The sequence below is a fragment of the Mucor mucedo genome (genome assembly GCF_025094135.1).
Source record: "Mucor mucedo strain NRRL 3635 chromosome Unknown EV154scaffold_57, whole genome shotgun sequence".
In the NCBI taxonomy this organism is placed as follows: Eukaryota; Fungi; Mucoromycota; class Mucoromycetes; order Mucorales; family Mucoraceae; genus Mucor; species Mucor mucedo.
Genome location: NW_026252341.1, coordinates 1 through 124,737, shown reverse-complemented (window position 1 = coordinate 124,737; position 124,737 = coordinate 1). Strand labels below are relative to the sequence as shown.

The following is a 124,737-nucleotide window of genomic DNA, read 5'->3' as shown; positions in this document are numbered from 1 at the left end:
AAAAAAAAATTAGAATATGGTTGCTGGGAGCACCTATCCATGATATAAAGTTGAACACTTGACACGTTTTTTTTTTTTTGCGTTCAAGTTCATGGTAAGGGCTTTATGTCACACAAGAGGGCGGCCTTTTTTTTTTGTGGAATACTGAATTCATAGTGATTATTCTATGGTGGATTACACTCATGTGTTGAGAGTGATAAATTCCGTTCAACTGTTAAGCCAGTGTATTTTTGGTGAAGGTGGTGGTGGAGGAAGGGTTTTTTTTAGCGGTTAAAGCAAAAAAAGCTCATTAGTGGCTTATTGCGCCCCCCATTAGTATATATATATTTATCTTTTACCGAAAATCACACACCGCGCGGCACCACGTAATAGCAATGTCGATGAACTTTATCTGTCTTTATATGTTTTAAAAGGATTGAAAGTTAATAAGTCTCAAGTATTCTATAAAATAAATAATCAAATGATAAATGTAAGAAGGGGTATCTACCCTCCTTCTTTTTTTTATAAATGAAAAGAAACAGTTGACCCCAAAAAACCTCCCTTTTTTTTTTGTTTGTAGAGAAGAAAGGAAGTTGCTAGAAGGCGGTTGGATTGTAATAGATAGTTCAGACAGCCGTGGGGGTTTATCTTTGAGAGTCACTACTTAATATATAGATTATGAACGCATGTATATTTACAGATCACGTCATTGTTTAGTGTACACATGTTTACTGTTTTGCTTTGATTTACCTTGAAGGAGTCTATAATGTAATCAAATGCTACCAAAAAAAGAAGCGAGGGTTTCATCACCAGCATGATGATGAATAGTGTCATTTTTTATTTTAAAAGCAGTTCAACATGGGAATAATCAAGAGACAAAAAAAAAAGAGAGAGAGGGTACTCCTTTTTTTTTATATCTAACCTCAAGATGAACCAAAGAAGGACCCTGTCATGGATTTTCATTGTGGGTTTAAAAGTGTTGCACAAGCAAAGGCACTTTTTTTTTTTTTGTAACGGAGTCTTTTTTTTAAAGGTCCCCCTCCCCTCCTCTTAGGAAAACAAAAAAGATAACAATGACAGAATTTATAGGCAATTGCATGAAACAAATGAGATTGTGTGTGTGTGTGTGTGTATCAAGTAATACAATTTCGGCTGAGACTCACTTCCTGATTAAATTTTGACGGGGGGGGGGAGGAAGGAGGAGGAAGAGGGACAGCTGATGTGATGGAATTATCAAAATGTGATCCATTTTCCGATACTACTGAAGGAAAAAAAAGAAGGGTGATGAATTAGTCATGGGATAAGTCTTCATCCGATAATGTAGTTATAAAAAGAAAGACATCATTTGAGAGAGGATGACACACCCAAAACTTACTACTGCTGTTGCTGCTGCTGCTGCGGGGCAAAATAACCCCCCCCCCGTCTTTTTTATTATTATTATTATTATTGCAGATCATTGTCAATGCAAATAAAAAAAAATAGTTTTTTTTTCTGGAGCCAAAGATGAAATGCCTTTCTATGTTTGAATATCAATGGGGATTCATCCATCCATTAAGAAGACCTTATCGGTGTTTTAAAACTTTTTTTTTTTTTTTTAATTACACTTTTTGGTTTTTTTTTTTTTTGAAAAAGGGGTCTGTTTTAAGAAAAGGGCCTGTGACAAAAAAAAAAAAATTGTGTTCCGACATTTTAAGTTAGAATGTTGTTGTGTGTGTGTGTGTGTGTGTGTGTGTGTTTATGTGTGTGTGTGGCTAACTCGTCCCCCCTCTCTCTCTCTCTCTCTTTTTTTTCTCTTGTCTTGGTACAAAATCTTTTTTTTTTCTTTTTTCTTTTTTCTTTTTTTCTTTTTTTTTCTTTTTTTTCTTTTTTCTCTCTCTCTCTCTCTTTTTTATTATTATTATTATTATTAAAATGACTTTATCAATTACACGCAGTAGCCGTTCTTCTGTAAAGAAGACAGTTGTACCTACAATGGATTTAAACAAGGTGAAAACCTCAGCAGGCACAATAAAAAAGAAACAACGTAGTTTAAAGGATGTAGATCCTATAAATCAACAACAGTATGTCTCTTTTTTTTATTTTTTCTTATTTGGGTGGTCCTCCCCCCCCCCTACTTCCCACATCCTATTATTTTTAATATATTATATGTTTTTTTTAGGCCGCAAATGGAAAAGAATAATGAATCATTGACCACTAAAATAGATGCATCTGAACATCCAGAATATATCCGTTTAATGTCTCAACTTGATCAATCAAAAAACGAACGTTTACAAAAGGTAGAGAATTGGAGAAGATACGAACGTAAATCCATTCATGATTGGTTCGCAGCTCAAAAGAAACAAGCTTGGGATGACTTCTATGTAAGTGTGTTACGTAGTACTTTTTTATTCTTATTTTCCTCACCCTTTTTTTTTTTTTTTTTTTTTTAGTTTGCCAAACGAAAAGTTCGCTCAGACCTAGTACAAGAAGTACAGCATAAAATAAACAGACTTAAAGGGGAATTGATCGCACTGAATAAACAATGTAAAACTGAGACAGAATCCAACCTCATATATATAATTTTAATAATAGTGTGTATATAGCTCAAGCAGAACAACAAGAATGTGATTATGAAGACTGGGTACCACCAGAGAGACTCTATGCAATTGATATCCTTTTTTTTTTATTACTGCTACTAAATATTAACATGCACCCGGGGAGACTATTATATATATATTGTTCCTTAACACACGAATCTACGATCGTTTGTAGGAGGGGCATCGAATGAAGAAATTGACCGTGATTTAGTTTATGCAAGGCAACCCTACAATGGCAACAATACACCTAACCTTGTCTATTCTGACTATGAGTCGAGAAGTACGACAGATGATTATCCTGACGTTGTTTCCCCTTCGGGCAGAACAGAGATCGCCTCAACCTCCACAACTACCATGAATGACCATTTCTCATATCAACAGACGGGTTTTGAACAAGAAGAGCAGACCAATTACCCCCCTTTTGAGTTTGAGGAAATGCCGCAGGACGGAAGATGTGATTGGTGGCCTTATCGTTCCACCACTACAGCGTAGCTCTTTCTCCTTTTTTTTTTTCACCCATCTTTTTATGACTTTCTTTTACTCTCATTGATTATTACGCACACCCATTTCTATCCTTTTTTTTTTTTTACTCTCTCTCTCTTTCTCTCTTTTTTTAATACAGTATAACGCCCTTAATACAGCCTTTCTCTCTCTCTCTCTCTTTTTTTTTTTTTTTTTTTTATAGATTGACCAACTCCTTATTATTATTAAAAACACGTTCCTTTTAAATATTTGGTTTTTAGCGAAACATGTCAGATTGTCAAGTGCATAAATAAATAACAGAAAGTAAAGAAAAAAAAAAAAAAAAGAGAAAATTTATCCAGACTTGGGAGTTTTTATACGGGGGGGTTTTATCGGTTGAAGTGCATCTAGTACAGTAGCTGGGATAATGAGAAAGAGAGAGATCCGGGTCCCCCCCCCCCCTCCCCCTTCCCTTTTTTTTTTTCGCTGAGCTGGGAAGTAAAGGAGAATTTATCTTTTTAGGGATAAAACGTCAAAACAGAATTGATTTTTCTCCGTTTGGAAATAAATTTTTTTTATTTCATCCCATCCGCACGGGACGGGCAATTTTTTCCCCCCCTCAATCAATCAAAAAAAGAGAGGGCACACTCGGTATAAAAAGGGGTCCCAAACTTTGATAATATGAAACTTTGGTCCTCTTTTTTTCTTTCCTTACTAAATACAGCAAAACATGACAATCAAATCGGATGACTCAAATTAAACGTCATTATCATCAATGAAAAAAAAAAATAACCTTTTTTTTTTGGTCATGTATCACCATGAAAGAGGTTGGAGGCAATTTAGAAAAAAGATAATGATGCTATCAATTAAAAAAAAGATAAGCTATCTTTTATTGTAAATAGAATTGTGAATTGTATCCCAAAGACCCAAGTTCAATCACTATTTACAATATGTCAGGCACATTTTATTTTGACATGTATGACAGCCAACTTCTTTGACTTCTTAGTAACATCTTCATGTGATCTCTTAAGGTGTAATCGGTTGCATGTGTGTGTAGCTATTTAATAAAAGACCATTTTCGCTTTTGAGTGTGAGTGCATTCAAACCTACTTGCAAACGAGTAGCATTTAACAATGACTTGTACATCAAAATGAAAAAAAAAAAAGTGATAGGTATACCGCTTGCCGTAACGACCGGGTAAAAATAAATAAAAGGGAATGATTGGAAACGTTTCCCATATCCCCCTTCTCCCCCCCCCCCACCCCCAGGGCAGGGTTTCTCGGGCAATTAATAAAATGACAATAGAGAGATTTTTAAGCTCTGCCCTACATCACCCATAAAAAAAAAAAAAGAAGGGGTCACCCGCGCACCCAGACAGGGTCATGTTTCCCGTACACTTTTATGAGCACATGTTATTGTTTAGATAAGCTAACTAGCTCCCATGGGAGATTTTATAGTTTTGAGCTAAGGGGGATATTTTTCATTTTTTTTTTTTATTGCGTACTTTGAAAGATCCCAGAAAACCCCACATTTTATAAAGCTGGGTTTTGAATCCTTTAAAAAAAAAAAGTTGTTCAACAAATGATGTCATGCTGGGAGAGGGGGGGACATTGGCACGTAAGGATGGCCTCATTTTTAAATAAGTTGTATATCGAGTCTTTTTATAAAAAAGTACTTGGATAAAAAAAAGAAAAGAAAGAGACCGATCACTCTGAAACGCTTTGATTTTTGGCAGTGTCTGGATTAGCCAATGAGAGGCTGGTACCCCGCCGTTGACCGTTGACTACGCACTAGCATTGTTTGCCCCTAATAATATTTATGCAATCCATATTTGACAAAAGGAAGGAAGAGCAATTACGTTGCGCTATCGATTGTATCCTATCTGGGGTATGGGATATTGTCATGATACCACTTTTTTCAGTTTCTTTCCCAAATCCAATTTTGTCATTGACAGTGACATAATGATTTCAAAAAAATAATAAAAAAAAAGAATTGGTGGAACAGACACTCTTTTTTTTTTTTTCTTTAGAGTTAATTTACACTCAGATCTGGTTTTCCTTTTTTCAATACGAATTAAAAAAAAAAACTCATGTTGCCTAAAATAATAATTGTGCTTTTGTTGTTGTGAGAGATTGTGTATCTATTACATAGGAAATGTAACGTGTCAAAAAAAAAAAAAAAGGGAATACATCATTTGAGTGACAAACATCACGATTAATGTGAGACAAAGTTAAAAGAAGAAAAACGCGGGGAAAAAGGGAGGGGGAAGAAAAAGAAAAAAAAATGCGGGGAGGAAATAAAAAAAAAAAAAAAAAAAAAAGAAAAATTACCATCATTTTGTGTTTCCGTTCAAAACTCCTACCCCGTAAGTCTTCTTTCACTTTGGCATGTGGGTTTTTAATGGGCCCTAGTAGAAGCCAAAAAGGGTATGAATTGAATGGATATGAAAATCACTCTTTTTAAAAGAGGTCATGTGTTGTATGTACTCTAATGCATAATAGGATTACAGAAATCTCTTTTTTTAAAAAAACAATCTAAACTCTAAAAAAGACGCACCCGTAATTTCCAAGATTTCATTACTGTTGGTAAAAAAATCAAGGGGATTTTTTTTATACATTTATGGTAAGTCTCTCCGGAGTAATCTGATAGGATGTGTGAGAAATTGTTAAAAAATAAAAAAAAAAGTATAAATACCGATGCTAGGGGATCACTTCGTTTTTACTTATTATCTTTCTCTATTTATTTCTTCTTTTTTTTTTATATATACATAACAACAACAAAAGATCATGGAGAAAACAGAAAACCATCGTGATGAGTTTGATAACTCGAGCTTAAATCATCACATTGAAAAGGAAGAAAGAGTGGTTGTCCCACCCGGAAATGGTTTATCGGGTTTCGTGAAAAATCCTTATGTCTTTCTTACCGCTGTCTTTGCCTCCATTGGTGGTATCCTCTTTGGTTGTACGTATACATGATAGATCTGCACCTTTCTTCTTAGAAATTAAGTTTTTTTTGTCCTTTTTTTATTTTATAGATGATCAGGGTGTTATCTCGGGTGTCCAAGAAATGGCTGATTTCAAGGAACGTTTCCCAATGACTTCGACACAAACTGGTTTTATGGTGTCTATTCTTGAGTTGGGTGCTTGGGCTGGTGCTTGGATCATTGGTTACTTCGCTGATCGTATCGGTCGTAAAAACTCTATTGTTCTCTCCAATGTTATCTTCTTGTTAGGCAGTGCCATTCAAGGTGGTGCTCAAAACATTGGCATGTTATTAGGTGGTCGATTTGTCACTGGTATGGCTGTCGGTGCCCTCAGTTTGCTTGTGTAAGTTTTGTTTATATATATATATATATATATATATATATATTTACACTTTAACTAACTGGTACTTATAAAAAAAATAGCCCTCTCTATCAATCTGAAATTGCTCCCCCAGAGATTCGTGGTTCTCTCATTTCTTTGCAGCAATTGGCTATTTGCTTTGGTATCTTGATTTCTTTCTGGATCGATTACGGATTAACCAATATCGGTGGTCAAGCAGCATGGCGTATTCCTCTCTGCCTTCAAATTGTATTCTCTCTTGTGCTTGGTATCGGTATCATCTTCTTCCCTTATTCTCCTCGTTGGCTCATGAGTAAAGGAAGAGAAGAAGAAGCTCTCAAGGTTCTCTCCAAATTACGTCGTCTCCCTCAAGACCATCCTACTGTCCAAGCTGAATACAAAGATATCAAAGTCACTGTTGAATTTGACCGTCATATTGAACGTCAACAATACCCTCAACACGTCGACAATGGTAGCAAGGGTCGTATGATGATTGGTGCTTTAGGCTATCGTGATCTCTTCAAGAAGGGTTCCTTCAACCGTGTCTTTGTCGGTAGTATGCTCATGTTCTTTCAACAATTCACGGGTATGAATGCTTTGGTTTACTATGCTCCCAAGATTTTCAAATCGATTGGTTTGACCGGTGATTCTGTCTCACTTTTAGCCACAGGTGTGGTGGGTATCATTAATTTTGTGGGTACCATTCCTACTGTTATCTTATTGGATGTGCTCGGTCGTAAGACTGCCTTGATGGTGGCCTCCCTTGTGATGGGTGTCTGTATGCTGGTGGTTGCTATCATTACTGCCTTATGTCAACATGACTGGCCTAGTCACTCTGCTGAAGGTTGGGTCTCTGTTGCGTTTATCTACATCTTTATCTGTGGTTTTGCGGTTGCTTGGGGTCCTATTCCTTGGGTTGTCTGTGCTGAAATCTTCCCCTTGAGAAGTCGTGCCAAGGGTATGAGTGTCACTACCTCTTCTAACTGGATGAACAACTTTATCATTGGTTTAATCGTACCTGTCATGTTGGAGAATATCACCTATGGTACCTATATCTTTTTCGCTTGTTTCCTCTTCCTTTCGTTTGGCTTTGTTTGGTATTTTGTGCCAGAGACCAAGGGTAGAACCTTGGAAGAAATGGATGAAATCTTTGGTGGCCAATCTGCTGTTCATGATGCTCAAATCATGAATGAAGTACAGAATCGTATCAATGCCAATGATGCTAAGCGTGAAGTCGCTTAAACCCCCCCAAAAAAAAATACTCACTTATAAATATACACATATATAAATAATAATAACCCCCCCCCCCTTTTTTTTTCACACACACTTGTAATTTTAAAAAAATAAAAAATAAAAAGTATTAAAAAAAATTAAAAAAAAAGCACACATGTATATATAAAGAGTAAAAAAAAAAAATAATAGTATTATGAAATAAAAAAAAGAAGAGGGAATGTGTAAAGTTATATAATAGTTATTTTTTAAAAGTCAGGAAAGAGATTTCTAAAGGGATCTGTAGCTGTTTCATTGCCATATTGTTCATCTGTTTCAGGATATCTGTCAAAATGACTTGCGTCCCCTTCACCACGAATACTAGGAACATAAGGGGGTCTAATTTGACGAGCCAAGACGCGATTGAAATCCACACCTTGAAACCAGGCATGTCGTTTAATGTCCTCACTTCCATCTTTTAAATTACCATAACGTTTTGTTAAATCAGCTGTCAATAAACGTTTCAACAGGTCCTTGGAATGAACAATAAAATAATTGGGGTATTTGACTCGGCCTGCCAAAATCTTTTCGTAGAGCTTTAAATGATCATCGTCATAAAATGGAGGAAATCTGTTCTTTTTCATTACTCGGTTAAAAAAAAGTTTTGTTCGCAGCATAAAAAACATTCTAAAAACAACTTACCCTGCCAACATTTCAAAGACCAAGACACCTAAACTCCACCAATCTACTGCTCTACCGTACCCCTTTGACTGGATGATCTCGGGAGCTATTTTAGAGAGAGAGAAAAGGAAAAGAAAAAGGGTTGGTACATATGCATTACATGACATATAAAAAGAGAGAGAAAGAGAGAATAGGGTTTACCTAGGTAATCAGGGGTTCCACATAATGTCCAGGTAATGTCAGGAACATGCTTTGCGAAACCAAAGTCTGTGATTTTGATATGCCCTTGGCTATCCAGTAACAAATTCTCGGGCTTCAAGTCACGATAAATGACATTTTTAGAGTGCATGTATTCAATGGCTAAAATAACTTCAGCAGCATAAAACTTTGCTACGTGATCAGGGAAACGCTGAAGAGAGAGAAAAAGAAAAAAGTGTGTGAGTGTGTGTGGAGGCGCTAAAACCCCCTCCCAAAAAAAAGAAGAGAGCACTGACCTTGGAACGGCGGAGAACAGAAAATAATTCACCACCAGGCACATAATCCATGACCATGTAGAGATTGACATTATCTTGAAAGGTACCCCACATATTGACGAGAAAAGGATGAGCGACTGATTCGAGAATATGTTTTTCATTGTTTGTATGCTCGACTTGTTTCAATCGGACGACTTCAGCCTTTTTAAGGACCTTGACAGCATAATAACGTGCGTTGACACGAGATTGGACAAGATGGACACGACCGAATGAGCCAGTACCAAGTGTACGTAACATGTTAAAGTCCGCCAATTTAAGTCTGGGACGGTCATGGCGTTGCTTAATGATGGATTGATCATTGTAGACCGAGGTGTACGTCGATGTGGTTCGACTACGTCCAGAAGATCCATCGAAATTCCGTTGTTCGTTGCTACTGCTATTATACGAAGTAGTAGCTACATCACTATATCCTGTTTTTATATATATATATGTTTAAATTATCATGTGTCTCTCTCTCTCTTTTTTTTTTTAAACAAAGCAGATATCTTTTTACCGTCTCTTTTATCTATAGCAATACGGTTAAGAATTAACACTTTTTTTTTTTTTTTCGCAAAGTTTAATTTTTTTTTTTTTTTTTGGTACCTTGGACTTCTTCATCTTGTAATGAACTGGTTTTAGAATGACTATGAATGTCAGCTGTGGCGGTACTTGCGTCACTGCTTTTGACTTCTTTCGAACTAGCACTGTCTGACTGATGACGAGACTTTGCCTTGTCTATGAACTTGTTTAAAAACGACATCAAGGTTATGTTTAAGTGGCAAAGGGAGAGAGGAGGAGGAGGAGGGAGGAAATTTTATTGGGGGAGGAGGAGGAGGAGGAAAAAAGCAGCCCTTTTTTTTTTTTTTTTTTATTATTATTATTATTCTTGTTTAAAACGCCGTTGCCAAATTTAAAAAATCATCAAAACCCATCAATAACGTCATGGTAACCAAATTATCTTTTTTGGTATAAATATGGGCTCTTCATTTTTTTTTTTTTCCTCTCTCTCTCTTTTCTTACTTTTTTCAACTTTTTTTTTTATTGATATTTTTTAAACTGAAATATGCGTTTCTCCTTAATTTTCATTGTTGCTTGTTTGATGACTTTTTGTTGCGCATCCAAGGTAAAAAAAAAAAAGAAGAAAGATATAAAAAAAAAAAAAATGTGATCTGCAAAAAAAAAACTAACAGCCTGTTTTCTTTTAGTTTGAAGAAATAGATCAACATATTGTCAATATGACACTACAACATGATTTTACAGACGAATCCACGACTTCATTAAAACAACGATTTGTACTCGATTCATCTTCCACAACACCTATCTCAACCGATCCTATACTTGCACTTGTCATCTTTGTTGCACTCAGTTCCATCATGTTTTAACCCACACACACCAAAAAAAAAAAAAAAAAAGGGAAACACTTTCTTTTTATTCCCCCCCCCCCTTTTTTTTTTTGCCCTTCTTTATTTGTAAATGATGACCCCCCCCCCTTCCTCTAATACTATTTATTGTACATATTTAATAATTAAATAAAAAAAAAAAATAACATAATATCCCTCTCCCCTTTTTTTTTTTTATTGCTATATATATTCTCAGCCGGCCTGTCACAAAAAAGTTTTCTCTCTGATTTAGTTAATTTTGAGAAGGCACCGTGTAACCATAAAAAAGTAGATCATTGTTTTTTTTTTGGGCTTACAAATAAACAAAAAGGGTTGGGGCTGTTCATTGGCTTATTTTGCGGCTCAACCAGTTTTTTTTTTTTGGCTATTTAAAGCCGAACACCCTCTTTTTTTGTACAAAAGGGGGTGAAAAAGCAAGTGCCAATGTTTTTAAAAAAGATGAGGAGGATTTTGCTGTCAAGACCATAAAAAAAAAAAAGGGGATATAAAAAAAGTAAAACATGAGTTGAAGCCAAGTCAAAAGCGGGGTGTCCGATGAATGCATAAAAAAAAAGTATATTACATTGGGCTGAAGACCCTTCTTGGCAAATTAGGCCCCCACTTCGGCAAAAAAAAAAAAAAAGTGCCAATTTTCGTAATTTTAAAATATTTGCGTCATTTTTTTTTTTTAGGTGGGCCTCTTTCTTTTTTTAATTAAAAAAAAAAGACAAAAAGGGCTCAAGCCGAGACAGATGGTTTTGATGTACTATGGCTTGCGAAAAAGAGAGAATTTTCATCTCTGATCAAATAAAAATAGTACAGTGTTCATTATTTCACTTGTCAACATAAATGGTCACACACTATAGAATCGATTAAACTAAAAGGACTATCCACAGATCATAACCACCACATCTAAAAATAAGTAGGAGGATCATGTAATAATAATAAAAAAAAACTTGGCTTCTGTATTACCTTCAGCTGAAAAAAAAAAAAAGTGCTACGGTTCCTCTGGTCTGGTGGAGGATGTAATGATTTCATAGTTCCTTTTTTTTTTGTAGAAGGGGTTAGTTGTAGCACTATTGTTCACCGTCCCAAGAGAACGATACGTATAAGTAAAAAAAAAAAAAGCTTTCTATTTATTTATATTTTTAAAAAAAAAGATTGAGTTTATTCAGCTCTAAAATATAATAATAAATATGGATATTTACAAATGCAACATAAAAAGATATAAAAATTAGGCAAATTGGTATTGTGATCCCTGTACAAGGGTAATGGGGTCACCCAATTCTTGAGCCATACCGGCTTTAATCAGTCTACTTGTAAACACGGTCTTTTCTTCTCGATCCCGTTGAATAAACTGCGACGGTAATTCCGATAGACTGAAATAATTGGGTGGAGAAGTAATGGGTGGCGTACTCAGTGCAGCTGTCAGGGGACCCCATAGTTCACTGGGGATAGAGGAGGCATTGGGTGGTTCATCTAAAAATGGGTCGAAAAAGATGGGTGATTCTTTACTTTGTAGATACGACTGAACCGATGTGAGATTAGGAATATGCAACAAATGATTATGTGGTAAATTCGTAATTCCGATAGGCACCGTGCATTCTCCACTTGGGTTGGATTTCAAAAGACCTCCATGGCTGGTAAATTGGATATTAAACACAATTTCATAATACACACATAAATGGCGGGACTGAAATGAAGGTGACACAAGTCGAGTGGGTACATGGAAATTCACTGGCACTGTGACCCCTCCATTATTACCAGACACTCCCAAGGAACCCTGCAAGATCTTACGACAACGGGTCTTTCGTGCAAGTCCCCTCTGTAACTGTAATTGTCCTACACTACATTTATTCAATGTGTAACCTACACTCGATACAATCAAATCAGAAGGAATACTCTCTACCACTAACTGCATTTGCACGTCCTCATCTAATAATAATAAAAAATAGTTAATGATCTGAATAATTGGATACATAATCTAACGTACCAGGACAGAAGGCACCACGTGGCATAATGGCAGCTACATGAGCAATAGGTACCCGCTTGTCATTGATGATGGTCTGGTTAAATGTCCATTCCTTGGTAGGTGGAGCACAAACAATAGGTCGGTAAGGCATGATGTACTCTTTGGATTGCATACCAGGGTTATAAGAGGGACCATCTAAATGAGCAGACCATATATAGTGAATGGAAAATCCAACGGGATCATCTGTGGAGGGAGGGAAATTCACATTGGGGAACTATTGGGTCACATGAGTAAATCGATAAAATGGTTTATCCTGTTTTTTTTTTTTTTTTTTTTTTTTTACCTTTAATGCGAAAGGGAACTTGTGTTCTCCCGGTTCAATTGCATCCCATGAACTCATTAAATAAGCTATAATTATTAATGGATGTGAGTAGGATGAAGGGGGTGGAAAAAGTCTTTTTTTAATAAAGATAGAATAACTTACGACTGGGTTCAGTTCCCCATACTTTGGTGGTCGTGTCGAAATAGGTGGTTATCACTTGATCAATGCGTTCAATTTTAGTTTCTAATCCATATTCTTTTACTTTGGCTGTAGCCACTTCTTCAGCACGAAATCGAATTCTAATTTGACTGGCTTGAATTTGTTTTACGTTATTTAGAATCACCACGCCTAATATATAAAATAAAAGAATGAGATGCCTTGTATTGATATATACATTTATAAAAAAAAAAGGGTTTAAAAGATACATACCCCGCACGATGCGATTAGGTCGAACAATGATTTGTCCTCCTCCATCAAATTCGATCGAAATTTTGTTGGGACCTTGTTCAAGTTTAGTGGGTGACGGAGGGGATGAGGAAGATCGATTGCGTCCAGTGGGTGTGGAACCCGTCACGATATCTGTGATAGTTTGTGATAATCGTCGAGAAGCATTAGTATTATTGTTGGAGCACTCTGTGTTTGTTGCTGGAACTGTCAGTGTATTGGCAGGCAAAGAAGTCATCATTGTTAAAGAAGACTAAAGGCTTACTTTTTGAGAGGGAAGAAAAAGAAATTATGGAGAAGAAAAAGAGGGGAAAAAAGAAGAAGAAAAGATAAGCCCTTATTATAAATGGGTGGGAAACATGACGAGCTAAAAAAAAGAAGTACACACACAACCTGGAATAGGGTAAACACCTCTATTTAGAACGTCATTAATGTGGTACAAGCCCACTATTTTTTTTTTTTTAATTTATTTCTTGCTTTCTTATTATTAAATAAAAAACATATGTATTTACGCAAAAGAGCTATTCAAATATGTGATTTCAAAAAGAAAGCCCTTTATAGTGTGTTCCTTTCCCAGTTGTCTTTAAAGATGAGAATAAAAATAAAAAAAAGGTGTTCGGCATGATTCATTACTTACGTCATTCCGTATTGGTACCACGTCCCATCATTTCTGTTTCTCCATTTTTATAATTCTATAATGAAAAAAAAAACGGTTTTTTAATTAGATGGGAGACGTTGTAATATTTATGGTTTGGATTCGAATATTTCTAACTAGCTTTATTTTTTACTCTGTTGGGTTCATTTTTATTTTGTTTTTGTCATCATGACCATTTCTCTTTTCACTGTCAAATGAAGCCATGATTTCATTCTGTATGTTTGTTACACTTACTTCGTACAAATAGGTCTTCCTTTCTTTTCTTTTTTTTTCCTGTGTAGAGTCGCACTATTAAAAAGTGCGTTGGTGGTTGGGATGGGGGGGGGGGAGAGCAACCATTTCTGGAAAAAAAATCTTGATTGCATGTTTTACTCAAGAGGCAAACATTCATTTAGGGCCTTTTTATCATCACACACGATCGTCCCTTTTTCTTCACTTACCGCGTTATGAGACATTAAACCATGTGAGTGTATCTAACTTATTATAGAAGGTATAAACAGTCAGGCCACACCCAATCATTCAAAACAATCCTTTTTTTTGTAATGCTTGAAATTGTAACTTTCCTAAAAGCATCTTTTTTTTTTAAAAAAAACATCAAAAAAGTAAAATGACGTGTGGGCAGAATTAGATAGCACATGCTAAATAGTTTAATGGTTGCATTTTGAGTAACCTCAAAAAGTCACACAGATGAGTAACTGGACAATATATAAGGGTATATAATCGATGCATACACTACACCTCCCTCCGCCCCCCCCCCCCTTTATTTAATAAATGCCTCTTCTCATCCCCCTTTTATGCATACTGGAAAAGACAAAGGGAATAATTGGGGAGGATAACGCGTTCTTCTTTCTTATGGCTAAACATCAAGGAACGTGGCATTTCTTTTTGTATTAGAAGTACAATGAATGTTAAGTATTTTCATTTAAACAATAAGAAAAAAAAAAGGAGGGCGGGCAGTGCCTGAGTGTGTGTGTGTGTGTCATCCCTTGACATTAGCCGCTATTTTCTTGTCCTTTCAATTGTATGACTATTCATTGACCTACTCCATTGTGCATTAAAATAACGCATAGATTGAATCATCTAGCTTTTATTCTATGCTACTGATTCATCAAAATGAAACATCAAAAGGCATTTCTTGTGAGTGGTGCATAAATAGTCAAAAGCAGTGATGCATGATGATTCTTTATTGGCAAATCGGGTTTCTGGAGGGACAAATTCAATGATAGGTTGTACCTGTCAGACCTACAAGAAATTCTCATGACGACATTTGATTTATTATTATTGCTTTAAACAAGGAAAGATTGTGGGGGAGGGGGGAAGGGTTTAGTACAGTAACAAATTACGGTGGTCTAATATTGATAATTGTGCATGTTGACTCTCTCATCCATCTTAAACAAGCTTTTTCTGTCACAGCAGATATGATATCTTCCAAGCATTTATCAACTGATAATTGATGTAATGAGTCATTTGTAAGGGAGAAGGAGCATGAATCAACAACCATTACACTGAAATTGTGCCAGATCCTGATGGTTCATATGTATAAACAACCTCAACCCCTTAAAAAAAAGCCACATATCCAATCAGAATCATATGAAAAAATAAAAAAGTAAGGGAGGGTGTGTGACAGACAGGTCGTTTCTCAGGTTTATTTTTTCCTTTTGACATGTCAGCGGCTAGCTTAAATTTGGAAATATTACTTTGTATATTCTCTCATGTGGACAAAAGCACGCTGGAACAATGTGACAAAGTTTGTAAAAACTGGAAACATGCAGCATCCAAAAGCACACTACTGCAACAAGTGGAACTTGATATAACAAATATTCCAGAAATGAAGACAATTTTAAGTTTAGGGTCAACCAACCTCCTGAAAGAATTGAGTCGTTATTCTTTAATAAAGAAACTCACCCTCCATAATGACATGTACAATCCCGATTGCGTGATTGCTCCGTTGCAGTTTGCAAAACTTTTAGGTTACCTACCCAAACTTCAAGTCTTGGAATTGCGGACAAAGCATTACGAAAAATACATGAAGGTCGTATCAAGTTTAGACCCGGCAGTGTATCTGAGGCACATTCAAGATATTACACCTCCCGAGTTCTTTTCTTATGCGAGAATACACCCATCCGAACATCATTTTCAAGCTTGTTACAGGTTTCGTGCCACTTTAACCATTCTTCATATGGTGGGCTGGATGAAACACACGCGTGTCACCAAAATTGACTATGAAAACACGTGGTTGCTTTTAAGCCATTTTACAGCACTCCGGCAATTACATCTGCGTCATCCTTTGGATGATACCCTGACCATCGAGCGTCTTTTGGAGGCTTCCCCGAATCTAAACTATCTCTTCATCGATGTAAATTTAGCTCAAAGTGGATACCCTGTTGAAAATAATGTCGCTTCCGATGATGTCCTCGCGCAGAACAAACCCAAGAACACCACCTTGACAAAATTATTTTTGATGATGCCTTCAGTATCAAGGTCAGATATCACTTACATCAATGACCGTGTATCCGATCAATTACAAGACATCGTGATGTTTTTTAATACGGATTTAAACGAATGGATAGAATCAGTTGGTATGGACAATGCAGTAAAGCTGGCAAAACGCGCGAGTCATATAGACAATGTTTCCATCACGTTCAAGAAAAAAGATTTCTGTCATGGTGGTAACCGATCCAAAACAAATGTGTCGAATATGACGAATTATTTCAAGTTGTTCAACGTATTTCGAGTGCAGATCCCAACGTGTGACGCCAATTTTGGCAATACAAGTGCTTTACAAGATCGTCACCTTTTCGAATATGCTCTACAAAAATGTGATTACTATCGAGAAACTGAGGATGGAGAACATGTGATTGAAATTGCGTTACCGGATATCAGTACGTCCATCATTGGACCCGAAATCTTTAAAAGTTTGAGAGTAGAGATATGTGAGCCTGATGAAGCATTAGTAGCCAAATTCTTACAGTATGCAATGACGCATTGTCCCGCACTGGAAAAATATGATTATAATAATTTCATCTACTCGAATGAAAGTATTCGAATCCAACTTCGTAGCAACCAGGATGCTCGAGCGATGTCTTCGAACAATATCAGTGTCAAACGTAGGATGACCATGCTAGTCACCGGAAGTGGTGTTCCATCTAAATCGGTCATGGATGAAATAGCTTCTCATGCGCCACTTATTGAAATGTATTCTGTCAATCATATCTCTCACACATGGGTCAGTGAGCTCAATCATCCCATCGATATAACAGGGTTCATACATTTGACTCGATTCTATCTGGACCTGGGTCGATTTTTCTCTCGCGTTTGTATAAAGTTTGCCGATAGTGGAAATGAAAGTTACTATGAATTTGACAGTGACGATCATCGATTTTACGAGATACTGTCGATCAAAGATGAGTATGAAGAATCAAAAAATATCAGAGGTCAATGTGAGAGACAGGAAAGAAAATTTATGGCTACGATCATTTGTAACCAGAATACAACACTGGTTTTCCGTTACGGCGAAAGTTCCATCGTAGGGGAAGTGAAAGAGGGTCAACTTTGTGATTATGTCAGTTCGAGTCCTCAATTGAAGAGCAAGTGCTACCTGTTGGAGAAAGTAGTTTATACCTAGGACGGGAATAATGATTTTTTTTTTCTTCAAGTAAAAACTGATTTTGAAATAATAAAAAAAAGTTCTTGCGTAGTAAATCAATTGAACCTGTTTCTATTTACATTTCAATAAACGGGTGCGAGATGCTTGTGAATAATCAAAGAAAGCTATAATCAAAGTAGAGATTATTTTGCTTTTTATCCCTTTTATCTGAGTTGAAGGGGATTTGAAAACGACGCTTTGTCAAAGCGATTCATGCCGGGATACAAACCTGGCATCATCGACTTGATTATGCCCCGACACACTGGTTTAATAGATTTTTTTTTTTCGGTCCTGACAGTTTGGAGTTCGTCTTTTAATAAGATGAATAAACAAGTAGTAAAAGTCAAGCTGTAACATCATTCACATTATATACACTCTAGTTTTAGGATTTTTTTCAGCCCAACTTATATAATTGAATAGATGTTTCTATCCAAAGCTTTTATTGAAGAAATCATACTTTATGCACCCCACGTCGTGATTGGCCTAGATACGATATACGAATGACAGTTGGTAACAGAATGCTATATTACCGATCGAGAAGAGATTTTTCTTAAATTAAATCAAGAATTATATGAAAGAGAAATCAAATATTAATAGTTACCTCAACGGATTCGCTACCCATCTAGAGAATAGAACAGTTTTTAATATAAATGGTTCATCTACTTATACAGCTGATAAATTGTTATTCGACAATTTAAAACTTACCACGCGCTGAGAGGCACTTGCGTGATAATGGCATGCTTTGTTGTTTGCTTCCTGGGCTATCTGAACCCAAGAAGCACGAAATACACCATTACTTGACACCTTTGGTTGATGATTAAATGCTGTTGGCTTCGGGTGTTGAGATGTGTACCAGACATTTAATGGTATTCCAACGGTTAAAGCTGCTTTCACAATGGTTGCGTGTGACTTGCCGACAACAAGAAACATTGTTGATCAGACTTCGTTTGGTTCGTTGACCGCTTGTGATGAAATCTGCTGTGATCTTGTACATATCATCAGAAGTAGTGTTTGAACTTTTCGAGCTTGCACTAGTTTGGACAAAGCTCGAACTGAATTTTTGTACTCGAGCTTCGATTCTGATGATCACTCGAAGCTCGCTCGAGAGTTCTGATCTTTATTCCAAACACTAATTGAAAGATACCTCTTTTCGTTCATATACCGCCTTGTTACATGGATCGCTTATCAGAAAAATGTTATTGACGAAATCAATAAGCTGGGATTCGTATGTGGTGACCTAGCAAGGCTATAGCCATATTAGAGCTAACAAAGGTTTATCCATGCTGATACCATTTGTGATATAAGCTTAACAATAAATGTCATAGTAAGAACTATAAGGATATTACATCACAAGTCTAATTTAGTACGTCTGAGAAATACTTAAAATTTAGTTTAAAGCAAAGAGAGTTAAGAAGACTTAACATTTATTAGAACAAGACTAAATTAGTGACTATGTAATAATCGTATACATTTTTGGTTAATCAATGATAACTTCAAGATAGCACTAGAGATATGAACACAGCAGACAGTCTTTTATATAAATACTCGTATATTTCATTTATTAATAAAGGACAATCTTATAAACAGTCTCAAACTACTCCCATAGTCTTTTTATAATTTAAAACCTTACCTTAAAACACAACATCGTAGTCTAAAAGTTGCAATATCAGTTAATAAATGTAAATAGTCAGGGAGTAAATAGGTAATTTAAGAGTACTAATGTATGCTTTTATGGCTTGTGGTTAATTCTGCTTCTTTGATATTATTTATTTGTTGGATTTCATTCACGTCGTTAGTATGCCGGTATCTGTTATAACGGAATGGGAAAAACTTGATTCTGTCTTTCGCCACCACAAAAGGTTCAGTCGGCGTATCGTTCAGTTAAAAAAGCTCCCCTTCTGGGAACGCGTCGAGCAGTTTTAAAGACTTTATTTCGTTCTCTGGATTTATTTCTTTACCAAAAAAAAAAAAAAAAAAAAAAAAACCGAAATTTCTAAACCTCCGTATTTTTTTTTTCCAGCAAGCATGTATGATCACGGCCATTTACAGTCTGTCACTCAACTGAGTCTCTATAAACACAAGAGCTCAAAATAGGAGGTTCCTATTCTATAGTAAAGACTAGCTGTAGCCGTAATACCGCAACAATTACAATGTATCTTTTATAACTGATAATTTAGTGATTTCTGAAAAATCCAGAGTTATTATATACGAACCTTTTAAACTTCATTTAAAAAACAAAAGGAGGGAAAAAAAAGGTGGGTGAACGAGATTTATATGTAAAAGTGATAAATAAAAGCTTATGTCAGAATGACTGCATTGTTTACTTGATCGTTCCGACTGTTTGGGTCTTTACTTAATATAGAAACATTTGCAAATACAGCGGCTCCACCCCCAAAGTTCGTTTTCCAATTTCATAAATTCGCTTTTGTCGCAGCCCAAAGTTCGCTTCTTGATTGGTCAAAGTTCGTTTTTTGTAAATCACCCAAATTCGCTTTGGTGGCACCCAAAGTTCGTTTTCACGTCAGAAGAGTTCGCTTTTAAAAATTACAGGATTATGAGATAATGTTATGAGAGATAATGTTATGAGAGATAATGTTATGAGAGATAATGTTATGAGAAAAAAAAAATGTTATGAGGAAAAAAAAATGTTATGAGAAAATGTAATGAGAAAATGTTATGAGAAAAAAAAATGTTATGAGAAAATGTTATGAGAAAAAAAAATGTTATGAGAAAATGTTATGAGAAAAAAAAATGTTATGAAAAAATGTTATGAGAAAAAAAAAATGTTATGAGGAAAAAAGAATGTTATGAGAAAATGTTATGAGAAAATGTTATGAGAAAAAAAAATGTTATGAAAAAAAAAAGTCACAACATATTATCTCATAACATTATCTCATAACATTTTTTTTTCTCATAACATTTTCTCATAACATTTTTTCTCTATGAATTTAGATGTTAATGCTTTGCGTTGCAAAGATTGCAATGTTGACTTTAAGACTCATTCAGAGTTAAACAATCATAATTACGGCACTCATGTGGATAAAACAAAAGTCTTTATTGGTAATGGTAAGAACTGGACATTTAAATAAAACATGACATTTTTTTTTAAAGAACAAATAGACACCATTATGGAAGTTAGCAAGGTTGATGGCAAATTTAATTGTCCTGAATGCTCAAGCAAGCTCAGTACTCCTACCACATTTAGCGCCCATCTTAAAAAAAAGCATAACGGCCACTGCGAAGCCATTTCAAACAAAACAAAGCGACGAAGCCTCGAAGATAATAACAACGATAATTCTACAACCATATCATTGAAACATCGAAAGTTACAAAGCCTGAATCTAAATTTAGATGAAATTGATTCATCTCGATCTCCAAAAGCTCTTGATAAAAACACTGCTATATTGTTGGCATCTGGTACATCTTTAGGGTCAACTCGTGAAAAAGAGAATTCTATAATGTTGGCAAGAATTGGAAATTTGGAACCAATATCCATAGTGGGTGGAAGTGGTAAAACTTATCATTTTCTAAAATCGTCAGACAGCATAAGTGATGTGCTAACCGATCAACCTTCTGGTTCTTGGACCCTTCCAGCAGCCGATACAACAGTCATACAAAACTCTTCATCCTCAAGCGTTGACAGCCTTCTGGATCATATTATAAATACAAGTCCACTCTATAACCACTTATTTGATCAAAAATACGTGGAGCTTACAATGGAAGTTACAGAGTTAATAAACCAGGATTGGACTTTCTTTCCTCAGCTTAGGTATGTCACCTCGCAAATTTTTGCTGGGGCAATCCTAGTGAATAAGACATCAGCATTACTCTTGAATTGCATAGAATCATATGGAAGATCGAAGACCGTTGATGCACACCATGAGCGCAGAATTGGAACTGCAATGAATACATCCTCTTTTCCCAAAAAACAACCAAATTACGGATGGATTAATATTATTACCACTCACGAAGACGGAGCAACCAAACTAAAAATTGGCACAACGGTCAGTAATCTGTTGGTGACCTCAAGTATACGCATAGACAAAAACTCAATAACAAAGAATATTGTGGAACTAGGACCAACCACCAGTAATTTCACTGCAACACACGATACAAAAATTTATCTCAATATGGAATCATTAAGATTAGGAAAAGTGTTAGCGAAGGATGACTCAACAACCAGTATTGATGTAGGAAATTACTTCTATCAACTTAGACAACTCAGATCAAAATTTCATTGTTTATCCACATATACTTTATGTCGTTCATCCAGTACATTTGCATATGATATTTCCTACAGACCTTACACGATTTGGACCCTATGCGACTATGATTCTTCCCAACAAACAGACTCACAATCTCAATTGCTATCTCAACTGTTTCAAACAATCGCCACTTCAGTTATCAACAATGGCATATTGGCCCAAATCAAACTAGATGTTCTAAATGATCTATGTAGCAAATTGAAAAATGGAGCAATAAAATATACCATCCGTGAATTTATTGATCAACAAGAGAAATCATTTGCAGTCATCAACAATATGAAACTGAACCAATTACTCACAATTTTAGCTGATTCGATGACTACATCTATTAAAAATGCCAACACTTCAGCGTAAATAATACCCTATATAAGAAATCATCACTACGGTATACCGCTATTATTTTATTGGGTTGTTTCTTTAATGTATTTCATCTTATATCTTTGATTTGCATTGATACGAACAAAATTGAATTGTAAAAACAAGTTGTAAATATTATATTATCAGTTCAAGGAAATAAAAACCCTGTTAATGAATACTAAATATACTTCACCAAATGTGGTAGCTTCATGACCTTAATAAACTATTCTTGAAATGCATTTGTTGTCCAGTGAATAATGGAATGAAGCTTGAGCTTGATTAAGCCAAATCTGATGGCTTTGTGGTATTTTGACCTGGTAATGTCCACACACCAGTTGGTTGTTCTGCAAGTATATCTTCAATGAGGTCTGGAGAGGCGAGCATGTAATACTTTTTCCCATTTTCTAACGATACTGCTATTGATTTCCAATTTCCAATCTTGCTTAACATTATTATTTTTTCTTGATCAGTTTGTGGAAGATCTAAGGCATTTGACGCAAGTAGTACTCCCATGTCATTATCACATCGAGCTGATGTTGAAAATAAAGGACCAGATGAACCAGAATTTGAATCAATTTCATCTAAATTTAGATTCAGGCTTCGTAACTTTCGATGTTTCAATGATATGGTTGTAGAATTATCGTTGTTATTATCTTCGAGGCTTCGTCGCTTTGTTTTGTTTGAAATGGCTTCGCAGTGGCCGTTATGCTTTTTTTTAAGATGGGCGCTAAATGTGGTAGGAGTACTGAGCTTGCTTGAGCATTCAGGACAATTAAATTTGCCATCAACCTTGCTAACTTCCATAATGGTGTCTATTTGTTCTTTAAAAAAAAATGTCATGTTTTATTTAAATGTCCAGTTCTTACCATTACCAATAAAGACTTTTGTTTTATCCACATGAGTGCCGTAATTATGATTGTTTAACTCTGAATGAGTCTTAAAGTCAACATTGCAATCTTTGCAACGCAAAGCATTAACATCTAAATTCATAGAGAAAAAATGTTATGAGAAAAAAAAAATGTTATGAGATAATGTTATGAGATAATATGTTGTGACTTTTTTTTTCATAACATTTTTTTTTTCTCATAACATTTTCTCATAACATTTTCTCATAACATTTTCTCATAACATTTTCTCATAACATTTTTTTTTCTCATAACATTTTCTCATAACATTTTCTCATAACATTTTTTCATAACATTTTTTTTTTCTCATAACATTTTTTTTTCCTCATAACATTTTTTTTTTCTTATAACATTTTTTTTTTCTCATAACATTATCTCTCATAACATTATCTCTCATAACATTATCTCTCATAACATTATCTCATAATCCTGTAATTTTTAAAAGCGAACTCTTCTGACGTGAAAACGAACTTTGGGTGCCACCAAAGCGAATTTGGGTGATTTACAAAAAACGAACTTTGACCAATCAAGAAGCGAACTTTGGGCTGCGACAAAAGCGAATTTATGAAATTGGAAAACGAACTTTGGGGGTGGAGCCGCTGTACGCCAAGAAAGGCTGGAACTTGGTAGTTGTCTATCAGCGTTTCAGTAGTAGCATGTAATGATAATGAAATACATTTTATGCCAAACAAAAATCGATCATCCTAAAGCGTTTGGACAATATGACATGTCTATCGACGTAAACATTTATCTTAGACTTATATGCAAATCATCAGAAAAAAAAAAAAACGGAGGTCTAGACATTTTTTAAAAAAAAAATACGAGCTGCCCTGCTTTTAAAATAACATCTGGGGATAACGAAAGATTTATTTCTGAATTTCAGCACATTGTAAATCTAAAAGGACGGGAGGCTTAATTTTTCTGATAACTACTTCTTAAAATCGTTAAATTGATGGAAGTACAGTGCATCTATTTTATAATAAACAATTTTCGCATACTAGAACAATATGTACAAAAAAATCTAACAAGTATATTTTAGCCGTGATACGAAGAGACTCGTTTTATCATTGGGAAGGGAAAATAGTAATGTCGTATGGTCGTTTCTGAGAAGCTGGTCCAGTATTACTACGTTTATGAAGAGCCATACTAGGAGAAGCATGAAACCAGTAATTACAGAGCTCTGAAAAGGACAAGTTTATGGTTGTCGACACAAATATGAAACAGCTATTACCTGCACTTCATGCTTTGAAACTACCACTAAGCAAGTAGTTAGAAGAGGAGACTCCACAAGGAGAACAAAAGACATAGTAGTTTGTGTCAACAGAGATTGTTCGAGATGTGTGCATAACAAGTTCTCTAAGTCGAATCGAGATCAAAAAGGTGCTCTGATAGAGTTTTCAGCATTAGTTTTAGGCAATGGTCTTACCCTTCCATCTTTTTGTCGTGGTAGTCCAATTAAGTAAATTATCAAAACTATAAGATTTAATATATTTTTTATTGACATGATGTGTTCAAGGTTCAACTTGTCTGATAATCTCATGCAAGCCAGATTATCTACACAAGGATCTCTGGGTCACCCCAAATTGTCATACAAGCCAGAAAAATTGTTCGAGGTTTAAAAAGTTCAAACCAAGTTTTAATATTTCCCCAGATTTTTATTTCTACCCCTTCTTTTATCTCATTGCACCCCAATTTAGTATGAATATTTTAAAGAAACAATCCTCAAGGGTCATTGGCCGTCGTACCTGGATGGTAAAATGGAAAAAAAAAAGTAAAAGGAAAATAACAAAGACACTTGTTAATGACTTTCTTTTATAGAGTACTGCCGGCATCGAACGCTCTCACCGCGCTATTCTTTTTCCAGGTAAACAAAAAGGAGCCAGACTTACTACTATTTGTTCTTGTCATTGACATGACTTGTAGGTCAAGGTTCTCAATATGTAGGCATGGGAAAAGATTTATACAATCTCTACCCGAGATCAGCTAAACTTGTTTTTGACGAAGCTGATGAAGCACTTGGTACAGGTTTACGTGCACTTATTTTCGAAGGACACCAGGTATAAAAACAGAAAAAACGAGAGAGAGAGAGAAAGAGAGAGAGAGAGAAAGAGAGAGAGAGAGAGAGGGGGGGGGACCGTAGTGATCTCTCTGGTATTAACTTGAGAATTGACAGGACAAGTTGAAATTGACACAAAATGCTCAACCTGCTATTTTAACCACATCCATTGCCATGCTTCGTGTCCTGGAGACCGAATTTGGATTTGATATCTTTAAAGCTTGTAACCATGCATTGGGTCATTCTTTGGGTGAATACACTGCCTTAGTCGCTACACAATCAATGTCATTAACGGATGCGGTACGTCTTGTGCGATTACGTGGCGAGGCTATGACCAGAGCTGTGGCTGACCGCAAAGGTAAAACTGCCATGTCGGCCTTGGTCGTACGAAAAGACAAATTAGCCGATTTAGAAAAAGCCATGGAGGAAATTAAGGCAAATTTACCTGAGAACGAATTGGTTCAATTAGCAAATATAAACAGTGTAAAGTGGACAGTAAAAAGCGGAAATGGAGTCAACGGGAGACTTAATTTTTTTTTTTAAAAATGTAGTCTTTTCAAGTGGTAATTAGCGGGACAAGTTTAGGTGTTGATCAAGCTTCTCGTATTTTACAAGAACGCCGTTTTGCTGCCAGAGCTGTCGATTTACCTGTATCGTAAGTTGAGGGGAAAGGAGGATATGAGGAAATTACAGGCAACATCCCGTTACTCAATACATTTTTCATTATTATTTATAGAGCACCCTTTCATTGTTCCTTAATGAAGGAAGCTGCAGAAGTAATGGAGGATGCGTTAAAGAGTGTAAAGATTGAAATGCCCTGTGTGGAAGTCATATCCAATGTCACTGCAAAGCCTGTAAGTCAAAAAAGAATGAATGCTCATTTTTCCTCAGTTGTACTAAAATAGAATAGTATACGTGTGCTGAAGAAATTCCAAAACGATTAGTAGAACAAGTGACAGCCACTGTTGAATGGGAGCGTAGTATAAATTATTGTAAGAGTCAAGATATTAACGATTTCTTATGTTTCGGGCCCGGTAAAGTGTTGGCCAATTTATTAAAGAAAGAATACCCCTTGGATAAAATTAAGTAAGTTTTCCTTATATCAGATTAAATGGTGTTCTTAACGAAACACACATAATAGAACCATCACTAGCGCAGACGATATTTTACAACATGCGCTAGAATACAACAGAAAGCAGGATCTCCCAGACGAGCCATCCTATCATTAAGATAGTCACACAATTTTCTCTCCAAATCGAGTTTACTGGGCGATTGCCGATTTTGACTTTTATTGTACATTTTAATAAAATTCCGTTCATATCTTTTTTCTTCTTCTTTTCATTATTAAACTAGATATGTCTGAGAAAGAAACCATGGAATCACCACTTTCGGATGAATATGTACCAGAGAAAGAGGTTAAACAAGAGGAAAACGATGTGTCCGTGCTACCTGATAATCCACGATATGTTCATGACAATCCACGCGAATTTAAAGGGCGTCTTGGTTATGCGTAAATAAAAATAGACGGAAATATGAATAAATAAGTTAAAAAGTGAGTTGACACTCTTGTTAGATGCATAAACTCTTATCTTCGAAAGCAGAAACCTTCAGTGTTTAGTGCTAGAACATGTCGTTTAGGTATGTTACTCGCGTAGGGCTGACAGAAACACTCAACTCACATTATTATGGGCAGACACCGTGGAGAAAAAGGGAATGGACTATGTCAAAGAGCTCGTATTTATGGTAAACTAATTTCCTTTGATAATAATTTGACAGCTAAAATTGGAAATAGAATATTGCAGATTTGAAAACAATGATAAAGTGGAATGAAGGTAAAAAAAAAATGACTTTACAGGCAGGTGTCAAAATATTAAGATTTACGTAGAGAACGGCATTAAATTCATGCGCATTTCAAGTGACATTTTTCCGTTTGCAAGTCATGATAAAGCTGGGTAAAAATAATCTCTTTTGCAGTTGTAATGAGTAAAAATCTGATAGTTCTTTTTTTTTTGGTAGTTACAATATAGATTTTGCAAAAGAGGAATTGGCAGAAGTTGGTGAATTAGCCAAAAAGTTCAATCAAAGATTGGTAAGTCCTTTTGTTCATTTAAATTTTTTGATCCCGTCTTAATATCTTTTTGGGCTCTACATCAGACAATGCATCCTGGACAGTATAACCAACTCGTGTCTAAAACGCCCAAGGTTGTGGATAATACCATTCGTGAATTAGACTGTAAGTGACCTCATCTGATAATAAAAATATTTTTTGACGGTGTTTCAGATCATGCTCAAATGCTGGATTTAATGGGTCTGGATCAAGATTCAATCATGATTATGTAAGTTTCAAACATGTTAAACGAATTCCCTTTCAGATCATTAAACATATATCTTTAAAAAAAGTCATATGGGAGGCGTTTATGGTATTTAATTTGCATTTACTTTAATGATAAACTCTGACTTACATTGCTTTTTGCAGGTGATAGAGATGCCGCTTTAGCTGTACGTAAGCAATTGACACACACACACACACACACACGTTTAATTGTTAACCCCTGTCTTCTCTAATAGAGATTTGAGGAAGAATATATCAAACTGCCCGAAAATATCAAACGGAGATTGGTGTTGGAGAATGATGAATATGGTTACTCTGTATCTGATCTTTTACCCATTTGCAAAAAACTGGGAATTCCTTTGGTTTTAGACTGGTAAAAGCTTATATAAATGATTATTTTTGAAAAGATGTTAACCATATTTTTCCCACTAAAAAAAAGGCATCATCATCAGTAAGTAGTACGAACATTAGTTTTATTACAAGATCTAACACACCCTTGCCAGTATTAACCCGGGTAATATCACAGATCTAGTTAGTCTCCTACCTGAAATAAATAAAACCTGGACTGATAAAGGCATCAAACCCAAAGTAAGTGAAGCATATACATTATACCTCACCAAAAAGTTAATAAGCTATAAAAGCAACATTACTCCGAATCAAGACGAGGTGCTGTTTCCTCCTCAGAAAGAAGAGCCCATAGCGATAGAGTAGAGGTAGGATATTATATATATATATATATATCAAGCGTACAACCCCCAACCACATACTTGAATATAGTTTCTACCGCCTACCACCGATGATGTTGATTTGATGATCGAGGCCAAGGATAAAGGTAAAAGATAATTTATGACTGGTGCGCACTACGTACAAAAAAAAACTAAGAGCACAGAAAACAGAGCAAGCAGTCTTTCACTTGTATAAGAAATACGGTTTGGGACCTGTGAATGATGAGGTCTGGATACCCGCAGACAAGAATCTTGAGACTACTGAAACAAAAGGTCGTAAGAGTGTTAAATCCGCCAAAAAGAAAAAAGAAGAGGAGGATTTAAAATTGGAAGATTTGGAAGACGTAAAGCCAAAGAGAACTCGTAAAAGAAAGACAGAAGAGGCCAAACCCCAAGATCTCAACTCAGGTATCGTAACGAAAGAAAAGATATCTCGCAAGAGAGTAGTGACGCCTAAAAAAGAAATCGTCAAAGTAGAGCTGGAAATCAAAAAGGAAACGGATGAAATTCTCACAGAAGTCAAGTTCGAGGGTAGAGTGACAAGACAGCGGACTAAACAACAGCGTGATTAGATTATATCGTGATATCATACATGTACATTTATTGTAAAATAAAACCATGCTTTTTTATATATATATATGAAAATGGCTTTAATTATTGGAAATTGCCCATTCATTCAAAAAAGATTAGGCACATACATAGATCACATTTTAATCTGCAGAATGAGGTTTCTTGCTATACTCTTTGACGGATTCCGCATTCAGCGACGCAGGAATAGTCGCCAGCGACTTGTTAAAATTTGCCATCGTCTAAACATAAAAAAATTAGTCGAAAAGAAGCAAGAAAAAAAAAAGCCATAAAGGCACATGTTCTTTACCACATCTGATGCTAACTTAGCACCTCTCAAAGCCTCCATAGCGGCTTCACGACAGATATTCTGTAAATCTGCACCGGTATAGTAATTTGTCTATTATAAAACTGTCAGGTAAAAAGGGCGTTGAAAATATAAGAATATAAATCATACACGTCGTGCGATATCCAGTAAATCAACATCAGATGATAGAGGCATGCGTTTCGTATGGATCTTCATGATTTCAAAACGAGAATGTTCATCTGGAGGTGGTACATATACAGCTTGGTCAAATCTACCCGGTCTCATTAACGCAGCATCCAACATATCGGGTCTGTTTGTAGCGCCCTTTTTTTAATTATAAAGTTAGAATTTCCATATTGACGCTTTTTCAAAAAAAGATATTGCTTACCACAACTAGAACAGACTCTGCGCTTTCTACACCGTCCATCTCGTTCAATAGAGTTGATAAGACACGTTCTTGTACACTATCGCCACCAGATCCACCATTTCCCATATTTCTTTTACCTACAATTGCTTCAGTCTCATCTAGGAATATAATTGCTGGTGCAGACGCACGGGCTTTCTGAAAGGTCGTACGGACTAACACAAATGGGTATGTTTAGTTCATGCAAGATAAAAAAAAAGACAATGAAATCTTACCGACTTTTTCTGAATCACCCACAAAGGGTGAGTATAATTGTGCGCCATTAATGGACAAGAAAGCCACATTAGCTGAGGATGCAATCACCTTGACCAAAGTAGTTTTACTGCAACCTGGAGGACCATAAAGTAAAATACCTCGAGGAGGTTTTAAACCCAATTTTTTAAAGGAATCCTTGTATAGTAATGGCCATTCAACAGCTTGTTTCAATCTCTAATTTTTAAAAAAAAATTAAAAATCTCCCGTCATTATTACACTTAAACAGTCTTTCTGATTTACCTTTTTGACGTCTTCAAGTCCACCCACATCATCCCAATTCATCTTTTCAACTTGTACTTGGAAACCTCTTTGCATGGATGGTCCGACAGTGGCAAAGGCAGACTTAAAATCGGACATATTTACAAACACATTTCTAATAAAAAGTGTCAATTTCAACGATCCTTTTCCGGTAATGATATTACTTACGTGTCTTGAATTTTGCTTGCTCTTTGGACTGCGGTCATTGCTGCTTCTCGACACATTGAATTGATATCTGCAGCAACATACCCATTTGTCATAGTAGACAGCATTTCTACAATGCATATACTCAGCAAAAAAATAAAAAATACATGTTGAAGTATAATATACTAACCGATATCGACTGATTCGTCTAAAGGCATTTTACTGATTTGTGCTTGGAATAAAGCATATCTATCTTCTGAGTTTGGTGGCTCCATAGATATTTCACGATCAAATCTTCCGGGACGACGTAGCGCAGGATCAATGGAGTTGGGACGATTGGTAGCTCCTACGATAATTAGCCTTCCTCTTGATTCCACACCATCCATCAATGTAAGTAACTGAGCCACCATACGATTTTCATGCGATTGTGAATTATCACGTCTAGGTGTTAAAGCATCCTATGAAAAAAAAAAAGGTGGGAAGGGGGTTTATCTTTACTAGTTTCTTAAAGTGTAAGCACTATCAATATCTTACTATTTCGTCAATGAATAAAATAACGGGGACATTTTCTTTTACTGCATAATTTCTTGCTTGGGTAAATTTCGCTCGTAATTTTTCCTCGCTTTCACCAATATAAGGACCAAAGACTTCAGGACCTTGAATGACAAACATTTTGGCGTTACAACGTTTTGCGATAGAGGACACTAAAAAAGTCTTGCCAACACCGGGTGGGCCGTATAAGAGTACACCTTTGGGACACTCAATGTTTAATTTCTCAATCCACTCCTTATATAAAAATGGGAAACAAACCACTTCAAAAAGGGCTTCATAGGCTTTTTGTAAACTGGAAGTCTGTGTGCCAATTTGACCGATATCTTGCCCAGCAATGGACATGGTCTCTAATGACTTCTCAAGGTCGGATATCTGTTGAGATGGGTCGCTTTTGCTGTCAACCAATGTTATCTGACTGCCAGGTGCAATAAGGACATTACTATCGGGATAAGTGGATACCACTTTAATATGGATCATAGGCGACTTGGATATCACGACGTTTTTTTTTACAACGACACCGTTCACTAAATTTCTAATGTACTAGATAGATAGGTAAGCTTACGAGCATGTTGGGTTATTTTCTCTTCCTTTGTACCATATTTTTTTGCTGTTCGGTAGCTCTGTCAAATACGAATCCAAAATTCGATAACTGGTACTCTTCAGTTATCTCTTTGTTCAAGGTATAGCTTAATATCACTCGAATCGCAGTTGAATGCTTCTCAATGGGTACAATGCTAGGTACTACAGAGAAAGGAAATAAGTGGATCGGTCGTCTCAAACAAACACAAAGATAATACCTTGTTGGTCATGAAGAGATTTAGAAGATATGAAAGTGTTTACTAAAACTTGGTCTTGAGGAATATTTGCTGGCCATAATGTACAGTAATATGACTAATTCAAGTTAGTGATTTTGATCGTCTTTTGCTTTTATTAGAATTGTAGTACTTCTGAGGCCGATGTAAAGATCTCTACCCATTTGCCAGGTACGATGCCCAATTCTTTGAATTTAGAATATGAAACTTTTGCTGTTGCAGGCTTACTTTTGTTTGAAGGTATTATGATCATGTCAAAAAAAAAAAAAAAAAGTTGAAAAGAATGAAAGGGTGTCAAAAACTCAATTTTATGCCTTTTTTTCAACTCGCGTCCCAAAATTTATATATGTACAGAAAGAGAATTTATTAAAGTCCTTCAAGGAAACTTCTGGCCTCTTTTGATTTACTATTAAAAAAAAAAGTATAAGTGGGTTTGTGATTTACAGAAAATAAGTTTCAACATACGCCCTTAATTCAGCTGTTTGCTCACGTTTCCTTGCTAATTGGTTTTCCATCAACAATCGAAGTGTTTCTCTAGCCTATTACAATAAATTACGTGAGTCAAAAGTTGGAGTGTAAGCAAAAGTCAATTACTTGATGAGGTCGATATGCGTTTAAAATATGATGCATGTTGATAAATATAGTACTGATATTCTCGATGCTCTCTCCGAACTATGCCAAAAAAAAAAAAAGAATGATAAATTTTCGTATGTCATGCTATGAACCGTTTGTATCCAAATGTACCTTTTCTGGATTGTTGACAAGTACATCCAGCAAGTCTAAAAATTGAACAATTAAAGATCTATTTAAGCGCTTTAATTCTTGAACTCGATCTACAAAAAAGAAGGTCTGAATTAGAGCTATGTGATTTCATTCATAGATTATGTCTATACCAATGGCACTGTCAGGGAATAACTGCTTAACACCAAGTTCATCTAAAGTGGGAAGATGGTCGTCAATCTAAAGGTATACAATGTTAACACAGAAAGAGAAAAGATGCTGCTCGAAAGTCCTTCTAATTTACCTGCCACTTTTGGTCAAAAATAGTATACTCGTCAGTGGGAGGTGGTGGAGGTTGAAGTGCTTCAAGAGGGAACTCAGGGACTAGACCGGAGGATATCGTGTTTTCTGGAAATGTGCCAGTCTTCGTGGCCTGCTTTAATAAGTCTAAATTCTCGTCAGTGTACCTTTTAAAGTAAATAGGTGGATCGGGCCATGCACTTCTAGCTGATTGTTGGTCGTCCATGAGTTGCTGCAGGAAAAGAAAGAACGATAATTTATTATTTAAAATAAGCCACCACCTTCATTTCAATCAGCCTTTTGTCACTACCTCTTGGAAGAAAACAAAGGCGGTATTTAAAGTGCCGATATTCGCTGTGCAGGATCAACAATTGAGTTGAAATTGTTTTACCTGTCATAGGCGTATTCTGATAATGAGAGGAACTGATGTGGCTATCTTGCTCTCCTCTATTTATTTATATTTTATATATTAGATAAGTTCTTGTAGCAGCTTGGAAGGGAGTAGTTAGCAGACACATATAGAATAGTCGTAAAAACAAACGGACATTCTTAAACAAAGGCTAATTTACTAAGTTATATTCAAATGGGGTATGCCTCCTTATATGGTATTTTTTTTTAGCAGTGCAAGTAGTTTTGAAGGCTAGAAAGACCACAGAAAACAAGAGCCGAGGCTCAGATAAAGATGGGAAGTTTAACAAATTTAAACTTTATAAGTGGGGTATATTTTCATGCTACAAATTTGCAGGGTTTTTTTTTTTTATTTTGTTTATCAGGTACACTAATGTGCCCATCCTTACAGCTAGTTGTTTGTTTTTTACACATGTTTTGTAGCATTGGATCGACCAATAACATTGTGCTGATCACTTAGTTAATAGCTGAGATTCTAACGTATTGGCGAGAAGTGCGTTCTGTAGAGATGTGTCTGATGGGAATTTACACCGTGACTCATGCTGTCAGTGTCGAAAGATGCAAAAACCCTTTTAGGTAATGATTTTATCCAATCAAATGTAAAAGCAGTCTTTCAAATAAAAATAACACACAACTTTGGGAAAAATAAAATACTCCATTATTGACATTTCCCTTTTTCTTTTTCTTTTTTTTTTTTTTTTTAATCTTGTACATAGTAAGGAAAATAAAATAATGGACGGTCTGCTTTCAGAAAAAGATATTGAAAATGCACTGGAAAAACTTACAGTCGAGGAAGAGAAATTAGACCAAGCAATTGCTACCGAACAACAAGAAGAAATAGACACAACCTCATTCATTAGAAATAAGAGTAGTGTTTCTCAAAGTGACCATGCTAAAAAGAGAAGAAGGTAAATCAATCACCGTAATCTACATCTCTACTTTTCTAAGTGACTGTACGCTGTAGTTTGGCAACGTATAACCAACATGTTGGGATTCAAAATTCTCATATCCAACCCACCGACGATATTTTTAACTCGAACGATCCACGCCTTAAAGAGGTAATACGTGTTCACGTTAGTTTCAGAGATAGTGATGCTAACCAAATTAAAAAAAGGATATCATCGCTATAATCATGCAATATTTACAAGATGAAGGCTACCATGCTTCCCAGTCAGTTCTATATGATGAAACCAATGTTAAATGGAAAGAAAGGGAAGAGCGTACATTAGAAGTAAAACGTCTAAAGAAGGCGATTCTTGGTAAGATGACGAACTCCCATGCGTGTATAGCTCTAGCTTATTAAACTCATAAAATTAAATTAGACGGTGATTGGCAAGAAGTCGAGAAATTATGCACAAAACCTTTGGTCAAGAATCATCGATCATTTCTTTATTCTGTCTACAAACAACAATATTTGGAATACTTGGAGAGACGTGAAATCCAAAAAGCATTCACATTTTTAAACAAGCGATTAAAGCCACTTGAACATTTTCAGACAAAACCTAATGAATTTAAGGACATGTGCTATTTATTGACAGCCAAATCTATCCATGAAGCACCCAGTTTCAAAAATTGGGAAGGTATTATGGCTTCAAGAGAAGGCTTGGTAGATCAGCTTCAAAGCATGTTGGAATTTGAAACTGCCGATCGCACTGGAAATCGTCATATACCACCTGATCGTCTATTGGCTTTGCTTCGTCAAGCGGTTGCCTATCAAATTGAATTTTCTCGTTATCATCCAAAGATTGCTCCTACCGTAAACTCGTTGTTGGATGACTATACTAGTTTTGTGATACCCAATGCAGTAGGTGCTACTTTGACAGGTCATCAAGGTAATGTCAAATGTATAGAATTCATTGGTGAGGAAGGAAAGAAGATTGTGTCAGGTTCAAGTGATAATACACTTCGTATTTGGGATACGGAATCTGCAAAGTGTCTGGATGTTTTGCATGGCCATCGTTCACGTATTTGGGATCTCTCCACCACTCATCAAGGTGATTTCGTTGCTAGTGCTAGTGGTGATTCAACTGTCAAGATTTGGAACCTGAAGAACGCGAAAGCTACTTGTGCAGCGACATTAAATGGCCATGCCGGTGATGTCTATTCAGTTAAATATCATCCCAACGAGGTAAGCGACTAGCAATTTTGTGTTGGTTTTTACACGTATTCAAATATTCATGTTTATGGTTGCAGAGCCATTTAGTAACGGGTGGATATGACAAGACTGTTCGATTATTTGATGTCAATACCGGTGCTATCATAAAGACATTTCCAGGCCATCAATTGGCTGTTACAAAAACCATCTTTAATCCTCTTGGTAACTTGGTAATTAGTGGGTAAGTCCATTCAAAATGAAAAAAAATCCCCTAAGCTAAACCTACTTCAATTTAGGTCCAAGGATAATACCATTAAGTTTTGGGATATCGTGTCAGGTTTATGTATTCGTACAATTTCTTCTCATCTTGGCGAAGTGACATCCGTTGAGATGAACTCTAGCGGAACTCTATTGTTAAGTAGCTCAAAGGATAACTCGAACCGTCTTTGGGATGTTCGTATGGTTCGCCCCATTCGTAAATTAAAGGGTCATCAAAACACATCCAAGAATTTCGTAAGAGCCAAATTTGCGGATAATAATTTGATTGTGGGAGGAAGTGAGGATGGTATTGTGTATATCTGGGATCAAGAAACAGGCGAAGTTCTGCAAAAATTACGTGGTCACCAAGGTGTTGTATATGACTCTGCATGGAACGCTAAGCAGGGTATGCTTGCAAGTTGTAGTGATGACCAAACGGCAAAAGTATGGTGGTATGATGACGCTGTAAGTAAACTAACTATAAATTTATAAAATTATCACTCATCCAATGTTTAGGTCCCTCTGGAAATTTAAATACAAGATACCTCTAAATAAAAAAAGAAAAAACATTTTTTTATTATTATTACAATTCTATAATTTTAATTTATTTTGTCAATGGTAGGTATGCGACGTTTATAAAGACCGGCTTTATATATAGCCATGGATAGTATAGATAGGGCACCGATACCAAGAACTATACCTATACGGAACGTACTTTTGAAGCAAACAGAACCATGACAAGCATGAGATTTTTGTAATTCTGCTTGACGTCCAAATAAGATTCCAAACAACACATTGAAAATCTGACTGCCAAAGGCTGGTGCAAACAGGAGCCACCCCCAATTACGGGCAAATACCTAAACACCCAGCCACAAAAAAAGAGATACTATTTAGACCATGATACATGTGTGTAATCACCTGATTTTACCTCTGTTCCAAATTCGGTGGTTGTAGCAGGAGCAACGCCAAACACAATACCATAAGCTGTGGAAATGACAATGGTACAAGGAACAAGAGTTTCTGCGGTTATGTCGGAAGCGGAGACGAGGAAAGTCAAAGTGGCAAGCATGGCCATGACAGCAAACACGAATATCCATAGTCGATGAATTCCCAATTTGTTTCTTAATAGATCACTCAGAGCGCCAAAGAATGCACGCGAAGCACAGTTTCCAAGGCTAAATAAAGTGATATGAACATTACGTGTATGTTGGTTGGAATCCGAGGAAACTGCATTCAAAATCTGTCCAATGTTGGCAAGATACACATATCCCACGCCAAGTACCACAAATAGTGTACAAAACAATGAAAATCCGATGGGATGCTTTAAAAATTCGATGCCGGATATCGACACTTCTGCAATTTTTTCCAGTGTCTCGTTTGTATTCTCTTCTATCGTAAAAAATCGTTCTTCATCGGCTACTGGTAGATAAGCAGTGTCTCTAATTGGGCCTAAAAAAAATGAACCAAGAAGAATACCAGCTGACATCGATAATGCAAGAAATATCAAGAAGTTGTATGTGCTGTCATTTTCAAAAGATGCCACGGCTATTTTGTCATCACTTCCAAATAATAAATCATTGATCTGTGAATACACCACACCACACATGCCAACAGAAGCTGTTGTTAGCCCCATACTGAGCCCACGACGCTGCTTGAAATTGTGGGACTAAATATAGAGTAAGTGTCTCGATAGTCTTTTTTTTAAAAAAAACAAATCTTTTCTTTTCTTTACTTGAGAATCCAATGCGCACAAATAAGCAGCAGCTCCAGCAAAACCGGTGCACATGAGATAAAGGGTACAAAGAATAAAGCTATCGGGTAGTCTTCCTGCATATGTTTGGGCCACTAGAAAAGGCCCACAAAAGATAATGAAAGCCGAGACCCGCAGAGTCCTTTTTTTTTAATAAAAGGTCAATAGTGAAGTACATGTAAGAAAGAAAGGGGGCTAATTACTTTGTTATTCCCAAGTTTTCAATCATCCAAGCACATAATGGCCCTGAAAATGACACGCCTATGAAGCATGCAGTACTAACTAGACTATTTTCTAAAGCTGTCCATTTGAACCTTTCGTTTAACGAAGTGCCAAAGGTCGGGTATATGTATTGTGGGCCTGATACATTAGCAACTATTAATGCTGCTATAAAGGAAAAGGCTAAAAGCACTTTGTGAGAAGGCCGTGGTATCATTTTTTTTTTCGGTCGTTATACGATTAAAAAGGTAAAAAAAGAAGATAAAAAACTATTTCAATTTTTATATGAAGAGCTCTTATTTTTTCATTGGTCGCTTTTAAATTAAAGTGTAGATCAACACACAGTGAGAGAGTCAGCCAATCAAGCTATCAAACGAGCCTTTGTATACAGTGTTACCAAGGCAATACACGTGCCACATACAGCCTATTTCCGATCCCAAAACCACCCATACATGTTTTTTAGTTCATTATACCAGACAATACAGCAATTCACAGCCAAAATGGAATTTTGTTTTTTTTTTTCCTCAATATTTAAAAAATATTTTTAATAAAAAGATAAACTAACAGAGATATTAGATTTATTTTTGGGCCTTGAGGACCTTCTTGACGATCTTTTGTTCCTCAATCAAGAAAGCACGGACGATACGGTTTCTGACACAGTGGGCACAACGAGAACCACCATAGGCACGAGAGACGTGCTTGTTAGTCTTGGAGACAGTAGCGAACTCACGAGGACGGAGAGCCTTGATCTAAACACAATTCAAAAAACGTCAATTTATCGTTCCATTGAAAAAAAAAAAGAAAAAACTTACACCAGCGAGAGCCTCACCACAATCACCACAACGAGGAGCCTTGACAGGCTTCTTCTCGTATTGGTAGACGAGCTTTCCACCTAAAATAAAAAAAAAGGAATAAGTTTTCATTGAATCGACAAGGTTTGAGATCACTATTTACCAGGAGTCTTTACGGCTCTGACACGGTTGGAACGGGTGTTGTAAGAACAACGACGACGGTAGGTAAGTCTCTGAGCCATTCTGTTGAAAGGAATTGAAATTGAAGTTTTTGAATAATGTTGAATTGGAAAATGGAGATAATTTAAAATATATATAAAAATAAAATTGATGGTATATCGATTAGTATTTTCGCTATCACATCCATCCATCCATTCATTCTATACGAATGAATCCATCCATCGTTTTGAAAAAATCTAATTACCTAGTATACTGACAACGATCGGTTAAGAAAGGGGGAGCGTATTGCTGTGCTTCCTACACAATTTACTTGTTCGCGGGATGGGGCTGCCCAACCCCACTGGCCCAATAAAAATTTATTATTTTTTAATCACCGCCTCGAATTGAAATCCGTGGGCCCACGCACAATAACTCGATGCATTAAGTGCTTTTATAATCTTGATTTCCTTTGTTTGTTGCTACTTGTACGAACGGCATGCTACGCGAAATAATATAGATATATAAAAGAGTTGTATATTTAGTAACTATTGAATTGACAGTTAGTTCAAACAAATCTTATATTGCGAGATATAATTATGAAGATAGTCCATGAAAAGTTTAAGCCAGCCTAATGCCAGTTTCATTTTAACAAAGGGAAAATATTCTACTGTCTGACTTAATTTATTGGAATTGAATAAATAATTGTAACTTGAATTTTTAATTCCTGGTACACTACAGATTGGACTTAAAAAGAGTATGAAACTATGGAGCCGCTCATAAAAAAGCATTTAAATATCTTATAAAGGTAAAAAAAACAACAGCGATGTCAATAAGTACTGTTCTTTTGGCTTTCATGTCATTTGAATACCTTAGTCAAATATATAAGATTTCGACTTATAGACATATGACTAATATTTATATTCATAAAAACAGATAGTACCCCGGTTGTTGCTTCCTCTTTGTATTAACGCACCATGCTGGATTAAAAAAATAAGTTTGCGAATATCCTATCGGCCGTTTTATTTTTATAAATCATATTGCTCGATCGAAAGAGTTGGATCAGTTACAGATTTTGCAAACCCAAGTCTCATTTTATCTGTATCAAATACCTAAAATACGAGCATGAGCACTGAAACCCAACGATAAATTATTGTTTAAGAAACAAAAGACTTACGGTATAATAACCCTTCAAGAATACATCGCCGAGTATCCAATGATTTGGCTTATGGATATTATGGCCCGAAATTCCTGATAAACACAGGTTCTCGTCGTCTTGCGAAGGAACAAGAATGTAATCATCCGAAGAAACTGACAGTGTAAAATTGTTCACATTAATGTTTAGTGCAGGCAAATGTCCCTTCAAATGACACGGGATTGAATAAGATCCATCACTGTTTACGACAGCACCCTCTATCTCGCTATGGATATGTTTAGCATCATCAGGGGTGACAATAATTAGAGTAGTACCTGTATTAATAATGAGCATATGATGCGTTTTCTATTTATTCGTTTCAGAGCTGAAAAAAAAATTACCTGTATCTAAAATAATAGACCGGGACTTTGTTTTATAAGTTCCAAATGATGAACTGGACATTTTTGTTAGCCAATATCGATCACTAGTTACAGGAGCATATTGAATCGGACCAGTATAACGATTTGGATCGGTACCACCAAAATCAATATCTCCCCCAGCAGGTTGAGTATATATGCCAAAGACAGCCTTCTCAATCAGGTTTTGTCCAGCCATGCTCTCAATTAATGTACGCTTATGTGTGTCCGTTTTACTTAATTTTGAAAAACCCATCCCTAATATACCGTCAATTGGTAAATCTTTAAACTCGCTGGATAACTCAATTGCATCAGCTATGTACTGGTTTTTTAAGGTCATATTCGCAATTTGAAGGGTATCATATCCAACACGAGCATTGATAGAACCTGTTCCATAGCGGATTTGGAGAAACTGTAAAGGATCATGATTTTGATATGTCTGTGAATTGTTACGTTGAAATTGATGGTGTGCATCACAGTATTCTTTTGTTGAGCAATCGCTGGAAACTATCCAAAAATCCGAACTACCTGTATCTAGTACAACATTAAATGCTTGTGCTGGTTCTCCAATAAAGATTTGGCTATAATATCCTATGTTGAGGAAAGTTTGAATGTCGATGCGCTTATTATGAATGGGATTTTTTTTCTTTTTATTATTACCACTGCCATGATAGTATCCCGTTTGCTGTAATTTTGTGCTATCTCGTTTTTGCAATGAATGTCCTTGTCTCTGTAATTTCAGCTTTTTAAACGACTGCCTATTTGAGGGAGAGCAGGTGGATATCAAGACAAAGGGAGCCAAAGTGATTAAATACGTTAAGAGTTTCATACTTTTTCTTTTAAAAAAAATGTTCAGTCAGAGTACTAGAAGTTTGTAGTGTGTTTTTGAAAACAATGATAAAAAGAAGGGTGTTTGTTATATAATATCAACTCTCGCATATTTTGTTCAAAATTTCTACAAAAATCCTATTGACAGGTCTCGTTTAAAATGGCCCGTACTACAAATGATACAAACATATTGGTGTATAGTGTACAAAACATTGAATGATGTTGTGGATGCTTCGATGTTGCGTAAAAGAGGTTTATGTAAAAAAAAAAAATGTTTATGTATGTATAAATTTGAGTCCAATGCCATTATTCGTCCTCCACACCGTAACGACTAAAGGAAAATATCAACGTTAGATTCGCGCAATTTAACCGAGTTCGTATACTTACGCCTTCATTTCCTTAATTTCTTCTTCCTTCTTTTGTAAATTCATCTTTTTGGTAATCTTGTTTTGTTGGTAATAAAGAACGATCAAGTAACGACCGAGAATATTGAAACCTTGTAAATGTTCACAGGCATTTTTGGCGTCGAAAATGTCCTCGTACACTACAAATGCTGTACCTCTGGTGTCAGTTGCATTGCCACTGGAGTACGTAAGGGAAAAAAAAGTGTTAGATGGCAGCTCATAAAGATGCTTTATTTCAACATTACACTCGGATTTGTCTAATCGGTCCGTATTTTCCAAACACTTCATAAATTTCTTCTGTTGTAATCTTGAAAGGTAAATTTCTATTCAAATATTGATTAACGTGGTTTGATGCATTCGGGGATACCGCAGTTTACCTAACAAATAAAACTCTGTTTACTTCTGGTGGTAATCGTACCTAAATCACGTAATATAATCAATTCGTATTCTTTTTGGCTCGTATTTCGTTTATTGCTCACTTTCGGACACATATACTTACGTTATTACGGCCTGCTAATTTATTTGCTGGATTCATTTTGTTTACAAGAGATCAATGAAGTAAAAAAAAGAGAACAAAAAGTTCATGGACAACCCGCCAAAAGAGTCACATAAAACCCAATACAATCTCAGCCATATATTTTAAAAATTCAGAAACTCTTTCAAGGCCTCCATCTGTATTATGCTAAAGTCATCTACTTTTGATCGATTGGTTTGATTGCTTAGCTTAAATCCACTAAAACTTTCTCATGGAATCGTAATACAGAAAAATACGGACACATCTTAAACGTGTACCCGTCTAGTTTATAGAAAATCGCACAATAAGGCGTTTTATTATTAGTTATTATAATTACAATTAAATGAATATCATAGCTGTTAATACTGTTAAAAACACGCAGGGCAAAAAGATTTTTAAGCTACCAGCGTCTGATACGGAAGCACTGTCACTGGAAAGGGAGCCGCTATTGGTGGTAGGAGGGGCATCATGATCATCCAAAAAGTATATACATGCGCTTGCGAAATCTTCTGACTTGCACACTGGTCCATCCTTGGATGATCCAGGTATAATCACTCCCAAATCTACTTTGCACTTTCCACTAACAAACTCTGGCTTGGCAGTAAAATTATTATCTTTGTAGTCGAAGTACGTATCTTGCGAAGTACATGAATCCGTGATAGTATTTCCATTACTCTCCATTAAGCATTCTTGTTTTCCCTCCAAGTTAAAGAGAAAACAGTGATTTCCTTCCACAGGGCAATCGAAGCAGAAAGAAGCATCACCTATAGCAGTGGGATACAGTACTGTTTTAGCAAGTGCAGTTGTAACCAAGAGCACTATTAATGTGATATGTTTAAACATTGGAAATTGCAGATAATTTAAAATCCATTGAAAGTAAAAGAATGAGCCGCTGTATTTATAGAAAAACTGTTATCCTATCATAAAAAAGCCTATTACAGAATTGTACCTGTATCCCCAGTTACACTAGTCAGTGGTTGTTATACCGTGAGTACAAAAATTAGCTTGTGTATTCCTACATTATAAAGTATAGTCTTCAGTAGATATAATAATGCTTATGTAAAGTGGAGAAAAAGAAATTGCGGAGGAATCAAACTTCAAATTTTCTGATTAAGAATAGGCAAGTCAAGGATACTAAATAATTCTATTGCATATAAATATCGGCACACAATTATTCGTAAATGCTGCGCCGTCTTACCAATCATTCGATTTGGATCATTGTGCCATGTATAATGCAGGCTGAGTAGAACCCTGACATTAACGAAATTAAAATATATCTATCAAGATTATAATGTGCGTAGTATTTAAATTAATCGCAGTTTCTTGCCAACTGTTATTTGTCATCGAAAATATTAACAGGAAGATGTCTCAAAATAAAGAAATTGAAATTGTTAATGAAATACACTGTATAATTTATATAAACATGTTGTACTCGTTTTAAAGTAAAGGCCTTCATGCTACCAAAGCTAAGTGCGAGGCATTTTTGGACTCGAGCAATCCTACTGAGGGAGACATTTCGATTTCAGAAACCATAAATGTTCTATACTTCGTCTTCAGTAAACTTGAGACAATGGACCGAATGTAAATTCAGTTTACAATTATTATACATCAACGATGAATAGTGAAGCTTTTTATGATGCACTACTATAAACTAGCTTTAACCACACACTCCAATTCTGAAAAAAAAAAAAAGAAGACAGAGATTGTGTCATGTTACACGTACTTTTTTTGTGCTTAGTGATACATTGGCAAATATAGCCAGTGGATTCAAAGTTAATAAAAGAAAATATCTGTTTATGATAGTACAGTTTATGACACATTTATGACTTTTCAATCGATGTATCAAATAAATCAAAATATGGTGATTTAAATCGGGATACGGGGGCATGTCTGGGGGGGGGGGAGAGACAATAAATCGTAAATATTATAATTTTTTTTGAATTTAAAATATTGACTTACCGAACTATCAACATATGTTTACGATATGGATGATTGGGGGTCTGTTGCAGGTCTTTAGAATCTACTTGGACGTAAGTTGTTGTTTTTTTGCATGAAACTTGCAATAGAGTGAATATTTCGAGTCGCGTTGGTATATCTATTCCATAATTTGTTACAACTTTTGCAAGTCAACAAATTGTGGATCTTTCCGACATCAGGGATTCGAACATTTTCCAATATTTCCAGCAAGCAGGAAGGATTGGAACGCATCTAAATTAAAGTATTAATATCTAGTACAACAATCCGAATCGTTCATTATTTTACCTGTGAAGAAAGGTGCTCATCGGTATACGCCAGAAATATTTGATTTTGGAATCAGTACTAATTGTCTTTTAGCATTGGTGACGATGACTGTTCCTACACTGTCTCTCAACCCATCGAGATATAATAAATCTTTAAAAAAAGTCTAATAAAAGTAAAAACATATAAGATGTAAATATTTTCAAATTCTTCAACTATAACTCACTGGCGTTCTTTTTTTGGCGTTTGTGGTCAGGAGGGGCTTCATCATATTTCCGTAGCAGCTTATTCAACCTCTCCAATTTTTTTCCCCTCTATTTCTTCAATTAAAACTGGACAGTCCAGGGCGGCTTTATCGTTATCCAATCCATAAAGGTATGCGATTTGCCTCTTCCAATAGTCTCTTGCTGTTGCAAAATTTAAACTCGATAAATAAACGCAAAAAGCGTCACCTCCACCAGAGCATCACCTTCACTGAGCATCACCAACACCTAACATTGCAAGTTGTCAGTCTGGTGAGATAAAAGTAAACTACTTCATACAACCGGTGGGATAACTTACACAATATCCCATTCATTGTCGCTTTTCCTAGGGACAGTCAGAGGGCACGTAGTCACAACGTAAGATCTGTGATTTGCCGTCCTTTAGATCTGGAAACAAGAATATATCCCCTCTTAGTAAAAAAATTAGGCATGCCGTTTCTGACGGTGTAGTTCCTGGAAAACTAAGAGCATAAATCCCTAAATTGGATTGTTAATTGCACCCATTAGTGAATTAACACAAAATACATACCATATAGGCTTCCTTTTGGCGTTTCTGGTAATCGGTGTTATCAACAGATAAACAAGATCAAGCGTTTCTTCGTGATAATTAAAAGAATGCGGATTTCCTTTTGGTTCTCTGATAACGAGAAGAAGGGGAATTCTCGGACGCACTTTTTCAAATAGATTGTCAAAAAAATAGAGATGGCGTAAACTTATACAATAACCATTTGGTTTTAATGATAAACTAGCTGTAAATGATTTAAATATATTGAATCGTCGCGTGATTATCCCACAAACAGGTTCTTTAAATCGGTCCAAATACAATAAATACATTGTTGTCACTGTATATTGTATAAAGCCTAAGACATAAAATCTAAGGTTTTACATCTTTTTTGAAGGCAATGTCGAGTAATGCTACAATATGCCGATACACAACGTAATTGTTTGCATAAAATATGCCAGAGTTTGATGTATTGATATGGCGTTGATTCAATTCCAAACCTTTGGGCTCCTAAAAAAGATTTTTTTAAAACAAATGATTTAGTAGTCACTCTTCATTTTTTGTAACTGGCGTGACACGACAAGGTTCATACTAGAAACGACATGTAGTATTGGTATTCTTGATTGACATTTTGTTTTTAGTCAAATATATGCATAAGGGCTAATAAGGTTACAGAACTGTGTGCATAATACTAAGCAGCCGTTCATTTAGGGGAACATTATCAAGGTGCACAAGTTCCTCATTTTGGGTCGCGTTCACACCATCATTATGATAGTTTGTGACACCAGAAATAAGCTGTGGGATGAAACTTCTGATAAAACAAACATTACAAACAACAAATAATTTAATCAAGATGTACTGTATAGTCTCTTCTCATCACCGCGGGAAAAAGCATGTATAAATCCCGCTCATCGTATATTACACAATGATCGATAACTCGTGTTACAGTGACATTAGAATGATATAAAGCCTTTTTTCTACTGTCTGACAGAAATGGCGAACAAAAAGAAAAAAAATCATGACGGCACACTTTGGTCATTTCAATTTATGCTAAAATAAAATCTACGAAACCTTATGTGGGGAATAAAAGAGAGCTGTAGGCAGACTGATTTTTTTCTCTTTTTAGAAGAAGTAAAATGTCCAGTCCTCAACACAAAAAACCTCGTTACCACTTGCGTGATATTGCCGAAAAGATCACGAAAAACATGTAAAATACTTTGAAATACTTTAAAGGCAGCCAACTAATATTTATTTTCAGTGGTGCAGAGATTAACTCGAAAGCACATCGAACCTTACGAAGCTATCCCGGCAATAAACACAGAGCATCCCAAAATGATAAAGAAGATCATATTCACGGCATTGATCATCCTGGTTCCACGGGAGTCATTTATGTTATGGACCGCGCTATGAAACAGGGTTTCTCTTATGCTAGTAAAGAATGGGCCAATTTTGGCCAAGGAGCTCCCGAAGTAGGACCCATTGAAGGCTGTATGGAACGACCAAAAACAATTGATATTCCAGAGTGTGCTTATGAATATGCCCCTGCGAGCGGTATTCCTGAATTAAAAGAGGCTGTTGCCAATCTTTATAACGAAATTTACCGCACGGATAAAGATTCAAAGTATACAAAAGAGAATGTCTGTATCTGTCCAGGCGGACGTGCTGGTTTGACCCGTGTAGCAGCAGCGATTGGGGATGTCAACGTCGGCTATTTTTTACCAGAGTATACAGCTTATGAACAAATGCTGTCTGTCTTTAAACGATTTGTACCTATTCCCACAACACTGGAAGAAGACTCAAACTATCATATCGACCCGGACACGGTTAGAAAAGAAATAGCCGGTAGAGGCTTAAGTGTAATTGTAGCATCAAACCCTCGTAATCCAACTGGTCAGGTCATTCAGGATCAGGAACTTGAAGAGCTTGTAACGATCGCCAAAGAAAAGCATGCAACGTTAGTTTTGGATGAATTTTATTCTGCGTATATTTACGGAGAAGAAGAAGGCAAGACAGTGAGTGCAACACAGTTTGTAGACGATGTCAACGAAGACGCAGTTATAATCATTGATGGATTGACGAAAAACTTCAGAGTAAGTCTAAATATTTTCAACAACAAAATAAATGAAGCTCATTCTATAATTAGATGCCTGGTTGGCGTGTTTGCTGGATTGTGGGACCCAAATCTGTAATTTCATCTATGGAAAGTGCAGGATCCTTTTTGGAAGGTGGTGCAAACCATCCTCTTCAAATCGCAGCCATCCCCTTTTTGGATCCTACAAAGTTTCGAGATGAAGCTAAAAGTCTTCAAAGTCATTTTCAAGCAAAGCGCGATTTCGTTTTAAAGAAGTTACGCGAAATGGGCCTTGACGTGAAAGTACCTCCAAATGCAACTTTTTACATCTGGCTTGATCTTTCACATTTGCCGGAGCCTATTAATGTTGGATTACAATTTTTTGAAGAGTGTCTCAAGGAGAAAGTGTGAGTAAAAAACAAAAAACAAAAAAAAAACGTAACTTAAATGTTTGATGCTCATTTATGTATTTATAGTATTGTTGTGCCTGGTATCTTTTTTGATGTCAATGTAAGAAATCTAAAAAGTACGCGTATTTTTCCATATTTTTTTTTTACTTAATTTAATTCTTTTAGCCTTCACATCGCCGTGAATTATTTGATTCTCCTTGTCATCACTTTGTAAGATTAAGTTTTGGTCCACCTATGGAACAACTTGAATTAGGATTGAAAAATATGAAGCGTGTCATTGAAAAGTATCAGTGAAAATGAAACTTGTTTGTTGTTCGGCTGAACAAGCCGAATTTGAGCGCCCATTTGAAACCGCCAATGAAGTATACATAGTGTAACCAATCAAATCATGCTGAAACATAATAAATATCGAGCTTTTTTTCCATTTTTCTTTTTTTCTTCTTTACAAATTTCCTTACATTAAACCCTTTTGTCACCTTTTTTTGCAACATGTCTCTTGCCAAACAAAATTTTGCTAGCCAATCTGAAGAAGCTTTGAACCAACAGGTTAATACCGAGTTGCAAGCTTCTCAAGTCTATTTATCTATGGCCGCTTGGGCCCAACATTCTTCTGTCGCTTTGCCCGGATTAGAGAAATATTTTCGTGAATCTGCCTCTGAAGAAAGAGAACATGCTCAACACTTGATTGGTAATATATATATCTTGGCTGACAACAGATATAAAAATAATATGCTAACATAACCTGATTAGATTATATCAATACAAGAGGTGGAAGAGTTGTATTACGTGCTTTGCAAGCACCAGAGGTAAGTAACTGGAAGCTTTCTGATCGTTCTATTTTACTGATAGTTTTTTTTTTCACTAGACTGATTGGAAGTCTGCTAAAAATGCAATTGAATCAGCTCTTCAACTTGAAAAAGGTAACGTGTGCTTATTTTTTAAATTTTTTTAAGGTATAAAAAACTGTCCCTGACCACATAATGATAGATGTCAACAAGTCACTTTTGAACTTGCACAAGATTTCTGACGGACAAGGTGATCCTCAAATGTGCGACTTTATCGAAAGTACCTACTTGGGTGAACAAGTTGAAGCTATCAAGAAGTTGTCAGACATGGTTACCCAACTTAACCGTGTTGGTGAAGGCCTTGGTGTTTATTTGTGGGATCAACAACTTTACAAGGATGGAACCGGTGCCGGAAGTCGTGCTATCGGCAACGGTGCTTAAAAAAAAATCACCCTGATGACATTTTAATTGTCCTAAATGGGGCAAACAAAGATAGTTTCTTTTTAAATAAAAAAAATTATTTTTTTATTTGTTAATATTACGCGGGTAAAAGAGCCACCTTCTCGTTTTGATTTTCAAACCACATGTCTGCCAAAAGAAACTTATACCAAATAATTGTGAGTGGTATAGTTGCAAAATGCCATAGACTATGAGCATCAAATACTCGCCACAAGGGCGGAAAATCAAATAGCTCGAGGCACATGGCGACTGAAACACCGACACCAGAAATGACAGCAAGATAAGCATAAGATCGTCTAGTTTGTGTAATATACCAGTACACCCAGACCACCACCTGTAGAACACCGACAGTTACATTAACATACATATTGTAAACATAATCAAAGGAAATGGCTGAAAGATAAATGATATGCGATAAATATCCACAAAGAAACAATAAACCCAATAAACGAGTACTATGTTTTTGGACTTGAAATACTCGAATTAAAGCAAAAAATAATGAATATAATACTAGTGAAAAGGCGCTAAAATAATCCATTAATTCAGTCCAATGTACATCTCTACCGTGGAAAATAGTACTCCATAGCCATGCATTCATACCCACAAGGATATAGCAGTAAACTAGTTTTGAGGTGATAGTTCGTGGGTATTTTCTTTCTTAGTAAAAAAAAATAGTAGAGATGCACGAGTCCGTTTCCTATCGAAAAAATCACAGAAGCAGGCTCTTGTATGCCAAGCACCCGATAGAAAGGCCATTTTCCATAATATTGATATATCGGTAGACCTCTTTCTTGAGCTTCATCTGTTATTGACTGCATGCAAGTATATCTACAATTTTCTGGACCTAATAACTATAGTGTTATTATAAATAGAGATAAGGTAGGTGTTGTGTCACTTACAGTTCCAATGGAGTAAACGTAGTGAGGCATCTAACGGAGTGGGGCAAGTGACTTGAACGCACTCGTCTAGACAATGACGATATTCGTTTTGTGTATCACCGTCTGAAGCTAAAGACGCACTCAAAAATAAAAGACTTAAAAGTACAAAATATTTGACAGACATTTTGTTCCCGGAGAAAAAATAGAAATAATATGTAAATCCTGCTAAAAAAAATGAAGGCTTCCCATCTTTTTAAACTAATGGAGTGTGACTCTTGTTTCTGATTAAAACTCCCAAAATAATAACTTTATGGGAACCCTCTTGTTTTCTCTATTACCCCCTTTTTGTGTCTTGATATGAAGCCAGTTAGCAATATCGTCAAACAGTTTGACAACCTGGTCTATCTTGATGACTATGTTGACAGTAAGAATACCCAGAAGAGAATGAAAAACGCGCAAATAAACCGCTAAGGAACACCTTTCTTTTTCTATAGCAATTGAGGCAGTTCCACTTGATTTACAAAGAAACTTTACTCTCATGAGAGAGCTTGATGGTTATGCACAAGGTAATATTGCCATATGATATAAAAATCTACAGATATTCACTTTAAGGTTAGATTTAATGGAGAATGTCTCCAAAGAAGCCATTACCCTGATTGACAATATCAAACATATGGACCCCAATGCACGTCTTGATAAATTAAAAAACCTCACCAATATACTAACAGAAACCCTAAAACGAGGTGAAGAAAAGGTTGCCTTAGCTAAATCAACTTTCGACGCAGTAGGACTTTTTTTAAATTACTTAATCTTCATTCACACACATTAAGTTCAATTGCTTTAGGTTGATCGTCATTGCAATCGACTTGACGCCGATTTAGTCAAGTTTGAGGAAGACCAGACTATCGGCGATAGTAGAATTACAACTTTACCAGGATTACAGCCCTCTGCTCGTAGCTTAAAAGACGGTGCAGACGTAAGGGAACGAGTTACAAAGCGATTAGAAAGGAAGGAAGTTAAGGGTGAACGAAAAAGTAAGACATTGAGACCAATCACTAGAAAGTGTACTCATTTTTTTAATTTTTCCAGCAGTCAATAAAAAGAGAAAGACAAAGGAAATTAATGGAACTCCTCCACCAGCTGCTGTACGTACGCAGGCACTAAAGGAGACTAAATCATTGAAAAGCTTAGAAAAAGAAAAAACAAAGAATGCATATAACTCAAATAGAAATGGAAACGGTACTGGGAAGCCAAAGCAGTAAGTCATCTAAAGCACATATTGTGTTTTCTTTACTCATCATATTTAGCATTGTTATTCCTGATATGCCGATTGATCCAAATGAACCTCTTTATTGCTATTGTCAACAAATATCCTACGGAGAAATGGTTGCCTGTGATAACACAGATGTAAGTTTAACTTATTATAATAACCGAAACAGTTATACTAACATTCTTCAGTGTGAAATTGAATGGTTCCATTTGGCTTGTGTCGATCTTAAAACTGTGCCAAAAGGTAAATGGTATTGCAGTAATTGTATTTTAAAAATGAAGGGGCGACAGAGGAAATAATTTGAACTTCCCCCTTTGTCATACTGTGTTCGCACTTTAAATTCAACCAACCCAAATGTAAAATAATAAAAAAGTATTCAGACGCTGAAGATACTAAACTAGATGTGTTTTTTTATCAAGACGTCTATTCTGGTATGTTACAATGTATCATATTATTGTAAAAAATACTAAACGTCCATGACGTTCTGTCGAAAATAACATTAAGTTAATTTGGAAAAGAACCTTGCATGTTTGTCAAAAAGACCTACCCCAAGCATTTAGATAAGTCCACAGACAAAGCTACAGCCAAGTGTTTTATACATAATTGTCGTGAATTGAAGCTAGCGTGTTTAAACTGTCTTGAGGAAATTGTATGACGGTTTAGCAACATGATTTAACCGTCAATATTGTCATAGCAACACAGACCCTTACCGTACCTGCATAAGTTTGATGCTTTTTTAAATTGAACAAAGGTTAGCTTCTACAAAGCAGGTTCTTAATTGATTGACACTCATCGGTAAATAGTGCACATATCACAAAAGCAATAAACCCCTCCCCCATTTTATTAATAAGAAAAAAAGTTACAAAAGCTAATTTAAATTGGATTTTGCCTTAACTAATTTAATTTGTTCATCTTCATGCAGAGAAACTATGCCACGCCTGTTTGTTTTCCTCATCTGTTAGGCGTAATATAAAAGGTTTTATAACTGATGAGAGTGACACGAGGCCGTTGGATGACTTAAGCATATTTTGGATCAAACTGGAATATCGTTCCTCTCAAAGCTTCAATATTATTCTTGCAGTCTCATTCAATAGCTTTTTTAATCACATCTTCCACAGATGCACTGTTCTATGTGTCACGGACAAAAAAATTTGTTTGTGCCCAATTCTTGAATACAATTTTTTTAGAAGGAAACTTACTATTTCCTGGAGATATAAGGGAACGATACGAGAAGAAAAGAGGCACCGAACAGTGAGATTAAAAATTACCATGCGCCGAATATTTCGCTTTAATTTTTTTTTAAAGTGACGTATGGTTCATATGTGTACCGATCGGCAATTGTCTTTAATATGGCCAAAGCATCAAACAAGCCTTTGTGATAATCAAATTTAAATTTTAGTTGGTTTGAACATCCAAAATGATGGGATGTTTCCAAGAAGAGGGTCTTTAATCTTTTTGATTCATACATCCTGACTACTCTATCTCCCTTGTAGATATTACGATGATCTACCATCTTGTTCATAGTTTCTAGTTGGATTTATACATCCACTCTAAACACACTTCGCCATCGCAGAAATGGTTTTGGTAGAATCCAATTCAGATGAAATGGCCTTTGCAACTGCTTTTAAAAAAAGGATACAGAAAGAGAGCGTGGAATCCAGATTCACCAAACGTTCTCAGACGGATCAGCTTTCCCGATATAAATACTTTCTTTCGTGTGTAATTGAGATCGCCTCAAAAATTTCATCTTTTGGTTTGGTGGGAAAAGGAAAGAGAAAAGGATGTGAATGAGTTTTTAATCATAAGAATGATAAACAGGAGCTGGTTTATATCAGGATGATTTAATTGTCTATTTGATCGCCTATAATGTTTGAACCCTTTGCCAATAATGGAAACATCGGCGGAACTTGGAAATTGTCTATCCTTGTTTTAGTAGTAGCATGTACCAATAGTGAAGCACCGATAGTGAAGTATATTTTATGAATGAAAAAGAAATTACCCTATGAAGCTTGGGAAAGCTTAAGATGAATAGTACGTGAATGAACACAAATCTCTTTTTTAGATGTATATGTAGAATTTATCGTCTAAATCACTGCCAAACAACTATGTTGTATATTTTTCATAGGACAAACATTATTTACATATTACTTGGACATAATAATATTATAATGACACCGATGATTTACCTCGCGACCATCACGTTGATCGCCAGTGGTGTATCCAGCGTAACCGAAATTTGATGGACTAATCCCCCCGCCCTCCTCAAAATCCGAAGGAAAATTTCGATTCATGTGTCTTCTAGAAGGATTGCATCTTTTCTGATGTCATCTACACGTATGTGGTTCTTGTAGAAAGCGTGTCACGGCAGCTCGTTGTGTTCTGCGTTTACATTTTCATATGATTTTTCTATTATAGTATGAAATGATTTCACCATTTGATGAAAAAAATGATTTTATTTTATGATATATAGAAGTTTCGAGTAAGAAACGTCAAATGCTAAAAAAAGTGGTTTATTCTCCTCTTGACTTGAATACAGGCCCAAGCTCAGCCATACCGGCTTTATCTTCATCTTCAGTAAGTCGAAGAATTGACGGGTTTACGATGGTGGAGAGGGAAGTAAGGTCGCTGGATTTCTTAAACATATTTTTGACTAATGTTGCCTCATGCTCCTTCTTGAGTTCCATTACTATTCTTGAAGTTTGCTTCAACAATTCTTTTGTTTTCCAGTAAAATTGGATAAAATTTGGAATTGCTTCCAGCTTGTCATCGATACTTGGTTTTATTTCAAGTGTATCCTCAAGCCAAAGTTCATATATGTTTTCGTCTGGTACGAATGACATACTCCATAAATATACTGTTGTGTCACTTGCGTGAACAAAGATAACTTTTACTTTTTTAAATGTGGTGATTGATGCATATTGGTATTCATCGGCAATTGTTTTTATCATGGCTAATGATCCAAATAAGCCCTTATGGTGGTCAAATTTAGATTTGGATTGATCACTACATCCAAAATGAGACGATGTTTCTAGAAGGAGAATCTCTAAATTCTTATATCCGTACATTCGGATCAACCCATCAGCATTATATTTGTTACGGCCATCGATTAGCATATTTAGTGCCTTTAGTTGAGTGGACATCGCTTCTAAACAAACTTCACCATCACAAAAATCAGTTTTAGCTGCACCAAACTCTGCTGCAACTGCTGCTGCCACTGCCTTTAAAAAAGGAAACAAGAAAAGGCCATTGAATTCAGGTTCACCGTCATGGATGTCTTTGTAAGTGGTATGGAAATTGTACATGGCTTGAAATATATTTTCAACAAATAAAAAGGTATCTTCATCTTCACCTTCTGCTTCTGGTACGTTTCTAATTGCTTTTCTATACTTTTTCAAATCATGTTGATTCATGATATTATTAATGTATGACATGCACACCTCTGGAAGTGGATATTCCTTTTCTTCATGCTGGCTGACATGTTGATCATAAAGCTCCTTATTCAAAAAAGGTCTATATGAAACAGTTTTTCCACAACGAATGACATGGTGGTATTCTGGGCTAAAAGGGTGGAAGGTTTCCTTATTTTCAAGGAATTTGTTCCATTTTCCCAAAATAGAGTTGATTTCTTGAGTATTTCCTTCAAATTCAGCTTGGCAGGGTTTCCTCGTTTTTGTTGTTTCTTCAAAGTCATCATTAGCCTTGCGTTTTGTATTCATGCTGCTACTTTCGGATGCAGTATATGTATCACCAAGTTGGATATTTCCAATGTTATTGTTGTTACCGATCATGTTAAAAGTGTTTTTACTGTTAAGACATCTAATCTTTTTGGGCAAGGCTGCTTTTGCTTTAAGTTTAGAACTTCCAGGCTGTTATAAGAACGTATTTAGTGATTTTTTCAAACAAAATACAGTAAAAAAATCGCTTACCACTTTTTCTTTCTTTAATACAATTAAGTAATCTTTTAACTTTGCTGTCACTGAACGTTGATTAATAAGCCAATCAAGATCTTTTTGATAGGCATCTAAAATGAATTTGTACTTTTTAAACTTGTTGAGGTTATTGTGTGTTTGGTTGAAATAATGACTGAATGACCATTGTTCTGCTTCATGTTCGTGAAAGTAATTTCTTGATCCTTCGTGATGTTCAGCGAGCTTAAAGCTTTTAAATTCAGGAGGTAGCATTTGGTTTCTTACTAACAAGTGAAATAAAAAGGAACAAGGACATGGTTAAAAAAAAATCAAAAAAATCAAAATTTGCATATTGATTAATTATCAAGGCTTGCACAAATCAAAGTCATTCAAATCAAGATGCTGATTATCAAAATGAGTTTTACAATAAGATTTTGAGATACAAAACATTTATCCTTACTTTTGCTTTTCTTTTTTATTTTTGGACGCGTTTTCTTGCCACGATTTTTAGGTGATCATAGATGCGCGTTAGTCACACTGCCAATAATTTTTTGATTTTTTTGAAAATACAACCAACTGTGGTGAGGTCACGGTGACTGATATGTGTAACTCAAGCCATCCAATGGGTATCACAGCCAGTAGCAAAGCGTAGAAGAGCCTCTGCCAATCAAACCACATCATCCCTATATTAAAAGATAATCATACAAATAGTTTCAGAAAATCAAATATAAATTAACCAAGTTCAAAATAAATAAAATATAAGTCCTCTTACACCCCAATTTCTACGTTTATCAATACTTTCCTTGTTAGTTGGAGAGGAGATTATAGTCAAGAAGGTGCTCAGATAGTTTGATTTATTAAGCCAATAGGTAATTAGAATCCCGTTACAACACAACCCATTAGGAGAAGTTGATTTTGACCCAAATTTGGTAATTCTAAGAAGATCAGCCAATAAATGCTCGCCTTGAGTTTAAATTAAAAATGCTGACGATGCTCTTAGTTCACAAAAAACTTTTTTTTTTTTCTTTTCATCAACTTCATCATCATAAACCAACACAATCGGAACGAGTGAATCTTTTGCTTGGACTCCTTATCTTTATACTGTAGGACTTAGTAAGGTATAAGGGTATATCGGTTGTGAGCAATCTCTGTGGGCTTGGCGAATATCCTATTTTGTGACGCAACTAAACCCATGTTGGCCAGAGTTGGCTTATTTGAAAAACAGCCTTGTGTTGTTTTGAAATTAAGTTGTTCATCGGGATTGTTTTGATGATGAGAATTCAGCAAATCTTAAAGCCACAATCGGAACGAGTGATGTTTACTTGGACTCCTTATCTTTATACTGTAGGACTTAGTAAGGTATAAAGGTATATCGGTTGTGAGCAATCTCTGTGGGCTTGGCGAATATCCTATTTTGTGACGCAACTAAACCCATGTTGGCCAGAGTTGGCTTATTTGAAAAACAGCCTTGTGTTGTTTTGAAATTAAGTTGTTCATCGAGATTGCTTTGCTTTAAGAGTTGTTGAATTTTTTTTTTTCATGGTAAGATTTGAAATATGTAATATTCATTTACACTAATTTTTTTTTTAACCTGTGGGAGGATTGAACACTTTGTTTATTCCTCACGTTAGACTAGCCTGCTTCAACTTACTCTTGCATATTTTGATAATCATAAAAAGCACTAATTTACCCTGATTTTAAGCAGTTGTTCTTGTTCAAGCTCCATAATGGCTCATATGCTAAATCCATAATATCTGAATTTGTTTAAATAAAATATTAAAAATACGCAATAATATAGCCTCTTTTTGTGATAACCGGGTTAATCAATTCAGGTACATGGATTGGAGCATTATCCATAATTATGCAATAACCCTTCATTTCAGGAAAGTCATCCACGATGCCCATGGTGTCATTGAGAAATCGCAAATAATGACCACGCGTAGTACCTTTGGGGACAGACAATATATCTTCAGGTGCCTTTCTCTTTGTAGCTCCTACAACGTTTCTCTTCTTTGTGTTTCCAGATTCTCTCATACTAAGATTGACAACCCCAGGAGCTGAAATTGCACCAATTATGGTGTGGGAAATACCTCTTGCTGATTGGACGGTAACAATGGCTTGAGTTTCTCGTTTAGACCACCCACGACTACGACGTAAAGCCAGATTCATCAACAAAAATACAATTTCTCAGATAATCCATTCCATTTTCTACCCATTAGTTAACCCAGTCAGCACGAGCCTGAAGAGTTTCTTCCTTATTATGGGCAAGAGGATGACGGGTCGTAACTTTGATACTTAAATTGCATTCTTCCTTCATAAATTCAGCTACTCTTGATTTTTTAATCTGTAAACCAACAAAGCTTGTAGTCAAATTATCTACAGCATCTTGAATAGTCGCAGAAGAATCCTCATTAAAAAAATTGATCAAATGAGCCTTATGATTCCCGTTGAGCTGGCTAACAGGTCTATTCGAACCGAGATTTGTTTTTTTTCGTAGGAATCTCCCTCTCAGGGTCCTCCTCGTAAGTCTTTTTCTATTTGCGTGCGGTATCATAATTGACGTTGACTGCTTCTTTGGGCTTCAAAAGTTTTTTCCTTTAAGAAATAAAAGTATCTTTTACGGTCTTCAATAGTATAAACGTTATATTGATGAGGCCATTTTTTTTCAAAAAGATGTCTAATTGAGAGTGGACGCACTGTACCAGGAAACTGTTTTCTTTCGAAAACGCCAATTGACGGGTTTTTAAAATCAAAGGGGGATGTTTATGTTTCTAGTACATGGTTACATGCACAAGATATTGTTAAATTACACCGCAGACAGTGCTTTGGAAAATTTCTTCTAGTGGCTTCTACGCAGTAATGATATGATCGAAACCAATGTCATACTAAATTATAAACGGAGCTCCGTCCCCCCATTAATCGGTTCATGTGATTAAAAAGGCAATAAATTATTATACTTTTTGGCACGAAACCAGTTTTCAATTTCATAATTAAATATACCTCCTTTTTTTTTTTTTCAAAAAAAAATGGGCAATTGAATTTTAAAAACCGACCTATTTTTTTTTCCAATTGAGAATGGACGCACTGTATGTTTTTTCTCGGCGTCAAAAGAGTAAAATGAAATCAATACCGGAACTTCAATCCTAAAAAGTGACATCATGACGAAGGGGATAAAGATGTGGTTTTTGCTTCTTGCCTTATTAAATTCTGCAAAAAAAAAAATTAGCTTTTCGTTAAACATTTTTTTTTTTTTTTTTTTTTTTTTTTTTTTTTTTTTTTTATCAGCATGATGACACAAGATCAGCTACTTGTCTTGTCGTTTTCAAAGTCGAATAGCTCTGTGTTAATCGAGCAATTCCTTAAAGAAGCATTACAAATTCTTAAACATGCAGACATTTTACTTTCAAATAATACAATACAAGATGAAGCCGATGTTGACACCGAAAAAGACACAGATACGGTGACGTGGCGATTGAATTTGACACCCACAATGATGACATTAGATACAAGTATTTTGACGGTATCAGGCTTAGAAAAGGTGCTGGAATTAATACGTATCAATGTAAAGCCACAACCGCCCAAAATTCGACACAAAAAAAGAGTGAATTCAGACATGTTTGATATTTCATTGTTTCGATACATGATTGAACCTATTACAAAGCTGTCGACCTTGACGACGATACCTCGAATGGATGGATTAAACCAGTATAATTCAGCACAACTGATGAGACACTGTGTACAGAGTTTTATTGATTGTGGTTATGCGTATTTTTTAGATGTGCCCAGTTTAGTTGCAAATACAGAAATGATATTATCTCAACCTAGTGCAGCAAAAGAACATACAGTGGAGACTCTATTGATTTTCAGTATTTGTACTTTAATGATTCGGCATACAACTATACATCATCGAGGGGATTTGAATGTAGCTAATTCATTAATGCATACTTATTACTCAAAAGCACGTCAATTGTTACAAGAATTATTTGATATGCACCATATAGCTATTGTCCAATCATTGTTTATTTTATCACTCTTCCCACAAGGCCACGTACATTTATATTCTCCATCAAGGGTAAAATCACCTTTATTGACAATGGCAATAAGAATGGCATTAGCGATGGATCTGCATCGATTGGATATACAACATGACAAAGAGTCGGATCAAAAAGAAAAGCTCAGGAGATTGGCATGGATGTTATTGTGTGCAGATTATTATGCTGATTGGAATTCAACAGGGAAGACAGGGATGATTGGTGTTACAGACTGGCATGTTAATTTCCCACAGGCAATCTTACCGGCGGAACAAAATATATCAAGGAAAGTTGAATATTTTTCAAATTATTGTCGCATTATCCTTATCCGAAAGATGGAATTATTAAAGTCGAGTTACATGATTTCACTCTTATCACCCAAAGCGTTAAGATCAGGTCTTGATGAACAGCTATTTCAGACATACTTCAATACGCCTGAAACGTTCAAATTAAATCTTGATAATGCCAATCAAACGTGGAGCAAAAATACAGACTTGGAATCACTTTTATTACATGAATTATACTGTCATTCACAATTATTCGCTCAACTGCCCTTTTTACCCAAACGATATTTTGAAGAATTTGTCAAGCATCATGATTCAAGCCAAACAGCAGATTTAAACGATATTTATCAACGTATTACACAATCCTCTATACCATTCACAAGAACAAAAGCAACACCAACATCCAAGCAAATTTTTTTAACAGAGCAAGACTTAGAATTAGAGTTCTACTGCCTTGTAGGCTGCCTAAGTATTGTCAATCATTATACCCAGATATTAGAAGCCTTAACATCAATTGATACGATTGGATGTCACCATAGCCCTGTGTATGGTGCCATGATTACTATCTATGTGTATCTCATGATTGATAAGTCCTGTCAATATCCTGAAATTAAATCCATCTGTCAAATCAATCTCCTTAGAACTCAACGCATTCTTAGACAGGCTAGATCCATTTATGCTGATCCCACCATCCTACTTTTAGAAAGAGTCTTGACAAGAAACCATGTAGCGCCAAAAGATGAAACCCCAATTTGTACATTAAACAAAAGAACACTAGAAATTATTCGTTCTTTACAAGCAAAATCCTCCTATTTACATCATCACTATGATGACGACGATGTAAAGTCCGAATAAAACATTAATAAATAATAATAATAAAAAAAAAGAACGTTTATTTTTTAAAGGGTATACGAGTGTCGTCTTTCTTTTGTGATCTGATGTGGCGAAATCACATCCTCATAAGTGGGTGGTGGTCTCTGGATCAATTCAGGTGCTGTTGGTTCAACCATAAATTCATCTGCTGTTGGATCCAAAGGAACAGGATCTCGGCTGCTTCCTGCTTCATAATAATGCGCGTAACAAAGATCCCCATGATGATGTGGTGTTGGCGGAAACATTCTCATTTCCTTTTCTAATTGGGTTTTCATTTTTAATTTTTCGTCCATCTTTTTTGTCTTTTTTCTTTCGTGTCCAAACAAAACTTCTAATATGCGTTGTTTCTGTGCATGGTTCTTGTAAACATCGGGTATTAAACTCTCGAAATTTTCAAACACCATTGGTTTCCATAAAGGTTCGGTCAATGTCGGATCTTGGTATATTAAGTTGATTAGTTTTGCGTCTTTTTCTTTGGGTGTGATAGATAGATCATCCAATAAAACAGATTGCTGATTTATCTGATTATTCAATTCTATCCAGGCTTGTAATGTATTGTGCTTTAAGAGATAGCGGGTATATGCAATGAGGATGAAGCTTGTGGTAATAATAAGTGGTATAATTGCGTACATTTGGGGTAGACCGGATTTTAAGCTTAAAATAAGAACCATCATGAGCTGGAAAACAACCAGTGATATCATGACGATACAGTATAACATGGGCCATATTTGCCCATGCGTTTCTACCTTTGTGACATAAATATACATCAATTTATATTTAAAGGTAATTGTAGCCAGACCAAAATAAAGTAGTGCAAATGGAAGTGCCACAGGTGCTGTTACTGAAAAGACCAATGCTGCCGTAAAGAAAGAGATGACCATGCCATAACTCTTTGCGAATTTAAACTGAGGTGGTGCTCCAACCATGATTGACAACTGTCTTGGTGTATATCGGAATAATCCCTTTGATTTAAAAACAACGATCCACATTAGTGGTGTCAATTGTAATAACTCAAACAGAATACCAACCGACCTTATACACATGTAATTTATCCAAAACGAAGACACGTCCGACATATTTTTGGCAAGTTGTACTAAATATTGGGAAATGTTTTTGTCTTTTAAAGTACCTGCCATCGTCAGGGCACTAATCTGCCCCACAATACCAATCATAATACTTATCAGTGTAAATACTAACAAATTGTTAAGGATAAAAAACGCGTATAGTTTTGAGAGCGTCTTTTGTTGAATAACAGTTTCGGTCTTGTAAGCTTGTTGTTTCGCCACAAAATGCAGCAATTCAGGTACTCCAAAATAGAACAATACCATTAAACAAGGTGTAACATAAGACTGTATAACACCTGTCAGCAGTCTATAATGATAAAGGACTTCTTCTGATTGGGGAAATAAACGAATCAGATTAACAAGATTGGATAGGACACTGAGTATGGCTATGGGTATTGACCAAATAAAGTTGATGGATAAGAATAAACCATAACCAAACCAACGTTTTAACTGTGCTGTCTGTTCATCGATTTGCATATTTTTCCAAACAATATCGTCTGGGTGTGGTGCCAATTGAATACTTTCACAAGTGGGTTGGTGATATATTTTGTTTATAAAGAGACTTTTTTCAATGGATAAATACGCTTGTTGAGCTATTGATCTACTCTGATACACAATCCACCCATAATTATTCGGTTGAAGTTTTTGTCGCTTTCGTTTAATGGATGTATATAACGATAAGGCGCGCTCTGTGTAATGATCGATAGCGTCCACAAACTTCCATCCAATAATAATTTGAGGTCGTTTTGGATTGGTTCCTTTACTGATTTGATATAAAAAAGTGTCTAATGAATTTTCCAGTTTCTTTATGATTCGATTATAGTCTTGTATGAGGAGGGTTAATTTCTGGTTATTTTCACCTATGATGACTTGTGAACATGATACTTTAGAGTGAGAATCAACCATTGTTTTCACAATTTCGTCTTGAGTACAGGCATGTGTGACGGCCGGAGCCTTTTCAATATCGAAATGAACTAACAACGTTCTTCCAATCAAATCCTGTTTTTCTTTTTGTAGTAATTCAATAGGCGACATTAGAGGTAACCTTGATCTTGTTGCTTCTTCTTGTTGCATGTAATATGCCTGTCGAAAAAGTATAAATTTTTTGGACGAATGGATCATTTGCCATATAACAATAATTGAGAATATATATGTTGCGATTGTAGGAGACCAAAACCACCGAAGATCTGGCTTGCCATGCGATTTACCATATTGATAATTCATTGCTGTAATGGACAGAAATTCAAGCCCAACCGGCGGCCAATCTCTAACACATTGTCAGTTTTTTTTTTTTTTTTTTTTTTTTTGGTAATTTTGTTGTAGCTTACCCGGTTTTATATGCTGCAAGTATATTGATTGGGAGAAATACAAACATTGAAATTAATGTAATGGTGATCACTATTCGTTTTAAAACTCTTGTAAAATAAATAAACACAAAAGCGTCAAAGCCAATTGTTGTCAATAACGTATCATCCTTAACTCGAAATAGTGGCTTTATCCAATCGAACCAACCTGGACCAAGCGTAACTGGTCTTTGTACACTAAACGTTATTTGGAAATCAATAAACTTTTTTCTTTTTTTGGCGTTCTTTTTTTCTTTTTCTTTTTTTCTTACTCAGTTTTTAATAATTTTGCTTTGGGTGCGTAAATAAAAGTATGTCTTGGTCTCAACCAGCTGAATAAAAAAAATACGCATATGGCAAACACAATGTCTGTGACGATTTGAATAAGCATTGCCTTCAGATTTACGTCATCTTCCAGCATCTGCTGCTTTTTAAATGAAATGTCTAGTTCACTCATACGATAGGGAAAAGAAATTACTGAAAAAAAAGGGAAAGAAAAGAAGAACGAGAAAAGATCGAAATTTTTTATGTAGAACATGAGAACCATCTTCTGGGTTAGAAACCAACTCAAGAGAAATCCGGGGTCAGGTGATGTGGGCCATCAAATACTGTAATTAGTGACTAAGCATTCAAGGTAGAGCCAGGCTGGTGAATATTTGTGGGTACAAACCAAAACAAAAAGCCATCGACGCCTATGAAGAATTGTTTGGGACAAGAAGTGCAGCTGCTGCAGTGCACATAAATTAGATTAAACGGGAGTAAAGTGGCTGATGAAATTTTACCAATGGCGGCTGATGATAACATAAGCGACTAAAGCAATATCATTCAAATCACAAGCAGTACGAAGCAACGTAGGGCACTTAGATGGGAGTAATTTTAAATGAAGTATGTGGGTACTCTTACAGGATCCACAAAGTCCAACCATCTGTGTAAGAGAGCTCAGTATGCAATAGAATCGATAATGTCAACAAATTCTCAGAGCGTATGCGATCCTTCCAGGCTAGTAAGTAATGCTCCAATAGTGAATGGGTGATACAAAGAACTGTTGTAATAAAACCATTATCTAAACTCCAGATCCTTCAACAAACAATGTGTAGGGTTTTATTCGTTCAGGTACAAACTTACAACAGATACACTAACACTTTTGCTGGCTTGCCCATACAAACACTTAAAAACAACAAAAGATCAGAATTTTGATAAAAAGGCTTCCATTGCGTCACCTTCGGGGCTGGGACTTCAAGGTGCAGTAAAAAAAAAAAGAAGGTGTGTAACGATCGGTGAAACGTTTTTCCTAGATCAATACATATGTATGATGATCTTCGTTTGAATGCGCTTCCTTGCCAAACAAAAGGCAAAAATTATGTGATTAATTAAGACAACCATCGGTTTTTTATAATGTAAACCCAAAAATAAAAGCTGGAAAACTACTCGAACTTTCTCGCGTTCTCCTTTCGACACTGTAAAGGAAATTATACCTTTGCTGACTACCTTTTATTCTGATTAAGATTACTACTTCAAAATAAAATTTGTAATTAAGTCTACACATTTGTTTTTAAATCAATTAATGACTCCCAATAATATCAGAAAAGCAATCCCGTTTCCCTAAATTGATATCAAATCTTCTCATACTTGACCAAAAGAAGTGCATAAGATAGTTGTCAATTTTCTGATCAGACCTAATTACTGCAACAGTTAATCAATAGTAATTTCGATTGTATCAATTTATAGTATATCCTATATTATAGAACGGATATTACTTTCTGTAATAGCTGCTTCATCTTCTTCAACTTTTTCTATACGGACATTATGATGTCCTCAACCAGTCAATGTGAAATCATCTTCAAGGGTGTCACTTGGTTATAGATGAACGTGCTTTAGAAATGCTGTCGAGCCATGTGCTGCTAGAATTACTGCTGAAAGGAGTGGTTGTATTACTGTGCATTATCTCTCTTTGCTGGAAGAAGCATTCACCTTCTTTGATTTGTTACTGTAATTACAAAGAAGTTCTGGTGTGGAGTTATTACTTAACATGGCATTTTTCCTTTCATTTAGCAGGATGTTGTATATAAATGCTTTGTATGAGTAGGAAAAAGCAAAAATAGCCTGTCTTGGCCAAAAGAATATATTAATTATAGCTGTACTTAATTTCCATAGGCCAGATATAATTTACGTAAATTGGAGTGGAAGCACTGCGTGAGGCTAATTGAATAGGAACGAGATGCTGGGGAGCGCACCTCTTAGAATGTATGACTCATCTTTACTTTGATCTGCGCTCTTATGAATGATCTCCTGTACGTTAACATCCTACCAAGAATACAATTCTACTAGTCAGATTTGAGTAGGGCATGCTACAGCCAAATCGAGTCAACAGATCCATCAGAGGCGAGAAAATCTTCACTGGAAATATCGTTGATATCTTTGTCATATGCAAAATAAGCAGAATGAGCTCCGCACTGGGACTTGACATATTCGAACGCTTGCTTGGCATACTTTCTGATGCCTTCAATCTTCTTAATTTTGTGTATATGTTTGCATTGATATTTTGTTGTAAACTGGATCTAAATTTCTGTTAACCATACTTCTTATGCTTTTGGGGGTAGAAGGAAAACAAGAAAACAAACATTGTTAGTGATTGTAATTGTGTCAAGTAAGCTAGCTCCGCAAAAAAATGTATGATCTACTTCCGACATTTTAGAAAAGGCCTAAAATGAGTGTATAGAATTCCACGAAGAAACTAACAATCATGTTCATTATTGATTTTGTTATTATTTTTTCGAATACGCTGTATGCATTATATAATATATTTTCTTAAATAACTATTGAATTATAGCTATAAACAACTGTTAAATGCAGTTATGTACTAAAATTAAAAATTGATGGCAATCCGTTTACAGCCCGAGTGCATGGGAGGGTTTAAATAATACCCCATTTTGATTGGATAAAAAAATATATATAAACGTTGGACAGCCAAAGGCCAAAAAAAAAAAAAAAAAAAAAAAACTCCAAGGCCCTTTTCTTTTTTTAAACTAAAAAACAGCTTCTAATTCTTTAAACTGTCAACTTGTTGACATGAATTTAATATAAACACAAGATTCCTTCTTTTTTTTTTCTGAAAAAAAGATATTCATAGACAAACACCAAACTACTTTAATAGAAAATGCCAGAACAGAATCCAACAACACCTGATCAACAAGATCAAAACGAAGAAAATTCAAACAATCAAAACCAAGACTCAAAAAAAAAGCGAACCGGACCGAAAAGGCGAAAGGTGACTCATGGTAAATATCTTAGACGAAGCAGCGCTATAAACACTATCCTAAAATCCCTCCATAGCTTGTGTATACTGTAGACGTTCCCATATGACTTGTGACGAAGGTTTTTTTTTTTTTTTTTGGCATTTTACATAGGTGACTCATACATTGTTACATATACAGGTCGCCCTTGTCAACGTTGTATTAAGCGTAGTATTGGTCACTTATGTCATGATGAAGTAAAGACGTCAGGTAATACACCGCAACCGCAACATCAACCACAACCACAACAGCAACAGCAACAGCAGCAACAGCAACAACAACAGCAACAACAACAACAACAGCAGCAGCAGCAGCAGCAGGTTAATACCAATCGACAAGATGGCATGAGTCAACAAGGACTTAATGGCGGAAATTACCCGCCCTTATCCACTATTAACAATGGTATGTTTTTTTAAGGTGTGTGTGAGAGTATTTTTAAATTAATATTTATTTATAGCACAAAATAGTAATATGGGTGGGCTTCCACTTCAATTTTATGGACAAATGGGAGCAGGTCAACTTACTTTTGCTAGTGAGCAAATGGGAAATGAAATATCTGTTATTAGCGATTTTCTCGATTCACTTGGTTCTAATAGTGATACCCAAGGGATGTATACACCAAGTAACAACACACCAACTGTGAATACAACCGAAAGATTCTTCTTAACAGCAGCTGATCCATCCGATGGTAAATTAGAGGATCGCCTTACTGAAGTCATTAACGCCAAATACGAAGCTGGCTTTTTAAAACCATACAATTATGTCAATGGTTACGCCAGACTTCAAAAATACATGGATAACAAGTATGTTTTTAATACTTTTTTTTTTCAAAAATCCTTCTAATTCTTCTTTTATATTCTGTAGCATGTCTGCTTCTAGTAGACAGAGGATTTTGAATGTGATGGGAACATTTCGTCCTGCTTTTAGATCAGTAGCACAGTCATTGACTGATATCGATTTGATTCTTGTAGAGGAAGCTTTCGAGCGTTTACTTTTGGTAAGTAGTGCGATCATATGCGCATATTTGAAGCAATTAAAGGGTTAAACAATTGGGATCTGTAGGATTACGATCGTGTTTTCAGTTCGATGGGTATACCCGCTTGTTTATGGCGTCGTACAGGTGAAATCTATAAGGGCAATAAAGAATTCGCAGCTCTTGTCAATGTTCCTATTGAAAATTTAAGGGAGGGTCGGTTATGTATTTATGAACTGATGGCTGAGGAATCTGCTGTTAATTATTGGGAGGTAAACATAAACAAATAAAATACGTGAGTGCAAGGCGAGTGACTAACACTATCTGGACAGAAATATGGAAACATTGCTTTTGATCCTGGACAAAAAGCTGTATTGACATCTTGTTTGCTAAGAAGTCCTAACCCCGAAAATACAAGCGTCATCTCATGTTGTTTCTCGTTTACTATTCGAAGAGATAAATATAACATTCCTGTAAGTAACCTTTTTGTTATTTTGTATATAATTTGTTGCTAATTCAATTTTTCCCGTAGACTGTCATTGTTGGAAACTTTTTACCAATCCAGTTACAATAATTTTTTTTTGCTATCCTCATAACACTTTTTTACTTCCTCCTTCTATACAATACTTTTTTTTTTTTGTCTAATAATAATTTTTGTGTCACTCTTTATTTTATCTGATATCGAACATGATTGTATACATTAAGTTTAAGTTTTCACAGGGACCATGCTTTGTTAATGATCCAAAGACGCAATTGTGTCACACAAACAGATGTAATTTTAGGCTCTGGAACGTGGTATAGTTTATAACTTTAGCCACTTTCCGGACATATTTTAATGTGTTTTTATTACAATGAATCATGAAATATTTTCTCAGCCACAATATACTGATCTCTTGATTTAAAAAGCCGTTTACAAGAGGCGATATTGGAAGGCACTGTCATGAACAACCAAGCAGCCACTGGCATGCTGATATAATCAAAGTAATTTATCCACGTCCGGCTTTCTTGCTTGGTCTTGTTTAAGAACTCCAGATCTATAAACCGGTGCAGGTTTTCATAGATGAAGAGTGTACAGAATAGTGGCACAGGTAAAAATACACTAGTGAGTTTCAAAATATGCCAAACGTGCATGTAAAAACTGGAATCCATTATAGGGTTTTCAAAGCTAAACACAATTTTCATCAGAGGCACCGATAAAAACATAATCCACCCTGATGTTACTGGAACAAAATGCGTTTCAAACACTTTGAGTACAATAATCATCTTTTCAAATGAGTTATAATGACTATCTGTGCAACATGTTGGTAATAAATTTAGCGCGTTACGAAGTGTAAAAGAGACATCAGCTACACCGTTATAATGCCGCTTAGCTTGAACAAATCGTGCATTTAAATTACTAAGGTAACCTTCGGTTTCGACATTCATCAAATTGATAGGCACAAAGATGGGTACCATGCGGGCACGTCCTTGCGTCTTGAATATACATTTCAATGTCATGTGCATATCCTCACCAACAGCGTCTGCATCCGTATCCCAATAACCTACTTTGTCAGCCAACACACAGCTTAAGCTGTATGTTGAACAGGGAAATCCAATACCTCGACTACCACTTAAATTCGCCATCATCATGGAAGACCATGTGATATCTGTAACTCTAACTGCTGCAGGAACATTGAAACAATTTCTGCTGAAAAAGATAGGAGGTGCGTATACTTTAAAATAAGGATCTTCTGTAAATTTGAATTCCCTTTCAACCTTTTTTTTTTAAAAAATGTTAATTTTAAAAATTTCACGATATGCTACTTATTCTTACCTCAGTCATGTATAATTCAGGTATGTGCGAGTCTGAATCCGCAATTGTGATCATGATTCTTTTTATGTCCATGCCCTTTTGAATCAACTCGGCACATGCTTTTCTAGCGGCATAACTGATATTAGATCCTTTACCTCTAGCTTCACCGGGAAGATCGGATGGATGATTGGTGACAATAAAATCAAGAAACTTGTCGTTAAAATACTCTTTGAGATGATCTGATTTTGTCGTGTGAAATAGTTCGGATGCCTCCATAGCTAGAACAAGCACATAATTTGTTCGGGCTTTCCTATTAATAGAATTTATTAGTCCCCCAAAACTGATCTTGGCAATGAGACTTACTTATGTATGGCAATACGGTTTATTGTGTCTTTTATTAATGCCTCGGGCTCAGAATAATTTGGTACCACAATAGCGTGCACCAAATCATCAAAAGCTAAGCAAGACTCCATTTCCGTGATGATATGATTTGTTATATTATCTTGGTCTTTATTAATCGTTCGCTTGATCTTTGTCGACGTTTTGTAAAATTGAAATAAATGGTTGAATTGAGTTCCGAAGATTATCATAAAGTACCCAGCTAAAAAGAGAATCCAGATTCGAGGAAAGTACATAGGCCCCAGTATCATTGATAACACCACGCCAATACATACAGAAGGTGCAACATATTCAAATGGATCATTCGCAAATTTGAACATGGGTTAGAGGGAAAAAAGTGATTAGAAGGAAGAAAGCAACAAATTTTGATTTTTTTTTTTTTTTTTTTTTTTTTTGATTTAAGAAAAGGATCAGTCAAATAAGGAGAAGGTTCTTTTTTTTTTAGACAACAATCAATTACAGTTACGATGTATGTTCTTTGAAAATTTCAATTAATAGATATAGTGTATATTGTGCACCATTCTATTTTTACATTGTACTCTTTATTATAACAATCATGGCACCGAGGTTGGCCTTTATTTGCTCGATTTTCTTTATTCACAATCAAGTTTGCATCCGCGTTCTCGGTCCTATTGTTGAATCAAATTCATTATTCTCTTTTTTTTCTTAAATCAAATAATAGAATAATCAAATAATTTAAAGGAGATCAAACTTTGGAGTGACAACCACTGTAGATCAGTCTTATAAAAAGTGATTTACACTAAAATTTCGTGCATGTGATACGCACTTCGCGGCCTTTTAACCACCTCGATTATTCTCGTTTATGAATACAAACAATCAAATCTTCCACGTTCCTAAAGATTGATTGGTAGATAGATGAGCTCACGTACACTTAAATATATGTAGATAATTTTTCTAAATACATCCACTAAATCATACATGTTACACGTAGCAATTAGGCATAAAATTTTCTCTTTAAGCAGATTGTGTTTGTAAAATGCTGTTTCTTGGCTGATACGTAACTACACCAGTGTGCAGATAACTGGTTTTTGTAAGTGTAAGCCATAAAGTTTAACTTTTTATGTAACTTACAGCTGAACTGTTTACAACTTTTTTTTTTTTTTTTTTTGAAAAAAATTCAAATGTCACCCAAGCTTAACCCTAGAAAACTATAGGGTTCTTAACTCACTCCTTAGTAATGGCTAGAATTTCTCGGTTCATTAGCAGTAAATTTACATATAAAAAGTGCCTTATGTAAACTTTAAACCGCAATAAGGCTTAAAGAATAGTAAATCTACACTCTCTATCATAAATTACTGCCTGATTTCCTTTATATTTTGATATTCCTTCCACAGGCATACCCCAAAACCGTCAATTATATAGCTAAATAACTGAAAGACATCGGTGACTATAAAATCACTGCACTTAATACTATCTGTTAATATATGACTGATATCGTAGATATCACAATAGACTATAAAATAATCAAAGTAAAGATAACCTTTTATTAAGAGTTAAATGAGCTCGTATTTATACTTTTACGAAGCTGTGTCTAAACTAATAGTAGATCCAATCAGGATTACTATTCTATCGTTTATCCATGTATTCTTATTCGTCCATAGCAACTTTTTCCATGGTTACGGTCTCCAGTCTGTCTACTGAGATCCAATATTGATTTGTATTGTTTCTATGATTTAATACATCTGCGATACAACAGTGACAATTAGTGAAAAAAAAAATCGAATCGAAAATGGTGGCACCAATTTATATTGTCTTGACCAATAATGGTGAAATGTTTATTATGTTGTGTTAGGACAAATAATTACACTTGTGATTAATCTGATATGGATCTAGCTTTTGATCGTCGCACATGAACCCCTTTATTACAAACAAAACATCTCATTAAAATAAAAAACGTCGATTGCAAGTTTCAAACCGGATAAAACCAGGTCAGGCTAATTGTGATATTAGTTCTTAAGCACTAGTAGCTTTGACTTTGAAAAATTACCTACCTCGTCAGTTTTTGCCCCAAAACAAAGGAAGCCTGCATATATTGTGTCAACTGGGACATTGAGTATACCTAGCCTTTTTTTTGTGTCGGAGTGAAGCACTTAAATTGTTGGACATTGATAAACAGTTAGCTTAATTTTGATGGTATAAATAGCAGATCAATACGATATAAAATATGAATTTTGATCATCAAACAGTAAACTTACGAAGATTCATCTAGTTATGATAACAGAAAAGAGGAGACGAAGAAGATTAAATTTATTATAAAGCTTCAACATTATTAAACTATAATTACCTCCATCTCTGATTTACATGATCTATTAAATTTATCTGTATATATAATCTACCTTCGTCCTCCTTTTAAAGTAGGTTTTATTGAGAGGAAATCGTTTAAATAGTTAAATATTTCAACTTAATGCAATCAAAGTGCTGAGTTGTTTAAACGAAATACGCGACGAAACCTTACAATTAAAAACTGCATCTCCTATTAAATGTGCTTTGTGCTATTTCGGTTATTTTGACGAGCTCAATAAAGTCAATCATCTTTTTAGCATCTTGATATCCCCCTTCATATGCCTCATTAAATAATGTTAGGGCTTGATTAAGATCTTGATCTACGTGGTGACCGTGGAGGTACATTCGTCCGAGTGAATTTTTACCAGCGTTGGAATTCATTGAGGCAGCAATTGAATACCATTCGAAAGCCTTTTTTAAGTCCTGATCGATTCCAATGTTTTGTACGTAGATGTCTCCGATTGCCGCAGCCGATACACCTTGGCCTGATTCCACAGATTTTTTATAGTACTTTACTGCATTTCCAATGTCTTGCTTAATGCCAAATCCACCGACCTGGTATATTTTTCCCATTAGAAAATACACAGTTCCGTGTCGGTAGAGCGAACCATATTTCAGTATCAAAGACAAATTTGTAAGAGACTTTTCATAATCCTTGCGTGTACCTAATCCCCTAAAGTAAAGCAGTGCTAACTCATAGTGAGCTTCAATAAAACCTTTTTCCTTGGATTTGGTGTACCAGTCGAACGCTTCCTCGTATTTATTGTGAATAACAGCATGCTTTCCGGCAATGCATTGGGCTATCATGTGACCATTGTTTGCGGCATCAAAGATAACATCATTTGCTTTACAAAATAGGACTTTTGCTTCCATACCACCATTATCATACGCATTTTTACAAAGTAAATCATAAGTTCTTGATTGTAAAAGCATTGCAAAGTTAAATTGAGAAAAGCTGACATTTTTTTCAGGACTCGCCATCAAGTACCAGAAAGAGTCTCTCAACATTTCCCTGATAAATCTCTTGTCATAATTGTTGTAGTATCTTGCAATGTCTGCTACAGAAAAAGGTTGAATGTTCAAGCATCTTGTTTTTGATGTGAAATCAGCGGCCTGCTCCCAGTTTGCTATTGTAATGGCATTGTTGTCTTTGAATAAATTCAATACCGTTTCACCGCGTTTTTGCTCCATCTCAACAATCACCTTTTCATACCAAAGGATAGCCTTGCCAACGTTTTGCGTTACTCCGAATCCCCCTTCTTCAAATATGGCGCCAACAAAGGACCGTGCTTCGTAGCGTTTGGATGCATATATTAACCATTTTATTGCGTGTTTAAAGCTTTTCTCCACACCATCGCCTTTATACAACATGAGCCCGGTAAAAAATTGAGCAGTACAATTATGCCACCGCTTTGCTGCTTTTTCAAAGAGCTGAAAAGCTTTAACTGGATCTCTTTTATCACTGAGTCCCATGTAATAAATGCAGGCTAAAATAATTGTGCCATACTCATGTTCATATAAGGATGCAGTCTCAAAATATTGGAGTGCTTTTAAGTAATTGCCACAATTCAACTCTTGAACCCCCTTGAGCAGGTCTTCGTCTCCTGGTTTGGGATGGTCTTTAAAAAACACAACTTAGCTCATGAACGTATTAGGCACACTTTATTTTATTTACCAGGTAGTGTATATGATAGCGATAGTGGCATGTAGATTGATAGAAGAGAAACAAACACACTCAACCAACAAACCGATTATTTTTATACTGATTACGTTTTGTTTTTAAAATCCCGTCAAAAATAAACTATTTATGCTGAGGTTGTTTCCATCATCATCACTACGTGTTTTATTTGTTAAACTAAAGGGATAACAAACAAGAAACATCAGTTATTTACTATAGGAGATAGTGTTTTATATATTTAATAATTGAGCTTAGATATAAATAACAAACATTCAAAGGGAGCTACGAGAAGAAAGTAAAATAAGGATATTATCTAATTTTTTGTTAAATAAACAATAAATAAATATTCATTTTCCGGATAAAAAAAAAAGGCACGCATGATTATGGCCAGAAACACTTTGTTTTGGGACTTATTAAATTGAAGTTCAACGTATGTCACCTTCCAAAAGTCATTTTAATAGAGTCATTGTTCTGAGTCTCTTGTCCACATTTAAAGTTTTTGTACTTGAAAGAAATAACTCTGTCGAATAATATTTTGCTTATAATGCAAGATTATGGTCTCCTTATTTCTTTTAGAGATTCTTATCTTGACATACAAACAAGTACATCTAATGATTGATGTTTTTGCTCTAAAATTCCTAATATTAAGCTATTAGTCGTAGATTTCAATTAAAGAGATAGTTTGTATATATGGGCAGCCCTTGATCTAGGTAAGATTTTCATGTCGATTTCAAAGGTAGTATCAGAATTACGCAAATAATTGTTGCTACACGTGGCTATTTTTGGACAGGCGATCAATATATTTTGTAAAGAAACGATCGAGTAATTTGGATCTCGTTCTCAAGTGTTACTTATTTTAGTGTATTGACCTCAAACAAAGAAATATAATATAATGCGCAGACCTTTTCATAGCATTTGTTAGACTACCTTCTTTTCTCCAAAGTAAAAGAGAGAGGTTCAAACTCCCTTTGTTACCAAATGAAAAAAAAAAAATGTGCTACAGGCTCTAACGCATTTGATCCTTGTTTATCCTTACATAAGTGTGTCTTTACATTACCTAAAGTTGGGCGATTACAAAAATAAACTTCTTGCAATCTAGAGTATAATTTAATGCGTATGCAGTAAATCAATGACTATTTTTTATTATATTATAGATAATGATACACTAATTTAATCAGAGCAAGGAGGAACATTCCCCTGTAGCAACAAGAACTGATTAATCGGTAAGGCTCATATTGTTCTGAGTTCAGTCTTGACTGATGGCTTTATTTTAAAAATCAAAACATCTAGACCCCCATTTGAAGGCGAATGTGCTGCTTTATTTCTGTGTATTATTTGATACTTGCAGGATTTCCTTAAATAAAAACCACGGAAAGTATTTATAGATCTACAAGAGCAAATTTAGAATCCCAGTCACTGAAGTGTTCAGCTTTAGTACTGCATAATATTTGGAATTCATTGCATACAATAGGAATATTTGAGCCAAGATATTAAAATGTCTAGTTTGATCAGTGACTTATGAGACTGTCAGATTTGTGGCGTATAAAATAGTGTGATTGTATCATATTGCATAATTATAAGCATAACCAGCTTGTTAAAGGCATTAAATAAAAATACCCCTGGTTTCTTTGTTATATGTATATATACTGACTACATTGAGGTTTTTTTATGAACAGAGAATGCTTTTGATTGTCATTACATCAATGCAGTTTTTTATATGGTTTCAACCTGTGACCTTTTATTTTATAATTCAGCCGGTTAACTGGTAGCACAAAGGTGTTAACCGGAAATACAGTTCTTCATTCTATCCGCATTTTCTTTTTTATTGTTATCTTTTTTTCTTTCTTTTAATAAAATTCCAGTAGAAAACAACAACAAACAATGACAGGTAAACGAACAGGGAAAAATATAGCATAAGAGAAATATGCTAATGTTTTTGTCTTAGAATTATACAAGGCTGCATTCGCTTATGAAACAGACAAAGAAGACGAGTTATCTCTTAAAGTAGGAGAGACCGTGCGTATTTCTAACAAAGATAGTCCTGACTGGTGGTTGGCAGAAAGAATTGATAATAATAAGGAGTTTGGCCTGGTGCCAAGCAATGTAATGTAGTACTTTTCACTCTTTTAAGTTTAGGAATGGCTAATCTTGTTTTTTTTCTTTATTTAGTTTCTCGAAAAGATACCAGTGAAAGAAGGTAAAGAAAAGGAAAGAAACATCATATGATATAGTACTGACGATTATTATTATTATTGTTTAGGAATTATATTAGCTATTGTGACCAAAGATTACTTGGCACAATCGCCGGAAGAATTATCTCTACAAAAGAATAGAATCGTGACTATTTTGGAAAAAGATGTTGGTGAAGGATGGTGGAAAGGTGACTTGAATGGGAAAACGGGCCTTTTCCCGGCCGACGTAAGTTTTTTTTGAATGGTTGCACTAGAAATTCCTTACTTAGTCTCCATTTTTTCTTTCTTTTTGTCCTAAGCACGTGGAGTTGGTAGAAGAAGGTGAACACCCCGAGGATAATGACTCAAAGTCCAAAAGTAAGTTTTTTTTTTATATATAGTCACATTCCACAATGGAACGCATGTTATTTATTTTCTTTCTATTTTAGAAGATGCATTTAAACTAGCTGCTTATGGTGTCAAACAAGGTGGTATAGGTAGTATCTTGGCTGGTGGATTTTCTTTAAAGAGATCTTCTACGTCCGCACGAAGCTCAATGAATGAAAGACCCACCTCAACAAATTCTACATCACACCCTGAAACATCTGTAAGTTTTACCTTATTCCCTTGTATTACCTTTTTTTCTCTTATGTTTTGTATTTATTTGCTATTAATATAGGCTCCCTCAATTCCAAATAAACCTCATCCCACCATTGCAAAACCCGTGGAGCAAGTAGCTGCGCCCACTAAGAAAGGTTGGTCACTCTTTCAGTTCGTCGTGCTATACATTGGATTAATCGGATTTCATTATTAGGTACAATGTCATCTAGAGCTATGGTTCTTCATGATTATGCACCTGAGAGCGAAGGTATAACTATGGTAACATGTGCATATAAACTATTTACTAAACTATGTAACCAATAGATGAAATAAAGCTTATGAGAGGAGAATACGTTACAGTTATAGATCAGCTAGAGAATGACGGATGGTGGAAAGGTACGAGTGAAAGCGGAGAAACTGGCGTATTCCCTTCAAACTTTGTTCAGATTTTGGAAGAGGATAAACCCCCACAAAGACCTGTTCGTGCTAGACCTGCAACTGTAAAGACCGAGGCGCCTGTAGTAGCAGCACCACCGGAGAGTATGGCCCGACCTCCTCCCGTACCTGTAACCACACGTCCTACATCTTTATTGTCTCAAAGGGAAGGATCCTCCCTTGGGTCCCCTCCTCCACGCCCTACTACGACACCGCCTCGTCCAATTACATCACCTCCTGTTCCCTCTACTCGACGTACTAATTCGATTGTATCTCCACCACCTATTGAAATAGGTCACCGACGCATTCCATCTATCCCGCTCACTTCTCCTGATTTACCGCCCATGTCACCCGGTTTCGAAAGACCTACGCGTCCTATCCCTAGACCAACATCTACTATTTCATCCGATTTGTATGGGGCTAGAAGTCCTGAGGCACATCAAAATGCACTAAACCATATGGCTAAACCACCAAAGATGAACTTTGGGGCCAAGGCGCCTCACGCAGTTCCCCCATCTCCATCCACTAGTCGACCCGTTTCGACCAACGATGAAGTGATTCCTCCCGTCCCTAAAAGATCCATGCCTCCACTTCCTGAAAAGACCATCCTACCAAACAATTTTGATCAAAGTCAGGTACCTGAGAAAAAAACTCCCCCACATCGTAATATCGCACTTCCATCTACGCCAGATCCATTGGATATGAAGATTAGACAACTCATAAAGGTAGAGACAGATAAAATCCGTCAAGAATTCGAAAACAAGTTAGAACAGGAACGTATGGAACGTCAGCGTATTCAGGATGAGCTTGACGAATTGAAAGCAAGTTTGGTTTAAATCTGCTGTCTCATCAACTGCCAATTATAAAAATAAATAAAATATATATGATGTCAGATCGAGATGGAGTGAATATAATTGATTACGTATAGGTGCTAATAGAGTTGGTTAGAGAAAAGAAAACTGTGAAGATGTGTAATGCATAAAGTATGTCTTTATCAGTGTATGTTACAATGGCGTAAATGCATGCATCCTTACATAAGAGTCGATGGTTACAAAATAATATGTGTATTAGGGCTTCTGAAAAGAAGTTATAAATTCCTATAATGCATGGTTTTTTGATAGATGAATACACATCCTAGCCACATACCATGATTTCTGTTTTTTTTTCATGCAACACCGTAAAGTGCATGAATAACTTCGTGTGGACCTTCAACTTCGATCTAAGGCAGATCTCAGATATGAAAACCCCTGTTTATATCCAATCATAATCCGGGTATAGTATGTGTATAGAAACAAACCATTTCCCCCCTAGACAAAATGACTATGGCAGCTACACACCTAGCATTATGTAATCAGCATTTTGTATACTATTTTTTGAAGGTAGCGGGGTGAATTTTACTTCAGATTACTAAATCACCGTTATTTAGTGAATATATCGAAGTGTTCCTTTGACCATAAAATCCTTTGTAAAATGCATAACTACTCTTTGAATTCGGCAAACAGAGTAGCCTTTGATGTTGGTATAATAGTGTTGCTTAATAAGTCCTTCACACACAAACATGGAAATCCAGATTTAACGACAGTAATTATACATTTAAAAGGCCAAACTGATTTTCATTTCCAACATATAAAAAGAATTTATATGTGGAGACGTGACACAAGGTCCCCTCCCTCCTTCTTCTTTACTACTGTAGAAATAAATAATGAAATCAAACTATACCGAGAACTTGGCTTGGTTTAAACATACAGTCGAACCGCACATGACAACAAAGCATGGTGAAGACACACGATGTTACCATGCTGCTTTAAGAAAACCACCAATCCCATTTGAATTTACGGCCAACACTGACGAACAAGGTAGTTCTTTCTTTTTGTTTTTTTGTTTTTTTTACTCCATTGGTGTTAACAACAGATCTGGAATCTACCGAACAAAGTTTCGCATTCTCGAAAAAGGAGGAGAACAGAGGAACGTTTTCTATCGGACGATGAGATAGATCTAACTAAGCCTTTATCGCCACTAGCTTTGTCGCCTATACCAACATGTTCGCATATACCCACTGTACCTGAAAAACAGATATTTGTAAAAAAAAAAAAAAAAATCGAAAAGGATGATAACTCCGTCTCTTAATATCATTCAAACAAAATATAGGATCACTCATTTGATGAAAATTTATTCACTTTATCGCAGGTTTGGCCAAAGCATATATGTTTGACAATTTTTAAGAAATTAATGTTTCTTTCTCTCTTTAGGATAACAGGTACAAAAAAAAAAATGTTGTTAGTAAACAGAACATATTTTTTTAACTGTATAATTAGAAACTCCATAACTAGAACAATGAGCGATCTTTCTATTTACTACGACGCTGAGGAAGACTGGATTGATGAAAATGATATTGTAGAGTTTGAAGAAGTCACACCACCAGTACCTATAGCAGAAGCGCCTTTGGTGCAACCTGGTCGCAGAGAAGAGATTCAAACACTCCTGCAAGCTGTCTTCAACATCAATCACTTCCTCCCAAATCAGTACGAAGCGATTGATGCTGCAATGAATGGGGATGATATATTCTTGGTCTTGCCAAAGGGCGAGCAAAGAAACATCTGCTACCAAATACCCATATTACATCACTTCCCCAATTTGACAAATATCGTGATTGTGCCCGATTCGTTTTATTTATTACAACAAGACGATCACAATTTGTCAGTACATAATATACCAACATTATTTGTAAGCAAGTCTAAAAGCAGCTTCAAAAAAAATTGGGTCTCCATGAACGATGTAGATACTGCCTTGCTCAAGAAATATAGCATTGTCTATATGACTTTTGATGTATTTGCTAAGTGCTCTCTCGTTATCCAAGAACTCTACAGGGAGAACCTATTGTCGAGAATTATTATCGACGAAGCACAATGTGTATCACAATGGGGAACGGATTTTGTATTTGGTTTTTTACGAATCACAGAAAATTTAAAAAGCACATACCCTACTGTGCCTATAACTGCACTAACAGCCATAGCCAACGAAAGAATACAATTAGATATTATGCACAAACTCTCTATACAAGACACTTGTAAAATTTTTAAAAGAAGTATATATTTATAATTCCGGATTAATAAAACCTCGCATTCTCTCTTGATTCATCACTTGCATCATGACTTGATTACACATTTTAGCATAAGGATTTTCGGACACTGCAAAATTACGCGCAATCGGATTACCCAATTTGGCTCCCATCTCAAAATCCTTTTGCGACCCACTGATATCTCCCTGTTGACGTTTTATAATGGCTCGTTGAGTATACGCTTGTTTTAAAATCTTGGGCTGTCCCTCTCCAATATCCTGAATGACATAATCCAAGTCTTTTAGCGCTGCCTCCAAATTATCCTGCATCCGGTACAATTGGGCTCTAAGTTTACCGAAATAGAGTAAATAACACAAAGAGCATATACATCTTTTGAATCTTACCTATTGTTATACGCTGAAGAGTATTTACTTTCTATTTCGATACACTTGTTAAATAACTCTAATGCCTTATCAGAGTTTGCATCCTTTTCTACCAACACAACAGCTTCTTTTTCAATCGCCTCTAATTTTGCAATGGTTTCAGGGGATATATCATACTCTAGAAACATGTAAGTACAAGATGTACATCATTTCTTTTTTTCGTATACTTTACTTGGTTTTGTATCAACTGTGCTGGAGATTGTATCAAGAGGCAATCCTTGTGATTCTGATTGACTGTTAAACACACCATCTTGTTTTATTTTTACAAAGGTCTTACCAGGATTGAACATGAATTCCAATACGGCATCGTCTGAAATGGACATTTATGTATAACTTTTTTGTTTTAATATACAAGAAAAAAAGAACAAAAGAAAGACTATCCCTTTTTGTTTTCCAGTTTGAATTTATATGCATATCAAAGCGTGAGAAAAAAAAGGCCTACAGGATGTAAGCGGACGATAAAAAAAAATATGGATAAAACAATTAGCATAGTTCGCAACGCTGGAACATGTAGGTCATTACTATTCCATGGATTGTATACAATAGAAAGAACTATGGATATACATTTACACATTGTCAAAAAGAGGTTCAGGTATCTGCTCTAAAGGAGCTGTGGACACATCCCGATCCAAATCGGCTAGATAAGAAGTGTTGACTGGTAATGGGGATATACAATTACTAGCTGTCCCTTCCCACCAATAGTCTTCATTGGTTTAGGTGCAGGTACCATAGCTGTTAGTCATTTGTTTAAAGCACCAAAAAAAATTTTTTTGACGACATCTGCTGCTTTAGACAGCCAACGCATACACTTACTTGCGACAGGCAACTTGTTACACAAATCACAACATTTGGTATCCTCCTTTTTTTTTTTATTTTTTTGGCATTTACATAACAGTGATCTTTTCGTTCTAAAAGATATCCTATAATAACTTGTCTTATTGCGAAAACATCATAAACCTACTCAGTCGCACACATCAAATTGTAAGACGTGAGTGGTGAGGTTTATTATTTTTGTATTTTTTAAAAATGACTTTTACAGCCCTTCCAATAACAGAGGTTGCTATCAGCATACCTACACTGAACATGGATCTATTGCGCAAACACCGTATAATTCCCAAAATATTAACAATATATTTGATTGGCTATAAAGTCCTGTAAAGCTATAAAATGCAAGTAAAAACATATCTCTTAAAGTCCTCCGCTCTTAGTAATTTAGTGTTATCAATTGCTTTTGCAATATACCTACTCGTAATCGCCCCTTTACATTCGGAATCACGCACTTATAATTGAGCATAATTACTGTAAACTATATGACTTCTTGAATGTGCTTACACTTTGTTGGTCTCCATGATTATTCATGATAGCAATTATACTTAAGATACTCTTCGGATAGTTTATTTGGACCTTAAATAGGAGGCACTTGCAGAGCCACTTGTTTGAAGGGTTGTATTGTATAAGCGGTTGAATGCATAAGGGTAGGTGCCATTGTTGACCAAAGTAGCAGGTCTTTCCAGTGATATCACGATCTATATACAAAAAATACTTTTACAGTATATGGTTACCAAATTTGGGCTCACGACGGGTAGACAACACTTTTTTTTTTTGCGAGAAGCCTGTTTTATTTTTGCCTTACATAATGTAATAAACCAATAGAAATGAATTAATGTTCTTAGTATCAAGGATGATGGTAGGCAGTCGTCCAAGTAAGAAATTAAATTCAATTTGTGACTAAAATACCTACACACACAAGGGTAAATAAAACACGACATTTTTTTTATTATTTATTGCTCTTTTTCTCGCTTTTCCTTATTTTTATTTTTTTTTATTTGTACCTTTCCCACTCTTTTATAATTTTTTTTTTTAATTATTAAAAATACATTATGGTTGCTTCCAGCTTGCCATTGTTTCCTCAATTGGCAGAGATGAGTGATGAGGAGAAATACGCCATGATTGCACGTTTTATACCTTGTGATCTATGTTCTTGTAAAGGATGGCATCCTTCCTACAATAATAGCTGTCAATGTGGGCATGATACTTTTCATCATGTAGACAATGGACAAGATCTGGAACGCAGGTTGAAAGTGGCATCCAGACTCAACGAGCTTCTTGAAGTATTTATCCCAGTGAAAATACACATTATTTTTTTACTTAAAAAAAAAAAAAAAAAAAAAAAAAAAATACTTACCACATCTATTTGTTATTTTTGCATAGGAAAAAGGAAAGATCGAAGACTATGATTATGAAGATGAAGATATCAATTCATTAAAAAAGTAAATATGATTATGCATTAAATATCTTTTTCATATATTTTTTCTCTTAACTTCCCCGCTCCCGTACCTTTTTTTTTTTTTTTTTTTTTTTTATTGTTCTTTTTAATTTTATATTTTATTTTTGCTCTCTTTCAAATTTATTTTCTCAAAAATAGACAAATTTTATTTACTGAATCATCATCGTCTCAGGGAGATTATAAAAAGAGATCGAGACTAGATGAAGACGAGACAGAAGATGGTCACAGCATCAAACGAAATAGAACAGATCATTCAGAAAGTGAAAATGAAGAAGAAGACGATGAAGATGAGGATGAAGACGAAGAGGAGGATGAAGAAGATGAATCAGAGGAATCAGAGGAGGAAGACGAATCGGATAAGGATTCCGATAAAGATGATCCATCAGACAAAGAAGACCATTCTGACAAGGAGGAAGAGGATCCATCCGATAAAGAAGATCACTCAGACAAGGAAGACGACCATTCGGATAAAGAGGAAGATCATTCGGATAAAGAGGAGGACCATTCAGATAAAGAGGAGGACCATTCAGATAAAGAGGATGATCATTCAGATAAAGAAGATCACTCAGAACAGGACTCTGAGGAAGAAGAGGAAGCAGAACCCATGGTGATAGACTCTATACAATCTACAACAACACTCGACCAAGAGATAGATCAGGAACAGCCTGAAAATATACCACCGCCACCGTCATCACAACCACCATCTTTACCACTACCACCATCACAATCACAACCATTATCATCCTCCTCATCACCACCACAACCACCACAACCATCACAACTACCAGAAACACAGCCACTACCACAACCAGAAACACAGCAACCACAGGAACAGCCTTCGTCACCATCACTACCACCATTATCCCCATCACAACCACCCTCATCTCCATCGCAACCGCCGCCACCACAATCACCACCACCCGTGGCAGAGAATGCCCTTGTACAAACAGACCAGGACCAAGTGAGTAGGATGCTAAAGGAATTCATGGTAACAAAAAAAAAAAAAAGAGAGACCTATACAGTGATGATATGAGTCTGAATATATTCTTTGTGTAGCCTTTAGAGAAAAAAGAAAGTCCTGCCATGATAGAAGAACGCGAGGGCGAGATCAGTACACAGGTTGTATTGAACGACGGGGAACGTGAGAGCATGATCTTGCTGACGGGGTTAAAAAATATTTTCCAGAAGCAACTACCCAAGATGCCCAAGGAGTACATTGCACGACTTGTGTATGACCGAAATCATCGCAGTATTGCCTTGATTCGTAATCCACATAAGGTCATTGGTGGTATCTGCTATCGGCCGTTTGACGCGCAGGAATTTGCGGAAATTGTGTTTTGTGCGGTGGCATCTACGGAACAAGTGAAAGGGTACGGTTCCTTCATCATGAACCATCTAAAGGATTACGTGTCGGGTCACACCAATGTCAAACATTTCTTGACGTATGCTGATAATTATGCGGTGGGGTATTTTAAAAAACAAGGTTTTACGACTGAGATTACGCTCGATAAAAGGAAATGGGTAGGGTATATCAAGGATTATGAAGGGGGTACGATTATGCAGTGTACCATGGTACCGCGTGTCAAGTATCTTCAGGTAGGGGATATATTGGGGGTACAAAAGAATGCCATCTTGCAAAAGATGAAGGAGAAATCTACAGAACATGTGGCTTTCCCCGGTTTACGTATGCCTATAGGCAAGAGTGGCAAACGCTCCATTGATCCGCTGGAGGTGCCCGGTATACCCGAGTCTGGTTGGACGCCCGAGATGGACATGATGTGAGTTGTATCTGTTTTATTTTTCTTTTTTTTTATGCTTATATAAATTGACGCATGGTATAGATCAAACCGACCGAGACATTCGCCTCACTACAATCAAATGCTGCATATCGTGGAAGAGATGCAGAACTATACACATGCTTGGCCCTTTCTGGAGCCTGTGAGTGTAGAAGATGTAGCGGACTATTACGATATTATCAAGGATCCAATGGGTACAGTGTATATATGTATGAGTATGTATGAGAAAAAAAAAAACTAATCGGGCCCCAAATCATAGACTTGGCGACACTGGAAGAGAATGTAAAGGCGGATGCGTATCCTACGATGGAGGATTTTGTCAAGGACACGCAAAAGATTTTTGAGAATTGTAAATTATACAATGCAGAAGAAACAGAATATGCCAAATGTTCTGCTAAATTGGAAAGATTTTTTAATGAGAAACTTCGTGCAGCCACACGAGGAGGAAATCAATAATAAATAAAAAAAAAAAAGTAATACGTCACAAAACACGTGCAAAAAAAATTTTGTTGTTATTTTTAAAATTTTCTATCCATTTTTTTTATTTTTATTTTCTTTACAACCCTTTTTTTATTATTTTTATTTTTATACACATACCATGGGAGAATCTCGCACGGAATTATTAGCATGGCTGAACGACCTTTTACAAACAAGATACACTAAAATCGAACAAGCTGGAACTGGTATATAATTTTTTTTTCGAGGTCAGATAAAAAAGGGGTATTGAAAAAGTTTGCATTTTTTTTTTTTTCTTGCGTGTGTGTATAGGTGCTGTGTATTGTCAAATCTTTGATTCCATCTACGGTAATGTCGTGACGATATTGTAAAAAGAAAGTTATGTACTAACTCTATTGTAGGCGATGTACCTGTTAGCAAGGTGAAATTCGAAGCAAAACTTGAATATGAATATGTTGGTAATTACAAGATTTTACAAAACATTTTCAAGAAGCACAAGTAAGTTTCTTTCTACATACATTGTGTTATAAAAAAAAAATAGGTGTTTGTTGTTATTTTACTGACCCCCCCTTGTTTAAATTTTTTTTTTATAACTCCTTAAAAAATAGGGTTGACAAGGTATATATATATACATAAAAAAAAAAAAGGATAGATAGAGAAATCATCACTAACAAATATGCAATACAGATTGTTCCGGTTGACCGCTTGACGAAATGTAAACTCCAAGACAATTTGGAGTTTATGCAATGGGTAAAGAGATTCTGGGATCAAAACTACCCAGGAGGAGAATACGATGCCTTAGGACGCCGTAAAGGATTAGGCAGTGCACCCACTGGAGCAGCAACGGGTAACCGTTCTAGCACGACGACTTCACATGCCAGCACAACATCGGGACGAGTCAGTTCTGCCGCTGGAGGTGCAAAGAAGGCCACCAAGACACCCGCTTCCCGCAGTGTCAGTCGAGGTGGACGTGCCAGTGTCTTGGACAACCACTCGGCCACCATGATCATCGACCTCAACAAACAGATTGCTGAACTCAAGTTAACCGTAGATGGCCTTGAAAAGGAACGTGATTTTTATTTCGGGAAATTACGAGAAATCGAGATTGACGTTCAAGAGAATTTGGAAGGAGTTGAATTGACCTGTCAAGAAACAGACCGTACTCTGGAAGAGCATGAAGCCTTCCCCATTTTACAGTCTATTCAGACCATCTTGTACAGCACAGAAGAAGGTTTTGAAGTACCACCTGAGGAAGAAGAATTAAAGGCTGTAGAATACGATGACGAGACTTTTTAGAATAAAAAAAAAAACTATTTTTGCGTGCTTTGTTTGTGTGATTTTAATTTTTTTTTTTTATATGTGTGTGTGTGAGAGAGAGAAAAAAAGAAAAAAAAAGAGAAGGGGAGAGAGTGGAAGGTATCTATATTTAATCAGAGCTACTACCGGAATCATCAGAATCAGAGCCTGAAGAACTATCAGAATCCCCGCTATCGCTTGAAGAGTCTATAGATATTGTTAGTTTATATTGTCATGGTAACCATAAAGAAGACTTACCAGAGTTGAACTTTTGTAATGTCTCTTCGAGTTCGCGGATCTTTCGGTCCGCATCCCTCTCGGAATAGTGGGTTCTTGGTCGTTTGGAAGACGGCGACGAGGATTTTTTGGCGACCAAACTCTCACCCGTAACAAACTCATGCAACCGGTGCAGAGTGGGTCTGTCAAGCGAGTCGATATCAAGGACAATCTCCTCCTGTCCTTGCTACAATTAAGATGTAAGTATATCAATTTTTTTTTTTTGAAAAAAAATAAAAGCAAAACTTACCCCGTCCAGGTTGGGCATGGAACTTTGAATGATGTTGACCACAGTATTTAGACTATCACCCGATAAATTATTAATACGTTCACTTAGATCCTTCTTCTGATCAAATGTGAATTCGGGTAATTCCTCTCTTAATCCTACACCGCTGCTATTTACAGATTTATGCGCTTGTTGGTTGTGATGTGATGGTCCTGATGATGCTGTCGAGGTTTTTCCTTGTGCTGCTGTTGATGTTGATGATGATGATAATGGGGCTGACTGTGCTAGTCCATCCTTCTTCTTATTGACTCTCTTTCGCTTTTCTTTCACTACAGGCTTCTTTTCCTTTACCACAGGCTTACTTTGACGACGGGGAGGGGGTCTTTCCGGCTTTTTTCTCTTTAAGGATTTTATTGATGCAATCTGTTGCGAGATGGTGGCAATATGACGTTCCAGCTCGGCAATCTTCTGATCACGGTCTGCTGGAGAAAGGTTAGTTAGTAAGATATATATTAAAAAAAGAAGAAGAAAAACGTACCGTCTTGGTCGGACTCATCTTCATCGTCGTCGTCGTCATCTTCGTCGTCATCGTGTGTCTGATCTTCAAATTCGGTGGCTTCATCAATGACGGGAGTAGGCAAAGGAGTCGAGGGTCTCTGTGCCCATTTCTCGTCAAAGACCTTCTCTAGCTCACGACCCATTTTGTGGACAGGTAGATTAGGTGGGTTATAGAGGTAACAATTGTTAAACATGAGACGTATATCAGCCTCAAACTGATCAGGTTCATCATAATCACCCTCAGTTAATTTACGTTCAATAGTGGCTAGATCCATAGGATGTTTAACGATATTGACATAATCAGGAATATTGAGAGCAACGACATCGACAGGTGCTAAAAAGGGGTAATTGATATCTCTATACTTGTTCTTTTTCAGTTCTCGGAGTGTCTGAGCACAAAACTTCATTTGCAGGTCATTCTTTCTGGGGTTGCGTCGCTTTGTCATTGGCTCAGGATAATCTTTGGATGGAGGAGGGTGAATCTCTCGTTTGGGTCGGCCATCCTCACTAATACGTCGTCCATTATACTGTGGTGAATCCTCTCTTGTATTTATATTATTATTATTATTGTTGTTGTTGTTGGTGTTGTGGTGTATAGGTACATGTTTGATATTGCTGGTCGTCGTTGATTTCTTCCTCTTCTTTATTCCTCGTTCTCCCTCATCGCCATCAAACAGGACTGGTGAAACTGACCGTGGAGGTGGGGTGCTCTAGTAATATTTGTTAATATGTGTGTATAGATATATACTCATAGCAATAGCATGCATGGACACTCACTCCTCTGGACGGTGGCATCTGTCGCAGACTCTTCTCAAAGGCAGACTCCACATTCTGACAGAGCATCGATATCATGGCCTCAGGACCATTGAACTTGAAGCAGTTATTAAAGACCAATCGAATATCATTGATAAATTCTTCCACATTTTCATATTCACCCGCATTCAGTTTGTGGTCGACCGTGGTCAGGTCCATGGGATGCTGAATGACTTTAGGATAATCAGGCACATTGAGCTTGACGTAATCAACCGGATGCAAGAATGGAGCGGCATCTCTGTGTTTCTTTAAGTTTCTCATGATGGCTCCACAATATTTAATTTGATCGCGTGTCATGTTGGTTTTACTTCCGGGAGGTATAGAAGGTGAAGGCGAGTTGGTCCTTGACTGTGCAACATGAGTAACACTGATAAAATATTCTCTTTCACTCATTCTCTCTCTTTTAGCTTACCTGCTTTTTAATCCCCTTTCCACGGTCTAATAACGATACGTTCTCTTTTAATTCTACTTTAGGTTTCACGCTGCTTGTATCAATCTCTTCAAACTGCTCAACACTACCTCATCAAAAATGTATTTCAATAAACAGATACGCGTCATACTCTCCCTATCTTTCTTTTTTTTTTTTTTTCCTATCACCTTACCTTTGTTTAGGTGAAGCAACATTCATTTTCTCTTCTTTGCTTTTTTTTTTCCTTCTTTTCTTGACGCTTCTACGGAAAAATAAATAGAAAGGAAAAGAACCAGGGTAAGGAACACATACACGAAATATCTATTTATTTATTTTTTTAAGAGTCAGACTTTTATTCCTTACCAGTTGATTTTTGGGGGGAGTGATTAGAAAAAAAAAGAACAAAAAAAAAAAAAAAAAAAAAAAAGGGGGGGTGAAGTTATATAGTCGGTGAAATAGGAAAAAGGAAAAATAAAAAAAAAAAAAAAAAAAAAAAAAGTAGAATTAGGCTTATATTCCTTTTTTTTTTATTTTTTTTTTCTGTTTCCACTCAATTGTGACTGCTATCGGACCAATTAGATTGCAGCAAAAAGCTCGCGCGAGTGAACACATTGCCACTTCCAAAACACAATGAATCTTTTCTTATTCAAAGCTTCTTTTGACAAAATGAAGACATAACACAAAAAATTAAAAAATTATATACATGAAGAATTTTTTTTTTAAAAAAAGCAAATATTTATTTAAAAACAACAAAAAAAAAAAGATCAGCCTAGCAAGAAAGCAATCTATTCAGAAAAAATAAATATTAGTATTTTAATTTCCAAATGAAAAGAAAAAAAAATTTTTTTTTAAAAAGGATGAATAGTTTTTCTGCCTCATAGATCTTGGTGATATTTTAGTAACCTCATTATCTCTCAGAAGTAGCAAATATTTTTTAATCCTTGGCCCATGTTCCCGGAAACATGAATTCATCCTTTCTATATGTCTTGTTTATTTACCTTTTTAACTTGTTGTTATATAAGAAAAACAATTGAAAAGAGTGGCAAACAGAGGCCCCCCTTTTTATATTCGTCATGAAAAATTTTTTTTATTCATTACTGCCCAATCATCTCTTGACAACGTGACTTGCCACCATCAACACCCTTCCCTTTTTTTAAATTTTTTTTTTTTTTTTTCTCTTTCAAGTGACTCTTTAATTCGCCCGGGGTTGGGGGGAGAAAGGTATCCGTTTTTTGACAGGAGGATATTACATAAGCCAAACTATTGAGTCAGTCCAGCACACTTTATGCTTGAGTTCTATTAATTGCAGCAGAGTCAACCTATATGATTCATGATAAAATTTACAATTAATCTCTTTCAAAACACACTTGCCTTCAACACCCAAGCTAAAATCCCGTTTCTTAAATAAAGTAAATCTAGCCTACTTGGTGGGTTACAAGAATAGGGGTGTACCGTTTATTCTGGAGCATGTATCAAACACTTTTGTATTTCATGAGGATTTTTGTAGTGTCATAATGAAGTGCATAATATTGAAAAAGGTTTGTTACGTTAAGCATATAAAGTGTACTTTTAACGAACGCAATCATAATTTATCAACGGTACATGCCACTACTTACAACTAAAATACTGATAAACAATTACAAAGTTCAGCCATTTACATTTATGTAAGCCTGGGGGGTTACGGTATTTGCAGATATTTCCATTATAAGTAAAGGCTCAAACAATTAATGAGTGATTAAATCAGCAATTATATAATCATCCTGACATAATTTCAGCCCTTGTTTATCAGGTCTATAAATAAAAGCTCATTCACACACTTTTTTCTTCTCCTTTTCCTTTTTCCTTTATCTTTTCCCTTGTATTATTTCATGTATAACACTGTCTTCACAAATAAGAAGATAGTCATGAAAAGGTAAGTTCATAATAGACCTTTTGTTTTTTTTCTTAAAAAAGATAACGCTAAAATATGACTTGAAAATATATGTTTCAATTTTCGCAGTATGTCCGTAATACTACGGCGGCATACTATCCATTCATGATATTCATGAATGGGAACCTCCCAAGTTGGGGTCTCAGCTTTAGACAGGGTTTTACCGTAGGTGACATTGAATCTCTAAATCATGACCATGATTACGGATATTAACTTGCATATATTTAGGTAAATGTTTCAGCATGAAAAAATGCAAACATGAAGGTGACATGGCTGTAAAATACCATGATGTGAGTGGCATGAAGTGGTTTCTTATGTCCAGAAACACGGATTGCAATAAAAGACTGAGCAGTATTGAACGCAGTCCTGTCACGCTTCGAGCGTTGGCATCCGCTAAACACGGTGTGATGTCCAGTCACATACAGACTGGTCGAAACTGTTTTACAGTGTGATCCCGACCATTTACTGCCTGGATTATATCGTAAAGTATCAAACCCTAATCATGTATTTATGGCGCACTAATTTCATAATCCCTATCACTTAGCCATCAAAGGCCCATATTAAATCCAAAAAGGCTAAAGAGAAAAATACCAAGTCAACAACAATCAACAATGGGATAATATTGAAAAATAGTACAGTTGGTAGCATAGATTTTAACACCCATGTAAGCTTATCATTTATTGGTATAAGGGACAGTATAAAATTTAATCGAAATATTTGTTAGATTGACTCGAGCGAGGGAAGCACAAAAAATAAAAAGCGTAACCAGAATACCAGCGATGTTCATTTCCCCAATAAAAAAGAACGAATCATAGATAAGGTAAATTTTGATATCATTTTAAAATCTAATATGTTAATACTATTTTGTTTAGACACATGGTTTATCGCAAGACTGGATGGACTTTTTATAAGATGAAAACAACATCGAAAAGTTCCATGCATACAGGTTAGCTAAAAAAAAAAAAAAAAAAAAAAAAAAAAATTATTATTAACAGTTAATGCATTGATAGTCCTGAAAAGCATGGGACTAATCAGATGTGACCGAGGACTGTCATCAAAACTGAATTTGGATGACGAAAGTTACGACAGTACATCATCCCAGATGTCACCAAAACCTATCTGAATAGCGTCATTGATAGTGTAAGTAAAAATAGCCGAATTGCATTGCTGTCATATTATATCTCATAACCAACCTAAAAAAGCAGTGTAACTTGTCAGATTCAACAAGGAGTTAAGGGATACTCCCAAAAGTAATGATAGTAATATTGTCATTGCTTTTGTCTTCCTTGAAGATATATTCCGACCTTGGTAAAAAAAACAGTTGAAGCATAAAGAAATTTGTTATTTTGATTTTAATGCTTCAATTCCAGCTATAAGGTCGGTTCATCACGGCAAAACCTGGAAAAGGATGAGGCCACTTTCAATGACATGTTTACGTACCCTTTTCTGAAGGCAGTCGCCAAAGCAGTCCAAGATGTGAAAGCCTGTGGATCAGAATTTCGGGTGGGGGAGACCCCTTTAAATGCAATGACAAAGCAGCTAAACGGCAATGATGATTCCACATTATATTATGCTGATGGTATTATCACTCTGTATGGGATGGAGGAGTTGGAAGTACTTCTTTTGGAAGTGCTTCTTTTGGAAGTGCTTCTTTTGGAAGTGCTTCTTTTGGAGGTGATAATTATCGGTGAATGGAGCTCGTGGTGACCAGGTAGGACTATTTGGAGACATTGTTCTTTTTTTTAGAAGCAAAAAAGAACAATAGGAAGTGTATTAATCACCTCGAAAGGTCTTTATTCTCGTTGGGTCCCCCTTAGGATACCTGCGTTAGCTTTTAGCAGATGTGTCCCCTTACCCAGGCAAGCCGCCACTTGACAACGTGGGTCACATCCTCCTGGAAAGACTTCATACTACTATTAAGTGAATCTCTGGGTCACTATCCATGATTAAAACCATTGGTGATAACTACCATCTGGGATCCGTACAATAATTCGCTAAAATTAAGATCATATTTGTACAAGCTGCTGGTAAGACATATTAAAATGTAGTATGTGTTAGAATACTAATAATTTCAAAAGACAAGACTATCTACATCTGGAGCTTACGATTTGTGGTGGAAGGTCCCGCGTATGAACTTTGGCTGGAAGGACGTTTAGATATCAACCCTAATTTCGAATGCAAGCTGGAACAACCGCCAAAATTTGTCAAGTTCTATTGGCTGCTAAAGGTAAACGGTTATCAAATCCATTCCAGTACTTAACTGACAATATTTTCTTTCTCTTCTTAATAGTGCTTGTTGGAGGATTCGGTAGAAAATATCTCCACACTAAAAGATGACCATTGCCAGAAATTGAAAGAATTCAGATTTACTTCTTTTCCCTCCGAGAATCTTTCAACAGTAGTTAATCCCAGTATTCTGAAGTTAGTTGAAGAAGATGATAAAGTTGGTATGCATCAACTTGGTCCATTCTATGAATAAATGGCCTTATGTATTGTTGCAGCCAATCTAAATTGACTTGGTGTTACACAGGATAGGATCTTTTCTATAAATACGTCCCTTTTTTTATCTTAACTAAAAATCTAGTTTCTTAATAATTTGTAATTGACTCCTTTGTGTTTCCCTCAACTTTCATACTTCTTGTTTATCTTAAGTCTATACTTTTCATATAACAATTAACTCAAAGTTCATATTTCACACTCGACTTGAATCTCTTTATTACTACAACCGTATATAAGATATTGTTTATAATAACATAATTACTTTTCTTTTTAATCTTGGCAATCAGTTTATATTTATATTACTTACGCCCTCTTAAAATCATCGTTGATTATCTTCTTATCCTAAAAGCTTTATATTATAAGATTTCTTAAGTTGACTACTTCCAGTCTGGTGCTCACTTTCATAACTACTTTATTATTAACCTCAGTGTTAATAACCTATATCCACCTTATCCTTTAAGAACTATTACCAGTGTCTTAACAGTATTATGTTAGGAAATGAATAAGTACATATGTAAAGTTAATCATAATGAAAATCAAAACTAAAGCGCCAAGGCTTATTAACAATAATTGAAACTATATACAGATATGCTCTTGAAATGATCGCTTGATATGTAGAAGCCTAGTTTTTCTTTCTCCTTGGATTTCTTGTAGTCTTTAAATTGGATAAATAGAAAGGTCCGCGTAGATTGAAGATTTAAAAAGATTTTTTTCTTACTCATATTAAAGACAAACATTGTCACACGAGCATAAGTTACCCATAAACTTATGATTTCCCCTTTCAGAGACTGTCCCCTCGAATGATACTTTAGATGACGAACTCAAAAGATAGAGGATGTTAAGCATTCTCATCCACAACTTTTAATAAAAACCTTGTGATTTCTTCCAAACTACATACAAATTTATTATATAATACAATAAAGGAGGCTTTGGATTTTTGAAGACGTTTTCACCGGAGAAGATAATTAACCAATTAGGTATGCTTAAAAAAATTGGTTACTAGCCTAAATACGTGTTGGGATTTTGCACTAAAGAAAAATAAGTGAGCAAAATGCACGTCGTCGTAACGTAAGATCTGGTGTCTTAGCTGTCCTTAACAATTTATAATTCTTTTGGTAATGCCATAGTCACTCTTTCCCCTTTGTGCTCGTTTGATCCTAACCCTAGGCAGATATGTAAGGGTAAAATCCAAACAGGACCTTAAAAGTAACCAGGCAAGATGACCAGATGCTTTTTATAACAAGTATGCATCACTGTTTAAAGCGACACGTTATACATTGGCATCTTAGTCTCAGTTAAGGTATCCTAACCTACATTACGACTAAGCGCACCTTGGCGGCCTCCAAATTTGACCAGGAAAAAAATTGACATTATTTTTTTACTGGCCTTAAAGCAAACAATGAAGGTGTTTTTTTTAGAGTTGTTGCTGTCTACTTAAAATAAGATTTTTCAATGTCATTTTTGTGTACAGGCGCTTTTAATAGGAAGTATTTTTAAGTTCACATTGATAAAGCTTAACTCACTTCATACACATTTTTTGTAATTTGATTATATCTAGACTTTTAGTTTTTTCTGTCAAATACGTAGGTATAATTTAAATAGAATCGAAATCTTGTGTAAATTTCCGTGAAGTAGCTTGGAAATTAGCCAAAATATCAAGCCTATGTATTAGGGTAGTCCCCAATTATCATAGCGTGATGCTTTTACCACGCTGGACAAAGTATATAGTGATAAGCCTTCTTTGGAGTACTCTGCCTAATTCACTTCAACTGCATCACAAATTTTGCATATATAATCAGAATTCCCTTTATAAACTTTGGGCATGCTTTGGAGAGAAAAAAAGTAGATATTTTTTTGAAAGATATAAAGCCTGGTATTTTATGTAATGAGAGACTACTAACAAGAAGAGCTTAAAGAGTGTTTGACAAGAGCTAGTTCAATATCAAGATTGATTACTTAAACAAGGAATATTCATGTTCAGATAAATTGACTTTACAATAATTTATTGATTTATAAAATTATGTCCAAAAAAAAAAAAAAATTACATGTATGATACCACACGTACAATGAATTTATTTCAAGTGATTTAGCAATATTATATTGAAGTCATCAATAGATAAAAAAAATAAAAATAATGAAGATATGAACTAACTCATATAAGCAAAAATAGCGGTGCCCTGAGAATTCGTCAGTGTAAGAAACGGATTACTTGACACTTAAAAGACCTTTTTTTTTTTTTGGGCTGTGAAGTTTTAATTGTTCGCTTTTTAAGGATGTGATCTAATTCGTTGAAGCCTATTAGCGACACGGAATATTCACTGTAGAAATAGTTGACAGGCAAGACCTTGTAGCTATTTGGATACTCCGCATACATATCCCTTAGTTTAAGAAGACTCGTCTGTCCACCTGGCTTTTTGAATTTTCTTGTCTAGTCATATTAAAGTCTATGAATTTATCCAATCAATAATTTGGAGTTTGAATTAATAAGCCATCTTTCTTATGAGATATACCATGAAAACATAGAGATAGTTACCATGTTTATGTTATGTATTAACTTGAAAGACAAAGGTATGCAAAAAAAAAGAGCTATTTAGAAGACGGAGCGGAAAATAGAAAGTCATCAAGCATAATAGTAACCTGTTTCATCCAAGTAAAAAATACAACAGCATGTAGATAGATGAAGCTTTGTCTTTTGGGTAGATTGATGTTTGTCGTCCAGGATATGTAAATGACGATGAACACAGAATACAATATGGAACAGTTACCCGGGTTGCGATTACACAAAAGAAAGTTAATGTGATTAAAAAGACAAGAGGATAATGAGTGATCAAGGCGAAGGGGTTTATATCATGCAGATGAGTTCATTTTTGGTCGAAGAAATCAACTTTGACCTGGCATAGTGGAGATGCACAGCGGGTTAAATATTTATCATGTGCATTTTTTCTAAGAATAGAAATAAGGTCTCTGGTCAATCTGTGAGTTAAAAAAAAAAAAAAAGGTACAGCGGCACCCTAAAGATGATGAGTGCAACTCAATCGTGGTACAACCGTCATGTAAAAAAAAAAAAAAAACGTGTTTGTGAGCCCCAAATGAAAATAAAAGTGTCAGCCGAAAAGAGATATATAAATGAAGTCTATTTTATGCGCATGAGAGAGACAGCGAGAGAGAGAGATCCGTAAAATTGTCAGCCAATGAAAAGTTTTTTTTTTCGCCACAAATGTAAATAGACAACGAGGGGGGGTGCAAAAGTATGACAATCCTAAATGAATGGCTTATGGTGACTGGTTTTCGGTTCATCTCTCTTTCCAGTATTTTTTTTTAACCCCTTTCATGCACGGAAAAGCCATAAACGGGATCTCCATAAAAAATGACACCAAAAAAAAAAAAAAAAAAAAAGCAGTCAGCGTTCTGTAGTTAATGATTTTATTTGATAAACGTGCGACGTCATTGGATGGGTCAGGAATAGAGAGTGAGAGTGAGTGAGAGTGAGAGATAGAGGAAGGGGTGGGGGTGGATGGTAATACAAAATAAAGAATCAATTTCATCCATGCTGAAATATATCCAATCAGGATAGTATTGAGTTTGAAACAATAAGCCATCTATCTTTTGCATACAAATTTGTACATGATGGGTCTGTATTGCATGATTAAAATATCCGTATTGCTCGTATCCATGGAAACATGATATCCTCTGTTTTCCTTTCCTTTTCCTCTATAGAAATATTCTCTGTGGATTAAGGTGAAACACAGTAAAGGTAAAAAAAAAAAAAAAAAAAAAAAAAAAAATTATTACAGTCACAGTTGGAGTTAATGTGAGGCTCAATTTATCAAGCCATGATTGGCTAGTTTTTTTTTTTTTTTTTTTTTTACTTTTTTTTTTTGCTTTAATTTTTTTTCCTTTTCCCTTTTCTTTTTTGTTTTTTTGTTTAAAAAGCGTATAACAATATATATTTTTATATATTCCTCATTTGTAATATATATATATAGTAAGTTGAAAGCCAGAGTTATGCAAAAAAAGTGAAAAAGAGAAGAAAAAAAAAGGCTTTTTGTATATTGACCCGGAAAAAATAGCGAGATTTTTTTTTTTTTTTTTTTTTTTTTTGAAAAATAAATTTTTTTTGATAAGTGGAAAAAGTGAAAAAAAAAATGAATATGGGAGGATATGCACCAGTCAAGGAAGAAGGCGTTACTCATCAGTTTGAAAAAGATCGACTAAAGTCATCCAACATGTTACCAACACTCATGGAAGAAGAATATAACACAACAACAGGAGCCACTAGTAGTAGTTCAACCCCGGTACAAAACGAAGCTGGCAGCAGTTCACAAGAAGATAGTTTAAATCCTGCTTTATTATTAAATCGATATGATAAACGAAAAAGTAGTCCTGCTATCTTGGGTTTGCCATTTGGCTTAAATCATGAAGCACAACTAAGTCTACATCTATCTCAGCAAAGAAACTCTATTGAAGCTGCCATGCTACTAGCTAATTTCAATAAATTAATGGCCTTTCCGAAAGCAAATGAAGTAGAGCATAAAGGTAACAACAAAAAATAATACAAATAAAAAAAAAATAAAGGGGAGGGCGGGGGAATTAAAAAAAAAAAAAAAAATTAAGCATGAAAAAAGGAGTTAAATTATGCGCATAAAAAGGACACATACACACACACATAACAACAGCCCCCCCAAGATCAAAAAAAAAAATTTATCCCGTGACGACTGATTTTTTAATTTTTTTTTTTTTTTTTTGAAGTTCCACCACCACAATGGCAAGATGATATGTCAATACCTTCACAAAATAAGAACTCATGGGGAGATGTGTTAAGCAACGAGAGTGATGGTAATCGACGTCATTCATACGATGTGAATATGAGTTGGCAAACAATGTCTGAAGAATTTTTGGAAAGACCTGATCTATTACATAATATGGGTAACAATCAAATCAATCCTCATTTCAACCCAGAACAAGTGCCTGTATTCAAACAAGAAAACTTTTATTCACATACACCTACCAAAGTGAGTTGGAGTCATGATGACTTACACAGCCACCACAACCACCACCACCCTCATCCCCATCCTCATCAACAACAACCACCCTCACAACCAACACTACCACCACAACAACAAATACATCATCCTACACAACCAATACAACCACAACATCCCTATGGAGACTATCCTATCTCACCCAGACAACAACATAATAGTAGACTTTATCACCCTAATATGAGCTCCCCATTAGCACCTCATACCTATCATCCTCGTTATTCACCAGCACAACCACCACCACCACTATCATCATCACAACAACAACAATCACATCCACCGCCACCACAACCACAATCAACACAACCAACACAACAGGAACATCATCCTGGCGTCATGTTACATCCACTTGCACGTCAACCCGATATGAAGACAAATGACCCACAACAACAACAGCAACAACAACATCAATACTATAGTTATACTTTCCCACCGCAACATCCCATGCAACAAAGATATTACTATCCCAATGGCAAATTACCTCTACCTACAGGCCCCATGGATGCACCTGTACATCATCCACCACCTATCCTAGCTAAACCCAAAAGAAAGAAACAAAAGTCCAATAATACCGATGAGTTTGATGAAGAGTTGGGAGGAGAGACAAACGAAGAAGATTACCCGGAGATGTCTACGCGTGATGTAGAAGCAGCACGATCTGATCCTGAAGCAAGGCCTCGTAAGCAAAAGCTTCGGTTTACAGGAGACAAGTACACACCTCAATGGGTGAGATACAATGGACAATCCAAGGAAGGATTATGTGATACCTGTAAGCCTGGTAAATGGCTACAGTTAAAGAATAGTGCGTATTGGTATCATAAGCAATTCTTTCATGGTATCTCGTCTGTCTCTGGTAAAGAGTTTGTGCAACCGCTTGAGACTCGTTGGGTTGATCAGGATTTGGTTGAAGGATTATGTCATCAATGTCATCAATGGGTGGCTGTAAGTAATGTAAAAAGAAAGAATAGCGTTCTATGGTATCGTCACGCACACAAGGTAAAAACACACATACTCTCTCTCTCTTTTCTTTCTTACTAAAAAAAAAAAACCTCCCTCCTCTTCTAGTGTCATGTCTATCATAAACCAAAACCTAATGTACCAAAGAAAAGATAATCCTCACTTTTTGTTTTTGATTTTACAGCAGCCCCCCCTTCCACCAAGATATATAAAAAACAAACAAAAGAAAATTACCATTCTTCTAGTAGATCACTCCCGTACATGTATATTTTTTTTTTTTTTTTTTTTTTGTTGTTGTACATATATTATCACTACTGTACGAAAAAAAATAAAATAAAAATAAAAAAAGTAATTACCCATAAAACAAACATTTATTCTAACTTTTTATTTTTTTTTATGCGCTATCTTCGTAACCGGTAGTGGCAACACGGGCACGGTTAGGAACTATAAAAAAGTGGGTGTCAGTTTCTGTTGTTTATATTCATTAGAAGGTGTGAAAATACATACGAGGGTATGTAATGGGAAGTTGTTCATAACCCTTGAATCCAAAGTATTCACGTCTGACCTTGGGAACGGTAAAGACCATGACAGGACCTATTGAAGAAGAAAAAAAAAAGTTGCTAGGGGGGTCAATGCCTTTCTCTCTCTCTCATTTTCAATTCATCTTTTTTTTTTTTTTTACCGGCAGTGCCAAGAACAAAAGACCAGAAAATGGTAGGTCTTTCAATAGCGAATTGACGAAGAGCTCCAAACATTGTAATTTAGTATTAAAAATAGAGTGGGGGAGAAGGAGAGAAAATGAATTTAAATCACACTTTCAGAAAAAAACACACAGCTCTCAATTGAAAGAAAAAAATGTCTCCCTGATAATATCACCTATACTCCGCTGATGACGTAGATCCTTTTTGAAAAATGCGATTTACCAATTTTGACTATTTTAGATGATGCACAAACTCTATTTTTGACATGTTGATTAGTATAGCTGCTATTCCATGAGATGAGTTGGGTATTCATGCATAAGAATAAGCTAAAGATGTACATACACCTATATATATATGTCTTATATATATAAGGCAATGTTTGACGTGTATGTGAACGGAGTGTAAAAATAGGCAACGAGAACAAAAAAAAAAAAAAAAAGAAAAACCCCTTTTACAACTCTAATTCCACCATGTCGATTGTCACTTTGTTTGTAGATACTTCTGATGAAAAGGTCAGCTCCGAGCGAAGATTTGAAAAGAGTTTGACCATTTCACAGCTCAAGGTAAAAGCAGGAATAAAAAAAAAAAAGAAGAGACAGAGAGAGAGAGAGGAAATAAAAACTAATGAGAAAATAGTATAAACTGGAACCCATCACGGGTATTCCTTACTCGACACAAAAAATTGATTTATACCAAGGAAACACACTACAGGGAACATTGGATAATGAAGAGAGTATGTTGGGTGCTTACCCTGTGGAAGATTACATGAGAATCCATGTCACAGATACCAACCCTCATCGTATCAAGAATCAGTACACGGATGTCTCGCTTGTTGAAAAATTTGAACTCTCCACTGACGAATATGAAAAGCGATCAGGTAAAAAAAAAAAAAAGAACTTACACACCTTTGGGATGAATAAAAGACTAAAAAAAGTCAGCTACACAGACACCGTGAGAGCGTTCAAGGAGCGTAACAAGTTGGGTCGGTTCTCGGCCGAGGCAGCAGCACAGGAAAAGGCCATTGAACAAGCTCATGAGGAAGCCGCGAAACAAATCAAGGTGGGGGATCGTTGTGAAGTGTTGGGAGATGATTATACCGCTCAAAGATTAGGTACCGTGAAATTCGTGGGCGAGACTGAATTTCAACCTGGTCCTTGGGTAGGTATCCAATACGATGAACCTTTGGGTAAAAATGATGGTAGTGTCAAGGGGAAAAGATATTTTGATTGCCCGCCCAAGTATGGTGGGTTTGTACGCCCTACAAAAGTCAATGTTGGTGATTTCCCAGAAGAAGATTTGGACTTTTCTGACGATGACCTAGAGGAGATGTAAACCTTTTCCCTTATTTCTTAATAAAATCATGCACTACACTATACACTACACTACACTACACAGACATTTCACACTAGCCCAAAAAACTGGCTGCTGCGGTCCAAACACACTAGCCACAGTCACATACGACGTAGCATTTTTTTTTTATATATAAATTCAAAAGAAAAACGCCTATTTTTATTCTTTTCACACAAAAACACACATTGATATAAACCATGTCTGATAAAGCGAAACGACCAGCCATGAAACCACCTACGGTAACACATTCACTTTTTTTGAAAATAAAAGAGAAAGGGGGAGCAAATACTGATATATTGAAATAATAAAAAAAAAAAAGCAGAATGAGAATGTAGGTGATAAACGAAAGCTTGAACTCATCCAGTTGGAAACACGTTACAAGTCATCGTATCGTCTCATCAAGTAAGCCTTCTTTTTTATTATTATACTACCCAGAAAAAAAAAAAAGACGGGCCCAACTAATTCACGGAAACACACACACACACACAGAGACGACAAGAAGGAAACCGTGATTCGACTTGCTATTAAGCCTTCGGACCCAGACTTTCCTTATGAAATAGACTCCTTGAAAATCCAACTGAATATACCATCCGATTACTCCACCTCACCATGCACTGTTCAAGTGCTTAACAGCGATATCCCTAAAGGCTTTGCCATGTAAGAAAACGTCATGTTATTAAAAAAAAAAAAAAAACGAGAGATTCACTAAATGAAAAAAAAAAAAACCATAGTAATTTAGAAAAGGGTTATGTCGCGCATGTGGATCCAGTGAATAAGAGCGCACACCAAACACTGGTACGACAAATGAATTGGCTGGATAGAAATATGGAAAGTTTGTTACAACAACCACCTGCCGCTACCGTGCGCTTTGTATCCAACAGTCATCGAGTGCACGAAGAGGAACCCGTCAAGCAGTTTATTGACGCTACTTCTAGACCCATCTCCTTTGAGACCACCTATACAAAACCTGAATCCAAATACAACAAAGAATGTGCTGTTGCGAGTTCTTCAAAGCCAATTTACGAGGAAACGAAACCTAGCAGCAGTAATAATAATAGTAGTAGTAGTAGTGTATCCAAACCTGTGACAGCGCCTGTAGTAAAACCTAAACCGTCTCCCGTGGCAACGACAGTTGAAAAGAGCCATTCATTTAGTCAAGCTCAAATGTCTGCTGCAGGAAAGAGACGTCAGCATGAAATAACCCAATTACAGACACGATTTTGTGACAGCATCAATATCAGGTAAAAAAAAAAAAAAAAAAAAAATGTCAGTGTGTGATAAGAATGAAAATTGACAATGGGAGAGATAGGACGAATGCAAAGGAGTCTGTGATAACACTTGTGATGACGATCAATGATTGTGATTTCACGCACGAACAGTTACTGGGTGGCAAGGATCTTTATATTAAATACCATGTTCCTGCATTATATCCCCTTGAACCTTGTTCCATTGAAATTGACAACAAGAAATTGGACAGGACCCGAGCAAAGTAAGACCCGCCCTTTTTTTTATTTTAATTTTTAATTTAACAACCTTTTTTTTTTTTTGAAAGTTGGATTGCATCAGGTTTCAATGAACACGTTGTGCATGGTGACTTTACACTCTTTGAGAATTTAAACTGGTTAAATCGACATATGGAGACATTAGCTACAGTACCACCTACGGTCAAGACAGCAGAACAAGAGGAAACCGCTGTGATTGCAGCTTTACAACAAAAGGATTTAAAACCTCCCTTGAAAAAGGAACAGGTGTCTTTATCTGTCTCAGCACCTGTATTCACACCTCAGCCAAAAAAGAAGACATCGTTGTTTGATGAAGATGTCAAGAAAAACAAGGTGATTATCGTCAATGATCCTAGCTTAATTATCGAGCAGGCAGAGGAAGATGAAGTCCAGGTAGAATTAGCACAGGGAGATGATGATGATCATGTGATGGAAACAAAGGCAGCGGGTCCCTCTGTCCTATCGGGTGTTGCAGAAACTGTCATTCGTAGAGGTACAGAAATCCGTCTGATGGATCCCAAATTGGACAATATCTCGTTATTTAAATGTTCTTCCCTTCATTTGATGGTGAAATGCAACCGATGTAAAGAAACCGTGCAAGTACAAAATATCAAATCGGATGGGGATGCAAAGGAAAGATGGATGGGATGTCCAACGTGTACAGCAGAATTAGGCATTAAATTCATTGGTGAGTTGGTTCATCAGGGAGCGAAATCATTGGGGTTATTACAGTTATCCGGTTGTAAACCCTATGATATTTTACCTTCTGCGTATATCGGGACTTGTGGTTCATGTATGGTGGATATGGCACATACCTTGACATTATCACCTCATGATCCACCACGCACCATCACCTGTTTCTCTTGTCATGCTAAAATGACGTGTGGATTAGGTGATTATACATTTATCAAGATTGGTAGTGAAGGAGGTGAGAAATTAAAGGCGGCAGATGAAAAGCAAGTGATGAAATTAAAGCAAAAGAAGAAGAAAGAAGATCATTTGGTGATTGGTGAACCTTTACCTAATCGTGGTACATGTACACATTATGGTAAAAGCAATCGATGGTTCCGATTCTCTTGTTGTAACAAATTGTATCCTTGCGATATTTGCCATGATAGCCATGAAGATCATCATGTGGAAATGGCTAAACGACATGTGTGTGGATTGTGTTCAAGAGAGCAAACCATTGTAGGTGGTAAGGCCTGTGTTTGTGGTCATGAGTTTGAAAGAGCTCCTCAGCGAGGTGCCTTTTGGGAAGGTGGTAAAGGTGTTCGAAACGTATCCACCATGAGTCGCAAGGTAAAAAAAAAAAAAAAAAAAAAAGTTGCGTTTTAATATAGGAAAGAGTTATTCATCATCATTTTATGTTGTAGGATCCACACAAGCGTAAAGGAATGTCAAAGACGACCTCCAAGAAACAAGAAAGAGTGGGTGTTGCGGGAAAAGAACGTCATCAGAAGGAGCCGGAGACTTAATGTTTTTTTAAATACCTCGAAGTGTTTTTTTTATTTTTATTTTTTTTAAACCCTTTTTTGCCCGTGCGGGTAACATAATATTTACTATAATTTATACATGCACTGCATTATCATTGTTCTAACTGTACATTACTTTTTTTTTTTTGTGTGTGTTTATGCAGAAAAAAAAAATGTCTGCCTTTAAAAAATAATAATCGAAAATTTCTTTTTTTTTTTCAATAAGGCCATAAAAACATCATTCCCGGCACATTTCGACTTCCATATTTATAAAACAACATATTCAAACACCCACATATTTAATTGTTTCTCTTTTTTATTATTATTATTTGTCTGTTCTTTCTTTTTATTTTTTTTTCTCTCTTTATAACTTTCCGGTTACACAACGTACCTAATAAGTGTGAGTGTGTTAATTTGAAGATGACAAGTGATACAAGTGAATTGAGAGGAATGCATCCTTCGATCCCTTCACCCAGTAGTAATGTGAATCCCAGCTGCAATACCAGTCTTTCTGGGTCTCCATCATTACCTTCGCTATCCACGGACGATGTAACCACTATCTTTGTAGTAGGGTTTCCTGATGATTTGCAAGAACGAGAGTTCCAAAATATGTTTATGTTCTCAAAGGGTTTTGAAGCTGCTTCGTTAAAATGGCATTGTAAGGACCAACAAGAGGATCAAGACATGTTTAATACCGTCCTGAACAAGAAACAAATGGTAAAATAATTATAAAAAAAATGTAGAAGTGTGAGACATGACTAACAGGCCCCTTACACGCGTATCCTAACAACAAAAAATTAGATTGGATTTGCTAGATTCCGTACTCGTCATGAAGCCAATGAAGCTGCCAATGAAATGAATGGTAAGAAAATTGATACTGAAAAGGGATCCATTTTAAAAGTGGAGATGGCCAAAAAGAACCTACATATCAAACGATCGGTGCCATTATCTTCCGTCTTCTTACCCGAGCCTTCTAGTTCTCCCATGTCAATTCTTTCCCGAACCGTAACTCATCCGCAACAAGAGTCCCAGGCTAATATTGCTGATGATTATGAATCTTTCTCTCCGTTGCCTAGTGACCTCTTATCACCCGAAAAAGAATACAAGGACCCATTTTCCTTACATCATGAAATTACTACACCCACATTCTTTGGTGATGCTCTCTTTTGTATACGTTCACAGTCCTTTGACGGCAGAAACATCTACAATGGTGACATGCATCCTTTTCAATTGTTTGCAAAATCATCCTTTTCCGAAGCCGAAGCCGAGTACACGTCAAGTCAACAAGAGCAGACGGGATATTTTCATCATGCAGCAACGGAGGATTTGATGGGCGGCGGTGGTGGTCGTAAAAGTTCAATGAAGACGCATCATATCGAACGATCCACGAGTATTTCATCCGCCTGTTTTCGTGCCATGAATAATTCAGCGGACCAAAACCCACCATGTAATACATTGTATGTGGGTAATTTACCTCCGGCTACAAGTGAGGATGAATTGCGATCGTTATTTTCGCAATGTGAAGGATACAAACGTATGTGCTTTCGTGCAAAACCTCAAGGTCCCATGTGCTTTGTAGAATTTGAAGACGTGGTCTATGCTACACAAGCCATGAGTGAACATCAAGCTCATCTTTTGTCAAATTCCGTCAAGGGAGGAATTCGTCTCTCATTTAGCAAGAATCCTCTCTTTATCAAACCAAACAAGGAAGCTGGCATTTCATATAGTTTCAAGCAAATGGGTACAGCCTTATTAGCTGACCTGTAAAATCAAAAACATTATATTCTTCATTTCCAAACCCTTCTCTTCACCCCCCCCCCCACACGCACACACACACGCACACACACGCATAACCATTATTAAAAAAATAAATAAATAAAAAAAAAATTACCTTTTTGTTTACATTGAAAACGCACGGATCATTTGTAGGTCATTTGTTCTTTTATGCACACAAATAAAAATCCCCCGAGATCACAAATATTTATTCCATTGCACTCCATCTTTTTAAAAATTCATCTTTGGAAGCATGGCTATCCATGAAATACATTATTCTGTATGTTTTTGCAATCCTTACATAAAACTTCTTTGGTGAATACAAGCCTCCTGCAACCTTAGTACATGATTTTATGTCTCAGGGCTTTTTTTGGTTTTTTTTTAGCGCCCATTTCTCGTGCAAGCCCAGATCAGAAATATGGAAACTGAAACATAACACTGGCTCTCTTTTTTTTTTTTTTTTGACTTGATCCACATGCGTATCTTTGGTCAGGGCTGTTACCCCGATAACCCAATACGCCAAGAGCTACCACACTCAGAGACAAGACATTGTGAATTGTCAAACGGTTGGCCCAGAGTTGAAAGGACATAACTATCTTTCTTTGACGTAAGTATCCCCCACCAGTAAGCAGGACAGATAATCTACCTGAAATTATTTTGGTGAATTAAATAAAATGTTATTTGTAAAAAAAAAAGTACTAGTAGTCATCAACGACATGATTAGGATCTATAAATAGCAACTTTGTTAATAACCCATTTTTTTTTTTTTTTTTTGCCTCATTGAATGAATTTACGCATGGGTGATTTTGTTCCGGGCTACCCAAAAATATCATACACAGTAAAGGGTGCATATGAATGACACTACTATGAAAAACTTACGTCAGCAGTTACTTTATAGGCCTGAAAGACATAATTTAGGCTGTCCTAAAAAATTATGATCAAGTCAAAGAAAGAATTTTTTTTTTTAAAATTTTTTATTTATTTAAATGATAATGATAATATATAAACTATGCTAATAAGTGCTTCTCCTAGTTCCCAGCATAAAATAGCTGGTTAACAGGCCAGACCACGAGAAGGTGGAAGCACATCCTGACCCAAAAAGTAAATTCCGATAAACCATCTTCATTACAGAACCTGATAATTCTACATGCCACCTACCCACAATGCGCAACATAAGAATCACCAGGACCAAATACCCCCTACACCATGTTGGGGTGGTGCTTTTTACCCTGGCAGTAGAATCGTAGCAACCGCACCTGGACGAGTATTGGCTTTAAGGTTAACATTCCGTGTAGATGAGGTAGCTGTCCAACAGGATGCCAATCCATGGCTGCCTATAAAATGCAATATCTCTAGCGTAGACGTAAACAAGGCAAAGCACTTACAAGATGCATTCGGGTACTAAACTTCCTACTGTCATCAGATCCCGACCAAAAATAACAACCCACACCAATTCCAATGACCAAGAACGTATCGACTGGCTTCAAACGGCCACGACCATCCCACCGTCTAGTAACACGCTCTATATTCACCCTCCACCAAGCAACGGGTGTGACACTAGTTTTAGTAAGAAGTTCCTGGAACAAAAGGCGACAAGCCCCAGTCAGATTGTTGTACTGAAATCCGAATGAAGCGATACAGACAACGACCAAGGCCATTGCCTAGCGACTTTGACAACCAGCAGACTCCTCAATGTAATCTTTTTAGGGATTACTACGGCCTTTGGAACACTGCCCGATCTGTAATGAAGTGGATAGATTTAACGGAAGACGAACAGAGTCGAGAGTGTCATTCTTGTGCTGAGCCATGCTAACTTCTCTGTTCTAATGTTTAAAAAAGAATAAAAAGATAAAGAGCGCTTTTTTTCTCCCACCCGTCTCCCTTTTATACCAAAAAAATTTTTTTTTTGTTTATTTTGTTGATTTTGTCTAGGCTACTTTTACAAACTTGATATTTTTGTCACTACTTTTTGAACATATGTGTTATCCTTTGAATCATCCGTAAAATTCTCATCTCATCCGTGTGCAAATCATAGTTACTTTCTTCATTGGATGTCGAGAAAATGAGCATTGAAGTTTTGCTTTTTCATGGGAGATGTTCTTTTTGTGCAACGGATTAAAAAAAATAAAAGATCTGCAAGATTAAACAATTTTTCACATGATTCCTTCAGCCCATGTCCTCGTCATGATAAATAATAACCTTCAAGGAGATTAAATTCTTTAAGTGTTTGAAACTAATTTAATAGTTACATCGATCGAGTGCGGAATACACTTTTGCATCCATGGTTTCTTTTATGCTACCATCTTCCAATGTACTTTATGCAAACAATGAAAAAAGAATTACTAGCATGAATAACCTTTAAGATGATGGGAGGACCAACAGTGTTAGTAGAATTGATTGGAAGCACTCTAAATAGGCTTAAGTATCCCACTGGAGATCTTTCGAGCCATTAACTAATAAAACAACGCCAACATCAGACATCTAAATAAATATTACAGGTTTCGATGTTTAAATTAAGATCCTAAACGGAAGGTCCGATCTTACTAAATTATAGGGTACCAGATGTTACATAATTCTGAGAGTAATTTTTATGACGGGTCTCTTAGGAATAGCCAATTTTTCCCTAGGGACAGTCAAAATGCACGTAGTTATAACGTAAAATCTGTAATCTGACTGTCTTTTAGACCTGAAAACATGTATATATAATCAAGAACAGTGTGATAATTACGAATAAATACATATTGAATAATTTACACTTGTTTTGACATTTATATCATCACTCTTTCGCCTCTAAGTGCGTTTGATCATAATCTTACGCAGAAATTTTAAGATAAATTCCAAACGAGAGGCTGAAAATAAGCTACAACACCCATTTATACTGGTTTACACTACCTATATTCAAGCAGTGGGGGTTAATACAGCCACTCATTCGATAAACAGTCTTGTTGGTTATGAGGAAAGAATCGAGCTCCGATCTGGACAAGTGACTCTACCACAGTGCAACAGGAGCAAAAGGAGAGTGGACTTGAAACGACAACGTAACTTACGACGTCTACCTGCTGTAGAATCTCCAGTATAATTCTTTTTATAAATTATCTGCATGGCAGAAATTTGACACATGTGCAAAGAGACTGAGCAACAGTTGAAGGGACTTAAAGATAGATATAGAGAGCTGCAGAGTCTTTAATATATTGAAATTTAGCAGAGAGACTAAAAGAAGATTGTAGAGGCTTACAGCGTCTTGAAGAAATTTGAAGAGGTTTTGAGGCAGTCAAGACAAATTGGGTACATTTTAAAAGGCTTGACACCGGTTAAGGATAGTTGAAGAGAGTTGAAGAGTGTAAGCAGGTTCGAGGGGATTGATAAAGGTTTAGAAAGTTTAAATATCAAGGCATCAAACCCTTAGAAATTATAGCTGCAGTGAAGTAGAACATTCGAATTGAAGTAAAGGATTAGTTAGAGTATTGAAGTGCAACGCTTGCCCAACTGATTTTTAAAAACCCGCATTGTCGTGCCAGGCACAAGCTACCAAAACTGCTGACCAAGTCTAGGCTTATAAAACATGCACAGGTTATTAATCCCGTTTTTTTCTTTCCCTTTTTTAACTTTTTGTCAATAAAATACAAAAATGCTATTTCATACGATTCCAAAACATATCGATCCTTCTTTAGAGGTGGGTATTTAGTGAAGAAAATGAAACTATGTACTGACTTGTTTATTATTAGCATCTGCAATACGAAGAGCTAAATGATATGTCACTTGCAGATATTATTGATATTTGTCGTGAAAGAAACTTACCTACAGAAGGGAAAAAATCGCAGTTGATTAGTGATCTCTTATTTTGGGTATATTTTATAAAACGTGTACAACCACTCTTTTTTTTTTTTAATAATCATCAAATGAGTAGAAAGATCATACAGTGCCAATACCAGCACCTTCAACACCACGCTTGAATTCGTTATCTGATCTTCAAAATATGGAATCCTCTACAATGACGCATCAGCAAGATGACAGAGTCTTGTTAAACTCGAAAGAGTTTTCATTACTGTTTTTGGATGAAGATTCACCCACTGGTATGGATATACCATATGGAGATTTAACGTTCGGTAAAAAAATTGGAAGTGGAGGCTTTAAAGATTGCTATCAAGGTAAGACAATTTTCTTTTTCCATATTATCCCACTCATAGTCTTTTTTTTTTTTTCTGTATAAGGAATATACAAGGGAGTAAGCTAAAGGATCTGTTTTAGAGAGAAATTTTAATAATTTATCACAACTTTTAGGAAGTGGTTGCAATTGGTGAACTAAGATTAACTCACTTTGGTGAGTTTGACCTTGCAGAAGTCAAGCACGAAATCAACGTATTGAAGTAAAAAAAAAAAAAAAAAAAAACGGTATAATACAAGGGAGAAACCATTGAATGTTTTTTCTTCTTCTTTTTTAGACAACTGCGACATGAAAATGTGATCAAGTTCTTAGGCGTTTGTACAAACCCAAGTCACCTGTGTATAGTCACTGAAATTTGCACCAAAGGTGACTTATTTGATGTCATTCGAAACCATCCAAGACCCAGCTTTGCACAGCAGGTCATGTACATGTACGATATCGCATTAGGTGTGTCTTACTTGCACACAAGAAGGTATGATACATCATTTGTTTTTTTTTTGTTACTCTTCGTTTAACTCAGCAATCTATAGACCATCGATTATTCATAGGGTAAGTGTAACAACAACACAAAACAGTGTTAATAAAAATTGACTGACAATTTCCAAATAGGATCTCAAATCGATGAACATTTTGGTAATGTCTAAAAAAAATTCGTATTATAGATGATCACTTATAAAAAAAATAATGGCAGATTTCACAAGATGAACGAGCCAAAATCAATGATTTTGGTTTAGCACGAATTCGACCCAAAGCCAACTCCCTGATGCATACACAATGTGGAACACCGAATTGGTATGCAGAATAAAAATTTAAAGTGTCTCTGTTGTTGCATTGTACTAAATTAAAACTTTCCTTTTGAAATCAAAATAGGCAAGGTGAAATCATTCCCCCTGTGTATGTATTTGTTTGTAACCATTCCATTGTTTCATAGCCCCTGAATTTTGGACTTCGAATCCAAGCTACACAGAAAAAGTAACACATGCACACCTAAAAAAAGTGACATTTTTATCTTTCATATGTTAATTTTTATTTTATTTTTTCGTAGGTGGATGTAAGAAAAATACGTGTGTCGCTCGGCCATTTACATATTAAAAATGAGCGGGTTTTTTTTTATTGTAGGTATATGCATGTGGACTTATATTTTGGGAAATAATGACTTGGGGAGCTTACGGTTATCCGTTCCAAAGTAATTTAAGAAAGTTTACAGAAATATGTCATTTGTTTCAGACTAACGTAGAAATATTAAGATTTAGCAGAACATGCATTATATGTTGCTGTAAAGCAGCATGATGTACGACCTCCCATCTCAAAACTCACAGGATTGTACCCTCGTAACCTTTTGGTTCTTGTCATGGAGATGTGGGAAACCGATCCTACGCTGGTAATACTTGTCCTACACAAAAAAGCCTCTTTTTTTTATATTCTAATCCATATATCCCTAGCGACCATCCATGAATCATGTTGTTGAAAGACTGTCTACGTACTTGCTTTAAGAGAAAAACAAACAAGATTTTCTTTTTTATTCACTTATATTATTTCGTAACAAACAGTAAAAAAATAAAAAAAAAGTGTACTGTTTCTTAACGTTTGATGCTGGGGCTTCTACGTCTCGAAAGAGATCTTGAGTACGATCTTGTTCTGCTATGTCTGACAGGAGATCTGCTTCTTCTTGGGGATCTGCTACTACGTCTGTAAGGTGATCTACTACGCTTTAATGGAGATCGACTACGTTTGATGGATGATCTACGTCGAATAGGAGATCTGCTACGTCTGAGAGGTGATCTACTACGTCTGGGAGATCGACTACGACTTTTACTGATCGATAAACTTCTTGAGTAACTTCTGCTGCGAGAATAACTACGTCCACGAGAATAACTACGTCCACGGGAGTACGATCTCTTTCTTCCTCTTGAGTAACTACGAGAGGGAGATCTGGAACGCGAATAGGAATAACGTCTGCCACGACGGATGGGTGAGCGGGATGGTGAGCGAGAATAACGTCTACCTCGGTTGCCTCCAAAGCGGTCCCCACGTCCAGCAGGAATAGGTGCACGGGTGTCTCGTCTAAATGGAGGTGGAGCATAACGGGCTATTGAAATAGATAAATATCTCTCTCTCTCTTTCCCTAAGCTTTATTTTATCCTACCTTTTGGTGGTGAAGGAGAACGAGATTTCTCACGTTGCTTGGGCGCCGCAACACATACAAGCCTTTTACCATCTAATTGGGCCTATAATTATAATTGAGTTACTTCTATTTCGACGTGAATATACACATATTTAATTATTACATTGTCCATGTAGCTTAAAGCTTTATCGGCTTCTTCTTGAGTTTCGTAATCAATGTATGCCTTGCCTTTATTGGTATTCACTAGTTTTGAAGGAAGCGTATTTTTTTTTTCAGTGAATGGCTCTAATTTATTGGGTCATGCATTTGAAAGTACTTACAAACTTTGTTGATGGGAAAGTCGAGGAAAGTGATTTTACCGAATTTACTGAAAATCTCTCGTACGTGATCTTCCTTGACATTGCGCGTCAAGTTTGTGACAAGAATAGAATGAAGGTGTTCTGGGCTGGGAGATCGTGAATGACTACGACGTGGGGGTGATCGTGAGCGTGGTGAACGTGAGCCTTTCGAAACGGAACGACGACGAGGAGAAGGTGATCTTGAATAACGAGATCTTGAGGATGCCCTAAAAATTAAAAACAAAAAGGTTTAATAACCCCTTTTTACTTCTATTTCATTCTATCGCTTTGTAAGTACATGACACATTAAAGTATCATGATGTAGCAATCCTTCAAAAATAAAGTTTCCGCATTTTTTTTTTTCCTGCTTCCGTTTTCATTCTTTACTTACATTATTGTTTTAAAATGGGTTGAGTTGAAAGGAAAAAGATGCTGAAAATGTTTAAAATTTTAAATGTACGTCACTCTCCTGGCTACGCGCACAGTTTGACTTGAGACACCTCAAACTTATCATAGGTTCACCATGATGATGGAAATAAACAGCTTTGCTTCGATCTAAAGCAAAGTTTTCCAATCCATGTAGATGAGACTAATATTTCTTTCAAACAAACGATACATATGTCTTAAATTTTATGTTTATTTCAATGGTTTTAAATGATACTTGCGTTATAATTAATCCTAAGATATGAAGGCAACTTATGAGTTCTTTATATCAAAATCCTGCCTCAAATCTTCAGCTCTTAAATAATTCTTATGTACAAACTATACCCAATTATAATTGACAATAGTCTCAAACAATCAAGTATTTTATTTCTTGCAGTACTTCCGATTTTATCCTATTTCCGTAAATGATTGCCGTGTCACTAAATTGAGAAAAAAAACCATTTTAGTGGGATTATCCATCTATTTTGACTCAATATTACCTCAGGACACCAGTCATTACACTTGTCAATCGATCGGATCTGGATTTATCCAAGGCAATGTTATTCATAAACAGGATAATGTCAAGCACATGTGGTAACATGTGATGACTCTTCCTGGTTTTTTCATCCAAGCCTTGTAATATGCCTTCAAATGCTTCCAATGTGCCCACGCGAATTGCATCTATATACTTTATCTTGGATGGGTCCTTTTTATCGGGCTGCAAGTTACCCGCTTGCTTCAATGCTATCATGACAATTTCGACAAACGGTTTAAACCGAGGTCCCAAGGCATGCGCCACATCTCCTATACAAGACAGTGACATAGGCTTCACTTGTCGATCTAGCGTCTCGCTCTTTAAATTGTGTAATAAAATTTGCATGAAATCATTTGCGTACAAAGAAGTAGCATCTCCAAATGTGCAGCAGAGATCGCTGATAATTTCTACAATGATCATAGAGAGACGATCACTCTCGGTCTTTTTCAGAGTTTTACACATACTTTGTATAAGCGTATCGACATGGCGAGCAAAATGTGTTCCAGTCGTAGTTAATAAAGCTGAGACAAGTATAAATGCGTCTTCTATGATATTTGTATGGACGTGGTGCTGAACATGGATGCGAATGATTTCAGATGATATCATCATGATTTTATTCCCATACCCATCAGATGCTTTTCGAAGTCGTTGGACACAGCTCTACCGCACATAATTATCAACCCAGTGTTATATATAAATACGCAAATGCATAGAATCAACTTACTGTTAAAACACCTAATAGATTTGTGTACAGAACCCAGAAATGATCGTCATCATAATCCTCAATCTTTTATGATAGAACAATAGAGAAAAATTGAGTTTCATAGGTCCATGTATATCTATTTTTTTTTTTTTTTTACCTCTGCTAGTGTAGTGAGTTGGGTTAATTGCTTTAAGACGATGTTTGTCATTAAATGGACGATTTCTTCACAATCCTATTAAAAGGTCAATGGTTAGAAGATCTTCAATTTCTGCAAAAAATATAGTTTTACCTGAGGACAATGCATAATGATGGAACACATGGCATAATAGATAGTGTTTTTACACTTGGTATCATGGCTTGTATTTATCCTCTTAGTGATATTATACAATGCTTCCAATATATGTCTGGTGTACCTTGATAATGGACCTGAGGTGACAATAGCTTCATCACGAATGTTATTATCCACCTTAAGCTCTTTGGCAAGGTGGATCAAGCACTATTTGTCCAGAAAAGGTGATGAGTACTCAGTATATATGATCTCAAAAGAAATATAAATACCAGGCATGAATTGTAGACACTTTTTTGTTCTTTTGCATACACTCCCTCAATTATCATTGGAATCATACCGGGTAACACAGTGCTGATATCCAAGACTTGGATGGAATGTTGAATAATATGTGATAAAGTCCAAGAGGCAGAAACTCTAATAAATGTATTCGGATCCTTTAAGCTTTTCAATATGGTAGGTAATATCTAGATAAATATGCGTGAGTAAATAGTGATAAAATAAGTAAACCTCTAGGAAAAAACTTACTTCGTTAACCAATTGCTTGGTCTTGTACTTACAGGGACCTTCAATAATACATCCAAAAGCAATGATAGCTGCTTCACGTTGGTTCCAATCACTAGTCGCTGTAAAAAGATTGTCGGTAATAAACTCTATGGTTTGTGGTATCACGAGTTCTCGACAACACTGTGCTAATAAAGTCAAACAATGGGACGAAGCATTTGGTATGTTTCTCTCCTGGCTAAGGTCATCGTCATATTTGAAAGATTTTTTCTTTACTACCAACTTGAATAGACTCGGTAAAATGTATTTTACAGCTTGGTTACAATATGAATGGTGTTTGGATTTCTATAATGTAAATAGAAAATTGAGCTTAAGCATTTTTTTTATGCATTCAATGCATGTATTTTACTTGTTGATTTAAATTAATTTCCATCTCAGCAACTGTGCACCAGAATTCAATTGCTTGTAAGGTAATTTCTTCATCCGACCGAATCATGCCAAAGACTGTCAGCTAAATGATTAAAACAAGCGTGAGCTTTATATAAAAATTCGCACACAAATACATCCACTTACATTGAACAAAGAACTACACATACCATCGTCCATTGTGTCATAATATAATTGCATGATGCGATTCAAACATTCATACGAACTCACTTGTAAATCCACGCTCGAATGCATACTTGGTGTAGCACCATCACACAGCACATTCATTATAAAATTTCGTTCTCTCTAACAATAAAAAAAAAAGTTAGGTTGATATCAATTTTATACCATTCCCCTTTGTTTTCCACCATTGTAATACTTTACTGATTTTTCGAAATTTCTTTGTGTAAACTCAAGCGAATTATATAAGGCCCTAATGGCTGCAAGTTGAACCTCTGGACTATATGATGTATATGTTAGTCTCTTTTATTCAAGTTATAAAGTTTCTCATGATTATGTTACACTCGTTGCTCTCGACGAGCACCGTCCACAATGGCGGTCAAAATAGAGTTGCATTGATTGACAGATAGCATGTTTGGATCCTAAATGTGCACCTATTTTTAGCTCATGGCCTGTGCAGCACTTTTTTTTATAGGCTTACCAGTGACTCGCAAATGTAGCCGATCGTTTGAAGGGTGTATTGTTTCAAGTCATAGGAGGAAGAAGGATGAATGACATTGTTGACCAAATTATCAATCAAGTCTTTCCAGTGACCTTTTGGAAGGTCTATTATGGCTATGACGGCTATCACCTATATACAAAAAAAAAAAAAAAAAAAAAAAAAAAAAAAAAAAAAAAAGAGAGAGAGATAAGCAAAAAGAAAGTGAGTAATTTTATATGATTACCAGACCTGGCTCACGACGTTGGCAACATTCCTGTTTTTCGTATCCAGTAATAAAAGAAGCTGTAATTTGTTGAGTTATGCATAAAAAAAAAAGTATATTTAATCACTTACTTTTGTTCTCATGGTAACTTTTGTCTCATGGTAAGTAAGGGACCATGCCGATGTGGAGAGTGTATTTTTTAAATGGATACCGGCTGCCACTCGTAAATTATCATCCATTTTTTCTGAAGTGAGTAAATCAAACAGTTCAGTAGAACAACTTGACTATAATTATATTTTTAAAAGGATCAGTGACAATTATATAAAAGTGATTTTCGTTTCCTTACATAATTCATTTTATTTAACCGAATTAATTCATGAGCACCATTTTGACGAAGCTGTGCATCTTATTTAAGAAAAAAAAAGTTCAATGCACAGCAATGATATGCAACAATAAATTTTTTTATTTTTTTTTTTACCAGTCGATAATGTTTGTGCAAGCAGCATTTCAATTTCTTAAGAGAGAAAAGTGAAAGAAAGAGTGATAAATTAAATTCAATCCCGATTTGTGACTAAATGCAAAAAATAACCATTTTAATTTTGGTCTCTTTCTTTTTCTTACTTTACACATGACCGTAATTACTTGAAATGAGTTAAGAGAAGACATGCACTGTGATTGTACTTTTTATACTTTTCATCCAAGTCTGTGTAAAGATGGAACCTCCCAACAACAGCTGTTAATGTTGCCATGGTATTTTTTCAATGTTCAAAATCCGGAATGCTGGCTAGAGGTAGCACCAAAATTAAACAAACTCCTAAGAGTAAAAATAAAGGGAAAGACGAATTATAGAGGGTTATTTATGAGAGTTTTCTTCGATTATACCTACGAAAATTGAACAAGAAGAATTAGACAGGTGAAATTTAAATAGGAAAAGACGGGAACTGAAGAAATACCCTCGATAATGCGACTTCATCATTCTAAGATATTGATACAACAAGTTCTTGACAATTAAACAGCATTCTAAGGTTTATAGTGGAATAGGCGGGACATCTAACAGTCGTCCAGCAGGGAAGCAGACCAGTGATGTGTAATGAGTTTCATGGGCAAACTGTATTCAGCCCCTAGTTGGATAAAAATCTCAATATAAAGCATGATCTGGAAGCAGGAAACATCTTTATAACCTACAAATTGATGTAAAAACGAATCGTTCCATGTTGAATGAATATAAAAAAAGCATTTTTTTTTTATCTATGGTTAAATCGGCTTGGAAAAACAGCTTATCGTCAACATGTCTTAACTCAGGAACTAAAACGTAAAACTTGAGCTAAGAATCTCTATATATGACATGAATTTAAAAGTTAACCATACATCAGCGCGAAGCTATTTAATCTAATTCATCAAAAATGGGCTTTTTATCGTTTTGTTCAATCATGTACAATCAAACCTGAATGGCCCGCATTTGTAAATACAGTGCTTCCACCGCCATTTGGATATTTTTTTGAAATCATTGGTCGGAATTTAGAAACCAATTGATCACATTTTTTAGAATCACTTGGTCATTCGCTTGAACTTTAATTAATCATTTTTTTTTGAACTTCAATTGATCATTTTAATTTTAAATATCTTCCTTTTTTTTCCATATTACATTTACGAAGTGCTGGCAACATGGTCTCCTTCAGGCTTAAATGATGGTCACGCCAAGCATACAGGCAATTCAGTGTTTCTTCAAAAGATAGCAGTTCTTCAAGATAGCTGGGCATCAACAAAGTAGAAATTGACTTGGCTACATATATATCTTTTACTTGTTTTATGGCAAACATATACCCCATAGAACCTGTCCATTCCATCCCAACTGTAAACACACGATCACTATCTGCTTCATTAAAAGGTTAGCGCAAGAGGTAGGCCAAGATAGCCTTATTCATTCTGATATTTTTGGACTGCTGTTGTAAGCACTTGGAAGGTGATGTTTTAGCTCGCTTCCATTCGCTAGTAGACAATTCCAGGTTCTTTGTTGCAAGTATCAAGTCTATACGTCGGCCAAAGCCACTACTTAGAGGTATATTGGAGCCATACATTTTTTCCTGGGTTTTTGCGATTGATTTCGATGCTTTACATGTACTTTCACCATCTAACATGTCCAGCATGGTGTCATCCAGAATTTCATCGAGGATTTTATCAAACTTCTGATATGTTGTCAATTAACTATCTATATTATTAGGGAGAATGGCTGAGTCAGACAGACAGTGTTTAGCCAACATATCGAAAGCTTGCTAAAATCCTCGATGAAATTCTGGATGACACCATGCTGAACATGTTAGATGGTGAAAGCACATGCAAAGCATCGAAATCAATTGCAAAAACCCAGGAAAAAATGTATGGTTCTAATATACCTCTAAGTAATGGCTTTGGCAGACGCATAGACTTGATACTCGCAACAAAGAACCTGGAGTTGTCTACTAGCGAATGGAAGCGAGTCAAAACATCACCTTCCAAGTGCTTACAACAGCAGTCCAAAAATATCAGAATGAATAAGGCTATCTTGACCTACCTCTTGCGCTTACCTTTTAATGAAGCAGATAGTGATCTTGTGTTTACAGTTGGGATGGAATGGACAGGTTCTATGGGGTATATGTTTGCCATAAAACAAGTAAAAGATATATATGTAGCCAAGTCAATTTCTACTTTGTTGATGCCCAGCTATCTTGAAGAACTGCTATCTTTTGAAGAAACACTGAATTGCCTGTATGCTTGGCGTGACCATCATTTAAGCCTGAAGGAGACCATGTTGCCAGCGCTTCGTTAATGTGAACCAGAGGTGTTCTTTTCTTCCGTCCAGCCAAGTCAATTTCTACTTTGTTGATGCCCAGCTATCTTGAAGAACTGCTATCTTTTGAAGAAACACTGAATTGCCTGTATGCTTGGCGTGACCATCATTTAAGCCTGAAGGAGATCATGTTGCCAGCGCTTCGTTAATGTGAACCAGAGGTGTTCTTTTCTTCCGTCCTTAGGACATCTGTATCTGCAGATATCGACAGCTCGCCCAATATATATTTGACACCATCTCGACGTCGCCGCAGTCAGACCCTTGCGACAACTGATTTTGATTTGGAAGATTTAAGCAACGATGAACAATAAAAATGTATTTGCTGTTGTTTTTATGACAAGTTGTGTAATTGTTATTATTTAAAGAATTTGTAAAAAAGATCAACGATGAATGTCAATGGATTTTCCGTTTTAGAAGCCCAATAAAAAGACTCATGCAAACGATACGTTCGAGAAATGCTGACACTTTAAGCCATCTTTTACACAACTGACTAATTCCCAAAAAACAAACAACCGGTAATTTTACATATGTACCTTAGTTCTTTTGAATTCACATCTTCATCCTCTTTTTGGAAAAGTCTCTTTGTAATTCAGACACAGTAACAATAAAGTTGTCGTGAGTTCAGACTCGGACATTGAAAATACTTTCATGGTTGACCAACCAGAATAATACAGATCTTTAGTTAACACACTTTGCCTTATACTATACACTAGTTCATATATTCACTATATATATACTAAGTATCTTGGCAAAGTACTATTCGATTACTAATTCATAAATATCAAAATAATATAAATACTCTTCCAATTCTTATCAATAAACGATTATCTTAAACTGAAATAATAATCTGAGGATTAAAGTACTCTAAACCCTATTTCTCTCTTTCTGATCTAACCTTCAAAGACCGACTACTCAAACTTATTTTAAAGTAAAAACCTATTGACAATCGTTTTCCTCCCTTTTTGCCTATTCCAGTCTACACAATATAGACCTTACTCACTGTTAATAATCTATTGATAACTATCTGTTAGATAAAGGGGACCAAGATATGAAAAAAAACAAATGACCAAACGATTCCAAAAAAAATGTCCAAATGGCAGTGGAAGCACTGTAGGTCGTATTTTGGGATAAAAAATCAGCCAATCATAATTTATAAGAGCATTCCCAGCTGTTTGTTAATTTTTAAAATGTCGTGTTTTTTTTTCGTTCACTTTGGTAACTTTTGATCACACAATGAGTACATTGGAGACTATCGAAAGATTGTTTGGCAATGACCCTGTAGATGATTATATTGAGTATGCTATTGTTATGAAAGCTTTTATTATGGTATTGAAAAAACAACGAAAAGAACAACAAAAAGAGCGAAGTCTTCCTGCCAAAAAACGTAAAGCTGCTTCGAGTAGAGTCTCCCTTCCCAGAAAAGTAAAGTTGTCTCAAGAAAACGTGGTGAAGGACGTACCGATGGACGTGATGAAGGATGTAAAAAACTTATGAGAGATCACTTAACGTTTAATCGGACAATGTCTTTTGTAGACGGTTCAGAGTAAGACGAAGTCTTTTTTTTTAAAAATTACAGCAAAAATATGCTACTCTAGTCAAAATCCTGCCTGACCCTCAATCTTAAAAAAGAAAGGTAAGCCCTGAAAAGGTAGATAATTACATTTACTTTGATTTTAATGTGTTACATTGTAGAGCTTTCCAAAGGCAATTTGATTAAATTGAACATTTATAGCATAGGCGGGGTGATATGTAAATCTCTTCAACCTATTTCTATCTTTAAATAGACCCAAATAAAATATTTTTGTAAAAAAAAAAAAAAACTAATTTATATTCATCTCAACTATTTTTTATCTTCCACCAACACCCGCTCATCTTCATCGACCAAAGAGTGTTGATCATCTTCTCCCGTTTTCGATGGATTGCCGACAGGTTTCTTCTTCCTCCGCCAACAGACGATCCATGATAAGCTCCAGCTTATTCTAGACATACGCCCTGTATCGTCTAAAGGTGGGTGTGGGCAGATCTATCATTGAATAACTTTGATCATGTCTAAATTTGCTGTCTGCCTCAGCATAATTGAACCTCCTCCATTGGACGCACCTCATCAATTTCTGTATACTGTCTTTTTGAAACTGTGGGTTCTTGGTAAAGCGTTTTTGATAGCTTAAATCAACAACGAAGGCAGCACATATTATCTATCAATTCCAGAGATTTCTTATATTCACTATTTTGATAATTGTATGTCTGGCCTACAACTTTGGCTAAATGTTAATTGGTGGTCGATAAGATTTTCATAATGTTCGTTAGCATTAAAACTCGCCAACTTTTTGAACTCAATCAGCCCAAGGTGTCAAAATAGTATGAAGATCTAAATTTACTACTAACCCTGTAAAAAAAAAAAAAATAGATAATCTGGACTTGGCAAAGCAACGACAAGGGAGGTGTGGCTTTTTATGTGCAGTGCATTATATTTATGTTTGGAATGGGCTTTGACCTTCTCAAATCTACTTTTGTCCATATTTTGCTTCAGAGCTCCAAAGAAAAACATGAAAATAATACGGGTAAACTAAACACGAATGTCATAATTTAAGTGTTTAAACCTTGTTTAGGACTAAAAAGGCGCTTTGAGAAGAAGTGTATGACACATCAAAATATGATTTTTTTTCCCATCGGCATGGTTGCATAATAAGGGGGTGTGACAAAATTGTGCGTTCTACATATAAGAAACACCGATTTTTGTTATTTTCGTTTTCTCTTCATTCCTTTTTTTTTTTTTGATCAATTCAAATGGTGTATTTATCAAAACTTCCAAATATTGTTGAACCAAAAACTGGACTTTTACAATTCCTGTTTGGCAGCGACATTCCAAATGATCGAGCCCTTTTAATCGATGCTCTGGACACAAGTCGTTCACTCACATTTGCTCAAATAAAAAAAAAGGTACTTCAGTTTGGAGCTGGATTACAAGATATCTGTGACTTCCGAAAAGGCGATGTAATGGCTCTTTACTCTCCTAACGAGGTAAGTTTTTTATATTGCTATAATCGCAAGTAGTCCTTACATCTACCCTACAATAGTATAACTACTCTATTCCCTTATTTGGTGCCATTGCCGCAAGTAAGTTCCTACTATTTCAATACTCGTCCAATGTTATCTAATACTTGTCTCAGGCGGTATTACCACTACTGCTAACCCCAATTATAGCGTGGAAGAACTGTACTATCAGTTAGACCAAACCAAAGCTAAAGTTTTAATCTGTCATGCCTCCAATCTCAAAACCGCATTGATAGCTGGACTTCGTGCGGGTATTCAAAAATCTAATTTTTTTGTGTTCGGAAATGAGGTCGTTCAAGGTGTTCGACCTTTTGAAGCGGCTTTGCTCGGACACCGAGAAGCAGTTTTAGAAGAGCTTTCGTTCGAACAAGCAAAAGAGCGAGTTGCTTTGCTTTGTTTCTCATCGGGTACTAGCGGTAGAAGTAAAGGGGTCATGACCACGTAAAGCATTACCAAGCATTACTTTCAACAAACAAACAAAATTACTAAATATATGCCCATAAATAGACATACAAATTTGACTAGCAATGTTGCACAATACTTGGAGCTCGACAAGCACGCAATCGATCCAACTGTCGATCGTATGATTGGTATATTACCTCTCTTTCACGCTTTTGGTCTAACTGTCAATCTGAACTGTGCACTCTATCTCGGACTTCCACTCTACATCTTACCGGGTTTTGAACTTGTCAGTTTTTGTGACACCATTCAAAAGCACAGGATTACCTTTGCAACTGTAGTGCCTCCTATCTGTCTTTTGTTGGCAAAGCATGAGCTCGTTTCTAATTACGATCTGTCTTCTTTAAGGTTGGCGATCTGTGGTGCTGCTCCATTAAGTGCAGAGTTGGGAAGAGAAACAATGACACGACTTCCTAATCTATTGATCCGACAAGGCTATGGACTTACTGAAACATCACCCTTGGCTGTTATTGAACCTATCGATAAAACAATTGATGGATCGACTGGTTTGCTTCTATCAAATATGGTGGCTAAAATTATAGATGAAGATGGGAAAGGTAAGAGGATTAACGATAAACAGCTATGACAACCGGGGAATATTTATACGGTACCTTTTTAATTAGAGGTCACAAAGCAGGGCGAGAGAGGAGAGCTATGGTTAAAGGGACCCAACGTTATGAAAGTAAGTTTAAGCCTCCATTATATCATAAATCAATGATAGGGTTTTAATTGTAATGTATTGTAAAGGGATATCTTAACAACCCCGAAGCTACAGCTGATTGTATCGACAATGAAGGATACTTTCATACGGGTGATATTGTCTTACTTGACAAGGACGAACACTTTTACGTTGTTGATCGAAAGAAGGAGCTGATAAAGTATAAAGGGTTCCAGGTCCCGCCTGCAGAGATTGAGGGTATTTTGGTAAGTTTTAAAAAGATGCTCTAAAAACATAAAACTAAACATGATAAACTATTGTGGACGGGAAATAGCTTACAAATCCAATCATAGCAGATTGTGCAGTGATTGGTGTTTATGACGCAGCACAAGCAACGGAAATCCCCAGAGCCTACGTAACACTAAAAGATCCTACTACGGCTTCGGAAGACATTGGCAAGTTGATCATGAAATACGTAGCTGACCAAGTTGTTAATTATAAGCAAGTGCGTAGTATACGCTTTATTCCTGTCATTCCCAAAAACCCTTCAGGAAAAATCCTTCGTCGTATTTTAAGAGAGGCGGCCCAAGAGGAAGATAAATTAATTCTATCCAAATTATAATTTAGTTTTTTACGAATAAAATTTACAATATCCTCGTGATAAAGATGATGTGATTTTTGTGCATTATTTGTCAGTAGAAGGAAGGATCATCGTGGGAGCCCTTTCTCTCAGTATTCCCATATCCCGGAACAACCGTGCAACGTGAATAAAAAAAAGGCGCGGGGATAAACTTTATCTTACTTTTATTATTTTATTCTGCATGAGGGATCTATTTTTTTGAGAAAAGCAAAGAGCCCTAAAAAAATCTATAACGAAACCTCGTGAAAGCAACAAAAGTAACAGACGCCCAACTTTAACCCTGGGCGATCTTTTCCTCTTTTCTGTCTTATATTTTTTTTTCCTGAAATCAATACAACTATTGCAGTTGTAAAACTAGTGTCAACGAATTCAGTTCAGCTAACAACAAATCTTCTGTTAACCATCTCAAAGCGATTGAGAAAGTAACCCTCGTAATAAAAACCAGGCAACGTAAAGCTGCATCTGGGTATATGCATACACCTACTCGCCGTATCATGTATAAATACTGATAAGACTCAGCAATAAACAGAAATATTAAAATAATGGGGATCACATTATTTCTGTCTACTATAGGGCTCGACACAGTTTATCATCATTGCTTTATCTCGTCCGACAATATACATCCAAACAAATATTTGCTGATGAACCCACAAGCAAGATGCAGAGTTTTGCCAATCACGATCCAGTTGACCGTGGTCCAATTCATTTTTATTTTTTTGTATAAATCTTAATTCAATGAAAGTCACACGTCGTAATGAGAGGTATGCAGTGATAGTAGAATGATATAATAAGGGATGAGTTAAATATGAAGAAGAACAAAAGTTAAATAAAGACAATTAAATGATAAGAAAATTGGTTGAGTTCACGTTGTGCTGGTTGATATAGGTGTGAGCGATACCAATGATAGTGCAGACAACCTGATCCGGGACAAAAGGTGTGGAATCAAAAATAAAACTCCAGTAGTGTTTCCAAATGCCTTCAAGAATAGAGCCAAAAAGAAAAATTGGGGTGGTTTGAAGATGGAACATTTTACGACTGGGGAAGTTGAACGTGTATATACTGGAAAGGACCTCGGACGGTTTAAGTAAATATAAGGCAGGTAATTGCGGATATAGATATGTGAAGGATCGTTTCCAAATCTGCCAAACACGCTGACAAGAGACGAACATATGCTCGGGGTAATGAGAGCTGGTAGAGCATAACGGGCAGAGAGGAAATTCATTTTTTTAAAAAAGATGCCATAGTACTGTTGTTTATTCAGAATGCAAGTAAGGTGTGATCAATTTCATGAGCTTTCGGTATATGTTGGATCACACGAGATAGAAAATAATCTCTGGTTGCTGTATATGTAATTTTTGGACACATACGGAATCTTATTAAGACTCCCCAAAAGTGTTTGGCCCAAGTTCGGTCTGTCAGGCTTAAAACACCTATGTCAACTATTTACAATTCATTCACCCTTTTGCGGGGTGAGATAAAATTCGAATGGACCTTCCATTTATACATCATGTTTACCAATCCTGCACAATTATCAGATTTTAAAAGTAAAACATATTATTTATAAAATATGAAAAAGAATTATTTTTTATTATGACTACAACTGATCACTAACTACTGGGTTTTCAGAGGCTCTCCTTACATCTTTTTTAAACCATACCTTTCACATACCACTGGAAGATTTACTTGTCTATTATTATATTAGCAAACCCTTCATCCTTTGCACGGATCTTTTTTATGACCACTCCTAGAGAGTGGTTATGCTTGATTTGGCTAGATTAAGTTTTACATGATTGTCCAGCTGCTCCATATTTTTACCAACGTCAACAACCGTTCTTACGGTACTTATGCTACGTCGTCAGAAACTGTTCCTGGATTATATATTTGTAGCGTCATCTTTTCATCATATAAATTAAATTTACCTTCTCCCTGCTGGAAGTATGATATCCTTTAACATGGCTTCTATAAGACTCATCGTTTTCAACAGCCTAACAGGGATATTGTTAGTCTTGCAATTAAAATCTTATCCCGCGTCAAAGGCATTCTTTTAGCTTGACTACTCTGTTATTAAAAGGCTTTAACTCAACAACAAAAAAAGTAATATCTCCTGTCGCTTCGTCACAGGTTCATCGGAACATTCTTAGTCGTGAAAATATGTTATCTAATTCTTTGTTGATGCTGGATCGCTGTTCAAAGACTTCCACTGTAGAATTGAGGGGTTATTTAAGCATGTTCATAAATAGCTGGGTTTTAAGCAAAATGGTTTGAATAGTTTAGATTCGTTATTAGCAAAGCAGACTGTGAGAAAAAGTTGAAAGAAACTGTGGTGCATGAATTAAGCCGGCTCGGGATTGATTATTTGCCAAAAGAGTGGAAAAATAGTTCTCACTCTATTTAATATTCTCCCTTTCCATTTTAAAGAACCAACTTATAAAATTGCATTTGCCATCACTGACTCATTCTTTGTATTGCTAAAGTCGTGTCATAAACTGTAATAATAATTTTCTATTTAACCATGACTCAATTAATTCTTACGATTTTCCTTTGCACTAGGATTTGCACGACCAACAAGAACCACCGTCATATGACAAAACATTACAGCTTTTAAGTTTTTCATGGGTCACGTTTGACACTCTTATGACTAGGTTATGAATGCGTAATTAGGAATGAACGCCATTTATACTCTACCTGCGAATTACGAATAACAGTATCTAAACACAACGAGTTGGCAA

The 124,737-nt window shown here is 35.9% G+C and overlaps 47 protein-coding genes across 47 annotated transcripts; 24 read left to right on the top strand and 23 right to left on the bottom strand.

Annotated features, from left to right (window-relative positions):
- The first annotated feature begins 1,782 nt into the window (after positions 1-1,782).
- On the top strand, positions 1,783-3,355 carry EV154DRAFT_253243 (uncharacterized protein). Its single transcript, XM_051594621.1, has 4 exons — positions 1,783-2,339; positions 2,409-2,502; positions 2,562-2,627; positions 2,719-3,355. Exons 1-4 carry the CDS (start codon positions 2,145-2,147, stop codon positions 3,045-3,047), a joined length of 684 nt encoding a protein of 227 aa, XP_051456744.1. The 5' UTR covers positions 1,783-2,144; the 3' UTR covers positions 3,048-3,355.
- Positions 3,356-5,776: 2,421 nt separating this feature from the next.
- EV154DRAFT_465814 (general substrate transporter) lies at positions 5,777-7,582 on the top strand (the record flags this gene model as incomplete). Its single annotated transcript, XM_051597705.1, has 3 exons — positions 5,777-5,978; positions 6,052-6,343; positions 6,424-7,582. Exons 1-3 carry the CDS (start codon positions 5,804-5,806, stop codon positions 7,580-7,582), a joined length of 1,626 nt encoding a protein of 541 aa, XP_051456743.1. The 5' UTR covers positions 5,777-5,803.
- A 154-nt stretch (positions 7,583-7,736) lies between these two features.
- On the bottom strand, positions 7,737-9,571 carry EV154DRAFT_511738 (camp-dependent protein kinase 2). The gene is made up of 6 exons (XM_051601841.1): positions 9,346-9,571; positions 9,257-9,268; positions 8,725-9,173; positions 8,432-8,639; positions 8,252-8,336; positions 7,737-8,179 (listed from the first exon to the last, which is right to left on the bottom strand). The coding sequence occupies exons 1-6, from the start codon at positions 9,500-9,502 to the stop codon at positions 7,819-7,821; spliced, it is 1,272 nt and encodes a 423-aa protein (XP_051456742.1). The 5' UTR covers positions 9,503-9,571; the 3' UTR covers positions 7,737-7,818.
- Positions 9,572-9,639: 68 nt separating this feature from the next.
- EV154DRAFT_511736 (uncharacterized protein) lies at positions 9,640-10,199 on the top strand. The gene is made up of 2 exons (XM_051601840.1): positions 9,640-9,865; positions 9,948-10,199. Exons 1-2 carry the CDS (start codon positions 9,806-9,808, stop codon positions 10,122-10,124), a joined length of 237 nt encoding a protein of 78 aa, XP_051456741.1. The 5' UTR covers positions 9,640-9,805; the 3' UTR covers positions 10,125-10,199.
- Positions 10,200-11,258: 1,059 nt separating this feature from the next.
- On the bottom strand, positions 11,259-13,289 carry EV154DRAFT_465810 (uncharacterized protein). Its single transcript, XM_051597704.1, has 5 exons — positions 12,845-13,289; positions 12,578-12,763; positions 12,437-12,501; positions 12,115-12,367; positions 11,259-12,056 (listed from the first exon to the last, which is right to left on the bottom strand). The coding sequence occupies exons 1-5, from the start codon at positions 13,098-13,100 to the stop codon at positions 11,356-11,358; spliced, it is 1,461 nt and encodes a 486-aa protein (XP_051456740.1). The 5' UTR covers positions 13,101-13,289; the 3' UTR covers positions 11,259-11,355.
- A 1,762-nt stretch (positions 13,290-15,051) lies between these two features.
- On the top strand, positions 15,052-17,169 carry EV154DRAFT_511732 (uncharacterized protein). The gene has a single exon (XM_051601839.1). The coding sequence runs from the start codon at positions 15,178-15,180 to the stop codon at positions 17,137-17,139; it is 1,962 nt and encodes a 653-aa protein (XP_051456739.1). The 5' UTR covers positions 15,052-15,177; the 3' UTR covers positions 17,140-17,169.
- A 3,119-nt stretch (positions 17,170-20,288) lies between these two features.
- Positions 20,289-21,779, top strand: EV154DRAFT_422205 (uncharacterized protein; the record flags this gene model as incomplete). Its single annotated transcript, XM_051596079.1, has 1 exon — positions 20,289-21,779. One exon carries the CDS (start codon positions 20,289-20,291, stop codon positions 21,777-21,779), a length of 1,491 nt encoding a protein of 496 aa, XP_051456738.1.
- Positions 21,780-22,384: 605 nt separating this feature from the next.
- Positions 22,385-22,595, bottom strand: EV154DRAFT_511723 (uncharacterized protein). The gene has a single exon (XM_051601838.1). The coding sequence runs from the start codon at positions 22,565-22,567 to the stop codon at positions 22,400-22,402; it is 168 nt and encodes a 55-aa protein (XP_051456737.1). The 5' UTR covers positions 22,568-22,595; the 3' UTR covers positions 22,385-22,399.
- A 1,762-nt stretch (positions 22,596-24,357) lies between these two features.
- EV154DRAFT_465797 (UV-endonuclease UvdE-domain-containing protein) lies at positions 24,358-28,440 on the top strand. The gene is made up of 24 exons (XM_051597703.1): positions 24,358-24,439; positions 24,506-24,551; positions 24,611-24,744; positions 24,861-25,226; positions 25,295-25,398; positions 25,480-25,597; positions 25,654-25,829; positions 25,943-26,036; positions 26,153-26,253; positions 26,317-26,381; positions 26,437-26,486; positions 26,536-26,575; positions 26,629-26,695; positions 26,760-26,832; positions 26,898-26,976; positions 27,025-27,079; positions 27,144-27,163; positions 27,220-27,242; positions 27,312-27,448; positions 27,515-27,526; positions 27,579-27,663; positions 27,717-27,788; positions 27,853-27,907; positions 27,972-28,440. Exons 1-24 carry the CDS (start codon positions 24,386-24,388, stop codon positions 28,370-28,372), a joined length of 2,427 nt encoding a protein of 808 aa, XP_051456736.1. The 5' UTR covers positions 24,358-24,385; the 3' UTR covers positions 28,373-28,440.
- Positions 28,441-31,370, bottom strand: EV154DRAFT_511710 (P-loop containing nucleoside triphosphate hydrolase protein). Its single transcript, XM_051601837.1, has 12 exons — positions 31,253-31,370; positions 31,105-31,198; positions 30,903-31,048; positions 30,290-30,847; positions 29,946-30,213; positions 29,780-29,885; positions 29,594-29,726; positions 29,314-29,527; positions 29,063-29,253; positions 28,825-28,998; positions 28,678-28,767; positions 28,441-28,609 (listed from the first exon to the last, which is right to left on the bottom strand). Exons 3-12 carry the CDS (start codon positions 30,903-30,905, stop codon positions 28,511-28,513), a joined length of 1,836 nt encoding a protein of 611 aa, XP_051456735.1. The 5' UTR covers positions 30,906-31,048; positions 31,105-31,198; positions 31,253-31,370; the 3' UTR covers positions 28,441-28,510.
- A 33-nt stretch (positions 31,371-31,403) lies between these two features.
- On the bottom strand, positions 31,404-32,491 carry EV154DRAFT_511707 (mediator complex, subunit Med7). The gene is made up of 6 exons (XM_051601836.1): positions 32,144-32,491; positions 32,013-32,079; positions 31,864-31,952; positions 31,714-31,791; positions 31,585-31,658; positions 31,404-31,525 (listed from the first exon to the last, which is right to left on the bottom strand). The coding sequence occupies exons 1-6, from the start codon at positions 32,363-32,365 to the stop codon at positions 31,486-31,488; spliced, it is 570 nt and encodes a 189-aa protein (XP_051456734.1). The 5' UTR covers positions 32,366-32,491; the 3' UTR covers positions 31,404-31,485.
- A 732-nt stretch (positions 32,492-33,223) lies between these two features.
- EV154DRAFT_252957 (WD40-repeat-containing domain protein) lies at positions 33,224-35,610 on the top strand. The gene is made up of 7 exons (XM_051594619.1): positions 33,224-33,455; positions 33,512-33,605; positions 33,662-33,806; positions 33,870-34,675; positions 34,741-34,883; positions 34,939-35,365; positions 35,417-35,610. Exons 1-7 carry the CDS (start codon positions 33,280-33,282, stop codon positions 35,432-35,434), a joined length of 1,809 nt encoding a protein of 602 aa, XP_051456733.1. The 5' UTR covers positions 33,224-33,279; the 3' UTR covers positions 35,435-35,610.
- EV154DRAFT_422296 (major facilitator superfamily domain-containing protein) lies at positions 35,500-36,797 on the bottom strand (the record flags this gene model as incomplete). Its single annotated transcript, XM_051596082.1, has 4 exons — positions 35,500-35,757; positions 35,829-36,272; positions 36,321-36,566; positions 36,633-36,797. Coding segments are annotated over 4 exons (1,113 nt in total), but the record flags the coding sequence as incomplete, so codon positions are not given.
- A 578-nt stretch (positions 36,798-37,375) lies between these two features.
- On the bottom strand, positions 37,376-38,108 carry EV154DRAFT_511691 (60S ribosomal protein L34-B). The gene is made up of 4 exons (XM_051601835.1): positions 38,085-38,108; positions 37,824-37,903; positions 37,682-37,761; positions 37,376-37,618 (listed from the first exon to the last, which is right to left on the bottom strand). The coding sequence occupies exons 2-4, from the start codon at positions 37,900-37,902 to the stop codon at positions 37,448-37,450; spliced, it is 330 nt and encodes a 109-aa protein (XP_051456731.1). The 5' UTR covers position 37,903; positions 38,085-38,108; the 3' UTR covers positions 37,376-37,447.
- Positions 38,109-38,542: 434 nt separating this feature from the next.
- On the bottom strand, positions 38,543-40,348 carry EV154DRAFT_252916 (aspartic peptidase domain-containing protein). The gene is made up of 4 exons (XM_051594618.1): positions 40,028-40,348; positions 39,353-39,958; positions 38,994-39,286; positions 38,543-38,928 (listed from the first exon to the last, which is right to left on the bottom strand). Exons 1-4 carry the CDS (start codon positions 40,194-40,196, stop codon positions 38,845-38,847), a joined length of 1,152 nt encoding a protein of 383 aa, XP_051456730.1. The 5' UTR covers positions 40,197-40,348; the 3' UTR covers positions 38,543-38,844.
- A 153-nt stretch (positions 40,349-40,501) lies between these two features.
- Positions 40,502-41,134, bottom strand: EV154DRAFT_538440 (uncharacterized protein; the record flags this gene model as incomplete). Its single annotated transcript, XM_051604274.1, has 5 exons — positions 40,502-40,526; positions 40,583-40,777; positions 40,845-40,922; positions 40,977-41,017; positions 41,099-41,134. The coding sequence occupies 5 exons, from the start codon at positions 41,132-41,134 to the stop codon at positions 40,502-40,504; spliced, it is 375 nt and encodes a 124-aa protein (XP_051456729.1).
- A 318-nt stretch (positions 41,135-41,452) lies between these two features.
- EV154DRAFT_552348 (uncharacterized protein) lies at positions 41,453-42,078 on the bottom strand (the record flags this gene model as incomplete). Its single annotated transcript, XM_051605048.1, has 1 exon — positions 41,453-42,078. The coding sequence occupies exon 1, from the start codon at positions 41,954-41,956 to the stop codon at positions 41,453-41,455; it is 504 nt and encodes a 167-aa protein (XP_051456728.1). The 5' UTR covers positions 41,957-42,078.
- Positions 42,079-42,210: 132 nt separating this feature from the next.
- Positions 42,211-44,720, bottom strand: EV154DRAFT_482298 (uncharacterized protein; the record flags this gene model as incomplete). The annotated part of the gene is given in 8 exon segments (XM_051598492.1): positions 42,211-42,257; positions 42,312-42,390; positions 42,575-42,674; positions 43,073-43,208; positions 43,228-43,321; positions 43,404-43,517; positions 44,501-44,626; positions 44,709-44,720. The coding sequence occupies 8 exon segments, from the start codon at positions 44,718-44,720 to the stop codon at positions 42,211-42,213; spliced, it is 708 nt and encodes a 235-aa protein (XP_051456727.1).
- Positions 44,721-45,126: 406 nt separating this feature from the next.
- On the top strand, positions 45,127-46,891 carry EV154DRAFT_590431 (pyridoxal phosphate-dependent transferase; the record flags this gene model as incomplete). The annotated part of the gene is made up of 5 exons (XM_051606875.1): positions 45,127-45,323; positions 45,375-46,206; positions 46,260-46,594; positions 46,664-46,697; positions 46,763-46,891. Exons 1-5 carry the CDS (start codon positions 45,253-45,255, stop codon positions 46,889-46,891), a joined length of 1,401 nt encoding a protein of 466 aa, XP_051456726.1. The 5' UTR covers positions 45,127-45,252.
- A 150-nt stretch (positions 46,892-47,041) lies between these two features.
- Positions 47,042-47,918, top strand: EV154DRAFT_511684 (ferritin-like superfamily). The gene is made up of 4 exons (XM_051601834.1): positions 47,042-47,285; positions 47,348-47,403; positions 47,463-47,517; positions 47,585-47,918. The coding sequence occupies exons 1-4, from the start codon at positions 47,087-47,089 to the stop codon at positions 47,821-47,823; spliced, it is 549 nt and encodes a 182-aa protein (XP_051456725.1). The 5' UTR covers positions 47,042-47,086; the 3' UTR covers positions 47,824-47,918.
- On the bottom strand, positions 47,893-48,940 carry EV154DRAFT_511683 (Per1-like protein). The gene is made up of 3 exons (XM_051601833.1): positions 48,741-48,940; positions 48,442-48,685; positions 47,893-48,419 (listed from the first exon to the last, which is right to left on the bottom strand). Exons 1-3 carry the CDS (start codon positions 48,901-48,903, stop codon positions 47,921-47,923), a joined length of 906 nt encoding a protein of 301 aa, XP_051456724.1. The 5' UTR covers positions 48,904-48,940; the 3' UTR covers positions 47,893-47,920.
- EV154DRAFT_511682 (uncharacterized protein) lies at positions 48,941-50,391 on the top strand. Its single transcript, XM_051601832.1, has 7 exons — positions 48,941-49,143; positions 49,214-49,285; positions 49,337-49,503; positions 49,564-49,753; positions 49,809-49,977; positions 50,027-50,126; positions 50,178-50,391. Exons 1-7 carry the CDS (start codon positions 49,077-49,079, stop codon positions 50,286-50,288), a joined length of 876 nt encoding a protein of 291 aa, XP_051456723.1. The 5' UTR covers positions 48,941-49,076; the 3' UTR covers positions 50,289-50,391.
- A 466-nt stretch (positions 50,392-50,857) lies between these two features.
- Positions 50,858-51,511, bottom strand: EV154DRAFT_482293 (uncharacterized protein; the record flags this gene model as incomplete). The annotated part of the gene is made up of 3 exons (XM_051598491.1): positions 50,858-50,944; positions 51,189-51,275; positions 51,299-51,511. The coding sequence occupies 3 exons, from the start codon at positions 51,509-51,511 to the stop codon at positions 50,858-50,860; spliced, it is 387 nt and encodes a 128-aa protein (XP_051456722.1).
- A 983-nt stretch (positions 51,512-52,494) lies between these two features.
- Positions 52,495-54,439, bottom strand: EV154DRAFT_511676 (uncharacterized protein). Its single transcript, XM_051601831.1, has 2 exons — positions 53,916-54,439; positions 52,495-53,855 (listed from the first exon to the last, which is right to left on the bottom strand). The coding sequence occupies exons 1-2, from the start codon at positions 54,168-54,170 to the stop codon at positions 52,500-52,502; spliced, it is 1,611 nt and encodes a 536-aa protein (XP_051456721.1). The 5' UTR covers positions 54,171-54,439; the 3' UTR covers positions 52,495-52,499.
- A 2,724-nt stretch (positions 54,440-57,163) lies between these two features.
- EV154DRAFT_511673 (uncharacterized protein) lies at positions 57,164-59,119 on the top strand. The gene has a single exon (XM_051601830.1). It carries the CDS (start codon positions 57,184-57,186, stop codon positions 59,065-59,067), a length of 1,884 nt encoding a protein of 627 aa, XP_051456720.1. The 5' UTR covers positions 57,164-57,183; the 3' UTR covers positions 59,068-59,119.
- EV154DRAFT_511672 (uncharacterized protein) lies at positions 59,080-62,034 on the bottom strand. Its single transcript, XM_051601829.1, has 3 exons — positions 61,765-62,034; positions 61,478-61,690; positions 59,080-61,416 (listed from the first exon to the last, which is right to left on the bottom strand). Exons 1-3 carry the CDS (start codon positions 62,028-62,030, stop codon positions 59,112-59,114), a joined length of 2,784 nt encoding a protein of 927 aa, XP_051456719.1. The 5' UTR covers positions 62,031-62,034; the 3' UTR covers positions 59,080-59,111.
- Positions 62,035-64,453: 2,419 nt separating this feature from the next.
- Positions 64,454-66,332, top strand: EV154DRAFT_603296 (uncharacterized protein; the record flags this gene model as incomplete). The annotated part of the gene is made up of 8 exons (XM_051607347.1): positions 64,454-64,770; positions 64,826-64,867; positions 64,927-65,187; positions 65,243-65,588; positions 65,650-65,782; positions 65,848-66,030; positions 66,091-66,231; positions 66,291-66,332. The coding sequence occupies exons 1-8, from the start codon at positions 64,650-64,652 to the stop codon at positions 66,330-66,332; spliced, it is 1,269 nt and encodes a 422-aa protein (XP_051456718.1). The 5' UTR covers positions 64,454-64,649.
- Positions 66,333-66,530: 198 nt separating this feature from the next.
- EV154DRAFT_603295 (uncharacterized protein) lies at positions 66,531-68,306 on the bottom strand. Its single transcript, XM_051607346.1, has 3 exons — positions 67,914-68,306; positions 67,572-67,860; positions 66,531-67,513 (listed from the first exon to the last, which is right to left on the bottom strand). The coding sequence occupies exons 1-3, from the start codon at positions 68,267-68,269 to the stop codon at positions 66,605-66,607; spliced, it is 1,554 nt and encodes a 517-aa protein (XP_051456717.1). The 5' UTR covers positions 68,270-68,306; the 3' UTR covers positions 66,531-66,604.
- Positions 68,307-70,228: 1,922 nt separating this feature from the next.
- On the bottom strand, positions 70,229-71,960 carry EV154DRAFT_590417 (uncharacterized protein; the record flags this gene model as incomplete). The annotated part of the gene is made up of 2 exons (XM_051606874.1): positions 70,229-71,872; positions 71,929-71,960. Coding segments are annotated over 2 exons (1,477 nt in total), but the record flags the coding sequence as incomplete, so codon positions are not given.
- A 1,601-nt stretch (positions 71,961-73,561) lies between these two features.
- EV154DRAFT_511658 (SH3 domain-containing protein) lies at positions 73,562-76,035 on the top strand. Its single transcript, XM_051601828.1, has 9 exons — positions 73,562-73,819; positions 73,877-74,034; positions 74,101-74,128; positions 74,192-74,349; positions 74,423-74,480; positions 74,552-74,709; positions 74,782-74,857; positions 74,917-74,970; positions 75,027-76,035. Exons 1-9 carry the CDS (start codon positions 73,813-73,815, stop codon positions 75,971-75,973), a joined length of 1,644 nt encoding a protein of 547 aa, XP_051456715.1. The 5' UTR covers positions 73,562-73,812; the 3' UTR covers positions 75,974-76,035.
- An 804-nt stretch (positions 76,036-76,839) lies between these two features.
- EV154DRAFT_564454 (uncharacterized protein) lies at positions 76,840-78,171 on the top strand (the record flags this gene model as incomplete). The annotated part of the gene is made up of 6 exons (XM_051605844.1): positions 76,840-76,993; positions 77,071-77,216; positions 77,286-77,324; positions 77,387-77,394; positions 77,453-78,071; positions 78,151-78,171. The coding sequence occupies 6 exons, from the start codon at positions 76,840-76,842 to the stop codon at positions 78,169-78,171; spliced, it is 987 nt and encodes a 328-aa protein (XP_051456714.1).
- A 59-nt stretch (positions 78,172-78,230) lies between these two features.
- On the bottom strand, positions 78,231-78,988 carry EV154DRAFT_590395 (uncharacterized protein; the record flags this gene model as incomplete). The annotated part of the gene is made up of 3 exons (XM_051606873.1): positions 78,811-78,988; positions 78,600-78,756; positions 78,231-78,540 (listed from the first exon to the last, which is right to left on the bottom strand). Exons 1-3 carry the CDS (start codon positions 78,959-78,961, stop codon positions 78,231-78,233), a joined length of 618 nt encoding a protein of 205 aa, XP_051456713.1. The 5' UTR covers positions 78,962-78,988.
- Positions 78,989-80,560: 1,572 nt separating this feature from the next.
- EV154DRAFT_422145 (uncharacterized protein) lies at positions 80,561-83,177 on the top strand (the record flags this gene model as incomplete). Its single annotated transcript, XM_051596077.1, has 8 exons — positions 80,561-80,749; positions 80,850-80,908; positions 81,115-81,185; positions 81,714-81,847; positions 81,982-82,487; positions 82,629-82,703; positions 82,767-82,915; positions 82,981-83,177. The coding sequence occupies 8 exons, from the start codon at positions 80,561-80,563 to the stop codon at positions 83,175-83,177; spliced, it is 1,380 nt and encodes a 459-aa protein (XP_051456712.1).
- Positions 83,178-83,286: 109 nt separating this feature from the next.
- On the top strand, positions 83,287-84,489 carry EV154DRAFT_511643 (calponin homology domain-containing protein). Its single transcript, XM_051601827.1, has 5 exons — positions 83,287-83,404; positions 83,490-83,525; positions 83,579-83,675; positions 83,786-83,795; positions 83,865-84,489. The coding sequence occupies exons 1-5, from the start codon at positions 83,320-83,322 to the stop codon at positions 84,471-84,473; spliced, it is 837 nt and encodes a 278-aa protein (XP_051456711.1). The 5' UTR covers positions 83,287-83,319; the 3' UTR covers positions 84,474-84,489.
- Positions 84,490-84,538: 49 nt separating this feature from the next.
- Positions 84,539-87,206, bottom strand: EV154DRAFT_252537 (Bromodomain-containing protein). The gene is made up of 8 exons (XM_051594617.1): positions 87,119-87,206; positions 86,949-87,017; positions 86,759-86,861; positions 86,311-86,694; positions 85,514-86,243; positions 85,000-85,454; positions 84,732-84,936; positions 84,539-84,680 (listed from the first exon to the last, which is right to left on the bottom strand). The coding sequence occupies exons 2-8, from the start codon at positions 86,972-86,974 to the stop codon at positions 84,604-84,606; spliced, it is 1,980 nt and encodes a 659-aa protein (XP_051456710.1). The 5' UTR covers positions 86,975-87,017; positions 87,119-87,206; the 3' UTR covers positions 84,539-84,603.
- Positions 87,207-89,706: 2,500 nt separating this feature from the next.
- Positions 89,707-91,164, top strand: EV154DRAFT_538429 (uncharacterized protein; the record flags this gene model as incomplete). The annotated part of the gene is made up of 5 exons (XM_051604273.1): positions 89,707-89,789; positions 90,056-90,314; positions 90,691-90,712; positions 90,764-90,912; positions 90,976-91,164. 5 exons carry the CDS (start codon positions 89,707-89,709, stop codon positions 91,162-91,164), a joined length of 702 nt encoding a protein of 233 aa, XP_051456709.1.
- Positions 91,165-95,259: 4,095 nt separating this feature from the next.
- EV154DRAFT_465747 (uncharacterized protein) lies at positions 95,260-97,545 on the top strand. The gene is made up of 3 exons (XM_051597702.1): positions 95,260-95,720; positions 95,934-97,222; positions 97,292-97,545. Exons 1-3 carry the CDS (start codon positions 95,330-95,332, stop codon positions 97,337-97,339), a joined length of 1,728 nt encoding a protein of 575 aa, XP_051456708.1. The 5' UTR covers positions 95,260-95,329; the 3' UTR covers positions 97,340-97,545.
- On the bottom strand, positions 97,533-98,013 carry EV154DRAFT_511627 (uncharacterized protein). Its single transcript, XM_051601826.1, has 3 exons — positions 97,866-98,013; positions 97,691-97,777; positions 97,533-97,627 (listed from the first exon to the last, which is right to left on the bottom strand). Exons 1-3 carry the CDS (start codon positions 97,936-97,938, stop codon positions 97,578-97,580), a joined length of 210 nt encoding a protein of 69 aa, XP_051456707.1. The 5' UTR covers positions 97,939-98,013; the 3' UTR covers positions 97,533-97,577.
- Positions 98,014-98,340: 327 nt separating this feature from the next.
- Positions 98,341-99,412, top strand: EV154DRAFT_511624 (CAP Gly-rich domain-containing protein). Its single transcript, XM_051601825.1, has 3 exons — positions 98,341-98,447; positions 98,521-98,761; positions 98,831-99,412. Exons 1-3 carry the CDS (start codon positions 98,355-98,357, stop codon positions 99,214-99,216), a joined length of 720 nt encoding a protein of 239 aa, XP_051456706.1. The 5' UTR covers positions 98,341-98,354; the 3' UTR covers positions 99,217-99,412.
- On the top strand, positions 99,413-102,502 carry EV154DRAFT_511622 (uncharacterized protein). The gene is made up of 8 exons (XM_051601824.1): positions 99,413-99,473; positions 99,554-99,636; positions 99,724-99,891; positions 99,966-100,475; positions 100,544-100,723; positions 100,787-102,035; positions 102,110-102,280; positions 102,373-102,502. The coding sequence occupies exons 1-7, from the start codon at positions 99,432-99,434 to the stop codon at positions 102,209-102,211; spliced, it is 2,334 nt and encodes a 777-aa protein (XP_051456705.1). The 5' UTR covers positions 99,413-99,431; the 3' UTR covers positions 102,212-102,280; positions 102,373-102,502.
- Positions 102,503-102,658: 156 nt separating this feature from the next.
- EV154DRAFT_538426 (uncharacterized protein) lies at positions 102,659-103,975 on the top strand (the record flags this gene model as incomplete). Its single annotated transcript, XM_051604272.1, has 2 exons — positions 102,659-102,925; positions 103,010-103,975. 2 exons carry the CDS (start codon positions 102,659-102,661, stop codon positions 103,973-103,975), a joined length of 1,233 nt encoding a protein of 410 aa, XP_051456704.1.
- Positions 103,976-104,212: 237 nt separating this feature from the next.
- EV154DRAFT_552328 (uncharacterized protein) lies at positions 104,213-105,846 on the bottom strand (the record flags this gene model as incomplete). Its single annotated transcript, XM_051605047.1, has 6 exons — positions 105,367-105,846; positions 105,187-105,315; positions 104,861-104,905; positions 104,681-104,708; positions 104,448-104,627; positions 104,213-104,238 (listed from the first exon to the last, which is right to left on the bottom strand). Exons 1-6 carry the CDS (start codon positions 105,637-105,639, stop codon positions 104,213-104,215), a joined length of 681 nt encoding a protein of 226 aa, XP_051456703.1. The 5' UTR covers positions 105,640-105,846.
- A 1,763-nt stretch (positions 105,847-107,609) lies between these two features.
- Positions 107,610-109,639, top strand: EV154DRAFT_482275 (kinase-like domain-containing protein; the record flags this gene model as incomplete). Its single annotated transcript, XM_051598490.1, has 15 exons — positions 107,610-107,654; positions 107,707-107,826; positions 107,889-108,129; positions 108,193-108,206; positions 108,263-108,348; positions 108,424-108,618; positions 108,677-108,695; positions 108,756-108,779; positions 108,838-108,938; positions 109,017-109,021; positions 109,078-109,118; positions 109,192-109,197; positions 109,266-109,332; positions 109,394-109,527; positions 109,589-109,639. 15 exons carry the CDS (start codon positions 107,610-107,612, stop codon positions 109,637-109,639), a joined length of 1,149 nt encoding a protein of 382 aa, XP_051456702.1.
- Positions 109,640-109,726: 87 nt separating this feature from the next.
- EV154DRAFT_552326 (armadillo-type protein) lies at positions 109,727-114,899 on the bottom strand (the record flags this gene model as incomplete). Its single annotated transcript, XM_051605046.1, has 19 exons — positions 114,849-114,899; positions 114,717-114,775; positions 114,502-114,654; positions 114,397-114,450; positions 114,148-114,297; positions 114,009-114,088; positions 113,871-113,946; positions 113,634-113,792; positions 113,470-113,571; positions 113,085-113,405; positions 112,829-113,023; positions 112,560-112,766; positions 112,428-112,502; positions 112,292-112,354; positions 111,533-112,227; positions 110,592-110,836; positions 110,435-110,499; positions 110,293-110,374; positions 109,727-110,235 (listed from the first exon to the last, which is right to left on the bottom strand). The coding sequence occupies exons 1-19, from the start codon at positions 114,874-114,876 to the stop codon at positions 109,727-109,729; spliced, it is 3,318 nt and encodes a 1,105-aa protein (XP_051456701.1). The 5' UTR covers positions 114,877-114,899.
- Positions 114,900-115,420: 521 nt separating this feature from the next.
- EV154DRAFT_482273 (uncharacterized protein) lies at positions 115,421-116,217 on the bottom strand (the record flags this gene model as incomplete). The annotated part of the gene is made up of 2 exons (XM_051598489.1): positions 115,421-115,551; positions 116,016-116,217. The coding sequence occupies 2 exons, from the start codon at positions 116,215-116,217 to the stop codon at positions 115,421-115,423; spliced, it is 333 nt and encodes a 110-aa protein (XP_051456700.1).
- Positions 116,218-116,407: 190 nt separating this feature from the next.
- EV154DRAFT_552325 (uncharacterized protein) lies at positions 116,408-117,508 on the top strand (the record flags this gene model as incomplete). The annotated part of the gene is made up of 3 exons (XM_051605045.1): positions 116,408-116,429; positions 116,592-117,115; positions 117,382-117,508. Exons 2-3 carry the CDS (start codon positions 116,676-116,678, stop codon positions 117,506-117,508), a joined length of 567 nt encoding a protein of 188 aa, XP_051456699.1. The 5' UTR covers positions 116,408-116,429; positions 116,592-116,675.
- Positions 117,509-119,976: 2,468 nt separating this feature from the next.
- On the top strand, positions 119,977-122,031 carry EV154DRAFT_603277 (uncharacterized protein). Its single transcript, XM_051607345.1, has 7 exons — positions 119,977-120,218; positions 120,275-120,314; positions 120,368-120,692; positions 120,759-121,267; positions 121,334-121,392; positions 121,458-121,634; positions 121,703-122,031. Exons 1-7 carry the CDS (start codon positions 119,985-119,987, stop codon positions 121,988-121,990), a joined length of 1,632 nt encoding a protein of 543 aa, XP_051456698.1. The 5' UTR covers positions 119,977-119,984; the 3' UTR covers positions 121,991-122,031.
- Positions 122,032-124,737: the final 2,706 nt, after the last annotated feature.

Bases quoted from the DNA above. Each gene is read 5' to 3' on its own strand.
- EV154DRAFT_511676 (XM_051601831.1), bottom strand. From the start codon at position 54,170: ATGCTACCTCCTGAATTTAAAAGCTTTAAGCTCGCTGAACATCACGAA. The intron at 53,856-53,915 runs GTAAGCGATTTT...TTCTTATAACAG, and splicing joins TATTAAAGAAAGAAAAAGTG to CCTGGAAGTTCTAAACTTAA.
- EV154DRAFT_603295 (XM_051607346.1), bottom strand. From the start codon at position 68,269: ATGTTCAAATTTGCGAATGATCCATTTGAATATGTTGCACCTTCTGTA. The intron at 67,861-67,913 runs GTAAGTCTCATT...TTCTATTAATAG, and splicing joins AACCGTATTGCCATACATAA to GAAAGCCCGAACAAATTATG. The intron at 67,514-67,571 runs GTAAGAATAAGT...TAAAAAAAAAAG, and splicing joins CTGAATTATACATGACTGAG to GTTGAAAGGGAATTCAAATT.
- EV154DRAFT_465747 (XM_051597702.1), top strand. From the start codon at position 95,330: ATGAATATGGGAGGATATGCACCAGTCAAGGAAGAAGGCGTTACTCAT. The intron at 95,721-95,933 runs GTAACAACAAAA...TTTTTTTTGAAG, and splicing joins AAATGAAGTAGAGCATAAAG to TTCCACCACCACAATGGCAA. The intron at 97,223-97,291 runs GTAAAAACACAC...CTCCTCTTCTAG, and splicing joins GGTATCGTCACGCACACAAG to TGTCATGTCTATCATAAACC.
- EV154DRAFT_511643 (XM_051601827.1), top strand. From the start codon at position 83,320: ATGGGAGAATCTCGCACGGAATTATTAGCATGGCTGAACGACCTTTTA. The intron at 83,405-83,489 runs GTATATAATTTT...GTGTGTGTATAG, and splicing joins AATCGAACAAGCTGGAACTG to GTGCTGTGTATTGTCAAATC. The intron at 83,526-83,578 runs GTAATGTCGTGA...ACTCTATTGTAG, and splicing joins AATCTTTGATTCCATCTACG to GCGATGTACCTGTTAGCAAG.
- EV154DRAFT_511707 (XM_051601836.1), bottom strand. From the start codon at position 32,365: ATGGACGACCAACAATCAGCTAGAAGTGCATGGCCCGATCCACCTATT. The intron at 32,080-32,143 runs GTAAATTAGAAG...GTATACCTTTAG, and splicing joins TTTTTGACCAAAAGTGGCAG to ATTGACGACCATCTTCCCAC. The intron at 31,659-31,713 runs GTAATTGACTTT...TTATTGTAATAG, and splicing joins ACGCATATCGACCTCATCAA to GCTAGAGAAACACTTCGATT.
- EV154DRAFT_465797 (XM_051597703.1), top strand. From the start codon at position 24,386: ATGAATATTTTAAAGAAACAATCCTCAAGGGTCATTGGCCGTCGTACC. The intron at 24,552-24,610 runs GTAAACAAAAAG...CATGACTTGTAG, and splicing joins CCGCGCTATTCTTTTTCCAG to GTCAAGGTTCTCAATATGTA. The intron at 27,080-27,143 runs GTAAGTTTCAAA...CTTTAAAAAAAG, and splicing joins CAAGATTCAATCATGATTAT to TCATATGGGAGGCGTTTATG.
- EV154DRAFT_252916 (XM_051594618.1), bottom strand. From the start codon at position 40,196: ATGAAACTCTTAACGTATTTAATCACTTTGGCTCCCTTTGTCTTGATA. The intron at 39,287-39,352 runs GTAATTTTTTTT...TTATTAATACAG, and splicing joins GTCTATTATTTTAGATACAG to GTACTACTCTAATTATTGTC. The intron at 38,929-38,993 runs GTAAGTCTTTTG...CTCGTATTTTAG, and splicing joins TCTTGAAGGGTTATTATACC to GTATTTGATACAGATAAAAT.
- EV154DRAFT_511622 (XM_051601824.1), top strand. From the start codon at position 99,432: ATGTCTGATAAAGCGAAACGACCAGCCATGAAACCACCTACG. The intron at 99,637-99,723 runs GTAAGCCTTCTT...ACACACACACAG, and splicing joins TCATCGTATCGTCTCATCAA to AGACGACAAGAAGGAAACCG. The intron at 100,476-100,543 runs GTAAAAAAAAAA...TGGGAGAGATAG, and splicing joins TGTGACAGCATCAATATCAG to GACGAATGCAAAGGAGTCTG.
- EV154DRAFT_603277 (XM_051607345.1), top strand. From the start codon at position 119,985: ATGGTGTATTTATCAAAACTTCCAAATATTGTTGAACCAAAAACTGGA. The intron at 120,693-120,758 runs GTAAAGCATTAC...GCCCATAAATAG, and splicing joins AGTAAAGGGGTCATGACCAC to ACATACAAATTTGACTAGCA. The intron at 121,393-121,457 runs GTAAGTTTAAGC...TGTATTGTAAAG, and splicing joins AGGGACCCAACGTTATGAAA to GGATATCTTAACAACCCCGA.
- EV154DRAFT_511672 (XM_051601829.1), bottom strand. From the start codon at position 62,030: ATGTTCTACATAAAAAATTTCGATCTTTTCTCGTTCTTCTTTTCTTTC. The intron at 61,691-61,764 runs GTAAGAAAAAAA...AATAACGTTTAG, and splicing joins GCAAAATTATTAAAAACTGA to TGTACAAAGACCAGTTACGC. The intron at 61,417-61,477 runs GTAAGCTACAAC...ACAATGTGTTAG, and splicing joins CTTGCAGCATATAAAACCGG to AGATTGGCCGCCGGTTGGGC.
- EV154DRAFT_252957 (XM_051594619.1), top strand. From the start codon at position 33,280: ATGGACGGTCTGCTTTCAGAAAAAGATATTGAAAATGCACTGGAAAAA. The intron at 33,807-33,869 runs GTAAGATGACGA...AAATTAAATTAG, and splicing joins TCTAAAGAAGGCGATTCTTG to ACGGTGATTGGCAAGAAGTC. The intron at 34,884-34,938 runs GTAAGTCCATTC...ACTTCAATTTAG, and splicing joins GGTAACTTGGTAATTAGTGG to GTCCAAGGATAATACCATTA.
- EV154DRAFT_511691 (XM_051601835.1), bottom strand. From the start codon at position 37,902: ATGGCTCAGAGACTTACCTACCGTCGTCGTTGTTCTTACAACACCCGT. The intron at 37,762-37,823 runs GTAAATAGTGAT...TTTTTATTTTAG, and splicing joins CAGAGCCGTAAAGACTCCTG to GTGGAAAGCTCGTCTACCAA. The intron at 37,619-37,681 runs GTAAGTTTTTTC...AATTGTGTTTAG, and splicing joins GTGGTGAGGCTCTCGCTGGT to ATCAAGGCTCTCCGTCCTCG.
- EV154DRAFT_511627 (XM_051601826.1), bottom strand. From the start codon at position 97,938: ATGTTTGGAGCTCTTCGTCAATTCGCTATTGAAAGACCTACCATTTTC. The intron at 97,778-97,865 runs GTAAAAAAAAAA...CTTCTTCAATAG, and splicing joins TTTTGTTCTTGGCACTGCCG to GTCCTGTCATGGTCTTTACC. The intron at 97,628-97,690 runs GTATGTATTTTC...ACTTTTTTATAG, and splicing joins ACTTCCCATTACATACCCTC to TTCCTAACCGTGCCCGTGTT.
- EV154DRAFT_511723 (XM_051601838.1), bottom strand. From the start codon at position 22,567: ATGGCAAATTTAATTGTCCTGAATGCTCAAGCAAGCTCAGTACTCCTA.
- EV154DRAFT_511732 (XM_051601839.1), top strand. From the start codon at position 15,178: ATGTCAGCGGCTAGCTTAAATTTGGAAATATTACTTTGTATATTCTCT.
- EV154DRAFT_511673 (XM_051601830.1), top strand. From the start codon at position 57,184: ATGATGACACAAGATCAGCTACTTGTCTTGTCGTTTTCAAAGTCGAAT.
- EV154DRAFT_511682 (XM_051601832.1), top strand. From the start codon at position 49,077: ATGAAGCCAGTTAGCAATATCGTCAAACAGTTTGACAACCTGGTCTAT. The intron at 49,286-49,336 runs GTAATATTGCCA...CTTTAAGGTTAG, and splicing joins GCTTGATGGTTATGCACAAG to ATTTAATGGAGAATGTCTCC. The intron at 49,754-49,808 runs GTAAGACATTGA...TAATTTTTCCAG, and splicing joins AGTTAAGGGTGAACGAAAAA to CAGTCAATAAAAAGAGAAAG.
- EV154DRAFT_511710 (XM_051601837.1), bottom strand. The intron at 29,886-29,945 runs GTTAGTATATTA...TATGCATTGTAG, and splicing joins AGACGAATCAGTCGATATCG to AAATGCTGTCTACTATGACA. The intron at 28,610-28,677 runs GTAAAGAACATG...TTTTATGTTTAG, and splicing joins CTAAGTTAGCATCAGATGTG to ACGATGGCAAATTTTAACAA.
- EV154DRAFT_511684 (XM_051601834.1), top strand. From the start codon at position 47,087: ATGTCTCTTGCCAAACAAAATTTTGCTAGCCAATCTGAAGAAGCTTTG. The intron at 47,286-47,347 runs GTAATATATATA...TAACCTGATTAG, and splicing joins ACATGCTCAACACTTGATTG to ATTATATCAATACAAGAGGT. The intron at 47,404-47,462 runs GTAAGTAACTGG...TTTTTTCACTAG, and splicing joins GTGCTTTGCAAGCACCAGAG to ACTGATTGGAAGTCTGCTAA.
- EV154DRAFT_511736 (XM_051601840.1), top strand. From the start codon at position 9,806: ATGCGTTTCTCCTTAATTTTCATTGTTGCTTGTTTGATGACTTTTTGT. The intron at 9,866-9,947 runs GTAAAAAAAAAA...GTTTTCTTTTAG, and splicing joins CTTTTTGTTGCGCATCCAAG to TTTGAAGAAATAGATCAACA.
- EV154DRAFT_253243 (XM_051594621.1), top strand. From the start codon at position 2,145: ATGGAAAAGAATAATGAATCATTGACCACTAAAATAGATGCATCTGAA. The intron at 2,340-2,408 runs GTAAGTGTGTTA...TTTTTTTTTTAG, and splicing joins AAGCTTGGGATGACTTCTAT to TTTGCCAAACGAAAAGTTCG. The intron at 2,628-2,718 runs ATATCCTTTTTT...ACACGAATCTAC, and splicing joins AGAGAGACTCTATGCAATTG to GATCGTTTGTAGGAGGGGCA.
- EV154DRAFT_465810 (XM_051597704.1), bottom strand. From the start codon at position 13,100: ATGATGACTTCTTTGCCTGCCAATACACTGACAGTTCCAGCAACAAAC. The intron at 12,502-12,577 runs GTAAGTTATTCT...TAATAATTATAG, and splicing joins ATGGGGAACTGAACCCAGTC to CTTATTTAATGAGTTCATGG. The intron at 12,057-12,114 runs GTACGTTAGATT...TATTATTATTAG, and splicing joins ACGTGGTGCCTTCTGTCCTG to ATGAGGACGTGCAAATGCAG.
- EV154DRAFT_511738 (XM_051601841.1), bottom strand. From the start codon at position 9,502: ATGTCGTTTTTAAACAAGTTCATAGACAAGGCAAAGTCTCGTCATCAG. The intron at 8,640-8,724 runs GTCAGTGCTCTC...CTCTCTCTTCAG, and splicing joins CTGTTCTCCGCCGTTCCAAG to CGTTTCCCTGATCACGTAGC. The intron at 8,180-8,251 runs GTAAGTTGTTTT...GAAAAAGAACAG, and splicing joins GTCTTTGAAATGTTGGCAGG to ATTTCCTCCATTTTATGACG.
- EV154DRAFT_511624 (XM_051601825.1), top strand. From the start codon at position 98,355: ATGTCGATTGTCACTTTGTTTGTAGATACTTCTGATGAAAAGGTCAGC. The intron at 98,448-98,520 runs GTAAAAGCAGGA...ATGAGAAAATAG, and splicing joins TGACCATTTCACAGCTCAAG to TATAAACTGGAACCCATCAC. The intron at 98,762-98,830 runs GTAAAAAAAAAA...TCAGCTACACAG, and splicing joins CGAATATGAAAAGCGATCAG to ACACCGTGAGAGCGTTCAAG.
- EV154DRAFT_511683 (XM_051601833.1), bottom strand. From the start codon at position 48,903: ATGTCTGTCAAATATTTTGTACTTTTAAGTCTTTTATTTTTGAGTGCG. The intron at 48,686-48,740 runs GTAAGTGACACA...TATAGTTATTAG, and splicing joins ACGTTTACTCCATTGGAACT to GTCCAGAAAATTGTAGATAT.
- EV154DRAFT_511658 (XM_051601828.1), top strand. The intron at 74,035-74,100 runs GTAATGTAGTAC...TTCTTTATTTAG, and splicing joins TTGGCCTGGTGCCAAGCAAT to TTTCTCGAAAAGATACCAGT. The intron at 74,710-74,781 runs GTAAGTTTTACC...CTATTAATATAG, and splicing joins CATCACACCCTGAAACATCT to GCTCCCTCAATTCCAAATAA.
- EV154DRAFT_252537 (XM_051594617.1), bottom strand. From the start codon at position 86,974: ATGAATGTTGCTTCACCTAAACAAAG. The intron at 86,695-86,758 runs GTAAGCTAAAAG...CATGTTGCACAG, and splicing joins GAAAGGGGATTAAAAAGCAG to TCAAGGACCAACTCGCCTTC. The intron at 84,681-84,731 runs GTAAGTCTTCTT...CAATATCTATAG, and splicing joins ATTACAAAAGTTCAACTCTG to ACTCTTCAAGCGATAGCGGG.